We start from the raw sequence: 144,179 nt of genomic DNA, 5'->3' as shown, positions 1-144,179 counted from the left end.
ACCATAAAGTTGGCAGTTTACGATTACAGGGATCTACATATAACCTCCTCCCTGGGGGATGGACCAAAGAAAAGTGGGTGAAGGGAGATGTCGGACAGGGCAAGATATGACAAACTAATAATTTATAATTTATCAAGGGTTCATGAGGGAGAGGGGAGCAGGGAGAGGAGGAAAATGAGGAGCTGATGCCAGGGGCTTAAGTGAAGAGCAAATGTTTTGAGAATGATGAGGACAACAAATGTACAAATGTGCTTTACACAGTTGATGTATGTATGGATTGTGATAAGAGTTGTATGAGCCCCCAATAAAATGATTTTTAAAAAAAGTTCGCAGTTCAAACCCATTAACTGATCTTGGGGAAAACATGAGGCTTTTTGTTTTCACAAAGATTTTACAGTTTTAGAAACCAGATTAAGGGCCTCTGTGAGTCAGAACCAACTTGATGGCATAAGGTTAGGAATTGGACGCCTTTTGGGGGGAAATAAATCACCCATAACAAAGACAAAGAGGAAGAGAGTTCTCAAACAGAACTTTCTGTACTAGTAAATATAAGCTAAGCAGGCAAATTTTCCATCCTACACAAATAGTTAATGTAGTAGGTACCCTCTTGAGAATAAAGTGATTAAAATATATTTTATTTTATAGATTTCTCTGGAATATATTTTACATTAAAGCACTTTTAGAATTACCTAATGCATTCTTGATTATGTAACAATGATTGTAATTTGATTCTTTTGCTCCCTTTAGCCTAGTAATCTAGAAGACAATAAATGGGAAATGCTGAAGTGACATTTTTCTCAGGAAGGTTGCTACATGAGGAGGCATTAAAGCTGTTCATTGAAGTTCTCGTCTTTTAATTACGTTTTTTTTTGTGAACTTTTTGAGGCCCCCTCCTACTAGTTTTGTGGGCATTCTAGAAGGAAAGTTTATGTTGTCTGACAGTATCTCCCCACTTTGGCTAGAAATACCTTTCATGTGTGCCATCACTTGGAGGACTAAGGTGCACCTGACACAGGTCATGGTATTTTCAATCACCTCATGCATGTGAAAGCTGGACATTGAATAAGAAAGACCGGAGAAAAATTAGTGCCTTTGCATTGTGGTGCTGGCATTATTGAAAGTACCTTGGACTGTGAAAAGAGCAAACAAGTCTGTCTTGGAAGATTTATGGCCAGAGTGCTCTTCAGAAGCAAGGATGGCCAGACCTTGTCTTACATACATTGGACATGTTGTCAGGAGAGACCAGTCACTGGAGAAAGGCATTTTCGTGCTTGGCAAAGTGAAAAAGGAAAGCCTTCAAGGAACTGGATTGGCTCAGTGGTTGCAACAATGGGCTCAAGCATAGGAATAATCCTAAGGATGGATGGTTTGGGATCTGGCTGTGTTTCTGTTGTCCATAGGGTCGCTATGAGTCAGAACTGACTCAGTGGCACCTAACAACATCACTTTGAATGTTCTCAGCACTGAGAAGTATGCAATTTCCACCCTGTGCTAAATATGAAACAACAAGGAGATCACCCATGAGAGAGTGAACCAAGACCTACATACACTGGTGCTCTTTATTGTGGCTACCAGTCACCACAACGGAATCATTTTCTTTTCCATTCAGTCTCTAAATTTAGACCTTTTCGTCTGCAAGGTTGGGCTAGTAGGGTCTGCCTTAGAAGATGGTGATGCAGAGAAAGCAGGATAGTATGTAAAAAGCCCTTGAAAATTGTAACGCCTTGTATTATAGGAAATACACTGGTGGAAACAAAGCCCTTGTGAAGGATCAAAAAATTTAAAAAGGGAGCTAACATTCACAGAAAGCCACTGTGCACAATTAATGGCAGGACTGCCTTGATAAGTGCCTGTTGATGAGATAGTTATCTGACCTTCCCCACTACTAAAGGTAGTGTTTCCCAAAGGGAGATGGATCCATGTTGTATCTTTTAAGTTGATTGAGCATTGTAATGGAAGGAATTTTTGGAGATTTGCTCTGCTGGATCTGAGTGGATCACAAACTGGGCATAAAGCAGCTTTGATCTTAATTTTGGGGCTTCAGATTTGGGCTGCTAATCTCAAAGTTTTGAATCCAAACCCACTAGCCCCTCCTCAGGGGCTGGGTTGCTCATGTAAACATTTTAGTTTTGGAAACCTCATAAAGAGTCCTGAGTCAGTATCATCTCAGTTGGAGGAATGGGTTTGTTTTTTGGTTACTGTTCATGTCTTTCCATCTCATGCTAGTAACATCATTTTAGCCTAATCACTCCTTCCTGCCTATCTTTGATGTTTATTTGAGTACCCTCGCTCTGCTTGGGATTTAAAATCCTTAAGACCCAGCTGCTGACTTAAATTATAGTAAGGAAAACAGTTACATAAATAGGTGGGTGTTACACTATCAAAATCTGTCAAAATTCTTAGTGGTTTCTTATTGGCTGCTAGGTAAGTTTCAGCTTCTACACTTTAATAAATTGGGTTTTCCACTATCCCACTATTTCTTTACACTTAGATGAGTGCACCCAATCAGGTTGTGTATTTTCCTGCCATTTCCAGTTTCCTGTCTTGGAATACTTGCCTTTTCCTCGCTAAGTGCAGGTCTTCTGTACTCATGAACTTAAAGTATTTATAGCACTGCTGTGTGCTATAAGAGCTGTTTCTGTTCTCAAATGACTTTTCAAGTAGGAATTTCAGAATCTGGACTTGCTGGCAGTGCCGAGTTTGCCACATTAGCAGGTGCTGCAGAGAACGCCGAGCCTTGCGCAGTGGAGGCATTCAGTACATCCTTAGTGAGAGAGATGCTGCATTCCAGAACGGACATGGGAGTGCCAGGGATTGCGTTTCAGCCTTTGCTATTCTTGCTAGTTCAGATTTTCTCATCTCATTTGAAGAGCATGTAATCTAACTTTAGGTGTTTCTAGAGAGGTGGTGCTTTTTTATAGACCCATCCAACACTTAGAAAAGCTACACATTTTAGAGAAAGAAGTCAGTTGATAATGGAAAAGAAAAAATGATTAAAGACATATTAACAAAGAGGCTCAAATAAATTATTCTATGGGAGCCAATATGTGTATGTGTTAATGTAAGAAGAGAGCAAAGATTAATTCTTTTCAAGTATTAATTCATGTTCACTTAAAAATTGCTAAGAGTACAGAATAATATAATGTAGAGGGGATGCCTCTGTGCTTTTCAGAGAGAACCGTTAAAAGTATGATTAACTTAGTAGTCATTTAGATCTTTGAAATGTAGCCAAATCAATTAAAAGGGACACTAATTGTAATATATAACACCAGCTTACTATGTTTTTATGTACATAGGTAGGTTTTTTTACATGGTCAGAAAAATTTCAAAGGACATCCTAAATTTAACACTGAAAAGCTTTTACTCCTACAGTGTATTATGGTTCTTAGATTTTTCTATCTTTACAGCTCACTGCAAAGGATTCCTAGTAGTATAGTGGGTTATGAGTTGATCTGCTAACCACAAGCTCAGCAGTTCAAACCCAGAACCTGCTTCATGGAGAACGAGGAGGCTTTCTGTTCCTGAAAAGAATTACAGTCTTGGTGTGGAGTAGGGAACCAGTGGAGAGGTCTGAGGGGCCGGCCCCAATCCCAACTACTACGTGGACATCTGCCCCTCCCCCCAGAAGAATTTATTTTAAAAGACGGCATTGCACTGCAGCTCTGGGAGAGGGACATAGCTGATTGGAACACAAGGGAGCAGATGAAGGGAGGAGGAGAGAGTGGTGGAGCACATCCTGGCCCACCAGGTCTTGAGGACAATATTCCCGCTCAGAGCACCCAGTCCACAGAGAAGACCACATGGCCGGCCTCACTAGGCCACATGACGCCCCTCACTGACCCATAGCCCTACAGGGGACAACATTAGAGACACAGTGTAGGAATTCCGTCTGATCTGATCCCACGACACGAAGGCAAACACTAAGGGGGTGCAACAGAACATCCAGGGAACAGACCAACGAAGTCCCCAGGGAATACCAAAAATAGACGGGCCAGGGCTTGGTGCCCCAACAGACTGGACTGGAAAACACTTCTAAAGGCCAACAAACAGTCCTTGAACTCACTACAAGTTTTTATTTCTTGTGTTTTATTTTCTGTCATTGGTTGTTTTGTTGTATATTGTTGCTTGGTTTTACTCTGTCTAGTTTTTGTGCATGTTATTATTTCTGCAGGTCTGTCTAAATAAGATAGGTTGGAAGAACAACCTGGAGGAGAAAACAGCGGACTGACAGTTCTGGGGGGACATGGGTGAGGGGGAGGTGGGGGGAAATGTAGTGTTAGCAAACCCAGGGACAAGGGAGCAAGTGATACAAATTGGTGGTGAGGCGGGTGTAGGAGGCCTGGTAGGGTGTGATCAAGGGTAAGGTAACCAAGAGGAATTACTGAAACCCAAATGAAGACAGCATGATAGTGGGACAAGATGAAAGTCAAAGGAAATAGAGGAAAGTTAGGATGCAAAGGGTATTTATAGAGATCTAAATAAAGGCTTGTACATAGATAAATATATATAAGGATGGGGAAATACATCTGTGTGCATATATTTATAGGTTAAATAATAAGGAAGCAGAAGGACATTGGGTCTCCACTCAAGTACTCCCTCAATGCAAGAATACTTCTATTAAATTAGCACTCTATGATGCTCACCTTCCCGACAACAGCTGAAGACTAGCGAGTGAATAAGCAAATATGAAGAAACCTGAAGATGCCCATCTATCAAAAGATTTAGAGTCTGGGGTCTTAAAGGCTTGAAGATAAGTGGCCATCTAGCTCAGAAGCAACAAAGCCCGCATGGAAGAAGCACACCACCCTGTGCGATCATGAGGTGTCTAAGGGATCAGGTATCAGGCATCAACAAAAAATCATTGTGAATGTGGGGAGTGCGGAGTGGAGACAACCCATTTGTAGGGCACTGGACATCCCCATACAGAAGGGTCTCGGAGGAGATGAACCAGTCAGGTGCGATGTAGCAACGATGAAACATACAACTTTCCTCTAGTTCCTAAAGGCTCCCCCCCCCCCCCCACACTCTCATGATCCCAATTCTCCCTTACAAATCTGGCTAGACCAGAGGATGTACACTGGTACAGATAGGAACTGGAAACACAGGGAATCCAGGGCAGATGATCCCTTCAGGACCAGTGGTGTGAGTGGCAATATTGGGAGGGTGGCTTGGAAAGGGAGAACTGATTACAAGGATCTACATATAACCTCCCTGGGGGACGGACAGAAAAGTGGGTGAAGGGAGATGCACAGTGCAAGATATGACAAAATAATTTATAAATTATCAAAGGTTCATGAGGGAGGGGAAAATGAGCTGATGCCAGGAGCTTAGGTGGAAAGCAAGTGTTTTGAGTGATGAGGGCAATGAATGTACAAGGGTGCTTTACACAATTGATGTATGTATGGATTGTGATGAGTTGTATGAGCCCCTAATAAAACAATTAAGAAATAAAGAATTATAGCCTTTGAAGCTCATAGGGACAGTTCCATTCTATCCCATACTGTCTCAGTGAGTCAGAATCAACTCGTCAGTGAGTTTGGTTTTTAGGTTTGGATAGCTTAACTCCATATCATATCTTCACTAAAAAAGTTATTTTGTTTAAAAAAGTAAAATTTCTATATCTGTAAGACATGGATTTCTTATTTAACTTAATTTTTAAAACTGGCTTTGATGGAGGAGGGCCAGGATCACAAAAATGATAGAAGCCAACCTATCCATCCTTAGTCTATTGTACTGGGTTCAGTACTTCATTCAAAGGTTTGGGAAGTCTGTTTCTGTCAATAGAATCCCTCCTGTAGCATCTCTGCAGCTTTCCAGGGACTCTGTTTTAGAAAACTGAGTTTCTTACCAAAGACAGAATTTAACAAAGAATTCGTTCTCTTCAAAATAGTACATTAAATGTTCATTTTGTTTTTTTAAAAGTATCTATCATTCCTTATTTATATTTGAACTGTACCTACTAGGCATGTATATCCATTGTTTAATAGAATGGCATGTAAGACGAGTCATAAATTTGAAAGATAGTAAAATTGAATATAGAAGTAGGTCTTCATGAGGAACAGATACCAAAATGCACACATTTTAATTCTTAATCTTGTTCTAAGGTGCTTCTGGGTGGTTTGGAACTTCTAATTTCCAATCTTCTGGTTAGCAGCTGAGCTCATTAACAGTTTATACCAATCAGGGAATTGTATTATCAGTTACTTTATTACAAATGTTACAGGACTGACAAGTGAATTAGAATCTAGCATTTGTACGAAAGTGCTTATAAAATACCAAGCTATATTAGAAACAGCAGTTAATCATTTTGGAACCGATATTGCCTTTATGTTGTTTGATTTTAAGTCACCTATACCATGTGACTCTTACAATGCTTAAAAAACATTTTAATAGCTGCTCTCTTATTTTTACGAAACATCTTTTACCTAGTTCTTCAGAGAAGACCTGAGCAAATATAGCAGCAGTTTTTTATTGATTCTGTGACCTTTATTGAAACCACCACTTGATCATAAAGCAGATCCATATTTGGATTTTTAAACATTTATGAGATAGTATCTTTTATTAGCTCTTTAGAAATGTTGTGGTTTTTAATGGAGTTCTTTCACAAAACTACCATTAAACTGTATACGGTAATAGTAATTTCCGCTTGAGCCTTAGCCGCTGTAGCATTTAGTGGAATTTAGTCACTGGCCCCTGAAATACAAATACTCTTGTTTAGTTCTGTACTCTTTTGTTATATGTACTATATAACCATAGTCACCCCTTAGGTGGCTGGCAGACTAAAAAGATTCACACATTAATTTATTGAATCCTGAGTTGATTATAGCATTTTTTCCCTATGGTAGTATTTAAAATTATCGATGGATTGAAATTGAAGTTAAAACATTAATTATTACAATTTCTTCTGAAATTTAAACTTGCAAGTATTTCAATAGGCAAGATTGAGCAGTAAAAACTATGAGGCATCAACTAAATCCACATTGAAGAAGCACGCCAAGCTGTGTGTTCCAAAGACAACAATATAGGCAATCCAAATATGATGAATGGAAATGTATCAGCGCTTAAATTGTGAACATCCAATTTGTAGAAGGCTGGAGAGTACAGTGGGAGTCCAGAATCTTATCTGCAGGGTATCCAATCAGCCTCGGGCAGGTCTCCTCTGGTCCTGAGGCTAGGCACTGGGAACAGCTTTATCAGACAGATTATTGTAAACTTGATTATGGTGGATCAAACCACAGTATAGTAATAGGATTCTTGGCCAGGTGACCTCCCTCTTGACTCAACCTCCCTCTTGCACTAGGCTCAAATATTTTTCTCTTGTTCATGACAGAAATGTCTTTGGCTTTGTAGGTATTGTTGGTAGTCTTTTCTTTCTTACCCTTTATTTTCATTTTTACCTTCTTACTCCTCTTTTGTTTTTCTTACTGTGCCTTCTCAGTTTGTGAAGCATATGAGTGGATGCATAGAGACAATGTTTGATGCAATGGTTTTTCGGGATGGGGAGGGGAATTGGGAAGCAAACAATGAATGCAGGAGGTGGGATGGAGCACTAGAACTGATTGTATTAATGTATATATAACTTTGAAGTGCCTTAACCATGGAAGTATGTAATATGTGAATATTCCCCCTGGACAGAAGGCCAGCCCTATCAGAGGGGTGAGGGATACTGATGGGAAAAGAAGCGCACACGTCCCGGGGAACAGATTGATGACTGTTGGGAGGAAAAGATGGAGGATGTCTTCCAGTTGAGGGGAGGAATGACTGGAAATGCTTTTGGGGACCCTAGTGGGAGAGTGTCGCTGGTGGTGTGCGCCAAACGGGCCACACACACCAGGGCTTCTGGGGGCATCCTGGGAATACTCAAGGCACTTGGCATACTACAAAGGCTGCACCAGTGAGATCGATGTAGAAACCCTATGGGTGAACTGGACTCTGCCTCATACCCACGTGTAACCCGAGGACTTAGGCAGAAAATGCATGGTGACGGAGGAAGTGGAAGACAGCTAGCTGTACCGAGACTGTTGAACTGCTGGTAGGGGGATAAACATGGCCTTGCTACATCAATGTATTAACGTGTTATTCTGGCAAACTGACAGATGTTCTGTTCATATTAGGGCGTATCTCAGAGGTGTTATGTTATTGGGGGTCACCCTCATGAAACTATGTTATGTGTTTTTCTGTAACTGAAACCCAGAATTGAAGAACCTAGGGGGACAGCAAGTAGAAGGAGGGTTTGGGGGTGGGGTAAAAGGGAGACAATGTCAAGGACTCCAGGGAGAAAAAGTGTTTCCAAACTGATTGTAGAAGTAATTGTACAACTCTGCTTGACATGATTGAACTGTGGAATGATATTTGTATTACCTCTCAAGTAATAATACATAGTAAGATTTAATAAATTTGTGTTGAAACAATGGGTGAGATCTTCAAATTTAGTCACCAGTTACATTTTTGCATCAGAATGCCACAGGCTACTAGCATTCCAAGCACAATTGATACTGATATTCCAGATATTATTTAGCTCCAGCTCTGTTAGCTAGTTTTACAAGTTTACTTGGTACATAATGGGGCTGTACATAGGAGGCGGCTTCAAAAAATTAGTGGTGGAAAAATTCCATTATCTTTCAATGTAATTTCCTTACAAACTTTTGAAGCCCTCACACAAAAAGAAGCAGGTAGGCTGACCAGGAATTCTGAAGTAATTTTCAACTTTCAAAGTTTTCCCCCAAAGTTCAGAGTTAATTGTTTGAAACTCGGTGCTTTTTCCTTCCATGAATTCCTCAAGCAAGAGCCCTGGTTTATAACTGTTTGGAAGTGGGCAGCGCTCCACAGTGGTTCTCCATAAGGGTGTAAATGCAGTGACAGTCTCGTGATCCATCCTCTGGGAAAGTATGTCCACTTAACAAGACCAAACCCATTGCCCCGGAGTAGGTTCCCACTCACAGTGCCCCTGTAGGATGGAGTGCTCTGCCTCACAGGGTTTCCAGGACTGGGATCTCTGGAAGTGCTCTGCCCACAGGGCTTCCAGGACTGGGATCTCTGGAAGTGCTCTGCCCACAGGGCTTCCAGGACTGGAATCTCTATGGAAGTGCTCTGCCCACAGGGCTTCCAGGACTGGGATCTCTATGGAAGTGCTCTGCCCCACAGGGTTTCCAGGACTGGGATCTCTATGGAAGTGCTCTGCCCCACGGGGCTTCCAGGACTGGGATCTCTATGGAAGTGCTCTGCCCACAGGGCTTCCCGGACTGGAACCTATGGGAGCAGCGTGCCTCTGTCTGTTGCAGAGCAGTGGGTGGGTTCCAATGGCTAACTTTTTGGTTTAACTGTTGTGGCACCAGGGCTCCTTCTCTGAGCTTTCATCACTAAAATTTGAGCTAGGGTGCTTCTTGTCCAATTAAATGTGTGTCTTCGTTGGAGATTGCAATATATGCTAAGTGGTTTCCATGTGATTTCTTTAATTAGTATCTTTACATATAGCAAATGGGCAAACTTAAGGCTCCAGAAAAGGTAAGCTGCTTGCATGCTCTTAATAAGAGGGAGAGCAGGTTCGGGGCTGGCCTTTCGTGAAGTCTCTTTACTCTTGTTTCTTCCACAGCAGTTTCTACCTGTGCTCTCTGTACGTGCAGGTTTTTCATGAATTGCTCATGATGCTGATACAGCTGAACATAGGACTTGGGATTTATTTTGAGCACGAATAGCATAAAGCACTGTGTGCAGTGTCATAATTTTGAGTACTTCATCTCTTCAGTTATTGGTGGGCCTGATTACCCAAGAATTTCTTGATCTTGAATACTCCATCCCTTCAGTTACTGAGTCCCCTATAGCCCAGGAAGTTGTATGGCACTTGGAGTAGTTGGAGGCAAGGCACAGGAACGGGAAGACTGATGAATTAGGAAAAGCTGGTGTAGGATGAGGCGTCAGAGCAGTTTTGATTTTTTAATTGTAAAATAATTTAAATAGCCAAGAGTAACCATTAAAGCAATGATGTTCAGGTTCCCACCACCAACCTAATCAGGTTTTGATACTACATTTGCTTCCGGTTTTATTTTAAAGAAATAAAATATATAGGTACGATTGAGGCACTGCATCATTTTGCATTAGTTTTCATTTTGTCCATCTTGATAACTACAGCCCTAGTACATTCATTTTATGTTTAACATACATAAAAATTCACTTTTTAAGACTTATTTAGTATGTTGTAGGATCCATAAAATATTTCTATTATATGAATTTTTAGTAGCTATACTGTTTTATTGTATAACTATACCGAGTTTGCCTGTATGAGTGAGAATTTAGTAAAGTTTCTTTGCTCTTATGCACCAGGCGACAGTAAACAGTGTTTTACTTGCCTGTTTGTGCACTGGTTTTCGTTTCTCCCCGTGACGTGTGCTTATGAGAGGAATTACGCATGTGCGGCTTGTCAGCATCCTCAAGTTGAGGGACACTTTTTAGTCCCACCACAATGGAAGAGAGCGTAGAAAGAATAAGGATGGGTACAATGTGGGGGGAGTGATGCAAAAGAAAGTCTGAAGACAACCAGAAGTGCGTCAACAGGATAAAGAGAATCATTTGTTGAAAAAAAAGGCTGTCAACTGCAGCCCATCTTCCTTCTTTCAGACCAAGAACAGGTTTTTATTGAGCTTTAGCAAGACTTCTCTGCCAGATATGCTGAACAATTTGCCCTGTCACACTGCTTGCCTCTGAATCTGCTCAACAATCCATTACCTACTCAGATGCCACATGGAACAAGCAAATGAATGAACTCTTTGTTTTTACAGGCGCAGATGAAATTTGAATAACGCATTGTGAAGAGAAGTAAACACTTCAGCCCTATCATTTATAAAAAAAGAAGGCACGATAATATGTTTCCAAATGAGAATGTAATTCAAGTTGAACTGAAACTTAGGTTTCAAAAGCATAGAAAAGTTGTAATTAACTGCCGCAACGCCACAGCTCCCACACTCACTGTAACCTTTAAAATAGAGCCACAGGTGAGGCCTGAAAGGTTTGGGCGCAGAGCTTTTAGGCACCGGCGATGTGCCTCCTATGCTTGGATAGTCTGCAATCCAGGAAGCCCTACTGCTTCTCTGTTGTGAGCCTCTTACAGCCATGCATATGCACGATTGAGACCTCCATGCAGAGCTGTCATACATCCAATCAACATGTATGCATGCTCAGTGTATCGAGGCCCCTCCCTTTCTGAGGTTTCTTGCCAGATGTGGTGCCTGTGTAGCCTCTGCTCAAGTGTCTCCATTTTAGAACACAGAACCACCTTGATTGATGGTAAGTAGATTCCAAGGATTTTCAGGAACCAGATACACATAAAAGGCCAAATTGAGTTCTCTGTCCCACACCTACACTGAACATTCCGTAAAATTTGAATGAGCAAGTGAGCGGATTGAATTAAGTAGGCAGCTACTCTGTACCACATAGCACTCCCTACTTTTCAGTTGGGCTCAGCAATGGGTTAAAATTCAGATGAGAAATATACATGATGTAGTTGTTCAGCCAGGGCAATTTTTAATCTGCCATGCCCTCAGACAGGCCTCTCACTGGCCCTCACCCTCTTGGCTTGCCGCTGCTGTGGTAATGTTACAAAGTTCTATTAGGGCTGCTAGTAAAAGCCCAAAGGGATGCCACAGTGCTGTATTACGCCTCAACATGAAGGCGCTGAGCTCCAGCTCCATGGGTCAGCAAACCCAGTTCCTTCAAGTGCCAGAGGCACCCCAACAAGCCAAAGTTCTCAGTGTTACTTGCTCTGTGGCCTGGGAAGTGCATTGCTCTGTGTCCTGCCCTGATTGAGACATGCCTTGACTCATGCCTCTGGTGTCAAAGCTGTCTTTTGGATCAAGGAGGTTCGGTACACAAGGATCTCGGGGTCCAATTTCTCTCTTGCTGGTAGTGAGGTCCTTCTGCTTCTGAGATGCCTCATTTTATACCCCCGTAGGATGGCAATAAAAATTAACTGTTGACAGTCACTCACAGCTGAGTCATATAATCCAGTCATGATATTCCCTCACCCTGTGACCCAGACCCATCAATAAAATGAAGGTCGTTTGGTGGGAGTAACAAAGGTGGTGTCTAGAAAAAGCCATATATTAATTCACTGCATTATAGCAGACTTACTGAATTCAACTAAATTATCGTTTGCTTTAAGTAAGATGTTCTCCGAATCATAGCCTTAGGGTCTACATTCATTTTCTGGTCTTCTAGACTTTGCCTTGCCCCTTGCACACTGCATTGTAATTCCTGGTTTTACCTGCCAGCCTCCTCCATTAGATTCTTAAACTAATTGAAGATAAGGTCAGTAGTTCGAAACTACCAATCTCTCCGTGGGAGAAAGGGGGCTTTCTACTCTTGTAAGGAGTCGCAGTCTTGGAGACTCCAAGAGCAGTTCTCCCCTGCCTCGAGGGCCGATGAGAGTCATCACTGACTCCGTGGCAGTGAGTTTGGGTCTGGTGTTTGCCCATTCAGGGTGTGGCACCCATCTTGGCATATCTGAGGGGGGCACTCATAATAAAAATCCAGAAAACTCCTTTGGGTGGAGCTTTTATAGTACATATTTTTCCTGTGAGGCAAGCAGCCAGCAACTCGCCTTGCTCTGAGCTAGTCCACCCAGTGGCATCTCGTGGTAAGGTTCTCTCTGGTCACCCTGAATTTTCTCATAAAAGCAGTTTCACTTGAACCTCCAGTTTTGTGATGGCCAATTTAAGAGAACAGCACACGATGGACATTTTGTTTCCTGCTTGGGAAAAATGCCACAGAAACTGTTGTGATGTTGAACATGGCTTACAAGGACAACACTGTGGGAAAAACTCAAGTATACAAGTGGTTTTCTCGTTCCAAAAAAGGCGACATGTCAATTGATGACAAACCTCATTCTGGATGTCAACAGAATTCATGCACTTGTGCTGGAAGACTGACTGACGGACTGTTGAAGAGATGGGGATGTTATCTGGACTACCTTGGAGCTCGGCTCATCACATTTTAACAAGGTTTGGGAATGAGAAGGGTCTCTGCGAAACTTATGCCCCAGGTTCTGACTGATCAGGAAAAAGCGCATGAGTGGAAACATGCCATGCTTTGAAAGAACAGCTTCAAAGTGAACCAGACTTTTTCCCAAGGACATTACTGATGCCAAGACATGGTGCTATTCCCATGACCCTGAACCCAGACATCAATCATGCCAGTGGAAGACACCGTTGTCACCATGCCCCCAAATAGCTATGTGACGTGAAATCAAAGATCAAGACGATGCTCATTTGTTTTTCTGATGTGAGGGGGATAGTGCATTTGGAGTTTATTCCACCAAGTCAGACTGTCCATCAAGCTTTCTGTTTGGAGGTTCTGAAAAGATTGTGTAACTGTGACAAAAAAGGCCTGACTTGTGGCAGATGGGGGCCTGGTTTTGCCACCATGACCGTGTACTTGCTCACCTAGCCATCTCAGTATGCCAGTTTTTGACACAATGACAACCCCATATGCCCCTGTTGCCCCACACACCTCTCCTGACCTCACTCTGAATGAAGAGGGACATGTAAGGGCAACGATTTGACGACATAGAAGAGGCGAAGAAAAAGCAAGGGAGATGATGTCAGCCATCCAAACAGATGAGTTTGAAAATGTTTCCAAGAATGGAATCACAGATTTGACAAAGGTATTAAGTATAATGGAGAGTACTTTGAAGATGATAAGGTTTTTTGTTTTTTTTTAATTACTGTTTTTTGGCGGGAGGGTATCCTCCCGTAGGGCTGTTAGTTGCTGTACAAGGCAACCTTGTACATATAACATAATGAAATGTCTGCTCCTCTGCTTTCTCATGATCCTTGACATGCTTGAGTCTAGTTTTGGCCATTGGCTCATTTTCTGAAATCACTGGGCAATATTCTGTTGTGCTCTACAGGATTTTTATTAACTAATTTTTGGAAGTAGATGAGGATCTTTTTTCCTAATTCATCCTAGTCTGGAAACTGCTGACACCTGCTCATCATGGGTGATCCTGCTGGTGTGTGAAATTCTGGTGGCATAGCCCTGGTGTTTCAGTGGATTAAACACTTGAGCTCCTAGCTGCAAGGGCAGAGACTCAAACCCACCGGCTGCCCTGTGTGAGAAAAATGAGGCTGTCAGATCCTGTAAAGATTTACAGTCTCAAAAATGGTGCAAAAGTTTTACTTTGTCTTACGAGATTGTTGTGAGTTGGAGTTCCCTTTATAGCAGTGGACTTGGTTTGCATTGAGTTTTATGGCATAGCTTCCAACATAATAGCAACGTGTGAACCATCATAGTATGACAAGCTGACAAGACGGGTGGTAGTGACGTACTAAAGTAACCCAAGCCCACTGCCATGAAGTCGATTCTAATCCATAGCCACCTCTGATAGGTTTGCTGAGACTGTAATGGGAGCAGATAGCCTCATCTTTTTCTCTAGGGGCAACTGGTGGGTTTGAACTGCCGATTTTGTTACCAGCCTAACACCTGACTCCAAGATTGCCAAATGTACCATGTTATTTGATTTGAAAAGATAAGTGTGCTATACTTGCAAATAAATGTAAAATAATTGTCCTAAGATAATGTTTCCCATGCATAATTATTTATAGATAACTGAATTGTTTTGCTCATCTCACATATAGTTTACCCTTCGTTAGTTTGATTTACTAGGAAAGAACCAGGATAATCAGTTGGTATTTCTTTAAACATTGGTCATGCCTGGACACCTTTCAGCATATAGTTGCGTTAGGCACATGCCAGGTACTGTTGTGTGCACTGGGCATATAGCTGGGAGCAAAACATTTGATGCCTGTCCTCAAGGACCTGTGGTCTAGTACTCTGGTTCACGAGTTTAAAAACTTGCTAGATAGTAAATCTTTTAGCCTCTTCAGGCCATATAGTCTGTTCCGTCTACTCAGCCCTGACATTATCTCTCCAAAGTAGTCATAGGCTATGCAGAAGGATGGGAATAATTGCGTTCAGCACAGCGGCATTTACGAAACAGGCAGCAGACAGAATGGGCCTGCGAGTTATAATTTACTGGCTCCCTGTCTAGTTCACTTGTTTTTTGGTCTCTGTCTCTGTCTTACACGTTTATCTACAACAGCAATTTTCATCCAGAGTTGATTTGTTTGTTAGGATTAGCTAAAGTGAGATTGTGGATGAGCTTGATCTGGTCAAATGAATAACGTTACTATTTTTTATCCAGGACAATTTATTTTCTTACATCAAAGAAAATGTTAAAGAGTATCTGCAGACACATTGGGAAGAAGAGGAATGCCAGCAGGATGTCAATCTCTTGAGGAAACAGGTTGGGACATTTCCTAGTGTTGAGAATGCTTAGGGACTTAAGTTTTGGCTGTGTGGCCCAGATTCTGAAATAAGGGGTCTGGTTTCACAGATGCTGCCCAGACTTGACTGCTTAGGAGTTCACAGTACAGAATTCAACAGCCAGACCACATACGTTCCTTTCTCCAGACTTGTGTCCTTCCAGAGGTTATTTAAAATTGGACAAAATATCTCGGGCATAAAAACTAAACCTTTTGGGGTGAAATGCAAGGAATTTGTGCAACCTTAGTTTACTTTTCATGAGCATCTCATAACCTCTTCATTCTCTAATCTCTCCCATCTCATGGCATGAGTCCCTGCTGACCCCTCTGGCTCCCAGTGCTCCTGGTCCCCACATCCATACTCCCTCTCCAGATGTCTCAGTCGATGTCACCCCAGCATTCATACCCCCATGGTCTCATGGACACATTAGGTCTTTGGCTGTTAGGGTTTTCACAAGATCAAGGAGATTGAAAGAAGCTGAATGTGAACCAAATAGTGTTTTGCCAGCTGTTGCTTTTCATTGAATCCAGGCCTAAATGGAATTTATTGAGATACTCTGCTTTTCTTTCTTATCTCTCATGCAGAGGAAATGGTCAGATTTAATTGATGTTCCTTTCCTCTCACACGTACCAGGCTTCCAGGTTTACATTTTAGCGTTAGCCATCTAGCAACAGTAATGTAAATTTGATTAATTAGAATCTAGCTTATTTTGGGAAATCACTTCTATTAGCCCCCTAATAAGTGCTATTTTCATTTGCTAGAGGGCTTGGGGCTAATAGGTTGTTAAGGAAGTTGGTCAGCTTGGCTTTCAGGTCTCATTTGACATGATCTTTTTTCAAATAAGCAAAAAACAAACTTGGTATTGCTTCTGACTTACAGGCTGAAGAGGATTCCCACCTGGACGGGGTTGTTCCGATCCCTGCAGCATCCGGGAATGGGTCAGATGGCCTGCAGCAGATGATCCAGGCTGTGGTGGATAACGTGTTCTGGCAGATGTCTCTGGACCGAAAGACCACGGCATTGAAACAACTGCAGGGCCACATGTGGAGAGTGGCATTCACAGCGGGGCACATAAAAGCAGAGTAAGTAGCCAGTCCAGCCACATTTCACCCTGTCCTCTCACTCGTATGTAAATTGCACAATTAGTAAAACTGATCAAATCAAAATCCTTGTTCTTCCAACAAGTGAGGGTTTTGTTTTATTTTCAAAGCTGGGCTACAGCATTTCTCTCAGCCCAATTCCCCAGACCACTTGGTTTGGTTTCTATGAGGTGGTTGAAGATTCTCAAAACCAGTTTAAAATAGCTTCCTCAAAAACATTATATTCTTTGAGCTCAGTCATATTGGATACCTACTGAGTGCTGCTTCCCAGGACTTTCTGATCGCGTGTTCCCTGTTCTGCTGATGAAAGAAGAAGCTCTGAAATCATGCCCTCTGCCCCATCGGGGTTCCGCAGAGACTCCCATCAGTGCCCCTGGCTCTGCTTGCTCTGAGTCATGCTGTGGCCTTCCTGATCCCTCGACTCATGGGGTCTGTATTGCTGAGAAATACTCCTAATACACATTGCCAATGCACGTTTTAGGCGGGTGCCTGGTTTAACGCTCAGATAAAGACTCTGTTTCTTGCTTATTACTATCAATTGAACTTTATTCACTTTACATGGAGTTTCTTCCCTATCTGAAAGGATACTTTGGGATTTTAGGATAGGCCAATGATCTGAAAATAGCAACTAGTTTACTTAGTAAAAGACTCGAAACAGTGGAGCTAGGCGACAGTGACCTCAGTAGTTCGCCTTGTTAATTATAAATTTAGAGTCTTGGAATAAATTATCTGACTTCTAAGCCCTGCTTTGAGCAATATTGTGGGAAAAACCTGTCTCCATGAGTACAAAGCAGTTACTTTTAACTATTGTACTGGTTTTGAACTCCTATTTCTTGCTGTTAGTTGAGAGAGGGCTTATATGTTTTATTTGAATGCCTGTTATTGACTGGGGTAGAGTTGATTAAATAAGTTGAGAACCAGGGCAACTTGGCCTCACACCCCAAGGTGAATGACCCCAAGTCATACAAGTAATAAAATTCAAAGATCTGAAGCTTGGGATTACGTGTTGTAATGATTCTCCAATAAAGGTGATTCTGTAGAGGAGTCTGCTAAAAATGTCTAAAGTAATTTTCTTGGCCTCATATATTTTCACTTTGGCAAAATTATAAAGATCAGTGTGTTGCTCTTTAATGGTATTTGTACATATAAATACATTTTCAGAATAATCCATAGAATATTGAAGAATTGAGAGTTGCTTTCTCTAAAGGAGTCTTTACCAAAAGTTCCCAAAAAAACTAAAACATAAAAAATTTAAAAACAACCCCCAAAACCCCTACTTAACATTTATGTAGTGTTTGCTGTATATGTTTGCCATTGTTCTAAGCCCTTCATATATATATATATATATATATATATATATATATATATATATATATATATATATATATATATATTTAACTTCTCTAACCCTCTTAATAACCCTATAAGGTAGGTCTATAAATATCCTCCCCGTTTTTACTGGGGAAGCTAGGTCATTTGTACATTTAAGTAATGGACCCAATGTCACTTGGCTATGGCTCACTTAGAGGAAAGCTGGTTGTATTGTATTTACCAGAATCAAAGGTGTGGAAATAGCCCATGTTTAGGCAGGTATATCCCAATTAATATGCATCAAAATGTATCTCATGTATGACTAAAGAGAGTGAGAAGGGAAGTGTTACTGGGGTTAGGGGCTGACATGCTCCAATTCGGAACTCCTGGAACATTTACCTAAGAGTAGAAAAAAATAAATATTATGGTATTTAAATATTAGACATACAAGGGGTACCTCCCCTAAACCAGAATTTTTTAAAAGCTATGTATTTAAATTTTTTGCAAAACAACCGATCACATCTCCGTTACACTTAATACATTTGTCAAATCTGCTGTTCCATTCTTGGAAACATATATCAAACTCATGTCTTTGGATGTGTGACAGCCCCTCCCTCAATTTTTTCTTCACCTCATCTATGTCAAATCGCTGTCCTTTCATGTTCCTCTTTATTCTTGGAAAGGAAAGTGCTTGGGGCAAGAGAGGCATGATGGTTTTTGCCAAAAACTGACTGCGATAACTGCGTGAGCAGGTGCATTGTGGTGGTGGCAAAACCAGTCCCATCTGCCATAGGTCTTTTTTGTCACACAGTCATGTTTGCAATCTTTTCAGACCTATAAATAGAAAGCTTGATTAACAGTCTGACCTGGTGGAATGAACTCCAAATGCACTATTCCCTTCATATCAAAAAATCAAATGAGCATCGTCTTGATTTTTATTTCACTTGATGAACTTTTATATTTTTTTCACGAGCTGATGATGGCTTCTTCCACTGACTTGATTGATGATTGCTTTCAGGGTCATAAGAATAGCTCCATGGCTCATTACCTGTAATGATTTTGGAAAAAAAGTCTGGGTGGCTTCAGAGCTGTTCTTTTGAAGTATGACATATTTCCAGTTGACACTGGTCAGTCAGAACCCGAGACACAAATTTCGCAGCAGCCCATCTCATTCCCAAATCTTTTAAAATTCGCTGATAACCCAGATCTTTCATCAAAATTTGCAAGATAGTCCAGATAACTTCTCTATCTCCTCAGTGGTCCATTGTCGGTTTCGATCACAAGGGCAAGAATTTTTGTTGGTTTGGGAAGTTGATGGACTTCCAGAATGAGATTTGTCATCAATCGACATTTCACCTTATTTGAGATGAGTAAACCACTTGTACACTTGACTTTTTCCCATAGCTGTGTTCAACATCATAACAATTTCTGTTGCATTTTTACTGAGCAGGAAACAAAATTTCACGGTCATATGCTGTTCGTTTAAATCAGCCATCACGAAATATGAGGTTAGAGCGAAGCTGCTGTTACAAAAATATTCAGTGACCAGAGAGCACCTTCCCAGGTGATGCTACTGAGTGGACTCACTCAGAGCGAGTCGCTCACTGCTTGCCTAGCAGGAAAAATGTGTACTATGAAAGCTCCACCCAGCAGAGTTTTTATCCATTTTTTGGGGTCTATATCATCTCTATAATATACCAAATGTATGTGAATCACAATGGTAAAACTGAATGTTTGCTGATTGACAATTGCTCAAGCTCTAATATTGTGTCTCATCTTTATGTAAATGCCCTTGTGTTCTTAACCTAGACTCCTGTTTCCGAACCTTCTTATATTTGATGGTTTTAGTAAAGGAAAGGGAATTGCATTTTCATTGTATTTTAAGGCTATCTGTGAGACGTGTATTGGGGGGTTTATTAACACCCCAATTGAACAGATGTGTTCCACGGCTGTAGGCGAGTTGAGCAGCATTGGCATTTTGTCAGTTTTAATAATTCCGCTCTGGATCAGTTGGATTAACTTTGGGAAAGGAGATAGCATTGCTAGTCAGAAATGAGTGAGAGTTTTCTGTATGATCCTTTTAATTATATTCCCAGGAACATTTGCTTATTGAATCTGCTTTTCTGCTTTACCAAAGTGATCCATATTTGGCTGCTTGTTTTCAAGCAACTGAAGCCCCAGTTTCATTTAGACCACAAATTCAACTATTCCTTTAACTGTAAAATAGTTTTGACTTGCATTCTTTCATTATTTCTTCAGTACTTCTTTGCTTTTCAGAATCCATTAAGTCCTGCTGCATCAGTGCCCCTTTGTAAAGTATGAGCTCTACCACATCGGTGACATCGTGTTCTAAATTCGCATTCTTGCTGTTTGGGTGACTTGTCTGTCTACTAACAAATGGTTGGAACATGTTCGTATGACTCAGTGATTTTTTTGCCTCCCAAGCTCTGCAAGCCATCTCCCATCACTTTCTTCCAGGAAGATGTAACATTCCTGAGAACACTGAACAATGTTACCAGGAACTTGGTATGAGTGTCCTAACCACAAATTCAGAGTTGTGACAGCTCGTGTGCAGTTCAGCTGTTAGGTTTTCAGAGTTGAACGTTGCCTAAGTATGTCCAGTAATGGACAGAAAATCCTAAGACTTCCCAAACCAATGTAGATGTTGCTTTGGACCAAGCCACAGCTTGCTATTTTGAACACTAAATTTTCTTCTTATTATTTTTTAAGATTACTTTATTGGGGGCCATACATCAATTGTATCGAGCATATTTGTGTATATGTTGCCATCATTATTTTCTAGTCATTTACTTTCTATTTGAGCCCTTGGCACCAGCTCCTCTTTTTACCCTCCTTCCCTCCCACCCTTACGATCCCTTGATAAATTATAAATTATTATTATTTTCATATCTTACAGCAACCTGCTGTCTCCCTTATCCTCTAACTTCTGTTGTTTCTCCCTCTAGGGAGTGTACGGTTATGTGCCAATCATTGTGATCAATTTCCCATTCCTCCCCACTCTCCCACCTTCCTAATATCGATATTCCCATTTCTGTTCCTGAGGGATTTATCTGACTTGGATTTTGTGTGTTATGAGCTCTTATCTGTACCAGTGCACATACTCTAGTCCAGCCTGAAGTGAAAGGCAGGACTAGGGTCATGATAGTAGGAGGTGAGGAAGCCTCAAGGAACCAGAGGAATATTGTGTGTTTCATTGGTGCTTAACTACGCCCTGGTTGACTCATCCCTTCCTTGTGACGCTTTTGTGCGGGGATGTCCCATTATCTACTGATAGGTTTTGGGTCTCTGCTCCGTCCATCCTTGTTCTCAATAATTTGGTTTTTTGTTTGCTTGCTTGTTTTGGGTCTTCTAATACCTGTTACCCGATCCTGTTGACAGCTCATGATCGCACAGGCTGGTGTGCTCCTTCCATGTGGGCTGGTTGCTTCTCTGTTAGATGACTGGTTGTTTATTTATTTTATTTTTTATTTTTACCCCCCACCTCACCCCACTCCCCTGGTTGTTTAATTAAAGCCTCTAAGACCCCAAATTCGGTATCTGTTGATATCCTGGCACCATCACTTTCTTAATCACATTTACTTATACACCCATTTTGCCTTCAGCAAGCATGCCAAGAGGGTGAGCATCACAGAGTGCCAGGTTGTTATAACACAGTGTTCTTGCGTTGAGGGATGACTTGAGCAGAGACCCAAAGTCCGTCTACTTCCTCTATGTATTACCATATGAATTAATATATTTATATATGTGCAATATATTTATATATGCATACACCTGTATCCATAGCTTTGGTTCTTGGATCTTTCTTGTTTCCTTTTACCTTCCTCCTAAGCCACCATCACACTTGCCCATCTCCCACCTCCTAATAATTCCTCTCAGCCAGATTGCGCACACTAAATCTTAATAGTGAACATTTGAGAACTGTAACATCAAGTTATGCATTGCAGTAATATATTATTAATAGTTGGATGCCTATCCCCCCTAAAGAAACCCACAAACACTCCAAAACCAAAATGCTGTAGTTTGTTTCAACTCAAAATACATACTCAGGAGCTATTTTCACCGAATACACAAGGAATGTATCAAGAACTGGTAAAAACAAATGACTTCTAGTCATTTCAAACAGATGGTTATAAATCTTTTCACTAATTTGTAACTCCCCTCCCCTTCGGTCTCTCCTCCCTCCCTCCCCCCAGTTCTTAGTAATACAGTTCCATTTTCTGGGTAATAGAAGGTTTAAAGTGTTAACCCCCTAAATACTCTTCTCTTTTACTTATTTTGGATATAGTTCTTAAAGTATTTTTATGCCCCCCCCTTTTTAAAATACTTTCTTAAAGTAGTCATCCTTGAACTGTTCCTCAAAGATTATAGAATGGTACAATATTATTTATTCTTTTAAATTCCTTGAGAAATTTTCCACCACATTCTCATTTCATCCTTTTATCCAGGAACACATTTTACTATAATTTACTATTAGTATTAATGGATTCTTCTCTCCACAGGAACGGTTGCTTCTGATCTGCTGTGATCCTGGAATTCGGGCAATAGGTTTATTAGAACTTTAGGAGTTGGAAGTCTCTTAGGACTTATTTCTCATTGTGGGCGTTATAAAGAAACTTGTGGATCTGTGTTGACAGATTTCCATCTGCTAGATGATGTGTTTATGCACTTGAACTCAGTGATCTTCCTTCTAGGTTCTTTGAAGATGTCGTTCCAGCGGTCCGAAAATGGAGAGAGGCTGGACTGAAGGTGTACATCTATTCTTCAGGGAGTGTGGAGGCACAGCAGCTGTTGTTTGGGCATTCCACAGAGGGCAATATTCTTGAGGTAAGCCACTTGCTTACTTTGTTAGGTGGTTCTCAAAGCCTGAAAGAATGTTAAAAGGAAAGTACTGTCTCTATGGGCTAAATTAGCCTTCATATAATCGCATTTGTGTATGCTGAAGCGATAATAGAAAGAAGTGGGGAAAATATATATCAAGCGTTTTCTTCTTAAGCTGTATTATATAGAAGGATCATCTGGAGGAGCTTGTTTTTAAAAATGCAGATCTCTGGGCCCTGCTGCCTGATTTAGCAAGGCTCTGGTGGTGGTAATGGTGGAAGGGTGTTTGGAATCTACCTTACCTGATAGTGACTCTAATGAGAGTAGTAATGCTATATAACACATACCTACTCCCCCAAAAAACACCCCACAAACAATAAAACTAAAACAAAGTAAAACCCCTGCTTTGCTCTTTATTGGAGCATAAAAAGCCCCCCATTTCTCTTGTGGAGAACAGGGGCTGCTTAGATAGATACCTGTCAACATGTTGGAGCCCTGATGCACTGGTTAAAAGTGCTTGTTTGCTAACTGAAGCTTGGCACTTAGAACCCACCAGCCAATCCTAGGAGGAAGATGCGGCAGTCAGCCTGTACAAAGATTTTTAACTTTCCTTGAAAAACCTTTGGAGTAATTCTACATAGTCTTATAGGATTGTTACACGTTGGAATCAACTAGAAGTGGCAGGTTCTTTTTGTATCTATATTTCTCTCCCCCTCAGTATCGATCAAAAACAGTGGTTCTCAACCTTCCTAATGCCATGTCCCTTTAATCTAATTAGTTCCTCATGTTGTGGTGACGCCCCTACCATAACATTAATTTTGTTGTTACTTCATAACTAATTTTGCTACTGTTATGAATTGGGCAACCCCCGTGAAAGGGTCATTTGACACCCCCCCCCAAAAAAAAGGGGATCGCGACCCTCAGGTTGAGAACCACTGATCTAAAAGTACTAGTAAACTACTTGTAAATTAGCAATCTTGGCAATATTTGAGAAAAATCATCAGCCCAAAGGAAACTAGTGGAATGTTTCCTTTGGTTGATTAATAAAAATTGTATTCCTTTTATGATATTTTCAGGTTATAAATTTGGGCAAACTTAAGAGAAAAGAAAAATATTTAAGACTAGTCTTTTTATTTTATTTTTATTTATTTTTAGGACTAGTCTTTTTAAAGTTGAAAAAATTGTATACTCTAATGTTACCTTTTTGTATTTGTGACAAGTTCTAAAAACTTCCAAAAAGTCACATTACAGTATCTGATCCTAAATGTGGGAGGATTTTTAAAAATTATGGTTAAAAATAGACACAACAAAGCTTTTGTTTTATTCATGAAAGTTATATTTTGGTAATACATATTTATGTAGTCTAAAACTCTTGAAAAGTAACCCTGAAATATAAACAATGCAGCAGATTTGTCATACTGACATGAATGCAAGCAACCCTTGTAGTGCTTCACACTCAATATCTCAGATGTCATATGTTAAATAAAAATTTTATATAAACATGCAATATCACGTGGTTTCATTATGTGTTAATAGTGTACAATTATGTTGTTTTTAAATAAAAGCTTTTAAGAAAATGCAGTCTCATTTACATAGAGATCCATATATAAGAAATGCCCTTAAGCCTAGTATTGACATCATTAACAATTACTAATTAAACAAACACATTTTTGAAAGTCCAATTTCCTCCACGTATAATTCAATGGCATTGATTACATTCAAGTCGTGCAGCCACTCACTCTCCTTTCCAAATTATTGTACCTTAATGAGCCTCAATTCACTGCTCTCTGGTGTGAGCTTGTTTTAATTACTGTTTAAATTAGCAAGTTACTCATTTGGCTCCAGTAATTTTTAAGGGGCAAGGGCAATATGCTGGCTCTTGGATAGAATTTCAAAATCTAATAATTGGAAAATCTTTTTCTTGAAAGTACAGTAACTGTTACATGAGACAGGTTAGCAGGGTGTCTGTTGTTTTGGGGTCAAGAGGACATTACTTAAAACATTTCATCAGCACTGACATGGAGCTCAGTAAATAGAGTGCAAACCTTGTCTGTTAAAGGTAGAAATAGGAATGCATAGTTTCAAGGATTTTTAGGTCTGAAATTAATATATGAAAACTAAATAGATTTTAAGATGACCTTGATAGACATTTGATGCTGGTAGTTTCCTTCTCCCATTCCATTGCTGTACAAAAGCCTTACTTTACTTTTCCTCTTTGTGGCCTCCACAGAGTCCTGTACTAAGTAGAATTTAAATAGATAGTTACTGAATGAATGGAATTGCTAAGAGTGTCATATTCCAGGGGAAAGGGCTGGGAGACCAAGAGGTGAGGATTAGCAGGTACATTTGCATTGTTAATGTTTCCTTAATCCCTCTCTTCTTTCAGCTTTTTGATGGTCACTTTGACACCAAGATTGGACACAAAGTGGAGAGTGAGAGTTATCGGAAGATTGCAAACAGCATTGGGTGCTCAACCAACAACATCCTCTTTCTTACAGACGTGACTGTAGGTAAGCCTTACATTTCCTCCTCCAGGATGGGCGCTGAGCTTTGTGCTGTGGACTCATTGCCTGTTTCAAGAAAGTTTATATATATATGGGGATCCTTGGAAAATGAGGCTGTTTTACAACCAAACTAACTCACTCAACCATCTCCCTCTTCATTTGTCAATTCATAGGGGTTGGTGAGAAGTGGTATTAGAAATATTTGATATTTTCCGTTCTTGCCATCTTAACTTTTTGTGACATCCTACCCTTTTATTCTGTGCGTACAAAATAACCAGACTTAAGGGTACCATCGGGAAGGGGCATACAGGCAAAAATAAGAGATTAGGTACATGGTTGGTTAGTGTGGACCTGCATCAAAGGCTTTTAATAGCCATAAGATGAGTAACACAAACTCCGAAAAGATTAATGAGAGATTGAGTGTAAGTAGTGTAGGCAATTTTGCCTATTATCCCAGTAGCCGAGCATCTTCCCACGGTCAGTAGGAGCCTTGGCTCTGCCATTCCCACAGGTGGTCTCTGTTCCCTAGGTGACGCTCAGGCCTTACTGGGAATGATTCGTCTGTTTAAAAGTCGAATGCACAAAATCACATGTACGGATTGGCAGTGTAAGTGATTTCAGTTCAGAGTCTTTGTATGTAGTGGTTATGTGTTGGTCTGCTACCTGCGAGGTCAACAGTTTAAAACCACCCACTGGTTTCTCAGGAGAAAGACAAGGTTTTCTACTCCCGTAAAGTTAGTCTTGAAATCCCACAGGGGCAGCTTGTGCTATAGGGCCGCTTTGAGCCGGCATTGGGTTTTGATTTTTTGGAAGTAGTTTCAAGAATGATTGTTACCACCTGCCAAATATCCACCCCAGCAGGTGACTCCTTTGCAGAACCACAGAAGGAAAAGGTAGTGAAGGAGGTGGTGAAGGTGAAGGAGGAGTCCACAACAGCAGGCCCCAAAGTAGATATAGTGCATGTATTCTCTTTTCATTGGAGCTATTTTCTCAGTGCAATCGAATCCTCACGTTGGCATCAAAGTGAAATTGGCCCTCTCCCAGACCTCCAGAAGGGGATTTTATCCCTGCCCTTCCTTTTCTGCCAACCCCACACCCAGTTAGGCAGTGAGACCAGAACTGGGGTTGGGTCACCCGTAGCTGTGATGGGGGCAGGCTCCTGGTTCCCTGCCTGGGTTTTTTCTGTGCTCTCTGATCATCCTGTGTTTCGGTGCTCGGCTCTTCAGGGCCAAGGCAGAGCAGACGACTTAATAATCCCCAGATACCTCCACACATGAGAGGGGATGTTGGAAGAATCTTTCTCTTTGGGTGTAAGGAAAGGCGTCCAGGGTTTTAAAGTCAATGTGTATTGGTTGTCTTAGTATTATTATATTGATAGAGCAGGTAGATGCTTAGGGACAAAATGTGCCCTGAGGCGATCGAGGTGAGAAGCCTTAAGACAGATGCAGAACAGCCATTGGGTTAGTATGAGCCCCACAAGGATCGAGCATCCTGGTGGCTCAATGTGGTGGAGATCATTGTGTGGTGATCCAGGTGAAAGCTTTGCTTGAGGCAGCCAGGCTCGGGATGGGTGGAAGGCAGCTGGTGCTCTCTGGCCTGTTGCTGCTGGAGTGAGTGGCCCCTGAGGAGTGGGCCGGGAGCATGGAACCCTGGGAAGATGACAGGCCCATCTGGAAGAGCAGGAGGCAGGAGAGGCAGCTCTGCCCCACCTCTGCTCTCCAGGAGCCCCTCTCAGCACCACTACCTGTAATCAATCCATGTGTTTAATTATTCCTTGTGGCGGTTGTTTTCAAAAGAGTACCTTTGTTTTCCTATCACCAAACCAAAAAAACTCACAAACTTACTGCCAAGTTGATTCCAACTCCTAGCGACCTATAGGATAGAGTAGAACTGTCCCTGTGAGTTTCTGAGACCAAATCGTTTTGGTGGTAAAACTGCTGACTTTGCAGCTTCCAGTCCAACACAGAGCACACTAAACCACCAGGGCTCCCCAACTAAATTCCCTAGAAAGCATTTTTGAATTTTTCACTAGGTTTGCTCAGTCCAAAGGTGCCCCATCTTCCTCTCTCTTTTTTTCTTACCACACGCCTGCTAACTTGTTCTGTTTCAGGATAGACTCATGTTTACTTCTGCTTACAGTTCTCCCCTCTGTCTGTTCTGTGTCTTTGAAACTTCTCACAGCCCACCCTCTCTGCTTTAGAACAATGCAGAGAAATATCTGTTACCACGTGGCTCCTGATAGTTCTGGGATGGCGGCCTGGGGTTCTGCATTTCTGCGGAGTGCCCAGGTGGTTTCCTGACTGCTGGTCTAGAGAATATACTCAACAGATGCTGGCAAACTCTCTGTGAAGGGGCAGTGTGTTAGGCAAGATTCTCTAGGGAAAACAACCCAGAACACTTATGATCTCTCTCTCTCTCTCTCTACCTATCTATCTATCTATCTATCTATCTATCTATCTATCTATCTATCTATCTATCTATCTATCTATCTATCTATCTATCTATCTATCTATGGATAGGTTTATGTAGCGAGAAGGACTACAACAGCTAATTAGTCCACTCAGCAGTACAGAGGGCTCAGTCCAACTCACTCCATGGGATGGTTATACTGAAGGTCCTTCCAAGTCACCTTAGCCACTGGTCCCAGGCCAAAGAAGCAGACAGTGAAGTGGCTGGCCATGTGCGGAGTCTGCTTGCAGACGGCAAGGTGGGGCAGCAAGATGAGATGTGGAGGCGTAGCAGAGGCCCGTAGCCCAACAGCATAGCGAAGCAGGCTCTGATGGAGCCTCAAAGTGTAGCAATGCACTGCATAGCACTATGATGCACCACGATCGACGGGTTGGTTCATCCCCCAGGTGGTGCAGCACCTGGTTGAGGCAGAGCAGCTAACTCAGGCAGCAGAGTGCTGGACCGATGACAAGGGAGAAAGAGGAAGAGGCTGGCCTCAGCAGTTTATCTGGTGCCCTCCCATCAAGCTGTGACTGATTGACAGGCTACATGTTCCTACAGAAGCCATGTTGGCACAAAAAAACCTGACTCTCACAGACAGATAGTAAATAGTTCAGCCTTTGTGGCCAAATGGTTTCTCAGCTATTCAGCTCTGTCCTTGTAACGCAGAAGCCACCGTAGATAGTATGCAAGTGAGTAGGCATGGCTGTGTTCCAGTTGTTCTTCTAAAACTTTTCTTTAAAAAACTGGCTGTAGTTTGCTGATACTTGTTCTAGAGCACAAACTGACTGGTGTGTAATTTTAACACTTCACTTGCTGGCTCTTTTCATGCCTAGAGGGGGGATAATCATTAAAAACCTTCAAGTTATTGAGAAGAATTGGAAGCATGAAGGCAGGACCTTGGTTTTGTTTAATATTGTGTCTTTGGTCCTAGAATAGTATCTGTCCCATAAAAAGTCAAAACCAAGTCCATTGCCATGAGATTGCTGACTCATAAGGACCCTACATAATGTTTCCTGAACTGTAAATCTTTATAGAAGAACCCAGTCTCATTTTATCCCCATGTAGTGGCTAGTGGATTTGAACTTCCTAACCCCACAGCACCACCAGGACTTTTTATCTGGTTTATTAAAAACCACACAGCCAAATCCACTTACAGCAACACTCTATAGCAGTGGTTCTCAACTTGTGGATCGAGACCCTTTCACAGGGGTTGCCCAATCCATAACAGCAAAATTACAGTTTTGAAGTAGCAACGAAAATAATTTTATGATTGGGGGGCCACCACAACATGAGGTAGTGTGTTAAAAGTTTGTGGCATTAGGAAGGCTGGGAACCACTGCTCCTTAGGGTATTTGAGGCCAACTCAGCAGCACTCCCCGGGCTCCTTGCCTGTCTGTTTCATCTAAAATCAACCTCCCCACCCCCACTCCCAATTGAGTTGAATCGGACATAGCCATCCTGTGTAGGGTTTCCGAGGCTGTAAAGATCTTTACAGAGCAAATAGCGTCAACTTTATTCGGAGTTGTGGTTGACTTTGTTCTTTAGTGGTCCAGCACTTACATTACTGGGCCACCAGGTCTCCTTTATCTGGCTGACAGTAGGTGCTAAGTTAATGTAAGATGTTAACGGCCACCAGTGGTTCTGAGTCATAGCCATCCTGTGTACAACAGAATGAGATACTGCCCAGGACTGTGCCATCCCCAAAACAGTTTGAGCCCATTGTTGCAGCCACTGTGTCTTATCATGTTGCGGGGCTTACACTTTTTCACCACCCCTCTGCTTTACCAAAGATCTATTTTTTCAGGGACTGGTCCTCCTGATAACATGTCCAGGAACGCACGAGAAGAGCCTCGCCATCTTTGCTTTTAAGGAACGTTAGCTGTTAATTACTTACATTGAAACAAGGTGTAGTAGAGAGATTCCCGCAAAACCTAGCTTACCAAGCAAGTTTCATTAACGAGGACAATTTTTCATACTGCCCCGCCACAAAATCACTGCTCTTATGGCACTCACCATCCGTAATGAGATAACCGATACTGGTAATGCCAGATGATACTGTGCTAGAAATAACGATGGGATTTGGTAATGGTTTAGACGACGTGCTTTATGAGCTGAAATTTGAAGAGTAAGATTTTGCAAGAGAAGCTTTCTAAGCCGAGTGTTGAACCTGTGTGGTCTGGAAGTGAGAGAGCAGGCCCTATTTTGTTTTTTTTGGCCTCATGAAATCATGAGTTCCATTTGTATGGTACCCACTTATGGAAACAGCTCAGTTCTCAGTAGGACTGATAGACGGAAGGGATGGAGGAAAAATGCAGAACAGGACATGGCCCTGTCCTTTCATATTCATAAAGACTTAATAAAGCTCACATGTCTAGTATATACTATTCAGTTGTGTATTTTTATTATGGAAAAACTATGTGCCCGTCATCTTCAACAATGATCAAATCAGGGCCAAATTTGCTGCATCCAGATTCCCTGCCCCCAAACCCTTGACTGCTTTGAAGAAATCTCATATTTAAGGGTCATTTGTCACATTTTCTGACCCCTCTGATTTCCACAGAGGCTAGTGCTGCCGAGGAAGCAGACGTGCACGTAGCTGTGGTGGTGCGGCCCGGCAACGCGGGGCTGACAGATGACGAAAAGACTTCCTACAGCCTCATCACATCCTTCAGCGAGCTCTACCTGCCTGCTTCCACTTAGAGAAGGGCGAACCGAAGACGAAACTCTTCCTGAGTCAAGCCTGTAGTCTAGTTCTATTCTAATGGTAACTTAACTAAACAAGAAACACACACACACACGTATATGTGTTTATCTTCAAATTACCTTTCACAAGCATAAGTTGGGGGAAATACTCAGTGCAGTGGAATGGAAGCTAATTTAAAACTGTATTATATGTAGACATTGTTCTAAGTCATAGTATAACTTTTACTGAGAGCAAAGTGTAGTTGCTAGAAGAAATTACTAAAATACGGATTAAATGTGTTATGTTTATTAGGCCATGTACCAAAATGGAAGCTGATTTGGGGAAGTTATTCAGAAGCCTGCTATATTTAAAACTGGAAGTATTTCAAAGGCTTACTCCTTTGAATAAGGCATTGCTAAATTTTAATTGTGAGCTAAAAGATTAAAGCAATTGTTTTTCACAATATTTGCCTCCCTGTATCCAAAAAATAAAGATGTTTACTTCTGCCCCAAAAGAGCAGTATTGAAATAGAAAATCTTAATTAGTTGGGCTGTTACTTTAAGAAGAGACTTGGTAGTCGACAGCAAGCACTTGATTGCCTTACCAACGAAAAAGGTGCATTGACTTAGTAAGTAAAACATAGTTTTGGTTCTTAGTATTTAACAAAACGTTCTTAATTGTGCCAGTTGTTAATAATAAAAGACTTAATGGTTGCCTTTCTAACTATTACTTAGCACAATTTTAGAATATTGCTATTGCTATTTAAAGTGGGAAAAAGGGTATTACTGAAGTAGGTACGATTAAAAAAGAGCTCTAATATGAAATATTTTCCTGTGTAATGGCTGTGAGAAATGTAAATTTTATAGCAGCATTATTTTTCCTGGTTCAGTTCTAATAGACTATTGTGTCAATTTCTCTGTGATTAATAAAATCTTTCATTTCTCAATTCAGTTTTATGTGGTCCCACAAACTGCTGCCATAAGGAAAACAGACCAAAGAGAAAAAGAAAAAATATGATAATTTAATTTTCGTTTTTGAATAAATATGGTGTGTGTGTGTGTGTGTGTGTGTGTGTGAGAGAGAGAGAGAGAGAGAGAGAGAGAGAAATGCCCGTGGAAAAATTAGAGTTGAGTTATATAGCTAACTTCACAGATTATTATTTCATTTGGAAAGTTAGCATTCAGGATATGAGTTGGGGTTCTTAGATTTCTTGAGACTCTTACATTTAAGGTATGTAAATTAATGCTTAAAAGAGGTATTTTTTCTTCTAATTATTCAGGAAAACTAATGGAACCTGGGGGTATCATTTGGGGGGTGTTTTTGAATAAGGAGAAGGAAATAGTCTTGCAAATATGAGCACATAGGAAATAAAATATTTTATGGCTAGTTTTTTCTTTTTTTAATAGCTGGTTAAGAAATCTGAAGACTGTGACAGTATATAGAGATAGAAAAAAGGAAATGAGTTTAATGGGATTAATTTATAAATGATGTTAAAACCAGTACTGTTAGGTGTCCCTGAGCCAATTCAGAATCGTCGTGACGATGCCACGTTGCCTGGCCCTGTACTGTGCCGTCCTCGCAATTACTCCCGTCTGAACCCATTGCTTCTACCACTGTGTCCACCTCACTCAGTGGAAGTGCCTCTTCCTTCACTGATGTCTGCTTTACCAAGCCTAATAGACTTCTTTAGGGACTGGCCCATCTGGTAATATACAATTAAATGAGATGAAGTTTCCCCATCTTTTAAGAAATCTGGCTTACTTCTTCCAAGGCAGATTTATTTATTCTTCTGATTGTCTATGTCAGTGGTTCTCAACCTGGGGGTCACGACCCGTGTGGGGGGGGTGTCACACGACCCTTTCACAGGGGTCACCTGGTTCATAACAGTAGCAAAATGACAGTGATGAAAATAATTTTATGGCTGGGGGGGGTCACCACAATATGAACTGAATTAAAGGGTCACGGCATTAGGAAGATCGCGAACCATTGGTCCATGGGATTAGTCAGCATTCTTCAACAGCTCCATAACTCAAAGGCATCAATTCTTCAGTTCTTTTTTCATAGTCCAGCCTGTGCATGCACATGAGGTCATTAAAAATACCATGCACACCTAATCCTCAAAGTGGAATCTTAGCTTTCTAATTTTTTGGGTGACATTTGCTTCAGTGGAATATGTTTGATTTCTTAACTGCTTTTTCCATGGGGCTGATTGTAGAGCAAAGTAAAATGAAATTATGGAAAAAAATTGACATAGGATTGTTCGTGTACTCTGGCTTCCCTAGGGGGAAGGAAAATTAAACTCGGAAGTCAACATTGTCCTAGGCCAGTTTCTAGGAGGCTGAGGTCATATACCCACCTCCTCCTGTCTATCTTGACACCTGTCCCTCCCTCACAACACTCTACTTTTCATCTGGATTCGAGCATTGCAATGACCACACAACGCAGACACTACTCAACAAGTACACGGTGTCTTAGGGAAGTTAACAGATGAGAAGTGCTCAGGATACAGTTGCTCATAGGCAGGCCTGTCTCTGGCCTTCAGCCTGGTTACCTGGCCTCAACCTTGCTCAGGCAATGCTATGAGGTATTTTTTTATTAAATCATTTTACTGGGGGCTGGTATAACTAACCACAATCCGTACATCCATCCATTGTGTCAAGCACATGTGTACATTTGTTGTCATCATCATTCTCAAAACATTTGCTTTCTACTTCAGCCCTTGGTATCAGCTTCTCATTTTGCCCCTCCCTCCCTGCTCCCCCTCCCTTATGAACCCTTGATAATTTATGGTTATTTTGTTATATCTTATACTGTCTGATGTCTCCCTTCACCCATTTTTCTGTTGCCTGTCCTCCAGTGAGGAGGTTTAGGTACGTACTTGAAATCGGTTGCCCTTTAACACCCCACTTTCCCTCCACCCTCCTGGTATCACTCCCCCTCACCACTGGTCCTGAAGGGATCATCTGTCCTAGATTCCTTGTGTTTCCAGTTCCTATCTGTACCAGTGTACATCCTCTGGTCTTGCCCGATTTGCAAGGTAGAATTGGGATCATGATAAGGGGGGGGCGGCATAGAGGGAAGCATTTAAAAAGTAGAGGAAAGTTGTATGTTTCATCGTTGCTACACTGCACCGTGACTGGCTCATCTCCCCGCGACCCTTCTGTAAGGGGATGTCCAGTTGCCTACAGATGAGCTCTGGATCTCTAATCTGCACTCCCCTTCATTCACAGTGATATGATTTTTTGTTCTTTGATGCCGGATACCTTATCAAAACCTCATGGTCACAGTCTGGTATGCTTCTTCCATGTGGGCTTTGTTGCTTCTGAGCTAGAAGGCCACTTGTTTGCCTTCAAGCCTTTAAGACCCAGGGCATGATAGCTTTTAATGGCTGAGCACCATGAGCTTTCTTCACATTTGCTTATGCACATATTTGTCTTCAGTTGTGTCAGGAAGGTGAGCATCATGGGATGCCAGTTTAATAGAACAAAGTGTTCTTGCAATGAGGGAGTACTTGAGTGGAGGCCCAATGTCCATCTGCTACCTTAATACTAAACCTATAAATGTATGTAGACATATCTATTTCTCCATTATATGTAAATATATTTACATACATACGTGCCTGTATTTAGACCTCTAGATGCCCTTTTCCTTTACTCTTGGTTATATTCCCTTGATCAATCCCTACCAGGCCTGTTACACTCTCCTCGCCACTGATTTTGGATCTGTTGTTCCCTTATCCCTGGGTTGGTTAACCCCATTGCCTTTCCCCCGCCTCCCCCTCTCCCATATTTTCCCAGGAACCATCGGTCCTGTTTTCTCCTCCAGATTGTTTATTCAGCCTAGCTTATCTAGATAGATCTGCAGAGATAATAATATGCACAAAAATACAACAAGACAAAACAACAAAAAAACCAATGACCCAAAAAAAAAGCCTGTAAATAGTTCAAGGTGTGTTTGTTGAACTTTAAGTGTTTTCCAGCCGAGTCTGATGGGGTGCCACGCCCTGGCCCCAAAGTCTATTTTTGGTATCCCTCAGGATTTCCTTGCTCTGCTCCCCTTGCTATTCTGTTGCACGCCCTGGGTTTCGCCTCAGTGTGATGGGTCAGATTGGGCGCAGTTCCCACAATGTCTTTTATTGTCAGTGAGGGCTGTCGTGTCACAAAGCGGGGCTGGCCATGTGGTTGGTTCTCTGCATTGACTGCTCTGAGTGGGGATGTTGTCCTGAAGGCTTAGTGGACCAGGATGTGCTCCATTCTCTTACTCCCCCATCATTTGCTCCTGTGCTCTGATCAGACATGTCCCTCTCCCTGAGCTGTAGCTTCAGTGCTGTCCTCTGAAGTAAATTCTCCCTAGGAGGGGACGGGGGTGGCTGTCCATGTAGTTGGAATTGGGGCCAGCCTCTCAGACCAGCTACTAGGAATTATTTAGAGAGGCCAATAAATGCCGAAAGAGCACACTATTCCACCATATGCTTCAGTCTGAAAGTGGGTCAGCAAACCTAGTTCCCCCCAATTAAGTCCTTGGAGGCACCCCACCCTACAAGCCAGCCTCTTGTCCAGAGGCACAGCTGTACCAGCTCCTTGGGCTGAGAAGTCCACCATGTCCCATGCTCGGACCCCTGGTCCTGGTGGCGCTGCACGGGGATTGTCATGTATTGGGCAGGGCATGTTCTGGCTTGGCTCTTGATGGCAGTACGAGATCCTGCCTCTGACATGGCCCATTTTATCATTCACAGCTGAATCCTGTCTTCCCCCACTTCTTACCCAGGCCTATGGACCCAAAGGTCATGAGTGGGAATAACCAAGGCTAAGGCTGAAAAAAATCGTTTTAATTTCCCCCACTTCAAAAATCCTTGACATCTATCTTTTCTCCGTTTATCATGATTAGTCTAGTTTTAAGGACTTTTGTGTATCTAATCCACATAAAGGTTGTAGTTTTTGATCTTCATTAGCACTTCAAATTCTGTTCCCATCAGGCAAGCAGCGTTGTGTCATCTGCATATTACATGTTGTAATTGAGCCTTCAGTCCTGATGCCATGTTCACCTTCTTAGATGAACAGTTTATGGTGCTCATTAGATACCTTGTTCCAGCAACACAAATAACGACTATGTGCATGGACCTCATCAACTGAAATATACAGGAATAGCAAATGAAACCATTCTAGGAGAGCCTTGAGAGTATCCCACTTGAATTGAAAGATAATAATTTGACGCGTTGACCTTTGGTGAGTGAAGATCAGGTGAGTTGTGGACTGGCATCAAGAACATCATCCATGATGAATGAAAAAGTCCATCAAAAAGGAAATAATGAAATGGCCAAAATGGAGTCAGAAGAGACAAACTTGCTTTTGGATGTAGAGGCATCAATGCAAATGGTGAAGTAAAGATTTCAAAAGGTGACTTGAGAAGACCAAAAATTATGATGATAGCTATGCAAAGACAGGGTTTGAAAGCAAAAAGGGAGGGTACACGTGACAATTCTCAAGCTGAACTAAAAAAATACAGCCTGGAGTTAACCTTACTGAAGGTTTCTATGAGAATTTGAACAACACAGATAAAACTAAATATTAATAGTATAAGCTTCATGTAGTTTCTAAAAAAGCTCATGAAACATGGGGGGGGGAGCAAGGAGTAACAAATAGTACAGGTTAAAGTTTCACATAATTCCTTAGGGAATTAAGGTAAAGAGGTATATGCTCTGCAATGGTTTACATTGAGTCGCAAGGACAGAAGTAGATTCAGGAACTAGGAGAATTGATAGACCAACTTTTGATTTGTCAAGGTAGAATGCAAGGGACAGGGGAGTGGAATACTTAGTGCTACGAGATCTTTTCAAAACTGATGGGAACACCTCCAAAAAGCTGTGTGACAATGTAGAGGTGAGTAGATGAATCCATGATCGTATTTATATCAATCACAACAGCAAGCTCAGGGAAGAGGACACACCAATGGAATTCTAAGCGGCAACAAAACACTATCAGCATTTTGTTAGTAAAATAGGGATGAAGGTCTTAAAGTTGGAGCTCTTGATATTGTAGACTTCCAGCTTCAATTGGGCTGCTTCCTTCAATAGCACTGATTTTCAATGTTGGGTCAAAATTTAAACGTGTGTGTGTGTGTAGGGGGGAGGGGTTCTTTAGAAGTGGTGCCTCAAACGGGTTTTTAGCATTTTCCCGGCAGTTGTGGAGTTGGAGGGCTTTCTGTAGGGTCCTCGGAAAGCCGGCCTGGTTGCTAAGCTTCCTGATAGCCGCCCAGTTACCGGCCTCTTCCTGAGATAGACGCACCGGAGCCTCTGCCCAGCAGATGGTACTGTTTCTCCAGATACTCTTCTCAAGCGTGTGGCCATCAGCTGTAGCTGGGAGGTGTCCTCAAGAGAGAAACAGGAATGTAGTTCATTTATCTTTAAACACCAATAGCGGGTTTTGCAGATGAGAGTAGTTTGGGGGAATTGACAATGACTGCAATGGAATCTGTCAGTGTACCTCTTCTCCTTATTCCTGAAGTCACACTGAGAAAGATGACCAGTGATACTTGGATGGCTAATGTTTCTAGCTGTGGCATTAAAATGGGCTTGTTCTGGATATTTTAGCCTACCAGAGAACAAAGTTTGAAATAATACTTTATTTACAAGTTAGAATCAACAGACAAGGAAAAAGACAGTCCAAGGGGACCAAACGGGGAGATGATGGTCGAAAACCCCAGGGGTCCCAAATGTAGGAGGAAGGGGAAACAAAACAAAAGTCAACATTAAAAAAATAAGGCCACACACATTTTCATCCCTTTGCCTGTACCCAGGTGGCCAAATGATATCTACAAACCAACAGTGTTCAGTTTTTCAGAAAAAATGTACACTTTGTGAACACACAAGTGACTCAACAAAATTTCTCCTCCTTGCAGACCTAATAGTTTTATTCATTCAACTATTTATTAAGCAGTTACGTATGCTCTCACGGTCTGCTGTAAGGGGATACAGCTGCGAATAAGGCTGACAAAGTTCCCCTTCTCTCCTGGCACCTCCATTCTTGGCATCTAAGCCCAACCTACCCACTGCCATTGAGTTGATTGGCGGCCCCTTACAGCGCTTTGGAGGCGAAATCTTTATGGGAGCAGACATGATTAGTGCTATGCAGATTTCCAGGTTGGTGCAAATGGTTGATGTATTTGGCTACTAAGTGAAAGGATGGAGGTTTAAGTTCTCCCAGAAGTACCTCAGAAGAAAGGCCTGGCAATCAATCTAATTCCAAGAACTCAGCCACTGCAAACCTGACAGCACAGTTCTACTCTTGCCACACATGGACTCACCCTGAGTTGGAACAGACTTGATGGCAACTGGCATTTGTTTTTTGAGCCCAGAGAAAATAGGATGGAGATACTTAAAGGGTCAGTATGAGAAGGTGACATCTAATCTGAATGCCAGGGATGACTAGATGTGTAGGAAAGTAGGAGGAACAGCATTCCGTGCAGGTACTCCAGTGTGGCAACGATCCATCGGAAAGATTGTCATATTCCGGGAACTGAGGGAAGGCCAGCGGGTGAAGCCAGGTCCCTTCCTCGAGCTTGGGACCAGAATACCACGTTTCAACTATTTTAGGGACAGCGAGAGGCCACTGCAGGATTCTGAGTAGCAGATGACTTGCTGTGATTCACGTTTTAAAAGAATGACTTGGGAAGAGAAGGGATTGTAGTGGGCAGGAGGCAGACACGAGACCAGTGAAGTGCTTCAGGGTTGAAGGGCAAATGTCTAAGAGACCTAAGGAATGAAATGCTTACAAAATCAAAGGACTAGAGGAAGGGGCGTTAAGGGGGCTACCACTGGACTATGGAGTTGTAGAGAACGCCTCTCGTTGGAAGCCAGGGTTCAGGAGACTTGTAGCCACGGCTGCTCACAGCCATGACGCTGGCCAGACAAATAGCACGTTCATCCATTACCTCTCCAAAGCCTTGCATCTGTGGCCCTGCTTGCCATCTGCAATAGATGAGGAAGATTGTCTCTGTCTTGCTTCTCTTTCCAACCTTTGTACAAGAGGATTGAATCTTCAGTATCTAACTGACTAAGAGCCCTGCATTTGAGAGTGTCTATATGGGAAAATTCTCTCAGTGGATAAAATGATTCTTGTGTGAGACAAACCTTTGGCTCTTAGAAGGCTTGCAGTAATTAAGGGATGCTGGTGACTTAACGTGGTGATAGAGGAAACAGGTGGAAGTGAGCACCTTCAGAATGTGGAACATTGTTTTTGTGAACTACATTATGCCAACTGACCGTGGTGCCTCAGGAGACTAGGGTCCCTGAGCCCTCAGGCCCAGATTATATCTAGGAAGTTTTCTTAACTTTGCCCCTTGTGTGCTCCACCATATTTATGGATATATTTGCAGCAAAACCATAAACTCGTTGCTATTGAGTCAATGCTGATGCATACTGACTACAGGACCGGGTAGACCTGCTCCTGTCGGGTTCTGAGACTCTACGGGAGTAGAAAGCCTGGTCTCTCTCGGGGAGCAGCTGGCGATTTCACATTGCTCACCTGGATAGCAGCCTGACGAGGAACCATTGTACCACCGGAGGTCTCTAGCTGCACCAAATCACTGCCATAGAGTCAGTGCTGACCCGTGGTGACCCTGTAGGGCAGGAAGGAACTGCTCCTGTGGGATTCCTTTGCAGTAAAGGGAAATGCGTACATACAAATATCTTCTGTCATATATATATATATAGTGTGTGGGTATGTTCCCACTCTCTGAAACCTGTCGAAGCATCTGCACACATCAGTTATAGGACTGTGTATCTAACAGTATTGACCTCTGTTGCCTTCCACATAATCCTACTTTGATGCATGTCACAAAGTGCATATGCTATCACCAGTATCTCACGGGGCAGGCTCTGAGATTAATTGGGTTGGGGGGGGATGGTCAGAAGGGCACAAGCTCTCCTTTTACAGGTGGACATTCTCAAGGGCAGGGGCAGGAACTATTCCCAGTCATCCTCCCTTGGCTCTCAGTGAAGGCCCAGACACCTGGGACCTTGCACACCCTTTACAGAGTGACCACCCAAGAAGCTCCCAGCTCCCAGCTGATCCTTTCCCCACGTGCACACTGCAAAGAACCCACAGAACCCAGCGCTGCCCACAGAACCCAGCCAAAGTGTGGGACTCGTGCCAGAGGCTTAATGTTCTCTAGGTGAACACTTGTGCCACCCTAGACTAGAATGAGGGCCGCCAGGTACAGGGGCTGCTTCACCAGCTATGGCTCCTCTGAGCGCTGGCTCCAGGACAGTCACCCTTGTGGGTTCGAGACAGAGGCTGCGCGCTCCTCCACTGAGTCCATCTTCGTTCCCACACCTTCCCAGCATTTCTACACCCAGTTCTTCCCTTGCCCTCCCAGTGAGGTGCCAACAGCCACCTCCTGCCTGTAAATCTTTGTTATTATAAGCCTTGGTGTGTATTTTGAACCTGTAATGGGCCTTTGGGGGCTGGTCATAAATTAGGCGTTTGTAACACTGGGACTGCCTGTATTTTCTTTTCTTAATTATTTTTCAGGATTCCTTGGGGACTTGGTGACATTGCTCCCCTTGTTGCCCAGCTGCACTCCCTTCTCATTTCACCCCACTGTGTATGGGCAGACCAGGTACACTTTCCACACAATGCCTCCAGTGCTGTCCCCATAGCACTATGGGTCAGTGAGGGAACGTTGTGTCTCGCAGTGGGGCTGGCTCAATGGTCCTCTCTATGCACTGGCTGCTCCAAGTCTTTCCTGGGGCTTGGTGGGCCTTGATGAGGTCCACACTCTCTCCTGTTAGTTCGACCTGTATTTTCTTAGTGTGTTACCCATGAGATTAAAATTTAGATGCTTATTTATAACAATGTAGTTTGATTTAATGCCAACTTAATTTCAGTAGTTTATGTGTTAGGCTGGGTTTTCTAGATAAGCAAAATCATATGTATATCAGCTGTACACATACACACAGAGACAGAGATTGATTTATATCAAGAAAATGCCTCACACATTTGTAGAAGTGGGTAAGTCCTGTTCAGTTCAAGTCTGTGGGTCAAATGTTAAGCTGGAGGCTTCTCCTGACTCATATAGCTGAAGCAGGGTAGGGAATGAGGGATATGTGGTTGGGGAGGGCTGATGAACCAGGAAGCAGAAAGATGAACCAGGAAGAAGAGTGAACACAGGCAGATTAATCCAAAATTAGCAGGTCAGTCTTGTGGCTGCAAACTCCCATGGATCCAAGGTCAGCAGTTCAGATGACAGGCTACCAATAAATCCCAGAGTTGAAAGGCAATATCCAAAGAACCAGAGGTTATTGAGCCAGAAGCAAGATGCAAACTCAACAAGAAGCAACCAAACTCTCAATTTAAATAAGAAGTCGGAGACACCTCCGAAGAAACTTCACTAGGGCTGTGATCTGAGTAAGGCAATTGCATTCTGGTTGCTCACAGCAGATCCCATTATGGAGTTGATTATACTGTATTAGGTCACATCCTGGGAGATTACTAGTCCTTAATGGCCAAACCGCTGAGAATTCAGGCCAAGCGAAAGTGACACAAACTTAACCATCACCGTATACAAAAATGTTGCTCTTAATATAGCTCCATACCCTCTTATGTTGTTGATTTCACAAATGACATCATAACTTGTAAACTCATCAATATAATCTTTGGCGTTGTCTTTTAAATAAGATAATAAAAAGAAGAAATTGCAATGAAAATACATTAATGCTTTGTGTAAGAGCCCTGGTAGCATAGATTATGCACTGGCCTGCTAACTGCAAGTTCAGCAGTTTGGAACCATCAGCTGCTCCTCAGGAGAAAGAAGAGGCTTTCTACTGCTGTGAAACGTTACACTCTTGGAAACCCACCGAGGTGGCTCTACCCTGTCCTATTAGTCAGAATTTTATCGCTGGCAGGGAGTTTGGTTTTGACACACTGGCGTATTTAACTCTAATTACGGAGATTCTTTATTCATGTGGATTGAGTGACTGTTTAGTCACCTCTTCTTGAGCCTGAAGAATTACGTTAGCATTTCTTAGAAAGTAGGTCAGACAGCAACGTGTTGTTAGTATTTCTAGCTTTACTTGTTTATTTACTTAGTTAATTTTCTAAACTAATTTTGTAAAATTTCTTTTCTTTGTTGTCCATGACTACCATGCACCAAGTTTCTGCTCCATTATTTTAGTGATGAACAGAGATTTCCTTAAATGCCGGAAACAAAGCAGAGACTAAAAGAACTCTTATTCTTTGCAAATGGATGTGTGTGTGTGTGTGTGTGTGTGTGTGTGTGGCGCGCAGGCGTGTGCATTCGCATAGGTGCACATTCATGTGTGTTGGAGCATACCTTCAGCACTGAGCCAAACAGTTTACTACTGCCGTAGTCTTGACTTCCTGCTTGCACAAAGCCTGACCGTCATCCTAAGGTAACAGCTTAGACCATAGGTTAGTTTTAGGGTTCTGGAAAGTGGATTCTGACAGTTTTTTCCAAGTGTATCCCTTGTTGTAATGAAGAGACAGATTGTGGAGTTCCTTACTCCACTATTTTTGCTGATGTCACCCCACCTGCTATTTTTTACAAGGTTATGTGCCCCCTCCCCCACTGGATCCACAGGACTTTTCCACCCACTGGCCTGTGATCTTCCTGCATCATAATTGCATGTGCTGCATGAATCTAAAGAGGAATTTATGGACTAGTATTGGATAGATGGGATAATATTGGACTTATGGACTTGATCTGGACTGGGATGTTTTCTCAATATTTAACTGCTCTTTGATCTAGAGCTCTCTCTTACACATATGAGTGTCTCTGGATTTGTTTCTCTAGTCCACCTGGCCTAACACAACTCCCACTGAATCCGGGGAGGAATGCTGTAACCAAAAGAGGACAGCAGAAGTGATGCATTATGATTTACAGGCTAGGTTACAAAAGGGATACAGCTTTTACCTGGCTCACTTGTTTTAGGGGGACACCTGCTCCAGCGAAGCCAGCTGTCATGCTTCGAGGGAGCCTAAACTAGCCCAAATGAAGGGGGAAATGTGGGAAACTAACTCTGAGGGAAATATGACCAGGATTATCTTCCCTAACTTATAACAGAGGGAATCTGGAAAGCTAAATTAGAGATAAAGTCTAAGCACATTACCCTGCTTTAAATGTCATTCCCACAGATTTTCTCCCAACAGCTATGCTGCCTTAAAGTGAGCATGTGGTTGATTATCTCCTTCCACAGAGGCACCCATCCCCCCTCATTGTCTTTCCCCAATGCAGGTATTAGGTTTCCTCACCAGTGAGCTCAGGGACTTTACTGTGATCACCCACCTTGTGACGTATGTAACTCCTGAATATGCATGACTAATGGTTACCCATAAAAGCCCCGTAACAATAAAGACCCACCTCCTCTCCTCTCCTCTCATCTTCTCACCTCCCACCTCCACGTGCACCACCAAGAGAGGCTGAAGTGAGCATGCTACCATAAAATGTGTCTGACTCCTTTATTTTACTCTCTCTCCTACCCTCTATGACTTTACTATGATCTTTATATATTATCACCATCCAATTTCTCCTTTAGACCCATGACTGTTGTCAGGAGTTAAGTTACCCTGACAAGGAAAGACGCACCTGAGAGGAACTGAAGCCCCCAGGTAACAGCCCGCCTCAATCTTCTTATAATCCAACTCTTGCAGCTGAGGTTCTCAATATCATGGAGCAGAGACCAACAATTCCTACTGTGACCTGTCCATAGTTCTAACCTACAGCATCTGTGAGCATTCTGAGTAGTTATGTGCTACCTGGGTGGTGTAAATGGCTTGCAATCAATTATGAAACTAAGCTAAACGCCCCCCCCCCCAAGCCCCACCCCTCCTCAGGTGTTTCCTTCTTCCCAGTCATCAGGCTTGAAGCCTCAAGATGCAATGGACTCTTCCTTCCCCTCGACCTCTTCAACAAACCTCACACGTTTTTAAACAATGCTTTTGAAATTCACGTTTCACAATACTGACAGCCTGTCTCCATCTGTCTCTTCAGGTGCAATGTCTCCCAGAGAGTCAGCCTGTGTCCTGCCTCCAGCGAGCTATTTATCTCTTTAGTGCCTCCAGATGAGGTCATTAAGCCACGACCTAATTGACAGGCTAAACTCCACCCCTTCACTTTTAATCCTCTTAAATTGACAACAGATTCTGTAACTGCTGCTAACCACACTGCTGCTAACCGTAGCGTTGGCAGTTTGAGACCACTCTGAAGCACCATGGAAGGAAGGCCTGAAAAAAAAATCCCAGCTATTAAAACCTCAATGGAGCACAATATTACTTAGATACACACAGAGTCACCATGAGTTGGGCGTTACTGGGGCAATCAGCAACCTAGATGGGGATGACTGGAGGAGGAATAGGTTTAAAGGGGGGAGATAAGGGGTTTGTTTTTGAGTACAGTAGAACCCGCGACCTCAACACTAATCCATTCTAGAAGGAGCATTGAAGTTCAATGCAGTCAAGTTCTGAATCAATTTTTCTCATAAGAAATAACGGACAACGGATTAGTCTGTTCTCGACCACCAAGTTTTTACTCTAACCTTCCCTTTTTATACAAAACATTGCTCAGAAATATCAAAGTAAATAACTTCAGAGTTAAATACTATAATTTAAATAAGAAACACAGCATTGTAAAAGTTTGAACAACTACAGAATGGCCCATACCTTGAGACTGCAGAGGCTCTGGATCTGTGGCCATGGATGTGGAGAGGAGGGATGGAGAGAGAGTCATCGTTGGGAAGGGGAATCCCCTTCCATCAAATCTACTGGAAGCTGCTTTCAGGAGCTTTTGCCCCTTCTTTACCTCTTTTCACTAGGACCTGGTTGACTTTCTCTAAAATAAAAAATCTGTCTAATGTGGCTTGTTGTTGGCATTTCCTTAACTGTTTTCTAAAAGGGTTTACTAAATTAACAATATCGATAACACAGTTGACCAGTTCTTTATCATGGTGAGTCTTAAAAAAAAACTCTTTAGATCCTGTGTTTTTATCCAAAAAACAGTACAAAAAGCCACAAAACTAACAAAATTATAGCAAAACACTTGGAACACAGCCACCAAAGGTTTAAACAACGCGTACTAACAATGCCAGCTAACACCAAGTGACCAAACTACGAACTGCTTTTGTTAATAAAAATCACATGCGTCTGGTTGGATTCCGATGTTTTGTTCGAGCTCAATGCAAAATTTTCTCGACATTTCGAGTTGAAATCCAATTATGTCGAGTACTGATGCGGGGTTCTACTGTATGGTAAAATGGAGATGCCTATTAGACATCTGTGGTGGGGTAATTTATTTGATAATCCTCTTTTTTGAGCCTCCTCTTTCTTGATGGGTTTGGGAAAGAACATGGAGGAAGGTCCTAATTGGATTCAGTTGTGAGCAATTGTTAATTGTGATGGCAAAGCTTGGAATGTGGGGACTGGCAAGTTTTGCCACCCTTCTGGGAATAAAAGGAGCCATCTCAGAAGTAAGGGGGTGGCGCGGATTTCACTATCAAGTTACAGAAAGTTGTAATACCAGAGGAATGGCAGCAGAACCAAGAACCAAAGCTTGAGACAGAGCGGTGGGCTTCCCAGCCCACAAAGCAAGGAAAACTGAGTGTGTTTGGCTGGAGTCTCATTTATGGAGTGGGATAATTGGGGAGCTAGGTTTGCTGACCCACAGAGCTAGAGGCTGAGTACCTTTGAACGGAGGCTTATGGGGAAGTGGCACCATGACCTTTGGGCATTTATAGGGCACTGAAAGAACTGTGTTGCCTGAGCAGGGCAGAGGTCAAGGACCAGAAAGAGGCATGCCTGTGGGCAAAGCCGAGGGGGCTGTCCTAACTGTAAGAACTGTGTCTTGAAAGTTTTGGATCCAAAATGGTAACCTGTGAACTTTCCTAATAAACTCCGTAATTTTGAATATGGACTGCGAATTATGAGGACCCATTGCAATGAATTATTGAATCCATCTGACCAGAGAGTGCCGTGGGAGGGACAACTGGGGTCAGAATGGTAACGAAAGTTGGAGGATGGAGGCATGTCTGACTCTTGCCTAATAGAAATTGGCCTTGGGCTGATTTTTTTTTTTTAATTTTAACAATTTATCAGGGGCTCATACAATTCTTATCACAGTTCATACATATACATACATCAATTGTATAAAGCACACCTGTACAGTCCCTGCCCTAATCATTTTTTTCTCCTCTTTTCTTTTTTTACATTTTATTAGGGACCCATACAACTCTTATCACCATCCATACATATACATACATCAATTGTATAAAGCACATCCATACATTCCCTGCCCCAATCATTCTCAAAGCATTTGCTCTCCATTTAAGCCCCTTGCATCAGGTCCTCTTCCCCCCCCCCCTCCATCCCTCCCCTTTCCCCCCTCCCTCATGTGCCCTTGGTAATTTATACCTCGTTATTTTGTCATATCTTGCCCTATCCGGAGTCTCCCTTCCCCCCTTCTCTGCTGTCCCTCTCCCAGGGAAGAGGTCACATGTGGATCCTTGTAATCAGTTCCCCCCTTCCGACCCACTCACCCTCCACTCTCCCAGCATCGCCCCTCACACCCTTGGTCCTGAAGGTATCATCCACCCTGGATTCCCTGTACCTCCAGCCCTCATATGTACCAGTGTACAGCCTCTGCCCTATCCAGTCCTGCAAGGTAGAATTCGGATCATGGTAGTTGGGGGGAGGAAGCATCCAGGATCTGGGGGAAAGCTGTGTTCTTCATCGGTACTACCTCGCACCCTAATTAACCCATCTCCTCTCCTAAACCCCTCTATGAGGGGATCTCCATTGGCCGACACTTGGGCCTTGGGTCTCCACTCTGCACTTCCCCCTTCATTTAATATGGTATATATATACATATACATATACACATATATACACACACTTATATTGTTGTGTTTTTTTTGCATGATGCCTTATACCTGGTTCCTTGGCACCTCGTGATCGCACTGGCCGGTGTGCTTCTTCCATGTGGGCTTTTTTGCTTCTGAGCTAGATGGCCGCTTGTTCACCTTCAAGCCTTTAAGACCCCAGACACTATCTCTTTTGATAGCCGGGCACCATCAGCTTTCTTCACCACATTTGCTTATGCACCCATTTGTCTTCAGCGATCCTATCATGGAGGTGTGCAGTCAATGATATGATTTTTTGTTCTTTGATGCCTGGTAACTGATCCCTTTGGGACCACTCGATCACACAGGCTGGTGTGTTCTTCCATGTGGACTTTGTTGCTTCTGAGCTAGATGGCCGCCCCAGTCACTATCTCTTTTGATAGCCGGGCACCATCAGCTTTCTTCACCACATTTACTTGTTCACCCACTTTGGCTCCAGCCGTTGTGTCGGGAGAGTGAGCATCATAGAGTTCCAATTTAATAAAAGAAGGTATTCATGCATTGAGGGAGTGTTTGAGTAGAGGCTTGGGCTGATTTTGAGTTGATTCTACATTCACTTTGCAAAGCCGAAGGAAGTCAGACTTGCCTCCACCCTGTGTGTAGGAGATCCAAAGGAGCCTGGTGGTGGTGTGGTTAAGCGGTTGGCTGCTAACCCAAAGGTTGGTAGTTCAAACTCCCTAGCTGCTCTGAGAGCAGAAAAAAAAAAAAAAAGCATGGTCATTTATTTTAGTAAAGATTAGCGGCTCGGAAACCCTTAGGGAAATTCTACTCTCCTTAAGGGTTGCTGAGTTGGAATCTACTTCAGTGAGAAAGGGCTTTGTTTCTATTAGACCCAGAAGTGAAGATGCCAAGAAAGTAGGTGAATGTACAGGCCAAGAACTTGAGGTTGGGAAATTCTAACTCACAGCAACCCTATAGGGCAGTGTAGAAATGCTCCGTTCAGTTTCTGAGACTAAATCTTGATGGGAGCAAATAGCCTCGTCTTTTGCATGCAGAGTGGCTGGTGGATTTGAACTGCCACCCTTGTGGTTAGCAGCCCAACACGTAATTGATAGCACCACCAAGGCTCGTTGTCAGTAACCAAAGTTGTCTTTGAAACCTTCTACAAATCCTGTGGTTGTCACTAGGCTATTCATAATGATTCTCTCATTCTAAGTACGTAGTAGGATTTCCCTTTTTGGCTTTCTTAGGTATGGTCCTGTGTTTTGCTTTGGCACAGTCGATGCCGACTCACGGCGAGCCTCCAGGACAGGATGGAACTTCCCCTGCGAATTTCTGAGACTAACTCTTCATAGCAGAAAGCGGCTTTCTCCCAGAGTGTAGCTGGTGATTTTAAACTCTGCCGTGGCTACCAGCCCAATGTGTATTGACTATGACTGACACCAGGGCTCCTTGAACTCTATAAAGGGGCTTCAAAAAGGTTGTGAGCAAATGGAATTAAGAGACAATGGAGTTCTTTCATGACCTGTTTGAAGCCCCCTTGTCAGCTCACTGATGCTTGTCATTGGTTGGCAGGAGCTTGGAGAGCACTTTCTTGGCCCCCAGCAGCTATGGAAGCAAGTGTTGAGACAAGCCTAGCCCCCAGGCCCGAGTCCCTTCCAAGAGCACAGACCCCTTGCTGGCCCTGGAGAGGCATAGTGCGTGCAGAGCCAACATGCTGCATCTGTGACCACAGCGAATTCAGTCTAACTCCACTGACAAGAAGCCCAAAGACTCAAATAAAATCATCAGTGGTACTGAAATTTCCATTTATGACTAGTAGCACGTTTCAAGATGAAAGTTTTTCTTTCTCACACTCTGGGACGGAAAAAGAAATCCAATACCTTACAGCCAGTTTTGTGTGTGTGTGTGTGTGTGTGTGAAAACCAAACAAAATCAACAATCACACCTTTAAAATCTTAACATTACCCCAAAAAATATTAGCATTACTTTTTCAGATACGTTCCTTCGAAGTGGGACTGTGGCCTCTCTCCTTAAAGAGAGCTAGCTGAACTGTCAACAAGGGAGTTTGATGTATTCCACGCTTTCTTCTTTTCATTAGACCCCGCAGTGATGCTTGTCACCCAGGCAGATTCCCTGGCCGTGGCCTCTTCTATGAATGTTGTAGTCTTTCCAGCGGGAGGTTCTGTAACCTTGGTCATTCTATGCTAGCTGAGCTGAGGCACAGGGCCCGCAATAACGGGCTCAGACCTAACGAGTGGGAGGCCGGGGCAAGACCAGACACTGTTTTGTTGTGTTGTACAGGGGTCGCCATGAGTTGGAATCTGCTTGATGGAATCTATCAGCAGCAACAAGCAACGTGCGACACTCAGATTCATTGTCAATATGACGTTTCCCCAAGTTTAACACATTCTTTCATGGTGGAGAGGAAATGTTAGTATAAGAAACAAGGAGAAAAAAAAAGGAAACAAGGAAACCACAATTCTGCATAAAAGAATTTTATTTAGTGGTAAGATCCCAATGAATAATGTCAGTTTTCCTGATTCTGCTAAAATGTGCTGTTTAGATAGGCTCCTAAGAAAGTACAGTGCATCACACAAAGCAGGTGCATTTGGATTGTGTACAGTAAAGGGGGACTTCATAAACCTTTTTCTTGCACAAAATCTTTATAAAAATGAAAAGAAATAGAAGCAGTATTCAAACATAAAAAAATGTCACCTTGGACTATTTACAGTTAGATGCCTTTGTAAGAGGAGAATACTGTGTGCTCATTCTCCCCACCTTTCCCCACTTGCCTTACACACAGTCTCACCCCCATCTGACCCTGGTCTTTGGGATCTTCCGTTCCTGTGTCTGGTGCAGTCCTTAGTTTTCTTAACTTTCTCGCTCATCTTGGAGTGTTTCTGGTACTCTTAGTTCCTCTTAAATTCCCGAACCAAACCACAGCCATGGAGTCAATTCTGACTCACAGCGACCCTGCAGAGAGTTTTCCAGGCTGTACATCTTTCACGGAGCAGAGAGCCTCATCTTTCTCCCTTGGAGTGGTTGGTGGCTTTGAACCACCAACCTTGCCTACTTGAAAGCACCGCCAGGGCTCAGCTCCTCCCTGTAAGTCACATATAACTCAAGCCAACGGGCATGTTTTTGAGCACCTAAGATGAAGCAGGCACTGTGCGGGCAGGTGGGGAGAAACACAGAGATGAAAAGTCACAGGCCTCTTGAGTTTAACTGAAAAGCAACCTACACCCCACCACACTACCAAGTGCATCTGAGGATGACCTTCAAGCAAAATGCACCGAGGGACGGGCTGTCAGGTTGGCACGCGCTGACATCACTTTGAATCTGGAATTCTCTTTAGGCAGCACAGCCTCAAACGCCTTGGCTACCATTTGAATGCTGGGTGCTGAACTACAGATCTGGGTGCTGGGCAGCAAGGGCCCTGCTTCCTGGATTTAAACTTTTATGGGGAGGGGTGTGTGTATGTGTGTGCAATCTTTTATTAGCCTTTTAGAAATTCCAAGTTTAAAAAGCCCTTCTACCAAAACGGAAACATAAAAAAACCACCACAATATAGCTGAACAATAGATACATTTGTAAGAGACACCCCCCCCCCCCGCCGATCTGGTACCTGTGGCAAGATGCTCTGCAAGCCCCATCTTTTATAACTGTCTAGCAGGAGCTCATTTTATTTCTTCCAAATAGACTTCCTTGTGCTCCTTTCTGTATATTTTCTAAGCTTCAAACATGAAATCAGTAAATAAAGCCTGAAGGTGTTTTTTTCTTTGATCTCAAGATTGAGCCCAAAGCTAGCTTGGCTCTTGCATTTGGTCTATACATTCTTTGCTCATGAAGCCTAGAGAGATCCACCGTAGTGCCTTAAACAACAAAAAGGAAAACCATGAAATAATAAAAACGACCAACAACGATCTGTACATTGCATTATGATAGAAGCAACTACTAACCCTTGTTTGCTGCCCCATCTTGGCCGACCATAGCCCTGCCCACATTCACAGTGGGGCATCTTTTTCAGTCACAATGGATTGAATCCAAATCACGGTAGTGGGCTTCATTCGCTCTGACAGTTGGTAGCGGGTGCCTTTTGTAGACTCACACGGCACCCCTGAGCCCCCACTGAACAAGGTCAAGGTGAAAGTGAGATGTTCTGGGAAAGTTCTTCTTCGATCCCATTCCACAGTTTCCACAAGGTCACCTCTCTCTCTGGTTTCCAGCCAAGTCGGTGCTACTTGATTTTCCATTCAAGAGTATCAGTGCCAGCTTCTGAACTTCCCAAGGAGCTGGTCCCAAGCTCTTGGGGCCTGAAGGCAACTTTGGGAGTTGCTATTATCCCATGTGACATTTGGCCTACCCTGCTCTACGGCAGGGAGAACACGGCGTCTGAAATGTGGAGACGAGCAAGGGAGAGAGACATGATCATGCACAAGCTTCTTGCTCAATCGTGCATATATTTTCAGTGTAACAGCATGTATTTCAACACACAAGGGCTTGTGCTTGTTCGTTTGAGAAATAACTCGCCCTGAAAAGCTCATTTGGCAAATGTGGCCATAAACTGATGCATGGTGTGTGTGTGTGAAGAATGAGTCATGAGGTCATGTATCAAGTCCCGTGAGTGTGCCTGGCTGGCCCTGCCCCCATGGTCACACCCACTTCACCAGCAAGGACAAGCTGATGGGTTACACCTGGTCGGTTTGATATTCTGAAGCTTCGGACAGGCTTTCTGAGAAGCTTAGGAAATTCTCCTGGTACTCGGAGCAAACAATCTCATAGCGATAATGCCGGAACTCCACGGCAAAGGTGCCAAAGTACGACAGGAAGCACATGACCAGGCCCCACTGGATCCTGGCCGCGTACATGTGGATGCCTTGGGCCATGAGGATGAAGTCTGAGGACAAGTCAAGGAAAGCACCTGCGTCAGCCGCGTTGAAACAGGGTTCTTTTCTGTTCTGCAAAGAAGCGTGTGACAGGGACAGTCTGGCTCGCCCCATCGCACTAGCAAACCTGGTAGAGTGATGTGCACATTCACGTGACTAACAACCGTTAGCATGACTGAGCGTTCACTGTGTGGCAGACGTGGCCCCACGTGCTTTTATGGATGGCCTCACGTAAGCTTCATTACAACCCTGTTGCTGTCATTGGCTCACCCCACTTCCTGGTAGGGAAACAGGGGCCAAGGGGCTAAGCACACTTGGCCTGGGATCACACAGGTTGTAACCGGTGAAAGTGGGTTTGTAACACCCTGACCCACCAGCATCTGGGCCCATATCCCCTATATACTACACATGCCTAACAGATAAGCAGAGGATTCCAACTCCAAAGTAATCAGTAAAACTTTGGTGAAATCACTGAAGATGGCTATGGGTCATAGTCCATCATCATCATCATCATCATCATCTCACTGCCACCGAGCCGCTGCCCACTCATAACAACCTTACAGGACAGTAGAAATGCCTCAGAATCATTCTCCCTTGGAGTGGCTGGCGGTTTCGAACTGAGGCCCTTGAGGTTAGCAGCCCAACAGGTAACCACGATGCCACCAGGGCCCCAGTCATCATCATCCCCTCTAGGAATAATTTTGAGCCAAGTCAACCACCAATGATCTCAATGTAAGGTGTGTTTGCCTCTGCACGGCTACTGACGGTGTCCAAACGGCTCTGCTTCCCCTTCTAATTTCCACTACTGTCTCTCGGGCAACACTCAGCAGAAATGAAGCACCTGCAATGATAGCGCAATTAAACTCCAAGCATTCATGTATAGGTAGCATTTCTGGCATCAAATTTAAACTCGTGGCCAAATGAAAACATGCCATGAAAAAACCCAGGAAGCATGAGCTGCTCATGTCAGAATATGTAAAGCCTCACCAGGATGTAGGGAGGGAGGAATGGGGCAGGAGAAAGGTTCATAGAAAGGTTAAGAACTGAATATAGTTATTTAGAAAGTCAGCATTCATTTTGTCTCCAGAACCAGACTTAAAATCTTGGGGAATTTTCTGATGGTCTGGATATGTGTAACTTCTTTGGCTAAACTTTGCTCTCCAGACGAGGCCTGAGTCATTCCCTTGAGAACCAAGACATGTTTTAGGGCCATCAGAAACAACACCCATCAGAGCCAAATGGTGCAAGCTCAAAATGCGAGATCACGGACAGCCTGTCCACATGACTCTGACTGTGCCCCACATACTGCTAAAGAATATTACCTAGGACAACGGGAGAGTGGGGGGGAAGGGAGACATCAGACAGGGCAAGAGATGACAAAATAACAATTCATAATTATCAAGGGTTCATGAGGGAGTGGGGAGCAGGGAGGGAGGGGAAAAATGAGGAACTGATGCCAGGGGCTTAAGTGGAGAGCAAACGTTTTGAGAATGATGAGGCAATGAATGTACTGATGTGCTTTACACAATTGATGTATGTATGGATTGTGATAAGAGTTATATGAGCCGCTAATAAAATGATTAAAAAATAATATTCATTGAAAAACCTGAAAAAAAAGAAATATTACCTTATTAACTCAATGGGAAGAGGATAACTCTTCAAACCCCATATGGGTCGCTAGTAAGCAAGTTCTCAAATGTTCTCCAGCTACTGACTGGTCGAAAGGACTTCAGACAGCCTGTGGAATGACTGAATGGAAGTTTGTGAGGGAAGAAGAGGGAAAGTCAAATATGCCGCTTACTGGAGAACGTGTCTGAATGCTACACGTTGACTTCGTATTTCAAGGCCAACTTTCTGGAAACCTGGAAAGGCAGGGCAATGTAGTGGGTAAGAGTGCAAGAACTGAGCCTGAATCTGAAACGTGATCCACCATGTACCACCTCTGTAATCTTGTCATGGTGGGTAAAGTTAAGTGTCAACTGGGCGAGGCCATGATTCTCAGTGGCTTGGCAGATAGTGAGTGACCCCTCCATTTCAATGAGCCTGGAGACGTAGTGGTTACACATTGGGCTACTAACCGAAGGTAAGCAGTTCAAAATCACCAGCTGCTCTGTGGGAGAAAGATGAGGCTTTCTACTCCCATAAAGAGTTATAGCCTCGGAAACCCACAGGGGCAGTTCTGTGGTAGAAATGATTCCTTGCCATCTCCTCCTCATCTGATGTGAGCAGCTTATCAGTTTTGCTCCTCTAGAAAACTCAACCTGAAACACTTGCTGGCAATTCAAGGAAGCGATGGTCTATTTAAAGTACACAGCACAGTGCCTGTTGGTGCTGGGTGCCGGAGGAGAGCTGCTCGCCGGGGTTCATGACTGTCGTCTTTGCACACAGAGACCACCAGGCCTTTCCTATGGAGCCCTGGGTGGGTTCAAACCGCTGACCTTTTGCTTCCTGGCTGACTATTTCATTGTTGGGTCACCAGGGTTCCTAGAAGCGCTCATAAAGGTTGGCTAATATTATGACATGATTGAATGGGAGAAATACCAGGCTTTCTATCCTGTACAGGGGTACAGTCTCGGAACCCCCAGGTGCAGTTCAAGCCTGTCAGATAGGGTCGCTGAGCCAGAATTCACTGGATGGGGGTGAGCTGAGAGATTATGATTGAAGTACTGTTAAGTACTAATAGTACTCAATACTTGTTGGCTATTATGATGATAGAAGCTGTATAATTATAATAACTATACAGTCTATCATTTGGGGAACATTATTCCCCTCACCCCTCTGGTTTCCTGAGAGCCGTTGATGTGACCCCTTCTGATTACTCAGTGCTGCAGAATGAGTGAATGATCTAATTGGTTAGAGACGAAAGGGCAGGCTTCCATTGGACCATGCTACCACTAGGTGGCGCCCCTGTACTCCCTCCTAGATTGTCTCCCTTGCTCTTTAGAAAGGCAATGGTCCACAGAACTGCCATCTACTTGATTCTGACTCATGACAACTCCAGGTAGGGTTTCTGAAGCTGGAAGCCTTCAAGGGAGCAGGGAGCCTCATCTTCTCTTCCACAGCGCTGCGGCCAGTTTTGAACCGCTGGCCTCGCAGTTAGCAGTCCAGTGGTTACACAGCAGTGCTACCAGGGCTGCAAAATGCAGTAGTAGCTTATTTTTAACTAATTTATCTTCTAGAAACATTTAGTTATTCTCCTAGAAGACATAAATATATTTGTCTCTTGAAAGTCAATAAATATCAGATTATTTTTTAAGGTCACAACTGAATTTTTTTTTAAGATGGGCTAAAGGTCACATGTCACTTTCAGTTATCTGTTCTGATTTTCAAAAAGGGGACTTTCACATCTTTTGTGATAAACAGAACCCATGACACAGATAAAAACTAAAAAGACATTGAAAATGTAGATATCTTTTTCGTTTTTGTTTTTTTTTTCAGTTCTCCCTTTCCTCCTTGGCATCAAAAGTAGGTCTGAGAGTTGTTTTCAGACCCATTTACTTTTCTGTTTTGTCTTAGATTCTGTGGTGATTTCACCATATATCCCACTGGGGCAAGTGCTTTTCTCGTCTTCCAACACAGGTAAGCTATCTGTTCTCAACTCACTGGCAAAGAATACAGAGGATTCACATTCAAAGGATACAGAGGACTACACAGAGAGTGATGGATGCTGACAGGATCACTCTGGGAATGCCCGCTTTCCGTCCTTCATTCTTGATGTTGACTTTGAGTGTCAATGCCGCCTGGATCCAACAGGTCAGCGTGCCAAATCCAAAGGTCAAGGAAGTCCCAACATTGTGGATTTCTTCATCATTCGTGAGCTACAGGATGAACAAAAATGGTACGTGGAGTCCCATTTTGAAAAGAAAATATACAAACCAAGGGGATAAATGAAGGAGGACACAGCCAATGGGGTATTCAACAATGGTATCAGAGACTTTTGAAAGCTTAGATCCCATCATGCCCACAGGTTCCTTGTCTCTATTTTTTTACCTGGTTCAAATTCAGGAAAGGAAGGGAAATAACAACCCAGGATCCCCAAACATTCACCCAGACAAACTATTCAAGGCGTGGCGATCAATTTCTTAGCTTGTTTCCTATCAAGGCTTTGTGGGGAATTAAAAGAAAAACGCAGGAGTGTTATGCGACAAAGAAAACTGTCCAAGATTTTAAGAGATACATGCCACACTTTGTTTCCAAGCCTAAGAAAATGAGTCCTGGAATTTGGCTGTGTCATCCCTGATTGAAGATGGCCAATTCTAGGCAGGACAAGATCTTACTGGCAAAGACAACTAATACCCGACTGGTCTGTACCCCTACCAAACTGGCCTGTCTATGTAATGGGACCAGATCTCTATTAAAGGGAGTTCCTTTATTTGGTTTGGCTTTCCTGGAGTAGGAAGGAGTTAGGAGCTTCTGCAAGGAGCCTGGGGGCACAGTGCTTATGTGTTGGGCTGCGAACAGTTTGAAACCACCAGCTTGCTCCACGGGCGAAAGATGGAGACTTCCTACTGCAGTAAAGTTCCCGTCTCAGAAGCCCACAGGAGCAGTTCTGCCCTGTCCGATAGGGTGTCTAGGAGTTAGAATGGACTCAATAGCAGTGAGTTGTGGTTTTTTTTTTTGTGGAGGAGATTTTGCAGTGCAGCTATGTGTCATCTAGCATCTGCAATTTACAGTCTATGAAATGGGGCTTCATGTGGCCTAGATGTTGTGTGAACAACAATTATATACACGAGAGAGGTAACTAGGAGAGCCACGGGGCAGGCTGGGACCATGCAACTGCAGGAAGGATCTGTGTAAAGACTGGCTCCACTCTGCCAGTCCTGCGTGGTCCAAGAATGAGAAGCGTCCCTGGCTGTCTCTGGGCCTGCTGCCACCGTCTCCTTCCCTAAATGCCTTCCCCACTCCCTTCGATGACTTCAATGAGCTTTAAATGCTTCCAATTTGCCTTCTCCTCCTCTGTAAGCCACTGGTTGCTTCCACGAGGGGAGGATCTACTGCCTCTCCCCAGGCATCACGTTCACATCACATAGAGTGTGCACAGCCCAGTACCAAGTACACAGCATCCTTTGCTGGTCATCCACCTCCCTGGCCACTGCAGGGTCTCTTGTCTGCATGATCGCTTTAGATCCCATTCCAGAGTGCGTGGTGGCACCAGGATACCCTCCCCCAACCACAAGAGGACCAGGGCAGATGCAAGCCAGTGGGAGACAGATGGATCTCTCTCTGTACTTCACAAAGTGTTTTGGCCACATTCTGTTTTCCCATCAGAATTGCTGAACTCTAATAATGTTGTGGAACCACAGATATATATGCCGAGAACACTGCCCTAACAGACATCAAGTGACGCATACCTGTATTTGGAGACCCATTAAAAGACACCAGTGTTTGAAATTCACGGTCAAGACTTTTATAGTGCTAATGAATGAACGGGAACCCAGTTGGGTTGTGTACAGAATGATGATCCTATTTATCAGAGGTAAAATTTTATTTGAGAAATAATTATTTAAAACAAGTTTAAAAATGTATCTTTTGACCTATATAGGTAAAAAAAAAGGTGGCTTCTCTCAAAGAAGAGGAAACTTCCACCCATAGCTGAAAGCAACTGTTAAAAATTGTATGGGGGGAAAACACAACCCGATTCAATGCAGCCATTGTGTAAACAACGTCAAGTAACAAATGCGTGAAGGCACTGGCGATTTAAAAAACAATAATATTTTCACCATGTTTTCATAGCCAATCTTGCCAATAGATTTTATTTTCCTATCTATGCTGTCAATAATAAAAGCAATCAGAGAAGATATTTTATGTGAGGTAAATATATATTTAAAATCCAGAGGAGAATGACTTGAGGCATCTTTAACCTGAAGTAACCCTAAGCGGCTTATCAAATGAACCCAATACCTAGGATTCTTCTAGGACTTTAGCAGAGGACAAAATTTGTTTTGTGAGGAACTTTGATCGGATCCACTGTGGTAAGAAATGACAGCTGTGGAGTACTTCACAGCATGTCCGCACCTGCAGCATGGCCAACCAAGTGGGAAAAGCTCCTACCAAACATTGCAATAGAAGATGCTCCAGGCCCGAACATGTTGGAGCTTATGGGGGTAAACTCCCAGATATTTTCCTGAGATGTCAGTGAACCAAGATGACTTGTCTAAGACGTCCGCTGGCACACAGCAGCCACTCAGTCTTGTTTGCTAATCCTCTATTGTGGGTCCCACCTCTTATCAAACTGGACAACCAGATAGCAGCGTTCTTGCAACAGATTAATGAGGGCCTCTGCAGAACTGCACCCACGGAATTGTGCCTTGCATCACTTCTTAAACGGAAGAATACTCAGGATAAGAAACAGCCATCAAAAACCTACCATCTTTGTAGTACAAACAACATGAACCACTCACTTACATACCAAGGGTGCTGGATGCTTACATCATCGGGATTTCATTCAGGAGATAGGGGAAGAGGGTGACAGAGAAGGAAATGTCTGGCAGCACTACATAACACAGATGAAGAGAATGGAGACAAGGAAATGAGACAATCACTGTAAGAGAGTGGGGTTCTACTTGTCTATTTTTCAATGAAGTTGTTCAGGTCAAGAGCTGGGTGTCAGTATTGGCAAGGGAAATTATTGTAAAAGGTTGGGAGGCTGGGCTGGTACATTTCTGGTAAGAAGAACTAGGGTTCATAAATTTTCATATAAAAGATGGGTAATTGAAAGCAAATCTAGCCTCTTGATTGCCACATGATTTTGCTAAGCTGAAAAGCAAGCTGTCATCTCGTAAGGATACTCATTGTTTAATCATAAGAAGGTAATGATCCTATTAGCTTTCTAGAATGAAACTATTTGTTATGAAACAATGTATGAGGAGACTTCAAAAAGTTCATGGAAAATGTGTATTATGAAAATACTGTTGTGATAAGAGTTGTATGAACCCCTAATAAAATGATTTTTAAAAAAATAAAAATACTGTGCATGGATAAAAATATTTTATGCCCAAATAAACTTCCACTAGTTTGTTATAACAATCCTGAAAAGAATCTAAGAAGGACAAGACATTGACTTGAAAAGAGCTATCAGAGTAACTTGAGTTCTGCTAAAACTGAAGCAGGAGCAAATATCAACCATATGGAGACGCTTTGGTGAGAGAAAAGTGACTTAACTGATGATTTACAAAAAAGTTTGTGGACTTTCCCTGAAGAAACCCGCAGTTTACAAATTGATAACTTGTTTTAAAAAGGACTAGACTATGGTGAAAACGAAGCCTTCATTGGAAGACTATTCACATCCTGAGTCCTAATTGAAAAGGATTGATGATTAACAGCAGAAACAATAACTAACACCATAGACATCTCAGTTGGTTCAGCCAACATAATTCTGACTGAAAAGTTAAAGTTGAACGAACTTCCGATCCCTGGATATAAAAACGGTTGCACCCAGATCACTGTAGTCAAGAGCAGAGCTTTCAATGGAGATTTTTTAAGTGGGATCAAGCTCCTGAAGCATGGTAACAGGAGACGAAACAAGGTTTTACTAGTACAACCGGGAATAAACAATAGCTACCAAAAAGGGAAGTGGTCCAGTTAAAGCAAAAGCAGATCAGTAGAGAGCAAAGGTCATGGCAACAGCTTTTGGGGATGCTCAAGGCATTTTGCTTGTTGACTTTCTGGGGGAGTCAAAGAATAATAACATCTGTTTATTATGAGAGTGCTTTAAGAAAGTTAGCCAAAGTTGTAGCAGAAAAAAATGCTTGAGAGTTCTTCACCAGAGAATTGTTTTCCAACACGACAATATTCTTGCTCATTCCTCTCATCAAACAAAGGCAATAAGACATCACTGACATGGTCAATTCCCAGGACCTTTAGGGATGGATTAAATGGCTGGTAACATTTTTTTATAGAAATGTCTTCCCTTTATGAAATTTAATTTCATTTTTCCATGAACTTTCTGATGTTCCTTCATATGTAAACCCCTTTGAAGTCCTTTGTAGAAAACACACAGCTATTTTGGTAGGTGCTTTCCCCAATAGCCGTGCTGTACAAGGGGGCTTCAAACAATAGTGGAAAACCCCATTATCTTATAGTTCCACTTTCCCATGAACTTTCTGAAGTTCCTAGCAAGTATCCTCACATGTCTGATGCAGACTTAGGTACACTGTGCTGAAAGGCCAGAAAGAATTACTACAGGAGACTAGGAGTGTTTCAGGGACTATTGTTAGCATTGTATAGAAAGAGTTCGTGCACACTTATATGGGTTATATAGTAATTAATCAATTGTTATTTTTCAGAACCACTTATTTTTTATGTAATTATTATTTTGGTAAAAATATACACCCCCAGACAGAGGCCAATTCACCCCTTTTTATAACCAGTTACTTTTACTGCAAGCTTGCGATACCTTAATGTTCATGGTCATCATATAGGTGAAGGCCTTACCAGTACAAGAGAAAGGAGAGTGAAGTACCTGAAAATTACCAAGTAAGGTCATTCCAAAGGAAGCCAGACAAAGCGCCACCAATCCGCTAATATTCAGCCACGGGTTTAAAACCTTTGGTTTCAACTGTATGAAGCGTAGAACTGCTACCACAAGGGCTAGAAATAGAACAAAATGTTAAAGAAAATTAAATGTCATCATATACTCAGACAAGGAAGCAGCGGTCTAAGGCCACCATTAAACTTCACCCCAGTCCATTGTGATCTCTCAGCAGACATTTCTTTCTCTCTTAGAAGTGATTATGTCAGTGCTTTATTATGCCTAGCCCGGGAGCAGAGAGGGAGTGCAGCAGCAGCGATGGATGTGAGATGGCTGATTCAAGGCTGATGGCACTGTGCACAGTGCTGTTCGCAGAATTCTCAAAATCAAGGTCAGCACAGCACAGGCTGGCTTAGCAGAGCTTTGCAAGGCTTGGCCCACGTGACAAGTGAGATGGAATAAAGACAGACCAGGCGGGGGATTTGCTGATCCAATTAGCCTGTAGTCAGAACTGTGTTAGACCAGAAAGAGCAGGGAAACGGGAGAAGAAGATGAAGTTACCACATCTAGACAAACCTGCTGGTCCCTGTGCCAGAAATCACTCCTGCAGACGGAAGGGAGATAAAGGAAGGTGTACACATCCCTTTATTGCCGATTTTACTCCCACTGCCCTCTGGTGCAGTGGTTCTCAACCTGTGGGTCGTGACTCCTGTGTGGGTTGAACGACCCTTTCACAGGGGTCGACTAAGTCCATGGGAAAACACATATTTCCGATGATTTTAGGAACTGAGACACTGCTCCTCTATCCGTCTCCAGGCGGGTCCTCCCACATGCAGATACACCCACATACGAGTACCCGGCGTGAAGACTGTTACCCATGCTACACCATGCTTTAAGACAAAATTTCATTTATTTGTCATTAGAAATAAATATTTCACAATATATCATGACATATTGTTTTTGTGATGAATCACTATGCTTTCATTATGTCCAATTTGTAACAATGAAAATACATCCTGCATATCAGATATTTACATGACGATCCATAACAGTAGCAAAATGACAGTTATGAAGTAGCAACGAAAATAATCTTATGGTTGGGGGTCCCCACCACATGAGGAACTAGGAAGGTTGAGAACCGCTGCTCTAGTGGTTTGTTGTCAGAGGGTACAGATAATCAGTCCAAAATTAGAGCAGTCGCAGTAAAATAACTTGTATAAAATCTGAATTTATCACAGCAGAAGTGGGGGTCTGGTATGTATCACAAATCAAAGCTATATTAAGAACACTTAATTTTTCCAAGTTAAGATCCCTGAGCACAAATGTATAATCCACTACTAATTTGAAGGATGGTGATTTGAAGCCACTCACAAGTACCATGGAAGAAAGATGTGGTGATTTGCTTCCTGAGAGGTTACCGCCCAGAACACTCGACGGAGCAACTCCACTCTATACTACAGGCGGTCACCGTGAACTGGAATGGACTTACAGAAACACATCTGCGCGTGTATGTGTCTATGTGTGTGCCTGCTTTAATGCTTCTAAATATTACTATTTATTTTTAACGTCTTAATTTTGAAGTAAGGGAGCAGTTCTGCAGGCCTATGGGGTATGCATCAGGCTGCCAACCACAAGGGCGGCAGTTTGAAACCACCAGCTGCTCCATGAGTGAGAGATGAGGCGTTCTACTCCTGCAGAGTTAGTCTTGCTCGCATGCAGAATGCATTGGAAAGTGGATGGTTGCAGATGCAGTTAGGTAAAAATTTAGCATCTCGTCACTGAATCTCCATTTTGATCCATTTAAATTTGTTTTAGTTTTTAATACTTTGTTTTCTTTTCTATTAAGATTTTTTAATGTTTTAATTTGTAATAGTTAGTTTTTGTTTTTAAATGCTTTTCTGTATATGAAATCTAGGATAGGTAAGTCTATAGAGACAATAATTGGATTAATGGTTCCTTGGGGGAATGAATGTCAGGGGAGGTTGGGGTAGATAGGGAGCTAATAACGATGAGAAATAATAATAATAAATAATAATAAAGAATGAAGAAAATGCTCCCAAACTGATTATGGTGATCATTGTACAATTCTTCTTGCTGTGATTGAATCATTAAATTGTATGTTATGTGAATTATGTGCCAATAAAACTATTGGGGAAAAAAAAGGAATTACAGTTTTGGAAATTCACCAAGGCACTTCTACCCTGTCCCTTAGGGTTGATATAAGTCGGAATTGACTCAATGGCAGTGAGTTGGGTTTTTTAAAAAATCTTTGAAGCAAATGTTTATCAATAATTTGGACAGAAAATGAGGGATGTTACTTAGATCTTGCACAGAGGGCATGGGGGACAATAGCGACTTCCTCTGATTTCACAAAGGGAAAGGAGAATCAAACCCAACACCAGCTTAAGACCGACTACTATGAGGCAGAAGTCAGACGTGCCTTCACCCTCTTCCCTCCTTTCTGACACCGGCTGGATAGCCCTCCCCCTGCACTCTACTTTTTAGCTAGGTCTCACAGTGACTGCAGTAGCCACACTTAAGTTATCGGCCACACCCACGAGTAGGGACTTTTTAGGGAAATTAACAGGTTATAACTCAGGATGAGAAATACTTAAGGCACAGTTCTTTGATTAGGATAACCTCTCCTCAAACATTCCAAAAGGTGGGTCTCTCTCTGGACATTGGCCTCTCAGCCATGTAGCCCCTTGACCTCTGCCCTACTCAGGCAATTTTACAAAACTGCCAATAAATGCCCAAAGGGCCCACTACCCCACCATAAGCCTGAGCCTGAAGACACTGAGTCAGCAAACCTAGTCCTCCACCCTGGAAGAGACCCCCCCCTGGAAGAGACCCTTTCCCCCGCAGGTACTCAGCTTTTCCAGGAGGCCCACCATGTGTCCTGCACCCTGGAAGAGAGAGACCCTTTCACCCGCAGGTACTCAGCTTTTCCAGGAGGCCCACCATGTGTCCTGCACCCTGGAAGAGAGAGACCCTTTCACCCGCAGGTACTCAGCTTTTCCAGGAGGCCCACCATGTGTCCTGCACCCTGGAAGAGAGAGACCCTTTCCCCCGCAGGTACTCAGCTTTTCCAGGAGGCCCACCATGTGTCCTGCACCCTGGAAGAGAGAGACCCTTTCCCCCGCAGGTACTCAGCTTTTCCAGGAGGCCCACCATGTGTCCTGCACCCTGGAAGAGAGAGACCCTTTCCCCCGCAGGTACTCAGCTTTTCCAGGAGGCCCACCATGTGTCCTGCACCCTGGAAGAGAGAGACCCTTTCCCCCGCAGGTACTCAGCTTTTCCAGGAGGCCCACCATGTGTCCTGCACCCTGGAAGAGAGAGACCCTTTCCCCCGCAGGTACTCAGCTTTTCCAGGAGGCCCACCATGTGTCCTGCACCCTGGAAGAGAGAGACCCTTTCCCCCGCAGGTACTCAGCTTTTCCAGGAGGCCCACCATGTGTCCTGCACCCTGGAAGAGAGAGACCCTTTCCCCCGCAGGTACTCAGCTTTTCCAGGAGGCCCACCATGTGTCCTGCACCCTGGAAGAGAGAGACCCTTTCCCCCGCAGGTACTCAGCTTTTCCAGGAGGCCCACCATGTGTCCTGCACCCTGGAAGAGAGAGACCCTTTCCCCCGCAGGTACTCAGCTTTTCCAGGAGGCCCACCATGTGTCCTGCACCCTGGAAGAGAGAGACCCTTTCCCCCGCAGGTACTCAGCTTTTCCAGGAGGCCCACCATGTGTCCTGCACCCTGGAAGAGAGAGACCCTTTCCCCCGCAGGTACTCAGCTTTTCCAGGAGGCCCACCATGTGTCCTGCACCCTGGAAGAGAGAGACCCTTTCCCCCGCAGGTACTCAGCTTTTCCAGGAGGCCCACCATGTGTCCTGCACCCTGGCTCCTAGTCTTCCTGCCGCTCTTCCTAATGCTGCTTCTCTGGTGTCAGAGCTCTCTGTCCGGAATTCAAGAAGGTACGGGGTGCGTGGGACCCAAATGATGCGCTCCACTACTGGACTGTCGTTCTTGATGGTAGTGAGATCCCCCCTTCCTCCTTCTAAGACGGCTCATATTATATTCAGCAGGAAGGCAAAACTGACCAATCCCCATGCCAGATTAAAATCTTTTACAACCACAATCAACCCTGCTAACAATCATTCACAACTGAATGGCATAACCTACATGATCACAACATCTCCCACTTTCTCTTACCCATACATACCGGGAAATGATTAAATATACCTAATCTGCATAGTCGCAGTTGTTTGGTGGGAGTTCCGATGCCTACGGCTAGAAGAGCCATATAGAGTCAAACACTGCACCACAGATTGCAAACTGACTTCTCATACTAACCCTGGGGCAGTCCATGTTCAAGATACCAATCTCAGAATCGTCTTTTAGTAATTGTTAAAGTCCACTGTCCCTGGGTGAATTCCTACTGGTAGTAGCCCTGCAGGGCAGAGCAGACCTATCTTGTAGGGTTTCCAAGGCTGTGAATCCTGATGGAAGCCATCCGCCTCATCTATCTCCCTGGAGCCCCTGGCAGGTTGGAGCGGCTGCCCTTCAGTCAGCAGGCAAGGGCTCAGCTGCTTGCACCACCAAGACTCCTGTAGGATTTGTTCGGGGCAGAGACACTTCCATATTGACTAGGAAGTGCTGGGAAACGTTACCCTCTTTATTAGCAGTTCTCAACCTGTGGGTCATGACCCCTTTGGGGTTGAATGACCCTTTCACAGGGGTCGCCTGATGCATAACAGTAGCGAAATGACAGTGATGAAGTAGCAACGAAAATAATTGTATGGTTGGGGGGGTCACCACAACACGAGGAAGTGTATTAAAGGGTCGAGGCATGAGGAAGGTTGAGAACCACCGCTCTAAATGATGAAAAAGTACTTGAAATTAATAAAAGCTACGTTTCCTTGTAAGCTACCAGGAAATGCTCTTACAGCTTCCTAAGACAATTTATTTTGACCTTAATATTCAACAGAGAAGGCAATTAGAAATTCAAACATATGCTATTTATACGGCAAATAAGTAGGTAATTATTTACTAGAGGGTTTACCTTGATTATAAGCCATTAGTAGTCATTAATAAAGGAAATTTTATTCATAAATATATATTTCGTATGTATGCTCAGTTTCATGAGCTAATGTTTCAAGCTTGAGTTCAGTTTCAGTACCTCTGCTCAAAAACAGGGGTATGTGACTTAATTAATATGTGGAGTTTTGAAACAAGATTGGAATAAACTATAATTTATGGAATCTTAATTTTTTTCACACCTGGTTTAGCTCTCGGTGTTTTTATGTTTCATTTAATGCCCACTACTTATCAGAAAATTGAATGGTTTGAGGAGTCTAGTTAAAACCTACTGCTATTGAACTGATTCTGACTCATAGTGACCCTATATAGGGTTTTTGGAGGCTATGAATCTTTATCCTCCTGGCAACAGACAGCCTCATCGTTCTCCCACAGAGTGGATGGTGGGTTTGAACCACTGACCTTGAGGTTAACAGTCTGATGCCAAATTTACAATGCCACCAAAGCGCCTTAGATGTTACAACATAAGACGTCGGACAGTGTAAGGTATGACAAAGCAATAATAATTTTAAAATTATCATGGGTTCATGAGGAAAGGGGGTTGGGGAGGAAGGGGAAAAATGAGTGGTTGATACCAAGGGCTCAAGCAGAAAGCAAATGTTTTGAGAATGATGATGGCAACAAATGTGCTTGACACAATTGCTGTATGTATGGATTGTGATAAGAGTTGTATGACCCTCCAATAAAATGATAAAAAATAAGTTACAACATAACAAAAATCTCTAAAAAATAAAATAAATCGGAGTACACACATTGGTACAGATAAGAGCTTTTGATATATGGAATTCAGGATAGATAAAACCTTCAGAATAGGAGTGGGCATAGCGATATCGCGAGGGTAGAGGGATGGTGGGGGGGGGGAAGGGGAGAAAGGGGGAACCCATTAAAAGGTTGGATATATAGCCCACTCCCCAGGAAGATGAATAACAGAAATGTGGGCGATGGGAGACTACAGACATGTAAGACATGAAATAACAACAACAATATACAACTGATCAAGGATTCATGTGGGTAGGAGGCTGGGACAGGGGGTGGGGTGGGGTGGGGGAGAAAAAAGAAGAGCTGATTCCAAGGGATCAAGTACAAAGAAAATGTTTTGGAAATGTCTATGGCAATGTATGTACAAATGTGCTTAGTACAATCAAATGCTGGATTGTTATGAGATTTGTAAGGGCCCCCCCAATAAAATGACTAATAAAAAATGAAATAACTATCCTATAGGAAATATAAACTGCTTATTATTACTTTTTTAGGATATAAATAGGGAATGCAGTGGGGAAGAGGACATCCCCTAAAAAACAGAATCTTTTTTTCAAAGCTATGTATTTAAATTTTTTTTACAAAACAACCTTATCACCTTCAAAGTACTCTCCATTACACTTAATACATTAGTCAAATCTGCGATTCCATTATTGGAAACATTTTTCAAACTCATCTGTTCAGATGACTGACCGTACCTCCCTCATTTTTTTCTTCACCTTTTCTACATCCTTAAATTGCTGTCCTTTCGTGTCCCTCTACATTTGTGGAAACAAGAAGAAGTCTCACAGAGAGAGGTCACACAGAAGTCTCACAGAGTGAGTAAGGTGCATGGGGTAAGAGAGGCATGCTGTTGTGTTTTTTTTTTGCCAAAAACTGGCGCACTGAGATTGCTGTGTGAGCAGGTACCTTATCGTGGTGCCAACATTAGTCCTCTGCCACAAATCAGGCCTTGTTTTGTCACACACTGTTACACTATTTTTACAGAACCTCTGAATAGAAAGTTTGATGAACAGTCTGACCTAATGGAACGAACTCCAAATGCTCTCTACTAGATGACATTTTGGTCGGGGTAGTTGATGGATGTCTAGAACAAGGTCTGTCATCAATCAACATTTCCCCTGTTGGAAATGAGGAAACCACTCATCCACGTGAGTTTTTCCATAGTGCTGTCCTTGTAAGCTGTGTTCAATATCACAACAGCTTCTGGGGCATTTTTCACGAGCAGGAAACAAAATTTCACAGCTGCACACTGTGAAATCAGCCATCACAAATAAAGAGGTTCGAGTGAAACTGCTTTTACGAAAAAAAAAAAAAAATCACACTGATCAGAGAGAACCTTCCCAGGCTATGCCACTGGGTGCGCTAACTCAGAGCAAGTTGTTGGATGCTCGTCTAGCAGGAAAAATTCGGATACTATTTTTTTTGGGGGGGGTACCTCCTCGTAATTCAACATACAACACTGACACAAAGTGATCTTCAGATAAAGGAGCCATCAGATTGAGATCAGAAACCTCAACAAAGGGCAACATTGGGAACACTTGCCAATTAAACATTAATCAAATTGATTAATGAATGCTTCACTGTTCTATGTGCAAAGAAGCCTGGTAGGACAACGCAGAAAGATGTTGGGCTGTTCACTTCAGTGGGTGGTTCAAACCCACCAGCCACTCCACAGGAGAAAGATGAGGCTGCCTATTCCTGTAAAATTGTCCAATCTCAGAAACTCCACAGAGAAGTTCTATTCTCCCCTAGCGGGTGCCTGTGAATTACAGTTGAGTCCTTCCTAATAAAGTAGGTTCTAGATGAATTTTTAAGAGAAGGGAAAAAAAAAATTCTGGTCTTTTAACGACTGAGCAGATTGCTCAGTCGTGCTTTATCGATACCTTTGTGAGAACTTCTAGAGGGCTGGGTGCATAATATCAAAGGAATCTTTATAACTAACTTTTGCACATTCAAGTTTTGATCTTTAGGTATATACTTAAGTGCCATTTAAAGACCTTGGATTTTCCTGAAAGTTTAAAAACAATGACAATGTTCATCACACCAGTCTGTTACTGGAATTCAGAACAGTCGTTTGCTATACAGGTATTTTTGGTTTAATTTATTTGTCTATTTTAAGGGAATACAACTATTAGAATAGTTGTTGATTTGTAAAACATACACTGCAGAATAGAAACTGATTGCCTAAAAAATAATTAATTTTATGTTTTTAATGTTTTAAAAGATTAACTTAATTTTATATTTTTAATGAGTCCAACTAGCTTTTTGAAAGTTCACAGCTGAAAGCAAAAATACCTTCAGTGTAGTTCTAAACTGGTGCTTGGCCAAATTCTTCTCTGTTTTGTTTAGCTTTACTGTTGCTGCATCAGTAATTCCTATTTATGATGACAATACAACAGGAAAGTCGATATGTTTTGGCTGAGGGAGAGAATGGCAGCTATTAGGTGACTGAAATTATTCCGCTCTTAGCTTTGTCCTCACAACACCCCACCCCCTCAACACCCCAGGGCAGGAAACAGTATTTCTTTCAGGAAATTTGTCTTAGGCCTTTTCATCCCGCAGAGGGAAGAGAAGTGTGGACGCAGGACCAGGAGCATAATGAATTTTGTAAAGAAAACAATTAAGCATTCAATCTTTAATTAGCCCTTCAAAAAGATAAAAGCTCTTCGCTAACTAATTTTAATAAATGTTACCCTGACTCATTTGTAGACTGTAAATTATATTCTACACAGCTGCCAGAAAGCAGGGACTTATAAGGAACTTGAGCTATTTCTTAAAGTCAGTTATGTAGTGTCAAGCATTAACAGGACTGAGGAATGCATCCAAAGTTTAGTGCAAGAAAATCTTTAGTAAGTGGGTTATTTTTCACTCTCATTCCCAGTGGTGGATTTGCTCGGCTTGACATTAATCTTCATCTGTTTGTGTCGACCGGACAGGACTACAGATGAAGGCAGACAATAAAGAGTACACACTGGACACTGCCACCCCTTTGAGCATGAGCTAGCATTGTGAACTGAGCTGTTGTTGGTAGGGGCCATCGAGTCCGTTCTGCCCATCGTGACCCCCGACCCTGTGCCACCCTCACCGTGGGCCCAGTATGCTGAGGCCCATTGTTGCAGCCACAGGGTGCGTCCACCCTGCTGACAGCCTTCCTCCCCCCCACCCTCCTCTACCCAGCATGATGTCCTTCTCCATGGACTGGTCTTTCCTGACCACGTGTCCAAAGTATGTAAGACATGTCTCTAAGGAGCACTCCGACTGTACTTTATGCAAGACAGCCCATGGCACTTTCAATAGTCTGTGCCAGCAGCACAATTCAAATGCATCGGTTCTTTGTTCTTCCTTACTCAGTGTCCAACTTTCACATGCAGGTGAGGAAAGTGAACCGACTAAGGGCTGGGAGCACCTTAGTCCTCAGAGCAACCCCCTGCTTTTCAGCACATTAGAGGGGCTTGTGCAGCAGATTAGCCCAATGCAACTGTAACCCCCTGAGGCATAGATGGTGAATCCTAACCAGGGTTTTGGGGGATGGATTGCCTTTGTTATGTTCATGAGGCAGGATTTGTGTAGGGCGTATCTCGAATCAATCTCCCTTGAGAAACATGAGATTAAACAAACTAGCAGAGCAACAATGGGGGCAGAGAGGTGCCAAGTCCCATGAAGACTGCCTGGGATCAGGAGCTCAGAAAGAGACAGAGGCCTAGAGCCAACAGAGAAAGAGAAAACCTTCCCGTAGTGCTGGCACCCTGAATTTGGGCTCTCAGTATCTTCAAACAAAAACCCAGCCCACTGTCATCAACTTGACTCCAGCGCATAGCGACCCTACACTGGGTTTCCAAGGTCAGCCTTGATGGGCGCAGACAGCCTCATCTGGTGGTAGCTGAGACAACGACCTTGAGGTTAGCAGTGTAACCTTCACCTAACAGCGCCACCAGGGCTCTTTCAGAGCCTCCTGAACTTAGGACAACACAGTTTTGTTTGTTACAGACACGGACTTGTGGTATTCCTATTTTAGAAGCCCTAGCTAATTAAGACAGCTAATGCCAGTTTAATTGCTTCCGGGAGCAAGGAGCAGGAAAGGCCTGGAGAATACGAGGATGGCGAATGCCAGCTGGGAAAGGGGACCTGTTTCCATCCCTTTCCTTTTGGAAGTGCTTTTAGAATGAATTAATCACAACTTTATAATTGGAGGAGCTTGCCAGCAATGCACACTGCTATTTTTTGCGATTCTCTGCTAAAGAGGACTGGGAAAGATCAATTTGTCTAACCGATCTAAAACCACACATGTGGTTTCCTAAGAGCTCAAAGTGCTGGTGGGGGGGTGGGGGAGGGCACACATGAAGTGGCTGATAGCTTTTTTAATAAGGCAGGTTCCAACATACTGAGACTCCATGAGGTAGTACTTGCAAGGAATATGTATTGTGCCTGGAACATAAACAACTGCTCATACCTATTGTCCTCCCACCCCATGGGGATGATCACGGAAGTGCAGAAAGCCCGGGGCGGGCTCTGACCCAGCAGCGCAAGATTCACTCTCAGCACCGTGCGCTGTTAAGTGCCAACATTTCCTTAGTGCCTTGGTCTGATTGACTTCATTCGATCTTTCCTCGGAGTCGAGTATGAGCAGGAAACTGAGCACACAGGGAGCCTCTCGTGGCTCTGAGACAGGACAGTGATGACAAAGGGACTGGGACGGGGCTGGTTACCACACGTGCAAGCTCCGTCTTTCTCCGTGGGAGTATCTGGGACTTGCAAATCCTGAATGCCAAGGTCATGGAGGGAAGAATTCTGTAAAGATTCACAAGCCCCAGCATCTGAATATGCAAAACTTTCTCTATGGTGGAAGGCAGCAGTTCATGCCTTCAAAACGCTTCCTTCTAAGGGCTGTGGACAGGCTCTGGGGAAGCTTGGGTAGGAAATGCCTCTGCCTGAAATAAGGTTTCAGTAAGGAGTCTCATTTACTCCGGAGAAGACTCTTGTACGCTCCCGATACACCCACCCCGCAGTGCTTTCCCTCGAACCTCAGGGCCAGCGCAGTTCTCTTCAGTCCAATAGACACAGTCTGTCTCCAGCACTTTCACGTGTGGAGACTTCTGAACCAACCACGATTTTGCCTGTGTGGGATGCTGGGCCAACTGTTATCCCCGATTTTCCAGTGAGTTCTATCAGTTTCTCCTACCACCCTTTTTTTTTAATGCCGTTGTTGTTAGATGTCATCAAGTCAATTCACAACACCTGGTGACCGCAGGTGACAAAGCAGAATGACAGCATAGGGTTTTCTTGGCTGTAATCTGTTTGGGAGCAGCTGTCCAGGTTTCTGACCCACCAACCTTTTGTTTAGCAACCTGGTCTCTAAGCTTTATACCACCAGGACTTCTTCCCTCCCTAGAGGTGGTATTAAAAGAGAAAATGTTAAGTGTGAGTAAGAATTTGGGAAAGTTTCACCATAGATGAAATACCAGGCCAACTCTTGGGGCACAGGTGACACAAGGCCCAACAGCATTATCTGTATCTCTTACTGGTAGCTTTCCCTTGGAGTGTTAGGTTCAGCACCCCCAGAGGTTAATAACAAAAACAACACCCACCTTTCGATTCACTGCAGAACTATCCACAAGAGGCCAAAGGTGGAAACAACCACAATGTCCATCAACAGATGAAAAGATAACCAAAAGGGGGTCTATCCATACAAGGGGCTACTCACCCGCCATAAGGAGAAATGACACCCGGTGCCATCGCAACATGGATGAGCCTCGAAAACATGCTGCGTGAAGTCAATTACAAAAGGGCAAACACACATGCTCTCAACGCGTACGAAGTGCTTAGATTAGACAGAGGGGTGGAGACTAAGGTTTCTCAGTGTTGCTTGGGGTGGGAGAGGAGAGCAGTACCCTGTCCAGGTGGCAGCAAGCTGTGTTTAGAATGGGAGAAAGTCTGTCAACAGTTCTGGGAGATTGTGGCACAACATGACTGAGATCATGGACAACACTGGGTGGAACACGTAGAAAACGCTGAATTGGCAAAGGTGTTTGCAATAATTAAAGTATCCCACCAAAGGAGGCAAAATAAACCAACAAAAATAATGACCACTCCTGGCAAACCACCGTCGAAAGATTTCAAACAGCTGTCATGGATCCTTTGCCTACAACACACCAACCATGACAGCCATCTGGTCCAGTAAAAGACACTGCAAGGCTTCATTGCCTCCGTAAGATCCTTTGCCACGAGACCAGAAGAAATAGATGGTGCCCAGCGACCTTCACTGATGTTTTGATAAAGGCCCTTGGCCCTTGAGCAAAAGCAGAAAAAAAATTGTGGAACGGTACTTCACATTCGCATTGAAAATCAAACCGACTGGGATTGGCAGGACCTCTGTAACGGTACTTGAAGGAAAACTGAAGCCTTCGAGCAACACTGTCCCATGAAGCCATCTGTGAAGTACACCATTAAGCTCATTTAACGAAGAGTGCTTGCCCTGAGCGGGGCACTGCTTTAAAGAATTATCTACATGAAATTAAATGGCCAGCAATAACCATAAGACAGACGAGTCCCTTCGGGGAAAGAGAGTCTAAGTCAGCAGCGATGAAACGCTGGGGGCAGACGGGGGAACAAGTGGTGTGAAGAATTCCTAGGTAGCCACTATCAAGGAACCACACATTTAAGAAGTGCCGAACAGTATATGTTTTGTCGAATATATTGTCACATGCTACTCTTTTTAAGTGCAGACTGGGATATACTAAAGAAAAAAAAAAAAAGACAAGTGAAAGGCTGGTTTGAGATGATATACCAGAGAGAGAGCAGCTGGTCTCCACCATCCCCTGAAGACTAACGGGGATCATGGAAGCACTCAGCACAAGGCTGGACAGGATAGTCAGTGAAGGTCTAGGCTCCTGAGAAAAAAAGTCAGGAATTGAGCTAGATTTTTTTTGGGGGGGGCCTAGATTTTAAGTATCAAAATGGGCACTAAAGGAACCCGATGGCACAGCGCCCAGTGGTGAATCAAAGGCGACGGTTCAGACCCCTCAACAGCCCCATAGACCTGGGCATCTGCCCTGTAAAGATGCTCACAATCACTCAGTGGCCGAGCACGCCCTTTGGGGCAGCTCTCTGTGAGTGGGAGGGTCCTGCAGCGAGGGACAGCACACGAGTACTTCAGTCGCCAGCTGGATGGGTGGGTGGGCCCAGGGAGAGTGCCATCTTAAGGTTGATGCCGACCTTTAGATTTAAAAACAATGCCTGCACACTCCAAAATCTAACAAGACCCTATGTATTTCTTTTTCTTCTTTGCCACGAAGACATTCTTTTCAAAGCAAGTCTACTGGCTGCTACTGACATTCGAACACAGAATGTATGGCACGTGAAATAAAGTCAAGGGCAAGCTGAACTGGGAAGACGGTAAAGGAAATACAAAATGTTGCTCCTTGTTACGAGAAATGGGGAACGTCCACGAAGTCACGAGGAAAACTAAAACAACCTCAAAACAAGACGGGGCCTTAGGCACACAGACATGCTAGCAAAGGGTCATCGGAGTCCACGCTCATTCTGATACGGGCTGGGGCAAATTTAAAAACACGACAGAAATACACCCACGCGCACAGGCACGCTTTCGGCTCCTCTTACCTAGAAACGCTGCCATGTTCATCACTTGACTAAACACGCAGCTGGCAGGAGGGTCATCACCTGCAATACTTGAAAAACAGGGAGGATTTTATTGTTCTTGTACTAAAATGGATAGCTCCCCCCCCCCCCCAGCTTTTATTATGCTCTAACAAATCAGGAGTGAATTATGCAGCTACCTTATATACGGGGCATGCTTCGCACCGGGTTTCCTGTGGAACGAAAGGCATAGCAGCGAAGGTTAACACAGGCTGAGCGGTATGTGCCTCTGCCTTGCCCGGGGGCAGGTTTTGCTAAGCTTATTGATGGTCAATGAATTACTTAGTGATAATAAACTTTACCTTTCCTCCGAATTTAGTGGGAAAATTTTGTCATCTTCCACAGCTATAAAGTATCTATCAAGCAAAAAAAAAGAAGTTATAAAATAAAGTAAATGTTTTAAAAAAGACTAACCACGTTCAATCAAATTCACTTTCTCTTGTTTAAAAAAATTTTTTTGTTCTTATCATTTGACCTCTCTTTTGATCCACTTGTTTCAGTTTTTAACATTTTCTGCTTTCTTTTTGAGTGAGGTTTTTCTGTTTTGTTTTGCTTTGTCATTGTTATTGGGTTTTTTGTTTGCATCTTGTCTGATTTTCTGTATTTGAAATTCAGGACAGGAAAATCTCTCGAGACAGTAACTGGATTAGTGGTTATCTGTTGGGCTGAGATCCTCAGCGTACGCAGTTCACAATCACAGCTGCTCCTTGGGAGGCAGAGGGGGCTTTTTACTCCCATTAACAGTTACAGTCCCGAAAACTCCCCAGGGCCGGTCTACTCTGTCCTATAGGCAGTGAGTGTCCTGCTTTGGCAGGGGCATGGCAGGGGAGGGTGGGGGCTGGGAAATAGGGGGCTAACAAAGAGAACTGGAAGAAAATGTTCTGCGATTGATTGTGGTGATGATAACACAACTCTTCTTAATATACTGAACAACTAACTTGTACGATATGTGAACTATATGCCAATAAAGCCATTTTAAAAAATAATGAAATATCACAAAGAAACCCCAACCAAACCAAAAACCCAACCCTCTGGGTCAGTTCTAGTCCGTCATCAGGGCCACGAGGAGTCAGAGGAGACTCACTGGCGTCTAACAACAACAACAACAACAATAACAACACGAGTACACGAATGCAGATTTGGTACAAACCCTTAAAGGAGCCCTGGTGGCACCATGGTTAAGAACTTGGTTGCTAACTGAAAGGTCAGTGGTTTGAACTCACCGGCCTCTCCACGAGAGAAAGGTGTGCCAGTCTGCTTCAGTAAGGAGTATGACCTTCGAAACCTCACGGGGCAGGTCTAATCTGTCCTAGCGGATCACCGTGAGTGGAGATAGGCCCAACAGCACGGAAACTTTACCTTTTTCTCGACATTGCCCCTGCCTCCTCCATAATTAAATAAGTGCATACATACACGATCCACAGTCCGGCTGACGTAAACAAGGTAAATACAAGAGGCAAAAACATCCAGACGCTGCATTTCTTTCCATCCATGCCTGCGACGCTGGAATAAAATGAACGAGAATGAAGAACTTACATAGACATTTGCCTCCCTCTTTTTAAGACAGAAACAAAGCTCAGTTTAACTGAGAAAAACCTGATCTATGAAACCATGTTTTATAAAGCCTTGATTCAAATTGGTTTCATTTCTGCCACTTACACACCTGAGAAGTCCTGTGAGCAGTTAATGGGTGATTACCATGCAGCCTTAGATTAAGTACTCCAGAGTCTTCATTGAGAACTTGTGGGAAATCTCTCGTAAATGCATATATCTTTATACAATCAGCAGCATATGCAAGAACAAAAGTTTTTTAAGTTGGACTAGATAGGTACCAGCGATCTCCTCCAAATGCACGTGAAAGACGGACAACGAGCAAGGCAGACTGAAGAAGAAGTGCTGCGTCTGAGAGCGGTGCTGCTGGAGAACACGGAAAGTCCCGTGCACTGGCAGCAGCAGAGCGGACCTGTCTGGGAAGAGGTGTAGTCAGAATGCTCCTTGGAAGCAAGTCCTTCACCTCGCGTCCGTTGGGCACGTGATCAGGAGGAGGAGGGCAGTAGGCCTGGTAGAGTAAAGAGGCCGTGCAGAAGACAAAGGCTCTCAATGAAACGACACAGTGGCTGTAACAGCGGCCACGGATGACCACATGGTGAGAATGGCGAGGGACTGGGCAGTGTTTCCGCTGGGCAGTCATTACAGATCGGAACTGACTTCATGGCCCCTAGCAACAAAAATGACTGCAACTTTTAGTGCTAACAGTAGCCTTCATGGATTTATGGAGCTGGCCTGTATGTGTCTATAGCCTGGTAGACAAGAGAGTTAGAAACAAATGATTATTCACTACTTGTTGGCAAAACAGGAGAAAATGACAAATGCTTTGCACAGTCACATTTTTCTGGTGACATGTTATTGAGCTACGGTCTCAGAAGACTCTGGAAATGAAGGTGCTTGGAAACAATGCATTGTGTAGGACTTATGAATCAACTCCAGCAAAACATACTGGGGGTGGGGGTGGGGTAAAGCAGATGTCAGGTATTTTGGATGTTATATTTTAAAGCAAAAATAAATGTATGAAAATTTCCCATAAAAATGAAACTAGAGGCTTCAGAGTATCTGAAAAAATATTGGAACTGAACAGAAAGAAACAAGCAGGCATCACTTTACATTTGATCTTTACCCCAAACCATCAGATATAATCTAACATAGTGGACATATCCAGAATAATCCTCTAGACAAACAGCGAAGAAAATAGTCTAGTGATCTTTACTGATGACCTGATAAACAGAAGGCTAATATGATCAAGTGACAACTGTAGAAGATGTTACGGCTTATTATTTTGCATTTTAGTATTACTGAAACAAGCTCATTTATTGGGTTTAAATCAGTACCACCTCCCTATTTCTGAGTACCTCTATGCCTGAGTTAACACACTGAGACTTTCTAGACCTTGCAAGAGTTGAGACCAGAGAGAGCAATATGGTATTTGCTTCAGGCTAGTGAGTTCATTCTTTCTTCAAAGTTTCAGGAAGGTCTTAGTTGAGTAGATGTTTCAGACCAAAAGACACTTGGGCCTAATAATAAATCTTTGAACAGTTATTTCTCAGCCTAAATATCCATCTGGGCAGAGATGTTAAATAAATGTCAAAAATCTACAAACTGAAAGACATTAGAGTCAGTTTCAACCAGGTTAATCCAATCCAATATTTTTCAATTCACAATTATGGACAACCTACTGTGCCAGGGAAGTACAGGGTCAGTTAAAAGGAAGTGGTATTGATACAATAGTCAAAAGAACGGACTCAAATATACCCACAGTTAGGAAGATGGTGTAGGACACCAGGTCACCATGAGCAGACATGACAGCAACTAACAACAAAACCAGACTAATAAAAGCAACAACTTCATCAGCAGTCAAGATGTAGGGGAATACAGGAGATAGGGGTGGTAATTTAGTAGTAAAACAAATGACTCTGAATCTGTCTCTGAGATAGGGTGTTTCACCAGGATAGGGTACGCCAGAAAGAGAGGCAACCTGCCTCGGCCAATGACTGAATCCATGGACTAGTTAAACCTGTAACACCAGTGTGCCCATTTTGTTCCTAATGATTGTTGAACTCAAGGAGAAGAAAGATGTCAAAGGCTGAGGCCTCACAGGGTGGTAGTACTGTGGGCGGTGGCCACCAAAGTACAGTGTCTTGGTTGAGCTTTGTGGTAGTAGGATATGATATCAACTACACACACCTGGCTAGAGGAGGCGTTCAACATGTCAATCAGGTGGTAGCGTGATGACACCTCCTTGGGGGTGTGGTCTTTGGTATAAGAGCAACATTGAACAGAGATGACTCCTCTCTGCTACTTGGTTTTCCTTCTTAGTGGGCCTTCACTGGGACTCTGTGTCTGCTTCCAGGGTCAGCTTGTTGTAGGCTGCCTGACCCTAAACTGTCATTGCCCTATCATGCTTCCACCAAGCTTGGACCCACTTGATTCTGTAATCACTGCTCCGTGTGAGCTCCATGCTTCCCCTTTCTTTTTTGGTGTCCTGAGTCTGCAGCTACATGAGTTTGAAGAGGGCCTCACTAGCGCTGGACCTATGGACATGATTTGGACTGGGATGGGGCACCTTCTGGATGTAGAGTTGCTTCTTGATATAAAGGTCTTTCTTGTACAGAGATGAGTGTCACTGGTTTGTTACTCTAGACAACCCAGCCTAACACAGCTTTGCAGTATCAGAACGCTCCAAAGTACCTCAAATTAACAAGTGCAGAGTAACTCTTATTTCTTAGCCATTTTCACAGTAGATCGGTGAATAAGTCAGCATAGCAACTTGGTTATGTACAGTGAGAAAATGGATAGTGAGCAAATGAACCACCAAATGTGGAAAGGTAGTGGTGTTAACAAACCCAGGGACAAGGGAATAACAAGTGATCCAAATCGGTAGTGAGGAGGGTGTAGAAGGCCTGCTAGGGCATGATCAAGGGTAATGTAACCAAGAGGAATTACTGAAATCCATCTGAAGACTGAGCATGATAGTGGAACAAGAGGAAAGTCAAAAGAAATAGAGGAAAGAGCTAGGAGGCAAAGGGCATTTATAGAGGTCTAAATAAAGGCATGTACATATGCAAATATATTTATTCACGAGGATGGGGAAATACATCTATGTGTATATATTTATAGGTTTAGTATTAGGGTAGCAGAAGGGCATTGGGCCTCCATTCAAGTACTCCCTCAATGCACGAATACTTTCTTCTGTTAAATTGGCATCCTATGATGCTCACCTTCCTGACACAACCACTGAAGACAAAGTGGGTGCATAAGCAAAAGTGGTGAAGAAAGCTGATGGTGCCTGGCTACCAAAAGATATAATGTCTGGGGTCTTAAGCCTTGAAGGTAAACAAGCGGCCATCTAGCTCAGAAGCAACAAAGCCCACATGGAGGAAGCACACCAGCCTGTGTGATCACGAGGCGTTGAAGGGATCAGGTATCAGGCATCATCAGAACAAAAATAATCTTATCATAGTGAATGAGGGGGGGAGTGTGGAATGGAGACCCAAAGCCAGTTTGTAGGCCACTGGAAATCCCCTTACAGAAGGGTCTCTGGGAGGAGATGATCCAGTCAGGGTGTGATATAGCAATGATGAAACATACAACTTTCATCTACTTCCTAAATGCTTCCTCCTCCCCCACTATCATGATCCCAATTCTACCTTACAAATCTGGCTAGACCAGAGGGTGTACACTGGTACAGATAGGAACTGGAAACACAGGGAATCCAGGGCGGATGATCCTTTCAGGACCAGTGGTGTGAGTGGCGATACTGGGAGTGTTGAGGGAGGGTGGGTTGAAAAGGGGGAACCGATTACAAGGATCTACATGTGACCTCCTCCCTGGAGGACAGACAACAGAAAAGTGGGTGAAGGGAGACATTGGACAGGGCAAGATATGACAAAATAATAATTTATAAATTATCAAGGGCTCATGAGGGAGTGGGGAAGGAGGGGAAAAATGAGGAGCTGATGCCAGGGGCTTAGGTAGAGCAAATGTTTTGAGAATGATGAGGGCAATGAATGTACAGACGTGCTTTACACAATTGTATGTATGGATTGTGATAAGAGTTGTATGAGCCCATAATAAAATGATTACAAAAGAAACCATACCCACTGCTTAGAGGGAGAAAATGAGGCTATCTCCTCCTGTACACATGGACATCCTTGGAAACCCCAGGGAGCAGTTCTACTCTGCCCTACGGTGTGTCTACAATTCAGAACTGACTCCATGGCATTTGGTTTCTATGGAAAATCAAAATTTGGATGCAGGAAAATAATGTGGTTAATGATACATCGGTAAGACCATGATATCATGTTTCAATAGTTTTATGTATCAATTTCCTTGAAAGAGGTAGTGTGGTGGGATGAATACATGAGGGGATACCCCCAAAATTCTGGAAAAAGCTCTGCTGGGTGGAGCTTTTGTAGTATGCATTTTTACTGCTAGGCAAGCGTCCAGCAACTTACTCTGAGTTAGTACACCAAGTGGCATTACCTGGGAAAGTTATCTCTGGCCACAGTGAATTTTTCATAAAGCAGTTTCACTCGTCTCATTTTTTTTTAATGTGATGGCCGATTTAAGAGAACAATGTGTGGCTGTGAGATTTTGTTCCCTGCTCAGGAAAAATGCCGCAGAAACTGTTGTGATGTTGAACACAGCTCGCAAGGGCTGTACTGTGGGAAAGACTCCAGCGTACGAGTGGTTTTCTAGTTTCAGAAAAGTAGAAATGTCGATTGATGGCAAACCTCTCTCTGGACATCATCAATTTCTTGAACCAATGAAAATGTCGAGTCATAGTACATTTGGAGTTTGTTCCAGCAGGCCAGACTGTTAATCAAGTTTTCTATTGAGAGGTTCTGAAAAGATTGTGTAACAGTGTGTGACCAAAAAGGCCTGGTTTATGGCAGACGGGGGACTGGTTTTGCCACCATGACAATGCACCTGCTGACGCAGACATCCCAGTGCACTAGTTGTTGGCAAAAACTGCCAATAAAACTGGCAAAAATGCCTCTCTTGCCCCACACACCTAACTCACCTGACCCTGCTCTGTGCGACTTCTTTCTGCGAATGAAGAGGGACATGAATGGGCAGTTATCTGATGACTTAGAGGAGGTGAAGAAAAAAGAGAGGGAGGTGTTGTCAATCATCCAAGAATAGGATCGCAGATTTGACAAATGTATTATATGTAATGGAGAGTACTTTGAAGGTGATAAGATTGCTTTGTAAAAAAATTTAAATACATAGCTTTGAGAAAAAACAAAAATTCCAGGTTTTTTGGGTACCCCCTCGTAGTATGGTAACGCATAGAGCTGAAACTTAGCTCTGCCACTCACTCATTACATGATCTTTGGCAAGTTTGTTTTCTCTAAGACTTTTAAGCCTTAGTTTAACTATGAAGACAGCGTCCATTTGGTAGACTGTGCGGGGCATCAATAATGATGCAAGAAAGCATCTCACACGTAATCTCCTGGAAGGAGCAGCTCTGCCAACTATAACAGCCAAGTCGATACAATGCCAAGTGTCTACATATCTTAGGACAAGGCAGGACAGGCCTCACAATAGCCTGACACTTTGGGATCCCCCTTTTCTAGAGTCTATGAAGGCACAGCTTCTGAGAGTACTCGTTTCTTTGTTCAGGTGGTTACCCTCTCCATCCCCCTCCAAAGTAATGGATATCTTAATCTCGCACACATATTAAAGAACTATCTTCTTCAAGCTGATTCCACAGATAGGTCTTGATGAAAGGAGGAAGGAATGTGGGCAGAATTTAAAATTATATGGAATCCAAACTTCTTGGACCCACTGAGACCGGAGAAAACTCACTCCACTCTCCAAATCTACTGCCGTAAGGTAATCACTTAACACTGAGCTGAAACTACCCACTGATTCATCTTTCAACCAAACACCAGTTTAACTCAATCAGTAAAGAATATATGCCTTAAGCACAGCCTCTTTAAAGAATTATCTGTCTGAAATGAAATGGCCATTGGTAATTCTATCTCATAGATGAGAAGGCTGGCAGCAGTGAGTCTCAGTTATGCTCATGAAGCAGGTTGGGAAGAGCTAGCGAGAATGGCAACACAGCTGGAAGAATGCAATCAATTGTACATGTAGAAACTGTCGGATGAGTATGCTTTTAACCCAAAGTGTATATTTTCACCAAATAGTAATTTTTAAAAGCTTCTCTTCTCGACACTCTACTTTGGGGTATCTTTCCGTATGCACTGCTTTTGCAGCTCGTGTGGGAAGCACTTACCACCTTAGGCCTAACACCTGACAGTTACATGTTCATTTTCACCAGTTTATTTCCCAAAGGGCAGCAACCTTGTGTACCACGTGTAGGAAAATCGCGATGTCCATCCATCTGGACAACACGTGAGGCGCGCTCACGTGAGTGTGTGGGTGCTTGCATTGTTAGCTCGCAGGGAACTCCCGTAGGCATTTCTTCAAATTTTTAAAATCGATAATGCCCTCTTCTTTTAATATAGATTCTTATGTGTGATGGTTAGCTTTGTGTCGACTTGGGTGGACGAGGATTCTTCCGTGATATGATCTAATATAGTACGGCAAATTATTTATTTATTAAACATTTTATGAGGGACTCATACTGCTCTTATCACAATCCATACATACATCAATTGTGTAAAGCACATCTGTACATTCTTTGCCCTCATCATTTTTCAAAGCATTTGCTCTCCACTTAAGCCCTTGGCATCAGGTCCTCTTTTTTTCCCCCTCCTTCCCCTCTACCCCCTCCCTCATGAGCCCTTGATAATTTATAAATTATTATTTTGTCATATCTTGCCCCGTCCGACGTCTCCCTTCACCCCCTTTTCTGCTGTCCATCTCCCAGGGAGGAGGTCACATGTGGATCCTTGTAATCAGTTCCCTCTTTCCAACCCATTCACCCTCTACCCTCTCAGTATCACCCCTCACACCCCTGGTCCTGAAGGTATCATCCACCTTGGATTTCCTGTGCCTCCAGCTCCCATCTGCACCAGTGTACATCCTCCGCTCTATCCAGACTTGCAAGGTAGAATTGGGATCATGATAGTTGGGGGGTGGGAGGAAGCATTTAGGAACTGGAGGAAAGCTGTATTCTTCATCGGTGCTACATCGCACCCTGACAGTACAGTCAATTATTATGGGATCTTCTATGAGCAACAAGCAGTAGTAGGGAGAGGAAACCTCCTTAATCTGGTCACAGACTTGATTCAATTGAAGTTTCATTGGGGACGTGACCTACTCTTAGAATAAACTGACAGTGTGTGGAAGCTGCCTCTGGTTAGCTGACTTCCTGCTTTGTCATCTGCCTGTCTCAGGAGCCATCAGCAGACTGTCAATCTTGCATTCACTTAGTTGATCGCCGATTCATTCAGCATGGCATCCACCAGCCTGTGGTCTTCCTGCTTCCTGTTCATCAGTCCCTGCAGCTAGAGGAGTCAGGAGAAGCTTACATCTGACCCACAGACTTGAACCAGACTGGACTACAACTAAGTAAATCATTTCGTGATTTAAATCTCCTTCTATATGCAAACACATACAAGTGTGACTGGTTTTGCTTCTCCAGAAAACCCAGCCTAACACATTATGCAACTGTAGGAATTAATATGGAGATCCCAGCTGTCTGTTACCTCCCATCCCCCAAACCATACCAATTCCAGCAAGTAAGAAATTGACCTGGACACAGTTCTTCAGACTTAACTCACAATTTTCCAGTATTATATACACTCCTTTCTGTGTCTGTGTATTTTATCCTGAGTGTAAATTCCTGTGACCGCTGCCAGCCAGAGCCAAGAGAGAGAATAATCTCATCACCTCACGATCTCTCTGTGACTCTTTCATAACCATACCACCTCCTCGCCTCATTTTATCTCTGATTCCTGGCGATCATTAATCTGTGCTTGAGTTCAATAATTCTGTCATTTCACAAGAATGTTATGCAAAAAAGGATTAGACAGGATGTAACCTTTAGGAATGCACTCCTTTCACTAAGCATAATTCCCCAGAATTTTATCCAGGGTTCAGGTTCAAGTTCATCAACAGATGGTTCTTTTTCTTGTTGGGTAGTGTTCCATAGTACAGATGTTGTCACAGTTTATCTAGATACTTGTAACAGATCATGGGCGGTTCCTCGGTTTCCCTTCTCCACCACCCTCAAAGAAAGCTGTTACGAACATTTGTGTACAGTCATTTGTGTAGAGACCAATTTCTGTTTCTCTGGGATAACCACCCAAGTTTGTAATTGTTGGGCCTTATAACAATCGCATAGTTTTGTTTTTGTTCTTGTTTTAAACTACCAAACCATTTTCCAGAGTAGCTATACCATTTACCAGGTTCTGGACACACCATTGCCAGTATATGGTATGGTACTGTTTATCCTCTTTCAAAAAGTTTTAGTCATTTGATTAATGTGTTATCTGATGGTGGTTTCCATTTGCATTTCCCCTTAGGTTGCTGTTAGTCAGAACTGATTGGATGGCAGTGAGTCTTGGGTTTGACGGCTAGAGATACTGAACATCTTATGTACTCATTTTTTAAAAAGACTTTTACTGGGGGCTCTTTTTTTTATCATTTTTTTCTCTTTTCTTCTTTTACATTTTATTAGGGACTCAAACAACTCTTACCACAATCCATACATATACATACATCAATTGTATAAAGCACATCCATACATTCCCTGCCCCAATCATTCTCAAGGCATTTGCTCTCCACTTAAGCCCCTTGCATCAGGTCCTCTTTTTCGCCCCCCCTCCCTCCCCATTCCCCCCTCCCTCATATGCCCTTGGTCATATCTTGCCCTATCCGGAGTCTCCCTTCCCCCCTTCTCTGCTGTCCCTCTCCCAGGGAAGAGGTCACATGTGGATCCTTGTAATCAGTTCCCCCTTTCCAACCCACTCACCCTCCACTCTCCCAGCATCGTCCCTCACACCCTTGGTCCTGAAGGTATCATCCACCCTGGATTCCCTGTACCTCCAACCCTCATATGTACCAGTGTACAGCCTCTGTCCTATCCAGGCCTGCAAGGTAGAATTCGGATCATGGTAGTTGGGGGGAGGAAGCATCCAGGATCTGGGGGAAAGCTGTGTTCTTCATCGATACTACCTCACACCCTAATTAACCCATCTCCTCTCCTAAACCCCTCTATGAGGGGATCTCCATTGGCCGACACTTGGGCCTTGGGTCTCCACTCTGCACTTCCCCCTTCATTTAATATGATATATATACATATATATACATACATATATACATATACACATATATACACATACATACACACACTTATATCTTTTTTTTTTTTTTGCATGATGCCTTATACCTGGTCCCTTGGGCACCTCGTGATCGCACTGGCCAGTGTGCTTCTTCCATGTGGGCTTATTTGCTTCTGAGCTAGATGGCTGCTTGTTCACCTTCAAGCCTTTAAGACCCCAGACACTATCTCTTTTGATAGCCGGGCACCATCAGCTTTCTTCACCACATTTGCTTATGCACCCATTTGTCTTCAGCGATCCTATCATGGAGGTGTGCAGTCAATGATATGATTTTTTGTTCTTTGATGCCTGGTAACTGATCCCTTTGGGACCACTCGATCACACAGGCTGGTGTGTTCTTCCATGTGGACTTTGTTGCTTCTGAGCTAGATGGCCGCTTATTTATCTTCAAGCCTTTAAGACCCCAGTCACTATCTCTTTTGATAGCCGGGCACCATCAGCTTTCTTCACCACATTTACTTGTTCACCCACTTTGGCTCCAGCCGTTGTGTCGGGAGAGTGAGCATCATAGAGTTCCAATTTAATAAAAGAAGGTATTCATGCATTGAGGGAGTGTTTGAGTAGAGGCCCAAGGTCCTTCCGCCACCTTAATACTTGACCTATAAATATAGACACATAGATCTATTTCCCCATCCTCCTATATATATTTGCATGTACATGTCTTTGTCTAGACCTCCATGAATGCCCTTTGACTCCTAGCTCTTTCCTCCATCTCTTACTGGGGGCTCTTACATCTCTTATCACAATCCATACATCCCTCCAATGTGTCAAGTATATTTGCACATATGCCACCATCATTTTCAAAGCATTCTTTTCCCACTTGAGCCCCTGATATGAGCTCCCCATTTCTTGCCCTTCCCTCCCCCATGAATTCTTGATAAGTTATAGATTATTTTTTCCATATCTTACATCGTCCTCTGTTGCCCCTCACCCACTTTTCTGTTATTCATCCGCCTGGGAGGAGGTTCCCGATTGATCCTTTTGATCGATTCTCCCTTTCTCCCCCAACCCTCTCCTAATCCTTCTGGTATCTTACTCTCCTTGTTGGCCCCGAGGGGTTTATCTATCTCGATCCTCCCTGTTGTGGGCTCTTATTTGTAGCAGTGTGCATGCTCTGGTCTAATTCGACTTGTAAGGTAGAATTGAGGCCATGATAGTGGGGTGAAGGAAGCACCAAAAAGCTCGAGGAAAGTTGTGTGCTTCATCGGTGCTATACTGCACCCTGACTGGGTCACCTCTTCCCTGTGACCCCTCTGTGAGTGGATGTCCAAATGTCTACAGCTGGGCATTGGGTCTCCACTCCATGTCCCACGCCCCATTCACTTTGGGTATGGTTTTATTCTGGGTCGTAGATGCCTGATACCTGATTCCATTAACAACTCATGATCACACAGGCTGGTGTGCTTCTTCTATGTGGGCTTTGTTGCTTCTTGGCTAGATGGGTGCTTGTTTATCTTCAAACCATTAAGATCCCAGACACTATATCTTTTGATATCCGGGCACCATCAGCTTCCTTCACCACATTTGCTTATGCACCCACTTTGTCTTCAGCGATAGTGTCGGGAAGGTGAGCATCACAGAATGCCAGATGGTTAGAACAAAATGTTCTTGTGTTAAGGGAGTACTTGAGTTGAGGACTAATTTGCACCTGCAACCTTAATTCTTAACATATAGATATGAGTACATAGTTCTATTCATCTCTCTCTCTCTGCACTGTTCCCGCACTGTGTCTCCAGGGCTGTCTCCCGCAGTGCCATGGTTCAGTGAGGGATGCTGTGTCCAATGGTGGGGCCGGCCCTATGGTCCTCCCTGTGTGTTGTCTGCTCTGAGCAGAAACATCATCCTCAGGGCTTGGTGGGTCAGGAGGGCCAGGATGTCCTCTCCTCCCTCTCCATCTGTTTGCATTTCTCTCATATGCTCTAATCTGATGTGCCCTTCTCCCCAAGCTGTAGTCCCAATGCTGTCCTCTGAAGTGCATTCTTCTGAGGGGGGTGTGGATTGGAGCTGGCCCTGCAGACCTCTCTATTGGTTCCCTGTACCTCATGTACTCATTTATCTGTAGAAGCCCTGGTAGCATAGTGGTTACATACTGGACTGCTCATTGCAAGGTCCAAAGTTCAAAATCACCAGCCACGCCTCAGGAGAAAAATGGGGCTTTCTACTCCCATAAAGAGTTAGCGTCAGAAACCCACTGGCACAGTCCTACCCTGCTCCATAAGGTCATTATGAGTTGGCATCGACTCAATGGCAATTTACTATCTGTATATCCTCTTCAAGGAAATGTCTGCTCATGTCTTTGGACCATTTTGTATTATTAATAATTTTATTGGAAGCTCTTACAGACATTATAACATCCATAATTCAGTTAGATCAAGCAATTTACAATTGCTACCACCATCAGTTTCAAAACATTTTTTTTCTTCTTGAACATTTTGATATTGGCTCCCTCTTATCCCCTCCTTTCCCCACCCTCCACCCAGGAACCCTTATTATATTATTTATCATTGATATTATTTATCATTATTAGTTTTTTTGCTGTATCTTATACCATCCCATGTATCCATTTACCTGCAATTCTGTCATTCATGCCCATTGAGTGGGGTTACACAGTCATCATTGCTATCAGCCCCCCCTTCTCCCATTCCTCCCCTCTCCCTGTACCCTCAGGGAACCATTACTCCTATTACTGTTTCTGAAGGGTTAGCTATCTTGGCTTTCATGCATCAAATGCTTTTAATTATACAAATGAACATACACAGATATAACAAGATTAATGAGGTAAAACAAAGACTACAATAGTAAGGGGAGAAAATATTAAAGAACTAGAGGATAGTTATGTGGTTCATTAGTACTACATCACTCCCTAAATTTATCATCCCTTCCATGTGGCTGTTCTGTGAGGGACTGTCCAATTTATCTTACAGGTGGGTTTTGGGTCTCCACTTTGTCCACGCTCCTTCATGTCCATTTGATTGCTTGTTTTTGAACTTCTGATACCTATTTCTGTCAATACCTCATGATCACACAGGCTGGTGTGTTTCTTCCATGTGGACTTTGTTGCTTCCCTGCTAGAAGGCTACTTGTTTAACTTAAAACCTTGAAGTCCCCAGATGCTATATCTTTTGATAGCCGGGCACCATCAGCTTTCTTCACCACATTTGCTTATGCTCCCATTTTGTCTTCAGCGATCGTGTTGGAAAGGTGAGTGTCACACAGTGATTTAGCCCAGCTTCTAACTGAATTTTAAATATTAAAAAAATACTGTAAGACTTGATGAGAGATTAAAAAAAACAGTTAGGGAATCCATATAATCTAGACACAAACCCTTCAATAGATATGTGATTTGCAAATATTTTCTCCCAGTCTATCGCTTACCTTTTAATTCTCTTCATAGGGTGTTTTGAACAGTAAGAGCTTTTCATTTTGATGTTATAAAATTTATCACATTTTTTTATGATTCTTACTTTTGAAGTCAAACCCAAGAACTCCTTGCCTAGTACTGGATCTTGAAGAATGTTCTCCCAGGTTTCTGAAGGATTATAGATCTGTCTTGGAAGAAGTACAGCCAGAATGGTCCTTAGAATCAAAGGTGGCAAGACTTCAGTTTATGTACTTTGGGCATGTTATCAGGAGGGGCCAGTCTGCGGAGAAGGACATCCTTCTTGGTAAAGTACAGGGTCCGTGAAAAAGAGAAAACCCCTCAATGAGCTAGATTGACACAGTGGCTCCCACAAGTCCCTCAACCACAGCAACTGTGAGGATGGTGCAGGACCCAGCAGTGCTTTGTTCTGTTGCACACACAGTCTCTATGAGTCACACTGATGCAGCAGCATCTAAAACACAATGACAAGCCAGTTGGTACACTATTTCTGGAACAATGTCATCTAAAGTGTTTCTGACACAAGGAGGAAAAGAGCCAGACTTTCATAAACCTTATTGAAAGGGTTCTGGGTTAGCAACATCTCCTCCAAATGGGACGACAGCTGTTATCCAGATGGCCCAGTTTTCCTAGAGAGTCAATACTGCCAACCCTCCGTACACTTCTATCATGTGTGCTTTTTTTCCAATGGCATCACGCCCCAAGGTGGAGTCAGCTCCGAAATCTGACCCAGTCTGGACTTGTAAGTATCCGTCGACAGTTTCAGTCAAACGGTGGAACTCTGGCCCTCCGATTTGCTCCCGTGGTGGTCTGCCATCTCTGGTGCTCTCATATGTCCTCAGAAAGAAAAGGAACTGTTTCCAGAAGCTGTGGTGGCTTGCCCTGCTGCCATGACTGCCCCACTTTGAAGCCTTTATCTGCAGATGCCCAAAGGAATATCTGGCCACTTAAAAATTTAGTACATCATGGAGCCAACAAAGTATAATGTTCGTATTAGTTTGGTCCTTCAGATGCCAACTACTTCAATTGGCTCTAAAAGGGGTTCTTAGACCGGAAGCTGATGAAGCTACTGAAGTCCAAGGACAGAGCCTCCTGTTAGAATGATGGTCTTTGGAAACAAACTTTCTATTCTACCAGGCAATGTCAGAACTCCACTCTGCAGTTCCAGTCTACAACAGAAAAGATCATCATCTGCATGTATTTATATATTTTATACCTTCTGAGTGAGAAACCACGAATAAAAATGGCTGTAAAGTAACACAAAAGTTAGACAACATTCTCTGGGGGCAGGATGGAATTGACTTGTTATAAACTGGGAGGATTTTGGATTTCCTGGGAAGTGAACTCTGGAGTCAGGCTAGCAGCCTTCAGAATCAGTCTGCCACTCCTCATGTGACCTTGAATGAATCCCCAGTTTCTTCATCAGTAAAGCAGAGAAAAGGACGGTGCCTACCTCATAGGGCTTTTAAGAGGATTGAAAATGCAGTTGAAGAACTCAGAACAGTTCCTGCACACAGCGAGCCTTCAATAAACATGAACTATATTCCACTTCAAGTGCAGTTTTGGGTCCAGCTATCTTCTATTCGGTTTACAATTCATCAGGAAAGGAGCTCCCTGCCACAGCCATTTTTCATGTTGCGCTCAGGGCCAGCTGGCACGGAGCAGGAAAGATTAACGAGTCACTCACTAATGACCAGGACTGTCACGGTGTCTGGGAACCAAGCACATCCTTGATGCTTTTTAATCTTCTGGGAAACTTAAGTTATTTTTCCAAGCATGTCATGGGCAAATGTGAAGGGCTTGTACGATGTTGTAATGAATTTGAAATTATAAGTGGTAATGACAAGGGCTATTTGTTTTGTTTTTTCCTAAAATGTTTACAGCCTCTCAGATATAAGCCAGGCTGGAGAGATATACAATAAAGCCAACAAATAAGTCACACTCACTGTGCTGACAGTTAAATTTTTATTTTCACTACATCTCAAGTTTGGGAAAGCAAGACACTCTGAGTGACCTGGTGTCACTTTCAGAAGACATGACTTTCCCAATCAGACAAAGCAAGGGGTCCTGGTGCCACTGTCAGGGAAGTGTTGGACTGCTGACATCAAGGCCGACAGTTCAAACCCACCAGCTGCTCTGTGGGAAGAGGATGAGGCTCTCTCCTCGCATAAGATTATATAGCCTATAGGGGGTTGCTATGAGTCAGAACCAACTCAATGAAATGGGTTTGTTTTTATGGTAATCAGAATATGATATAAATAATACTATTCAATCTATGGGTTCGATATCCATCCCCACCCCAAAATACTCTTTATGAACAATGGTAAGAAATAATATATTATTCAGAGGCAACGTTCAGAGGGTTATGGAAGAGGGTGGGGTAGAAATAGGAAACAAAAGGAAAAAGTGGGATAAGTAATGGTACATTGAGGGGACTGCAATGGATGAGCTGAAACAAAATGTGTATACATTATTGAATGTAAAACTGATGGTTTGCTCCATAAGCCTTTATCTAATTCACAATAAAAGGTTAAAACACGACTATCGGGACCCTTTTATGTTAGTAGTTCAAAAGATTCTCTTTCTCAGAAATAGATGGGATATAGCATTCCCACACCACCTTAGAATAATTGCAGAAAGAATCTGGAGACCTTGTGGCAGGGTGGGCTAGGCACTGGACTGCTAATCTCTTGGTGAGCTGTTCAAACCCACCCACCACTCTGCGAGGATAAGATGAGGCTAGCCCCTTTCATAAAGATTACAGTCTTAGAAACACTATATAGGGCTGCTATGAATCAGCAGTGACTTGACTGTACTGGGTTTGGTTTTGGGTTTAGTTCTTCAATTTAATATTTTCTTAGAGGTGCTATGCCAAGATCCTCCTTAGAGGCCACTTAGATCTTAAATAATAATAAATAAAAAGACTGCCTACATTGGCACATATAGTTAGTTGTCAACCTATCAGACATGCTTCCCCCGTTGCTTAGTTAATAGGAGCCCTGGAGGCAAAACGGTTAAGCACTCACCTGCTAACCCAAATGTCGGAGGTTCAAACCCCCCAGCCACTCCATGGGAGAAAGATGTGGCAACCTGTTTCCCTAAAGATTACAGCCCTGGAAACCTTATCAGCCATTCTTCCCTGTCCTATAGAGTTGCCATGAGTCAGAATCAACTAGAAGGAAATGGCTAATAGAATTCTAATTGTATTCAGAGCAGCGATCTGTTCCACTAAGAATATACATAATGATTGACCTAAGCCAGTCAAGGCTAGCTTGCTTTCCTCAGAAGAGTGTCTTTCCAGACTCTCTGGTACCTGGCCAATGGCTCCCCTTAATCAGAAGGAGTAACCAATGGGAAGGGCTTGCTTCTCTGGCAATGGAAAGCCCACCCCTTTCCACTCACTCTTCTCTCCCACTTGGGATATTGTAGTGAGAAGATGACGGCCAGTGGATGGCAGCCATTAGGTAACTACGCACCAACCAACACAAGGATGCAAAGCAGAGAAGAAAACGGGAAGAACGGAACCCTCGATAACATCATTGAGCCACTGCACTGAATGTCCCAAAGGACTAATCCCAAACTTCTGGTAAGGTAGAGACGTCTTCACTACTGTAGGTGTGTATGGCACAAAAACCCGGTTGCCTTCTTCCATTATAACTGGGCAAGTGGCTTTTCAGCTCTGCTTTATTTACAGTTTCTCCTGCAAATAAGTGTGATTCTCTTCTCTCCAGTGCAATGTAAGTGGAAGGGTCATATGATAATAGGACTGTGCTACATAAGAGAAGGTCTCTATATTCTAGGGGTGCATGCTGAAGTATTACAGGATCGACTGGCATAATGTCTGCAATTTGCTTTGAGATACTTTATTAAAAATGTGAAGCAAATATGGCAAGATGTTAATTATTGAGTTTGGCAATGGGTATATGGATGTCCATTTTTGTTTCTGCTTTTCTGTACCTTAATAATAAAAACTTAAAAAGCAAGCACAAGAGACAGGTCACTGGCTTAACAATGGGGTTGCTATGAAGTGGCATCAACTCAATGGCACCTCCAGTCCCCACCACCACCACGTTTAACAACCGGTCAGCAGACAGTCAGAAGCAGATGCAGCAGCTGACGACCTCTGCTGGACGTTTGCTAAAGCGAGTGCACGTGACTAGAAGGAATCACAGAAAAGAACTGAGAGATGCCCCTCAGGTTGTTTGTTTGTTTTTTTCTTAAGAAAGAGTCCAGCCCAGGGCTGAATGGACCAACTTGTAAATGCAAACTCAAAGGAAGAGGGAGCATTCAGACCTGTGGGGTTTCGTGGGGGTGGGGGTGGGGGGGATGTCAGTGGTCCCTGTATCTCTAACAGCAAGCAACGAGAGATGACAAGATGCTGCCTGCCTTCTCAAGTCTGGTTTCAGAGGCCTTGATGCAGCTGCCACGAAAAAGACAAGGAAGCCAAGAAATGGAACAGGCTTAAGAGCCACTTCTTTAAAACCGAAGTGTGAACCGGTGGGAAGTTAACAGAAGAAAGGCCCGCTAAGTTGCTGAGGGAATTGTACACGTTACAAAAGGGACCACAGGCAAGCTGCTAACAGCTCGTAACAGCTATACCATCAAACCCCCAAGTTTGCACTAACGGGCTCACTCACTGCCACTGAGTCAGTTCCGACTCATAGTGGCCCTTTACTGCCCCTGTGGGTTTCTGAGACTGTAACTCTTTACGGGAGTAGAAAGCCTCTTTTTTCTGGTAGGGAGGGGCTGGTAGCTCTGAACTGCTGACTTGGCACTGCTGACTTACGTGTGTACTTTTCCAAGCCCCTCCCTCTCCCCCTCTGTGCTTTCGCAGGGTGCTGCCAAAGCTCTACATCCACCAAGAGGAGCATACCTCTGACCGCTCCTTCAGATTTGCTCTGGGAGGGCATTCAATCGGAAGAGACTCCTCTGAGGGCAGGGCCCAGGTGTTCTTCCTGTAGAGCATGGCCAGGGGCTCCCAGGAATTGTCTTCTCTGCCTGGTGGGGCGTTCCCATTGCGAGCCTCAGGGTTCCAGCATTGCTCTGGACCCATGCCTGCTGTGTGGGGCCAGGAGGTTTCAAAAAAATTCTATCACCTTTTCAGTCCATCTCTCAGAAACTTCTTCAAGTTCCCTCATATTTTTCTCTTCTCTCTTTTTTTGAATAGGGGTTTTAATTTTTTTTCTTTCTACTCTGTTCCACCATCGGAAGCCTCCAGGTAGTGAAAGCCATTCACATGGGGCTCCTAACCCAAAGGTTGGCAGTTCAAACGACCCAGGAGCAATGAGGAGGAAAAGTCTGGAAATCTGCTCCCATAAAGACCGCTCTCCCAAATGGGCATCTATAGAGGTCTAAATACAGGCATGTATTTATATATAATGATAGGTAAATATACCTATGTACACATATTTATATGTTAAGTATCAAGGTAGCAGACGGACATTGGACCTGTGCTTGAAGTACTCCCTCAACACAGAACACTTTGTTCTAATAACCCGGCATTCTGTGGTGCTCAGTTTCCTGACATGATCACTGAAGACAAAGTGGGTGCATAAGCAAATGTGGTGAAGATAGCTGATGGTGCCCAGCAATCAAAAGATATAGCATCTGGGGTCTTAAAGGCTTGAACATAAACAAGTGGCCATCTAGCTGAGAAGCAACAAAGCCCACATGGAAGAAGCACATCAGCCTGTGTGATCATGAGGTGTCAGTGGGAGCAGGTATCAGGTATCAAAGACCCAGAACAAAAAATCATATCATTGTGAATGAGGGGGAGTACGGAGTGGAAACCCAAAGCCCATCTGTAGAAAACTGGACATCGCCTTACAGAAGGGTCACAAGGAAGAGAGGAGCCAGTCAGGGTGCAGTATAGCACCAATGAAACATACTACATTCCTCTAGTTCTTTAATGCTTTATCCTCCCCACCCCCACACATATACTAGCTTGATCCCAATTCTACTTTACAAATCTGGCTAGACCAGAGCATGTACACAGGTATAGATAGGAGCTGGAGACACAGGGAATCCAGGATAGATAAACACCTCAGGACCAATAATGAGAGTGGTGATACCAGGAGGGGAAGGGGAAGGTAGGAGGAGAGAGGGGGAACCGATCATAATGATGTACATATAACCCCCTCCCAGGGGGCTGGACAACAGAAAAGTGGGTGAAGGGAGACATTGATCGATGTAAGACGTGAAAAAAATTATAAATTACCAAGGGTTCATGAGGGAGGGAGGGTGGGGGAGGGAAAATATGAGGAGCTGATATCAAGGGCTCAAGTAGAAAGAAAATATTTTGAAATGATGACAACAAATGTAAAAATGTGCTTGACACAATGGATTGTGATAAGAGTTGCATGAGCCCCCAGTAAAATAATTAAAACCAAAAAAAGACCACAGCCAAGCAAGCCCTACCTGGAGTGCAATTCTGCTGTGTATCCAATGAGCCCTCTGAGAAGCAGAAGGTGGGATTTCAGTACCTGCAAGAGGCAGGAATAGAGGCATCCTCTGGACCCAGATCCCCATGCAGTGGACCTCCTGGATCCAGGAGAGAGTACACCATCAGAGGAGCAAAGGCAGAACCAGAAGCCCGGCATGGCACAGGAGGATGGGCTTCCATGGAGCAAGTCAAGCTGAGTGCTTTTGTTCAGGGGCCTAGCTTGTGGAGTGGTGTGCCTCTAGGTACTTAATTGGGGAAGCTGGACTTGCTGACCCATGGCGTTGCACTGAATACCTTCTGGTCGTGGGTCTCTGGCTTGGGGATCCATTAGCAGACCTCAAAGAACTTTGTAATATGTCCTTATAAACAACTCTACCCTGATCATTCCTCACTGGCATTACAGCTTCTGAACTTCCGTCATAGAACCTTTAACATGAATTTCATCTGTGAGTTCCGTGCAGCCATTGTAATGAGAATTAGAACCCAGAGAAATAAAATAGAGAACATTAAGAGAACACAGACTGAAAAAAACTTCAGTGAATGAAATTAATTAAATTCAAGTCATGGATAATGCCTAACACCTGAGAAGAAAAAATGCCAAAGGACTGGCCTTTTTCCCAACTCTCCTTGGAGAACCCGGGAGGCATTCTCGGAAAGCAGTGATTGGCATGGAGCTGGCACACAACTACTCCACTTCTTCAGGTTGGGCCTGAGGTGGCTTCTCCAGGTGCTAGAGTGGCCTTTGGTCAGACCCAGGGCGTATTTGTCTTTACCCTTGGCTGCGTCTCCAATGGAGGGCTCTCTGAGCTGCCCTTTTCACCGCATTTATGCCAGCTTCCTGCTTGGCCTAGATCTAGTTCCTTGTGCAGGTGGACTACACACTGATGTTCTCTTCTCCCAGGAGAGGAATTCTGGAGGTTGGAAGGGAGGGTCATGTAGAGGTGGCATGCAGTCCTCTCTCCTATGACTTACGTGTGTACTTTCCCAAGGCCCTCCCTCTTCCCCACTGTGCTTTGACTACCCGACTTCTAGACAATGGGAACCATTCTACCTTTCAAGACGGGCACTCGCCTGTCCTCCTTCTCTTTCAGTTGCTGGTTTCTGCACAGTGCACTTTTCCAGAGCAGGGACCTCTTATAACAACCTGCTGACATACATTTCTTTTAGAAGGTATCCATCATTAAACACATAACCGAGTCTCTTTCTGTAGGTAACTGATTTATTGCACATTGTTTCATTAGCTGCCTCATAGGGTTTCTAAGACTAGATTTTTTATACTAAGCTTTTTAACTCCCCTAAATGGCTGGTTGAGTCTGAACTGCCAACCTATCTGTTACTAGTTCCTTAAATCAGTATTGCCGCTGTTGTTCGGTTCTACTGAGTGGGTTCTGACTCAGAGTGACCCTACGAACAACAGAATGAAACACTGCGGGGCCCTGCACCATGCTCATAATCGTTCTTACGTTTGAACCCACTGTTGCAGCCCCCATGTCAATTTATCTTGTTGAAGGTCTCCCTCTACATCAGTTGAATTCCCCTATCTCTCACACTGTTCCTTTCCAGGGGTCAGTGAAGAGCTGATTCCTTGGCTGTGTCTTGAGAATGCTGTGCAGGGAAAAGGTTGCTTCCGCTCAGAGAATGAGTGTTTTCTGAAAAGAAACACCCTGTGGTAAAGAATAGCAACTAGTCAAACTAGTCCTGTTTGACGGAAATGTCCTCACTTCTACTGTTCTAAATCGACATTCACAAGACGCCAAGTCCATATTGTTCTAAATGTATATTCACCAAGAGCTCTTGGCCTACAGCATGGTGTTCTGCACAGAATTACAAGGTAGAGCTGTCCGAAGCAAATGACCAAAGCTACCTTATCTCCATTGTGAATGAATAGTGTAGAACTGATCTCAGAAGCTTTTGAACAGCCATCTAAGATACAACTGCGAGTCTTGGCAAGAGTCAATGAGTAAGAAGGTAACTAAAGTCACAGATCAAAACCAAGTCAACGGTGGTGAGCACGGTGATCTTAGCAGCCTGCTGGGAGGTGTCATCGAGTTGGTTCCAACCCATAGCGACCCTGTGCACAACAGAACGAAACACTGCCTGGCATGCCTTCCTCACAATCGTTCCTCTGCCTGAGCCCTTGGGTGCAGACATGGTGCCAATCCATCTTGCTGAGGCCTTGTTTTATTCCCCTCCACTTTACCAAGAAAGGTGTCTTTCTCCAAGGACGTGTCTTTCCTGACAACACGTCAAAGTATGTAGGACGAAGTCTCACCTTCCTTGCACTCTGGTTGTACGTCTTCCAAGTTCTTCTCAGCTAGTTGAATTGCGGTCTCCATCAACACCACAATGCAACCACCAGAGACCAAAGAACCAGATGATGCCTGCCTCGCAGCACTGATCCATCTGTCTCAGGAGTGCAATAGATGATCGTGGTTAGAATGAGAGAACAGTTTGATCACCCGCGACCAGAGGACTCCCTGAAACTTTTGATCTGAGATGCTCTTTCAATTTTGAATCAAGACTATCCCGAGATCACCAACGAAAGCAGCATGGCACACACAAAATAGAGTCATAGCCCTTACTTCGATCCTGTACTTAAAAAAACCAAAAACAACCTATCTGTATGAATCCAAAAAGGCCACATTTACCCCAAAACACAGAGCGCCTAAGAGGGACAGGAAAACTAGAGCAAAGGAAACAGCACAACCAGAACACAGAATCAGCAAGAATGGCGACACAATGTGAAAAATGTAACTAATGTCACCGATCAATGTGTGTGGGAATTCTCAAAGGGGGATCTAACTTGCTGTGTAAACTTTCACCACAAACATAATACTTTGCATTTGTTGTTTAAAAAATACATTTAAACTTAGGAAATTGGTCCCATACACTTGTGAGTCATGTCCAGACTTGGAGCGCCTTCCAGTGAACGATAAAATCAATCTGTGAAGCTGAGGCCTGGACCTTGGACTTGAGTAGATTCACAGAGTATGAACACCTGCCCAAACCAGTTCTTCCTCTCTGCCTTCTTCTAAAGCAGGTTCTCAACCTTCCTGATGCCGTGACCCTTTCATACAGTTCTTCGTGGGGTGGTGACCCTCCCCCCACCAACCATAAAAGCATTTTCGTTGCTACTTCATAACTCATTTTGCTACTGTAATGAATCGGGAGACCCTTGTGAAAGGGTCGTTCGACTCCCAAAGGGGTTGGGACCCACAGGTTGAGAACCGCTGCTCTAAAGGCAGGCAGGGGCAAGGTCGTATGCATTTTTGTTGATGTTCCGGTCCTATCAGCTGAACTTCTGTGTGTGTTTGAGGGAGCTTGAAAACATTCATGGGAAAATAGAATTCAAAGATCATAGATTTTTTTTCCCCAAGAACTTTTTGAAGGCCCCCTGGTACATTCCTAAATTGAAAATGGAAAGTGAAAGTTCCCAGTAATGTCACACCTTAAACAAATAGGCAAGAGTTAAGCGTACAGTAAAAGCCATGGGAGCTAAAGCCTTGTGAGGAAACTGCTCAGAGAAGGAAAACTCAGATCTTTCCTACTAAAACACAGGGTTGCCAAGTGCTAGGACGGCGCCCCTCGAAGGGAGAAAACTTGGGAGTTGGGGCTCACACATGTTGCACTATGTATCTGCCTAGCGTCAAAGTCCAAGCCCCTCCCTCAGAGGGTACTTACCCCTCTGGCGCTGTCCACCACTCTTGCTTGGCTCTACCATCCCTTCTTTCTGTGTCCTTGAACACACACCCCTGGCACCTCCCTGCTGTGCGCTCTGCCAGGCACCTGACCCCCAGAGACCACATGGCGGCTTCAGTCCTCTGACTCTTCACCCAATGGCACTTTCCTGAGCAGGTCTTCTCCAAACTTCCTGTTTAAAAGCACCCTCACCTCCAGAACCCCGCCCCCCCCCTCCACTGACTGCAATGCCCCGCCCCCCCAAGCACTCAGTAGATCATATCTACGTATGTAAAGATGGATTTCTTCCACTCACTGCAAGCTCCATCAGGCCAAGGGGTTTTTCTTTCTCACTCTGCTTTATCCCCAATGTCTCGAACAAGGCCTGGCCCATAAATATTTGATGAGGATTGAATGAAAGGGATGACCCTAGGAAATGGGAAATAGAGGATGAAATATTAAACAAAAGCAGGAGCCGTGGCTCAAGGCAGCACACATAGACACAAATGCGCGAAGTTGGATATTATCATTGCTACATAGAAGTTGAAAATGCAGATCGGTGTCCATACCACGGTAGAAGAGACTAAAGCTGACGGGGGTGGGGCGGGGGTATTACCTCAGGCCTCAGATGATGAGCAGAACGGCTAGATACTGAGGGGAAGAAGGCTATCGAGAGTAGAAACCACGTGGGACAGTATGGAGAACAGCAAGGGGGGCAGTGTGACCGGTGGATAGGGTGTCTGGCTGAGGAGGCACGAGGTTGCAGGTGTGGCTGGAGGGTGTGCTAAGTGAGCTGACTTAATCAGCGTTCCAGAATGTGTTGCCAGGTTCTACTATCCATTGCAATGGCTGCACAGAACTCACAGACAAAATTCAGGATTAAAGGGCTTCTTAAGGAAGTTAACAAGTTGAAATGCGAATGAGGAATTCTCAGGATGGAGTTGTCGCTCAGGGCACGTACCTAATAAATACCCAAAAGGCAGATCACTCTGCTCTCAGCTTCAGTCCGGAAACATTCAGCCCAAGCTCTGTGGGTCAGCGAACAACGCAGCTTCCTGAACAAATTGCCCAGTAGGCCTCCTCCCAAAGGCACCCAGCTCCACTTCCGTGGGTCAGCAAGGCCAACTCCCCTAACAAGTGCCCAGAAACCGCCCACCCCACCAGCCAGCCTCCTGCACGGAGCACTCATCTGGACTTGCTCCATGGGTTGGAAAGGCCACCACTCGGCTTCATGCGCTGGCTCCTGGTTCTGCTGCCGCTCTTCTGGTGGTTTAGGTGTCTTCTGTTATCAGGAGGGTCACTGCTCAGGGATCTCAGGTCCAGTGGGCGGGACCCACTGCTGGCTTTTGCAGGTAATGAGATCCCTCCTCCTGCTTCTTAGAGAGCTCATTTTGTACACGCAGGATGGCACTCCGGGGGAATCGATCCTGTTTGCAATCACTCGCAGGTGAATCCTATCAGTGCCATCTCCACCTTCTTACAGATCCATGTAGGCAAAGGTTGCTTGGTGGGAGTTAGGGATTTGGGCTAGAAAAGTCACATCCAACAACTCATTGCCCCTCCAGTTAGGTAAAAGTGTCATTTTCGAAGGATTCAACTGGATCTTTATTTGAAACATTATCAAGAAACAAAGAGATGGGAGGCAGAGGGACCAGTCAGAACTGTCACCCCCCCCCCTAATTCTATCAATAGTTATCGCCTTGGTGGGTCTCTGGTTAGGGTTGGTGGGCTAGCCCTGCTGCATCCCATCCTGACTATTCAACCCCAATCCAAGACTACCCACAGTGAGTGTTGAGACCAAGGCACTGACTATTCTTGAAATCAAAGTGTGCTCCAGTAAATGAACAGCGCGGAAATGATTCTAGAATAATTATTCCAGAAATTATTTAGGGGCATATAGGACCATCCACAATTCTCTTTTCTGTTGAGTTGAAATGATAATTTTATAATAATAAAGAGAGCCTTCTGGGTTTATTTTTGGTACAAAGAGAGTTTGGCATTTAGATGCATGGGATCAAAATATGACCTTTTCTAGAGACAGAAGGCAACAAGTATATGTTCCCATGAGTTGGAATCGACTCAATGGCAGTGAGTGATTCTGAGGGGAGAAGAAAGAGGGTATCTACAGTCTCAGAACCCACAAGGACAGCTCTACCACTGGGAGCTGAAATTGACTCGCTGGCAGTGTGTTTGGGTTAGTCTTTAAAGGAGAGCATGCTTGGTCAAGTAGAGTGTCAGCTAAGAAGAACTTGAAGATAGATGGACATGATGGCCACAGCAATGGGTTCAAATCTAACAATTCAGAGTATGGCACAGGTCTGGCTGGTGTTTCATTGTGTTGGACTTGAGGTCATTATGAGTGGGAACGGACTCCATCAATTTCTATAAGGAGTCCTGGTGGCTCAGTGGTTAGAAGCTTGGTGACTAACCACTGAGTTGGCAGTTCAAATCCACCATCCTTATTATATAGCTCCTTTTTACCTATTTTCATTCATTCAATAATCATTTACCAGTAATTCAAGAGGGAAAAGTAATGTTGTAAAATTTATTTTTAAAGCTTAAACAGAAATGGTATAATTTTATAGAATTCTAGATCAAAAGCGGATGGAACATGCATATTCATTATACTTTAGATCTTCTTTTTTGTCATTTTTGAAATAAAAACATCAGCTAAAACTACCCAAGAAATTGCAAACAGTTAAGTAGTTGGCAACTAACTGAAAGGCTGGCTGTTCAAGTCCACCCAGAGACACCGGGACTCTACTTCTGAAAGATTAGAGGTTTGAATCCACCTAGAGGCTCCGAAGAAGAAAGGCCTGAACCTCAATGATCATCATCATCGAAAACCCCACACACGAGGGTCTCCATGTCAGCATTAACTCATGACAGCTGGGTCAGCATGGCACTGGGCTGTGGGAAAGGGACAAATATGAAGGAGGCAAAGTTTCTTACCGCAAGGTCTCAAGTTTAGGAGACATACAATTAAATAATTACAAATGCACATGTGATGCCTTCCCAATATTAACAAGCTGTGCAGAGCCTAAGGTAAGGCATGCATAATTCTACCTGAGGGAGCTGGGACAGATTAATACTGGAAATGACATTTAATATGCACCTTGCTGAATTCACCAAGCAGATAAAATTAAAAAGGCATTCAGGGTAGAGGGGCAGCATGAACAGAGCCAGGGAAACACAGTTTGATTATGAGCCTGGTAACCAAGGGGGACTTCAGTAGGGTGTGGTATCGGGGGAGCGGGAATCTATTGCAATGTTCCTGGAAGGAGAAATGGGTCCCCTGAACTAAAGTCCTCATTGGTGGGTCCTCCTGAAAGGGTGGAATTCAAAATGTATTTTGGAGGTCGAAGGCGAAAGCAGAAAGAATGTTTGAGGCATTTCATTCTCAAAAACATAGCCAAGCAGCAGAACACATCTTTCCATGAATACCAATTATCATCCAATACATTCCAACTCATGGCAACCCCAGGTGTGTCAGAGCCGACCTGCATTCCAGGGAGTTCTCAATGTGACCTTTCAGAAAAAGATCATCGTCTCTTTCTTTGAGGTGCCTTTAGGTAGACTGCTCTCGCCAGCCTTTTGGCTAGCAGCCCGTTGTACCGCTTAGACACTCCTTTCAAGGAATAACACCCTTTAATCTTGGGGAAATTCATGTGTGAGTAAAGTCCGTTTGGGTTGAATGAAATAGAAGGGGTTTATTGCATTGATAGGATATCTTCTGTGTGAAAAAAGAAGAATGCAAATGAAAGTACATTCAAGGGATCTAATCAATATTGAAATGGAGTCATAAAACCAGAAGGGGTTGTATTGTTTCCAAATTCCTGCTCAATGATTTTCCTACAGTTAAAATGGCCACACGCCAGAAAACCCAGTTAGAGAGGGTGGAAGGAAGGAGGGCATAGAGGACGACTTACCGGACGATATGAAAACTCGATGCCGAAAGGACAAAAACCGTGGTTAGGTCTTTAATTAAAGGATCACATTCCACTCTTTGATTTTCAATACTGGACAAAGATAAAGAGATACCCATTCCTTTCCCTCAGGCAGAAAAATGCTAAGTTTCTGGGTCTGGTTATAAAACAATGTTGAGGTCGTGCCCAGACATCACTGTATTATTTATTCCATGTCCCACAAAAACAAGTCTTTAAAAAAAAAACCCAAATCCCGAAGGACTCCTGGTGACTCAATGGTTAAGTGCTTGACCATTAAACCAAAAGAGTACATTTACCTCAGCTTTGCAGGAGGGAGGTCTCACAATCTGCTCCGCAGGAAGAGTTTATTCTACGAAACCTGAGGGGGCAGATGCACTCTGTCAGGGTCACTATGAGTCAGAAGCGACTTAACACAAGAGCAAGACGAACGGAAGGCCATGCACTTCAACTTCAGCCCGCGCCTCACCGCTGGGACTTGAAAGGGGTTCAGGAAACCATGGGCCCCAGTTATATGGCCTCTGGGAAGGGCTACCTGTCTCTAAGACCACATGCAAGGTCTCTCGGGGAGGAGGGAGTGGAGAAGAGGAGCAAAGTCCATTTCTTGGGCAAAAGGAAAAGGACCTTTACAGGAAGGTGTGCCAGAATAGATTTTTGGCACTGGGACTGATGACAAGTATATTTGAAGCTAAGAGAAGCATAGAAATAAGTAGAGTAATTCCTGCCCCTCCCCCAAAAAGAATTTGTTCCAAAGGACGACATTGACTCTGCAGCTCCGGGAGATGAACATATCTGATCAGAGCACACGGGAGCAGATGAAGGGGCAGGAGGAGAGAGTGGAACACAGCCTGGCCCACCAGGCCGTGAGGATGATGTTCCTGAGTAGAGCAGCCAGTCCACAGAGAGAACAACATGGCTGGCCCCACTATGAGAAATGATGCCCCTCAGTGACTAAGAGCGATACAGGGGACAGCACCGGAGACACAGTGTGGGAATTGCACCTGACCTGATCCCACCACACCGAGGCAAAGCACTGGGGGAGTGCAGCGGAACAGCAAGGGAATGGAGTGGCAAGGTCCCCAGGGAATGCTGAAAGTGGACTTTGGGGCCAGGGCGTGGTGCCCCAACAGACTGGACTGGAAAACAGGCCAACAAACGATCCTTGAACTAACTACAAGCTTTTCTTTTGTGAAGTGTTTTGTTTTGTTCTTTGTCAGTAATTTGTTTTTGTTGCTTTGTTGTATGGTTGTATACTGTTGCTTTGTTTTCCTCTGTCTTGTTTTCGTGCATGTTAGTGTCTCCACAGGTCTGTCTGAATAGGACAGGCTGGATGAACTGGAGGAAAAACAATGGGACTGACAGTTGGGGGGGGATTTGGGGTGGGGGTGGGGTAAGGAAGTGGTGTCAACAAACACAGGGACAAGGGAACAACATGGGACCCAAAATGGTAGAGAGGGGGGAGTGGCAGGCCTGGTGGGGAATGACCAAGGGTAAGGTTGCATAGAGAAGAGGTATAGCTGTAGCCCAGGTGGCGATGAAGCATGGTAGTAGGGCAGGAGGAAAGGCAAGGGAGATGGAGGAAAGAGCTAGGAGTCAAAAGGCATTTATGGAGGTCTAGACAAAGACATGTACATGCAAATATATATAGGAGGATGGGGAAATAGATCTATGTGTCTATATTTATAGGTTAAGTATTAAGGTGGCAGAAGGACCTTGGGCCTCTACTCAAACACTCCCTCAATGCATGAATACTTTCTTTTATTAAATTGGAACTCTATGATGCTCACTCTCCCGACACAACTGCTGAAGCCAAAGCGGGTGAACAAGTAAATGTGGTGAAGAAAGCTGATGGTGCCCGGCTATCAAAAGAGATAGTGACTGGGGTCTTAAAAGCTTGAAGATAAACAAGCGGCCATCTAGCTCAGAAGCAACAAAGCCCACATGGAAGAACATACCAGCCTGTGTGATCGAGTGGTCCCGAAGGGATCAGTTATCAGGCATCAAAGAACAAAAAATCATATCATTGGCTGCACACTTCCATGATAGGATCGCTGAAGACAATGCGGGTGCATAAGCAAATGTGGCGAAGAAAGCTGATGGTGCCCGGCTATCAAAAGAGATAGTGACTGGGATCTTAAAGGCTTGAAGGTGAATAAGTGGCCATCTAGCTCAGAAGCAAAAAAGCCCACATGGAAGAAGCACACCAGCCAGTGCGATCACAAGGTGCCAAAGGGACCATGTATAAGGCATCATGCAAAAAAAAGATATATGTATAGGTATATATATATCTATATATCTATATCTATATCTATCTATCTATCTATCTATCTATCTATCTATCTATCTATCTATCTATCTATCTATATATATATACCATAGTGAATGAAGGGGGAAGTGTAGAGTGGAGACCCAGGGCCCAAGTGTCGGCCACTGGAGATCCCCTCATAGAGGGGTTTAGGAGAGGAGATGGGTCCGTGAGGGTGCGAGGTAGTACCGATGAAGAACACAGCTTTCCCCCAGATCCTGGATGCTTCCTCCCCACAACTACCATGATCCGAATTCTACCTTGCAGGACTGGATAGGGCAGAGGTTGTACACTGGTGCATATGGGGGCTGGAGGCACAGGGAATCCAGGGTGGATGATACCTTCAGGACCAAGGGTGTGAGGGGCGATGCTGGGAGAGTAAAGGGTGAGTGGGTTGGAAAGGGGGAACTGATTACAGGGATCCACATGTGACCTCCTCCCTGGGAGATAGACGGCAGAGAAGGGGGGGAAAGGGAGACTCCGGATAGGGCAAGATATGACAAAATAACAATGTATAAATTACCAAGGGCACATGAGGGAGTGGGGAGCGGGGAGGGAGGGGAAAAAAAAGAGGACTTGATGCAAAGGGCTTAAGTGTAGAGCAAATGCTTTGAAAATGATGAGGGCAAATAATGTACAGATGTTCTTTACACAACTGATGTATGTATATGTATGGATTGTGATAAGAGTTGTATGAGCCCCTAATAAAATGTTTTTTAAAAAAAGAAATAAGTAGAGCAGATGTCTTCTGCTCATCAATGCCACATCTCGTCTCCTACATCGACGTGCTCGAAAGCATAGACAGGAGTGTTTGTTAACCCTTGGAAGCACCCTGCATAGAAGGTATTTCTTAGGGAAATAATAGTAATAACCACAATAATGATAGAAATAACGATGCATCGGCAGCAGCTAACACACACACACTGGTCACGAGTCGACTGACTGCGTATCTCCTTGTGTGGGTCAGGAGCCCAGGTTGCACAGTGGTTACACGTTGGGCTGCTAACCACAAGGCCAGCAGCTTGAAACCACTAGCCACTCAGAGCAGGAGAGACAAGCTTTCTACTCCAGTAAAGAACGAATCGTCTTGGAAACCCAGAGGGGGCAGTTCTACCCTTATGGGGTCACTGAGTCCCCATCAATGGAAATAAGTCTGTCGTTTTGCTTGTCTTTGAACCCTGACACAATTAGCTACGAAGCGCTTGGACATTTGAATCCAGTGAAAACATGGCTTTGGGAAGATAAAATCTAGTTCATTCTGATAATCTCTTCAGAAGCAGAAGCCAGAGACAGGAAAAGGGAGGAAGAAAATCACAGGGTCAGGAGAATGTGAAAAGATGTCATGGAAGAAGGAAGCAAAAACATTATGATGGTTAGTTTATGTCTGCTTCATGCCAGACACTGTGCTGGTACTGGAAATACAAAGATCAACAATAACCCCAGACCTCACAATCTTTGGGGGACGAGGGATTCTTAAAGAGCTAACTGTAATAGAATCAGCAAAACATGATTGGCACGGATAAAGTACTATGGGCACACAGAGGAGGAAGCCATTAGTTTGGTCTGGGTGGATCAGGGAAAGCTCTACAGATGAGGCAACACTGATAGCGACCATGAGGGATGAGAGTGTGGTTCCAGAGCGAGTAGCTTCTCATTCTGTAAAGGCTCTAGGATCCCCAGGAAGGCCGCTTACAAGAATGCTGGGCCCTAGCCCTGATTCTCTAACTCAGCAGGTCTGGAGCAGAGCCTGAGACTTGGTCATTCTATCAAATTCTGAAGGGATGCTGATGCTATGACCTAAGCACCATGCATTAAGAACCCCCTGTGCTAAGGATGCCACCGGCGCTGGTGACACTTCTGGTAAGAGGCAGACTGCTAACCACAAGGTTGCTGGGTCTACACCAGCTGCTCCAGGAGAGAGCGACGAAGCTTTCTGCTCCTAGAAAGAGCTTCACCCTCAGAAACCTGCTCCAGGCTCCCGATGAGCCGGGATTCTTGACGGAGGGGGTGTTGGTTTGGTTGTCAATGAAGAAATGTAGGGGTGGAGATGGCAAATATTTCAGACAGGGAGAATGGTAGAAAAATTCATTACAGGTTGTTTTTAATTTCTCTTTCCCTGAACCTCTCTTTTGTTCTAATTCTCTATGATGACTCCTACCTCCTCTCCTTTGCCTTGTTTGCCCAGCACTTTGGATGAGCCAAGTTGATGGTGTCTTTGAGGCATGAAGTGGGCATGTTTTGGAGGCAGGACATTTTCCAGATCTGGGTGACAGGAGGTGGTCAGGCTGGACTACTCCTGTGTAAGTGTACATCTAGTCCATGAAAGTGGAAGAGACCTGAAGCAGAGTCAGACAGAAGGCTGAGGACCACCAGCATGGATGTGGTGAACACAGAGAATCCTTCCTGCAAAGAAAAGTGAGTCGGAAAACCCAGAGAGCCAGGAGAACAGCAGCGTTATGTTATGGAAGTCTAGGGAAGGGCACCAGACAGGCGGCTGTGGCTAGGTGACACAGTCCGTGGCAGCCCGTAGTGACCCTATGCACAACAGAACGAAACACTGCTCCGTCCTGTGCCAGACTCACAGTTATGCCTCTGCTTGAGCCTATCACTGTAGCTACTGTGTCAATTGATCTTGCTGAGGCCCTTCCTCTTTCCCCCACTGCCCCTCCGCTTTCCCAAGCATGACATCTTTCTCCAGAGCACGGTCCCTCCCGATAGCATGTCCAAAGCACATGAGACAGAGTCTTCCAATCCTTGCCTCTAAGGAGCACTCTTGCCGTACTTCTTCCAAGACAGGTTTTTGCCCCTCCGGCTCTCATTGGCTACTTTCCAGAAGTAGATCACTAGGCCTTTCTCCTGAGTTTGTCTTCATCTGGAACCTGTCCACCACGGGTGACCTTGACAGTATTTGAAATGCTGGAGCCCAAGCTTCCAGTGTGACAGTAACATGCAAGCCACCAAGTATGACAAGTTGCCAAACGAGTGGTGGAATTGCCAGCAACAGTTCTTACTAAGAAGGAGTAACACAGGGAAAAACAAGGTGCCTGGGGAGATGACTAAGTTTGGTAGTTTGGACAGGTGCATTTGAGGTGCAAGCAGTCACCGACTGTGGACAGGTTTCCTCAGAGCTTCCAGGCTAAGACAGACTAAGAAGGAGGAACTGAAGAGCTACTTCTAAACAACTGGCCAGTGAAAACGTTATGACTATCAGTGCACATTGTCTGATACAGTGCTGATATCATTTCAACTCATCCTAGCCCCTTAGGCAGGAAGGCGCTCAAATTACAACGAGCAGATTCTGCCTTAACGACATGGATGGAATCAAGCTTTCAGGATCTCCATTTACTGACGTGGCATGGTTCACAATGGGAAGAAACAAATGTGAATATCCATTAATCATCAGAATGTGGAATAGATAAAGCATGAATCTAGGAGAAATGGGAGTTGTTAAACAAGAAGCGGAATGCCTAAAGACTAATATCCGAGGCCCAAATGGACTGGCACTGGCCAATTTGTGCGGGACAGTAATGTGATCCTCTGCTGACTCTATGGCACTTGACGGTAGCGACAATGGTTCATGATTGGTGGATCTCTTCATGTGTTAGGGTCTGAACAGCTTCTTTGCTAAAGACTCTTTCACGCTCTGTGATTGCACTGTGGGTCTGTTTTGGTGTTGAGATGTTGAAGTTTCCTATAAATTTTAGAGTCTAGACTTTTATCAGATAATGTCGTTTCCAGAATTTTTCCCTCTTCTGTAGGTACTCTTTTCACTCTTTTGGCGAAGGCTTCAGATGAGCACCAGTATTTAATTTTTAGAAGGTCCCAGTTATCTGTTTTATCTTCAGCTGGTTGTGTATTTAGTAGTCATGTTTAATATTCTATTTATGCCATAGACCAGCATCCCTACCTTTGTCCCTTTGTTTTCTTCCATGAACTTTATAATTTTAGGATTAACATTTAGGTCTTTGCTCCATTCTGAATTAGTTTTTGAGCAAGGTGCAGAGTCTGGATCTTGTTCCATTTTCCTGCAGAATGATCTCTTCCCTATTTAAAAGGCTTCATTCAGCTCTTTGCCAAAGATTACCTGCTCATGGGTGGTGAGATTTATTTCTTGATTCTTAGTGACTGACATTGATCAAATTCTGTACACACCCCCCGCCCGCCCCAACACACACACCTCTGCTCCAATACGTGTTAACGTGGCTAGACCAGTGTGATGTCATTATCTTCCAGTTTGTTATGTGTAGTAAATCCTAAGGAGGCAGGACTGGGTTATGCTGAAGAGGATTCGTTTCTGTTTGTTCTGTTAGGTGGCAGCAGGTTTAGGGTAGGGTGTATCTCCCTTCCTTTAGTTCACCATCTTTACTCAGGTCACAGTACTGGTTTGATGTGAGAAGAGTCCCCCAGGGATGTGACCTGCATAAACCTTAGAGAAGTAGAGAGAGACTTAACTGCCATCAAGACAGCCCCTCACAGAAGGGTCACAAGGAAAGGATGAGTCAGCCAGGTATAACACCGTATATAGCACTGACGAACATACAACATTCTTCAATGTTTCCTCCTCCCTACAACCATGACCTCAGTTCTACCTTACAAACCCAGCTAGACCAGAGCATGCACAATGGAAAAGATAAGCACTCTTGACACATGGAATCCAAGACAGAAAAATAACAATAATTTATAATTTATCAAGGGTTTACAAGGGTGGAAGGATGGGGGAAGGAGGGAAAAAAAGAGGAGTTGATACCAAGGGCTCACATAGAAAGTACATGTTTAGAAAATGATGATAGCATGCTATGTATACATATGCTTGATACAATTGATGTATGGATTATTGTAAGAGCTGTGAGAGCCCCAATAAAATGATTTTTTTTAATGAGAGAAAAATAAATAAATAAGAGACCGGAAGAAGAGAGGGAGAGAAAGCTGTAAGAGTCTCCAATAAAATTATTTATTTTTTAAAAAAGAGGAGCCAGGAGCTAAATGTGTCCTTTGGACCCAGGGTTCCCGTGCTAAGCTTGCTAGATGCAGTGAAAGTTTGCTGCCAAGATGCATGAAGATCTATCTCTAAAGCCCATAGATGCTGAAAGGTGACAAGGGTCTTCCCTCTAGAATGGACAGAGAGAAGAGAATCTTCCCCTGAAGCTTGTGCCTTCAACTCAGATTTCTGGTCTCTTATTTTCAGTTGCCTCATATGCATGTGAAAGTCGGACACGGAATAAGGGAGACTGAAGAAGAATTGATGCATTTGAATTATGGTGCCGGTGAAGAATATTGAAAAGTACCATGGACTGCCAACAGAACCAAAACAAAACAAAATCTGTCTTGGAAGAAGTACAGCCAGAGCGTTCCTTGGCACCCAGGATGGCGAGACTTCCTGTTACGTACTTTGGACACTTTAGGAGACAGCAGTCCCTGGAGAAGGATGTCAAGCTTGGTGGTGTAGAAGGGCATTGACAAGAAGAAGACCCTGGACAGGATGGGTTGACACAGTGGCCACAGCAGTGGGCTCAAATGTGACAACTGTGAGCATGGTGCAGGGCCGGACGGTGCTTCACTCTGTTGTACATATGGTCGTTATGGGTCGGAACGGACTCGAGGGCACTGAACAACGACAGTCTCAGGCTGTGTAGGAGGAACGGTGTTTGCTGAAACCACCCATTGGGGTATTTCTGTTACAGCAGCACTAGACAACCAAGAAACACAATGTTTGGCAGAATAGAACAGCTTTATACAGATCACCAAGCCTTTCTTCTGAGCTCCCTCCACATGGCTCAGACTGCCAGCCTTCCAGGGAGGAGCCAAGTGTTTACCCATTTGCACCATCCAGGGCCACCCACTTCCAGCCTCTTTAAGAACAGTTTTCTCTCAATTTACACATTCGTTAAATTATTGGTGATCTTTAAGTATGTCTGTTTCTTGAATTTTTTTTTAAACTGGTAAAACATCTACCTGGTTCCTTCACTGTTTAATGAGTACAATATAGTGTTTTAAACATATTTATTTTCCTACCTGTATAAATGATGACTTACCATTTATTCCTGGAAATTACCTTTTAACTGTTTTAAACTTTTCAAGAAAAGCTCATTTTCGTGTTATATAAGTTATACTAGAATATTGAAACCTGCCCCTAAAAATGTGGTGATAGAATAGTTTTCATACCCCAAACTGAGCGTGTTTCAAACATATATCTTTAAAACTTCGAGAGAACAACATGGCTGGCCCCACTATGAGAAATGATACCCCTCAGTGATTAAGGGCGATACAGGGGACAGCACCGGAGACACAGTGTGGGAATTGCACCTGACTTGATCCCACCACACCGAGGCAAAGCACTGGGGGAGTGCAGCGGAACAGCAAGGGAATGGAGTGGCAAGGTCCCCAGGGAATGCTGAAAGTGGACTTTGGGGCCAGGGCGTGGCGCCCCAACAGACTGGACTGGAAAACGTTCCTAAGGGCCAGCAAATGATCCTTGAACACACTACAAGCTTTTCTTTTGTGAAAAACAAAACTTCATAAATATATTTTTGTGTCTAGATAAAAATAAGATATAAATTGTATTCTGAAATAATGTATTCAGTAATCTTTACCAAAATTACAAATATTTTACTTTTTTACATATGCATAGTTTAGGTCCTTAAACAAAGACTAAGTGTACAATTACTGCTTGTGGATATTCTTAGATATTCTAAGTAGATTTACTGGGTGGCTCAAAGAGAAGCTTTTAGATTTTTTTCTCAATATATGTATTAATTATCAGTCAGCCTCCTCCAAATAGGACAGAAAATACTTTCATAATTTGTTTTAAATGCCCACAATATTAGGAGTAGTTAGCCAAACTTGGGCGGGGGGTGGGGGTGGGGGAGCGAACTAGGAAGAATTCACATGCCAAGTACATTTGCATTTCAAGCTCCTTTGGTCTCGAATTTAAACCCTCAGTAATATTCTCGATCAATTAAAGAACAAAGTTATTTTAGCAGCACAGATTTCACGCCAAGAAATCTGGTTTATTTTGGAAGTGGTTACCATGTAGAATTTTCACATTACTGAATTTAATTACATCTCAAAACATAGTCAGTGTCTTATAAACCTCTTTGAAATTTTGATTTTGACCACAGTGGGTGAGATTATAAGGATATGATTCAAAGTATAGGAAAAGAATAAACCGCCACAATTAAGCACGCATTGTTTCAGAAGGATGAACATGTTTTAAAATTAGAAATTTTCTCATCTATATAGAAACTTTAATGGGAAACAGTATTACCATTTAATTAGAAACGGAAAAGGCATTTAATAAGATCCTACACCCATTCCTTTAAAAATTACTTTTAAAAGATTGGGAGTGGAGGTTTATTTTCTTAACATAATTTTTAAAAGGATTTATTGAAAATCAAGAGCCAGCACCACTCTTAATGTGAAACCATAATATAGGCCGTCTCTGGGTTACCAAGAGCCAAATGTACTTCAGCCGGCAAGTCTGGAACCAATTCCCCGCCTCTGCCCTTAACAAAGACTAAAATTCAAGGTGCATACCATGGTTTGTAATAGCAAATGGGTGCTAGTTTGTGACAAGCATCAAAATATTATCATTACTATATTACTATGTGAAAGGTGTTTATAGTCTTTATCTGGAAGAGTTTCTTTAATACCTTTTCTGTATAGAAAAACCCAAACCAAACCTACTGTCATCAAGGCATACGGACTCATACAGGACATGCTGACCCCATAGGACTGGGCAGAACTGACCCTGTGGATTTCCGAGGAGAGAACTGCTTACAAGAGTAGAAAGCGGGGCTTTCTCCTGCTATGCATAGAAAGGCACATTATAGACAGTAGCACACACTAAGGCAAACACCTGACTAACGGGTATTAGATACGAGCCCTTTCTAACTGTTCTGACTTAGGTACAAATTCTACTGAGGAACAGAACTCTCCCGAGTGCTGCCTGTAGACACATTCCCTTTACAATCGGAAACACACAGAGAGCCTACCAGTGTTTATTCAAAACTGCTCTAGACGCGTTGGCCAGTGCATGACACACACACACACACACACACACACACACACACACGAAATCGTGGCTCTAGCATTGCAAAGGAGGACACAAAGTGACCGTTCCCACCACACCTTCACCTCACCCTCACAAAGGTTGAACAGAAAAACGATCTGATGTAACAAGGGAGCTTAGCCGAAGTGGCCGGAGACAAAACACACATCCCAAAATCAATAGCTTTCTTGTGCACTAGCAATCTTAACAATTACAAGATATAAAGGGGGCAAGGTGCAATGTGTTACACCTGGAGGGAAAACTCTTCTAAATAATTTTAAAAACCCCAAATAAACAGGTAGTAAAAATTTGCCAATTTGGGGCAAATTGCTTCAGAGCAGACAGCAGTCAGTGTGAGATATGAAAATAATAACAATGTACACTCTATCAAGGGGCTTTGTGGGGGAGGGAAAAAAGAGGAGCTGATACCAAGGGCTCAATAGAAAGTAAATGTCTAGAAAAGAATGAAGGCCACATTTGTACAAAATCACTTGATGCAAGCGATGTATGGATTGTGACAAGAGTTGTAAGAGTCCCCAATAAATTGATCTTGTAATAAATAACAACAAAATAAACATGTCTCAAAAACACCTCCGGTATTTATTAAAATGCAGAGTTCTGGGCTCCATCCCAAACTTAAGATTTTCCACAAGGGAGAGGGTGAGGGCAAGCTTTCAGGAAACTTGCGATCTTAACGAACTCCTCAAGCGACACTGCTTTATACAGAGGATATAAAATTCCAACAAGACTCCAAATTCATCTGGAATGAGAGCCAAGAAGAACCAAGAACACTGTGAAAGGAGGGGGGTTGCCTTAAACATGCTAAAGTGTATCATAAACACACCCAGAAAGCATATACATAAACTATACCGTAAACGCCAATAATAAAAAATAATGTGGGGTTGTGCAACAACCAACAAACAAATCAACTGAAGGGAATAAACAGCCCCAAGGCAAACTCTGACACGACTTTGCTGAAATAAAACTCTCTGTGGGCCAATTACTGCATGGCCAGAAAATGGCTGAGGTTTGTTTGTTTGTGTGCTTGTTTTTTTTTTGTTTTGGGGGGTGCAACGTGAAAGTCTTTGAAAAATTGCTGCGAAGAAAGGCACTCTATTATATTTTTGAAGCATCATCATTTTTCATTGAACTTGGAGGGTATGTTTGTAAGGCTATAATGAACCAGTTCTCAACCTGTGGGTCGCAGCCCCTTTCACAGGGGTCACCCCATTCATAACAGTAGAAAAATTAGTTATGAAGGAGCAAGGAAAATAATTTTATGGTTGGGGGATCACCACAATATGAGAAACTGTATGAAAGGGTTGAGGAAGGTTGAGAACCACTGATCTAATGGCATAAGGTATAGATGATGTTATGTTGGGGTCACAGGATTCCTCAGAGGAGCTGTGACAACTGATACAAGTGGAGGCCCATGCCGTTCTCAGTCAAGTAATGTGCCCTCTCCGCAAACAGATGTCCTAAGACAGAGAAAACAGAGTTTTCAAAAAAGTCTTATTCCCACTAAAAATAAAAGGACGACTCAAGGAAATGCAAAACATGGGCTTGAGTGGTTTCTCAAGTGGTTTCTCAACTCTATGCAGTAGGTTCTGCAATGAGATTAGCAGTTACCCATTCCATTTTCCCCACAAACAAAATTTTGGAAGCTCCTTCAAATATTCAACAATAGGTAGAAGCTGTTGTTGCAAGCCCTGGTGTTGCAATGCTTCAATACTTGGGTGCTAATCAAAAAGGTTGGCGGTTCAAATCCACTCAGCAGCTCTACAGGACAAAGACTGGGATCTGCTTCTGTTACGACTACAGCAACGAAAATCCCACGAGGCAGCTCCAGTTTGTGATACGGGGTCGTTCTGAGGGGGAATCAACATGATGGCACCATGACATTGACAGTGGTAAAGATGGGCTAGTCTAAGACAAACATGAAAGGAGGGTTCTTAATATGGAACCAGCATTGCTGTTTGGGGATGGAGAATTCTTTGTTATAGGTGGCTGCCCTGTGTATGGTAGCAACATCTTGGCCGCTAGACTCTCTCTAATTGTGTGGGACTGAGATGTAGTCAATTAATTTGGTCCTTCCAACCACAATTCCTTATGTGATATATTATAAATTAAAGCCTCTATCTCTGTGGCTATAATCCTATTTTAGAGGGAATTCTCTGCTATGCTAATGGACAGGATTAAGATGGGATATATTCGGAGTCATCATCTTACTAAAGAGGGTGAACCAAGTGACAGTCCTTTGTTTCCTTGGGGTTATGATCTACTGAAGGACAAAACACCACACCCCCATATAAGCCGGTCCTCTGTGTAGAAGAGCAAACCCAGGAGCAGGAAGAGAATTCCCAGAACCATTGCAAGAACAGCCACCAGAAGAGCATGTTGGAGATCTCTGCCTGAAGAGATGGAGATTGAGACCGGGCACACCAGAGGCTGCAACACAAAGATCATGGGACAGAGCAAAGGAGCCAGGTTTTGTTCTGTCCTTTCACCAGAGGGAAAGGCCAGAAGACCATGAGCTAGAGCGCAGGCGCTGTGTGCCGAGATGAGGAGACTGTAGGACACAGTAGTGGGCAGGCTTTCTGGGCGATGGAGGTAGAAGCCAAGGGATCACGCGGCTGAGACGTGAGGAGCAGAGGTTTGGCTGCTGGCTGAGGAGAGGTCTTGCTGTAAAGCAATGACTGCATGTTTACTCTTGGAAGATCCTGACTTGTAAGCCTGTTAACTTCCCAAATTATGAGTATTGCCTGGGAGGTTTGGGTGGCCATCGCACAAGTTATCAAACCCAGTCGGAAAGTAGGGTATCAGGGGAGGAACTGTTGGTGTCACAGAATAAAGAAAGATGGAGGGTGGAGGCATGCTGAACTCTGTGGCAATCGGCTTTGTGTAGCCAGAGGTCAGAGATGGCCCCACGCCATTTATACAGGGATTCTCTAATCGGATGACCAAGAATATTGCTAGATATTACCAAATATTTTTTGTGGGGAGTACAAAATGGTGCCTTTTTGATAGCCATTAATTTAAAAAAATCAATGAGAAACAGAGAAATTACTGAATAAATGTGCTGGGGAAGTTAACTTTAAACCAAGTCAAACAAATCTACTTAATTCTTGATCTCATACCATATACACAAGCTCTAGGCACAATAGAGGATAACATATAAAACCTGAGCCTCTAATATACTTATGAAGTTTAATATTTAATGAATGTCTGGATAAGGAAGTATTTTTTCAAATTGCAAGTTAAGCACAAAAATCACAAAAGTGATTTGATGTGATTTGATCACATCAGGCAGAAAATGACAAACTAAAAATTTTTTTTCAAGCAATATGGCAAATGGCTAATCTCCTAAAATTGGGATCAATAACAAAAATACCAATGTTTGAGAAAAAGAGCAAAAATTGTGAACAAAGATTTTGCAGCAGAAGAAATATGCCTATAAAACCCAACAGCCATTGATTCGACTCCGACTCAAAGCGACCTCCAGTAAAAAAGTACAGAAGCCTTGTGTTCAACTTCACCAGCAATTAAAAAGTGAGAACTTCACTGCAATTGAGGATGGAAATAAATACGAACTTGTATAACACTGATGATAAATTAGTCAAGTCTCCTTACAAATTTTGGAAAACAAGTTAGTAATACAGATGAAGAGAAGTAAGAATGGTCCTGAAATTTAATTTTGAATATTATTATCTGCAGAGGAGGCTCAACTCTGCATCACCAACGAGAGCAAAACATCAGGAAAATCTTAAAGCAATAACAATAGAAGAAGGGTTAACTTTAAACACAACTATATGAGGGGGCTTTAAAGTTTATGGGAAAATTCCACTATCTTTTAAAGTTTCCATTTTTCTACTAACTTTTTAAGTCCCCTCACATTACAACTCAAAACTAAACTCACGACCATTGAGTTGATGGCAACCCATAGGGACCATTTAGAACAGAGTAGAACTGCCCTGTGAGTTTCCAAGACTGTCACTCTTTTTATATTATATATATATATGTTTTACTGATATATCTTACACAATCCAATATATCAATTCATATACAATTCAGTTGTTCAATCCCATCAAGTGAGGTTATAGAACTATCAATGCTATCAGCTCCCATTGCCCCTTCCTTCACCCCTCTCCCTTTCCATGCCCCCAGGGACCCACTACTCCTGTAACTATTTCTAAAGGGTTATCTCTCTTGACTTTCATGTACCACACAATCTTAAATATATAAATGAACATACTCAAATCTAACATGATTAATGAGATAAACAAAGAAAAACCATAATAGTAAGAGGAGAAAATATTTAAGAACTAGAGCAGTGGTTGTCAACCTTCCTAATGCTTCAACTCTTTAATACAGTTCGTGTTGTGGTGACCCCCAACAATAAAATTATTTTCGTTGCTACTTCATAACTGTCATTTTGCTACTATTATGAATTGGGCAACCCCTGTGAAAGGGTTGCTTGACCCTCAAAGGGGTCGCGTCCCACAGGTTGAGAACCACTGAACTGGAGGAGAGTTATGTGGTTCATTAGTGTTATAATGCACCCTAGATTTATCATCCCTTCTGTGTGGCCCTACTGAGAGGGACTTTCCAATTATCCAACTGGTGGGTTTGGGGTCTCCACTACCTCTATGCCCCTTCGCATCAATTTGGTTGTGTGTTTTTCAACTTCTGATACCTCTTCCCAATGACACCTCATGATCACACAGGCTGGTGAGCTTCTTCCATGTGTGCTTTGTTGCTTCTGAGCTAGATGGCTGATTGTTTAATTCCAAGCTTTAGGACCTCAGATGTTATGTCTTTTGATAGCGAGGCACTATCAACTTTCTTCACCACATTTGCTTAGGCACTCATTTTATCTTCAGCATTCCTGTCAGAAAGGCGAGAATCATATAATGCCATATTATTCGAACAAACCATTCTTGTAGTGAGGCAAGATTTAAGTAGAAGCACAAAAGACTGTAACGCTTGACAGGAGTAGAAAGTCCCTTATTTCTCCCACAGAGCAGCCGGTCGTTTTGAACTGCTGACCTTGTGTGTAACCACTACACTACCAGGGCTCCAAACAGCTTGAAGATTTTCTCATGCCACGTGAAGATGATTAGGGTTGTTGTCATGTAGTTAGGTGCCATTGAGTTGGTTCTGAACCATAGTGAACTGCACGCTCCTCACATCATTGCAGCCACTGTGTGAATCCATCTTGTTGAGGGGCTCTCTCTTTTTCACGGCCCTCTACATTCCCAAGCACCATAACCTTCTCCAGGAGCCGGTCTCTCCTGACAACATACCCCAAGCATCTGAGGAGGATCCTGGCTTCAATTCTTCCAAAACAGACTCGTTTGTTCTTTTGGAAGTCCCTGATGCTTTCATTAGTCTTCCCCAGCACCATAATTCAAACGCACGATTCTTCGATCTTTCTTATCCCATGTCCAACTTTCACATGCACAGGAGGCGATTGAAAATATCATGGTTGGATCAGTCACACCTTAGCCCTCAAAGTAACGTTCCTGCTTTTAAAACAGACCTTGTGCAGCAGATTTACCTAATACAGTGAGTAGTTTGATCTCTTGAATGCTGCTTCAATGAGCATTGATTGCTGATTCAAAGCAAGAAGAAATTCTGACAACTTCAATTTTCTCACCCTTTATCATGATGTGACCTATCGGTCCAGTTGTAAGGACTTGGGTTTTCTTTACAATGAGTTGCGATCCATGTTGAAGGCTGCAATCCTTGATCTTCATCAGCAAATGATTCAGTCCTTCTCATTTTCAGCAAGTGAGGAGGCCATGATCTGCATATTGAAGGTTGCTAATAAGCCTTTCTCTAATCTGACAGTCACATTATTCTCCATATTAAAGATTGCTAGTAAGTCTTCCTCCAATCTGGTGTCACATTATTTTTCATATAAACCAGTTTCTCTGATTGTTTACTCAGCATATGGATTAAATAAGTATGGAGAGAGGGTATGACCCTGAAACACACCTTTCCTGATTTTAAACCATTTAGTATTCCTGCTTCTGTTTGCACAACTGCTCTTGATTCATGGGCAGGTTCCATATTGAGCACAATGAAGTGTTTTGTAATTCCCATTCTTAAGGTTATCCATAGTTTGTTATTATCCACATAACTGAATGCCTTTATATAGTTAATAAAACACAAGTAAACATCTTTCTGGTATTCTTTACTTCCAGCCAAGATTCATCTGACATCAGCAATGTTGCCACTTGCTCCACCTCCTCTTCTGAATCCAGCTTAAATTTCGAGTAGCTGTCTTGGAAAAAGCATGAACAGAACTTCCTTAAAGGCAAGAATGACGAGACTTCACGTCTTATATACTTTGGATGTTGCCAGGAGGAACCAATACATGTTTGGTAGAGTGGAAGGGCAGTGAAGGAGAGGGAGACCCTCACGGAGATGGACTGACACCAGAGCTACAGCAATGGGCTCATGCATAGGAACAAGTGTGAGGATGGCACAGGACCAGGCAGTATTTGGCTCTGTTGTGCATAAGGTCGTTATGAGTCTGAACCAGTTTGATGGCACTTAATAACAACAGCCCTGTCAATGCATTGCTGCACCTGTAGTTGAATGGTGTTCAGCAAACTTTCACTTTTCTATAACTTGAACTTGACCTTTCTTTTGAATGGGTATACATATGGATCTCTTCCAGTCGGTCTTTCAAATTCCTTGGCCTAGATGAGTAGGTGCTTCCAGTGCTTCATCAGCTTGTTGAAACATTTCCCTTGGTCTTCCATCAATTCCTGCTGATGCCTACAGTGCAGCTTGGGCTTCTTCAGTATCATTGATTCTTGATCGTATGCTACCTCTTGAAATGATTGAATGTTGACTAGTTCTTTTTATTTTAATCGTTTTATTAGGGGCTCATACAACTCTTATCATAATCCATACATACCTTAATTATATAAAGCACATCTGTGCATTCATTGCCCTCATCATTCTCAAAACTTTTGCTCTCCACCTAAGCCCCTGGCATCAGCTAACTTTTCCCCCTCCCTCCTCGCTTCCCCCTCCCTCATGAACCCTTGATAACTTATTATTTTGTCATATCTTGCACTGTCTGACGTCTCCCTTAACTCACTTTTCTGGTGTCTGTCCCCTAGGGTGGAGGTTACATGTAGATTCTTGTAATCCGTTCCCCCTTTTCAACCCACCCTCCCTCCACTCTCCCAGTATCCCCACTCACACCACTAGTCCTGAAGGGATCATCTGCCCTGGATTCCCTGTGTTTCCAGTTCCTGTCTGTTCTAGTGTATATCCTCTGGTCTAGCCATATTTGTACGGTAGAATTGGGATCATGATAGTGGGGGTTCGGTGGGAGTGAGGGGAGGAAGCCTTTAGGAATTAGAGGAAAGTTGTATGTTTCATCGTTGCTGCATCACACCCTGACTGGCTTGTCTCCTCCCAGTACCCTTCTGTAAGGGATGTCCAGTGGCCTACAAATAGGGACTAGTTTTTTTGGTACAATGACTCTGTATATTTTTTCCATCTCCTTTCAATGCTTCCTGTATTGTTCAATATTTTGTCTCTAGAATCTTCAATATTGAAACTCGAGGTTTGAATATTTTCTTTGGTTCTTTCAGTTTAAGATAGTCTGGGTGTGTTATTCTTTTGGGGTTTCTAACTCTAGGTGTGTGTTTCATTATGATCGCTCATTTTGTCGTCTTGAGCTGCTATTCGAAGTTCTCTGTTCAGCTCGGTGACTTCATCATTTCTTCCATTTGTCTTGGTTCCTCTACTATCAAGAGCAAGATATCTCTCCTGACATCACTTTGATTTTTCTCTTTCTTTCTTGTCTTTTTAATTAACTTTGCTTTCTTCATGAATGATGTCCATGCATAGGAGCAATTGATGGTCTGATCCACAATCTGTCTCTGGCTTGGTTTTAGCTGCTGATATTGAGCTTCTTTCCTGTCTCTTCCAATACATCTGTGGATTTGTTTCTCTAACGCACCCAGACTAACACAGTATACTTAAGGAAAAATAAACCATGACTAAGAAGTGTTCATCCCAGGAAATGTATACTAATTATTATTATTTATATAATGTAATGTATTAATTCAAAAAAGAGAAACCTTAAGACCATCTCAGAGGCTACTGGAAAGACATTTGATAAAATTCAGTGTTTATCCCTTAGAAACTATCCAGGTAAGCTAACAATTAAATGACTTTAGTGAGTATCTCCTAACCATCAGTCCATATCAATTTTTTATGTGAAAAGAGAGCTTTCTTACCAAAACAAGTTTACATAAAAGAATACTATCATTATTAATATTATGACAGTTTTTACTGATTTACTAAGATCAGCAGTATAGTCATAATACAGAAATAAAACTATCATTATCTGTAATAATAAAACTAATAAATTGATTCAAATATCTTTAGAACTAAAAAGAATACTCATGTAAAGAACTGGATAAACAATGGAAATTCAAATGGGTTTTAATTATATAGAATAAATAAACACATGGTGGATTTACAATATTAGTAAAGACCATAAAATAGCTAGGATTATCCTTAATAAGAAATGTACATGGGGAAAAAAATCTTCCACAAAATTCTACTGACAGACACAATCACTTTAACAAATGTTCCTGGAGAGTAAATCCAAATCTGTGAAGAAATCCTCTTGATGAATTAATTAATTCAATATTAAATCTACTGTTGATGAATTAATTCAATATTAAAAAATAGAAAACACTCGACACTCTCATTGCTATCGAGTTGATTCCAATTCATAGCTACCTTAAAAGATAAGGTAGTACTACTCCTACATGTTTCCAAGACTGTAACTCTTTATAGGAGTAGAAAGCCTCATCTTTATTTCACTGGCTGGCTGTGGTTTCAAACTGCTGATCTTAAGGTTAGCAGTCAAACCCATAACCAATTACACCACCAGGGCTCCTAAAAAAAACAAAACAAAAAACCCTCAAAAGGACTTAATTGAAATTTGACAGCGTTTCTGAAACTTATCTAATGTAACTTTTTAAAAACTCCTACATATAAAAATGTATGTCTGTGGGGAAGTGAAATTACTTGGTATGACTCTTCTATTCATGTCTTTGTAACTCCTACCAAATGATTAGATGAGAGCATGCAAATTGTGCATGTGAAACTCTAATACATGGGATTGGTCAGTTTCGCCATTCCTCTGAGTCTAAATGAGCCATCTCAGAAGTGGAGAGAGTGAATTCCACGATCATCAAGAGCGAGCCACTGGTCCATGTGTGTGAGATCCCTGTATGGAGTGGGGAGCCAGCAGAGGCACCAGCATCAGAGGCCAAGACAAGACAGAGCAGAGGAGTCATCCTGAGACCGTGACAGAGCGCGGAGGAGCAGCATCAAGACCATGAGGCAGACTTTCCAGCATGTAGAACAAAGCAGAGGCCAAGGGATCATGTGACTGAGAGGCCAAGGACCAGAGCATGACGTGCTTTTGCCAGCACAGCTCAGCTGAGAAGAGGTGTTCAATGTATCCTGAACTATTAGCATCCCTAATACATGCCATAATTATGAGTAATATCTGTGAGTGTGTGGCCACTGCAATGAATTACCAAACACAGTAGAGAAGTAAGAGTGTCATGGAAAGGATAATTGGTGCCAGACTACAGAAGAATGGAGGGTGGAGGCATGTCTCACCTTTGCCTAATGGCAATTGACCTTGGGCTGGTGTGAACTTGGATGCTTAGTGGTTATGTTGGGCTACAATCTGCAAGGAGAGCAATTTGAAACCACCAGCCAGTTCCACAGGAGAAAGACAAGGCTTTTTACTCTCCCAAAGAGTTGCTGTCTCAGAAACTCAGAGGGGACAGTTCTATCCTGTCCTATAGGGTTGCTATGAGTCAGAATTGACTCAGTGGCAGTTAGTTTGCTTGTCTTCTTCTCTACATAAGCCAGAGGAGGTCATGCGTGCCATCCATGCCCTTTCTTCAGTATCCAAGTCTCTCTTCACAATTTGCCTAATCATCTTACAAAATCTATTGACATCAATCAATCATGACTCATCCGAACCCTCCAGGAGAAAGCAGAACTGCCCATAGGCTATGCTTTCAAGGCTGTAATCTTTTCGATTGCAGATGGCATCGTCTTTCTCTGGAATTATAACACCCAGTTATAAAAGAATCAATTTTATGTAGAGATTAATAAAATAAGTCATTCAATGTCTCCATCTGCTCTTTTATTTATAAAATCAATGAAGAAGCAATTAACATTTTCCTACTTGGATGGCTTCAAAACAAAAGGGTGTATTCTTTTTTTTCCTATGAGCATTTTCCCCCACTTTATTTATTTTTATCCTAATTACTTCTAGAGACTGTAAATCCCTACATAACTTTGAAGTCATTTAAAAGAAGTATCCACTTAAACTTTTAAATTTACAAATAAGGGAGTTTCAAAAAGTTTGTGGATGTTATTATCTCCACAGGTCTGTCTAAATAAAATAGCATGGATGAACAATCTGGAAGAGAAAACAACAGGACTGACAGTTCCAGGGTGACATGAGAGACAGGGAGGTGAGGGGAAAGGTAGTGGTGTTAACAAACCGAGGGACAAGGGAACAAGTGACCCAAATTGGTGGTGAGGAGGGTGTCGGAGCCCTGGTAGGGCATGATCAAGGGTAATGTAATCAAGAGGAATTACTGAAACACAAATGAAGGCTGAACATGATAGTGGGACAAGAGGAAAGTCAAAGGAAATAGAGTAAAGAACTAGGAGGCAAAGGGCATTTATAGAGGTCTAAATAAAGGCATGTACATATGCAAATATATTTATATATGAGGGTGGGGAAATAGATCTATGTGCATAGTATATTTGTGGGATCACGAGGTGTCAAAGTGATCAGATATCAGGCACCATCAGATCAAAAAATCATATCATTGTGAATGAGGGAGAATGCAGAGTGGAGACACAAAGCCCATCTGTAGGCAATTGGACATCCCCTACGGAAGGGTTGTGGGGAGCAGACAAGCCAGTTGGGGTGCAGGGTAGCAATGATGAAACATACAACTTTCCTCTAGTTCCTAAATGCTTCCTCCCCCCACCCTCACCCCCACCCCACCCCCACTATCATGCTCCCAATTCTATCGTACAAATCCGGCTAGACCAGAGGATGTACACTGGTACAGATAGGAACTGGAAACACAGGGAATCCAGGGCGGATGATCCCTTCAGGACCAGTGGTGAGAGTGGCAATACTGGGAAGGTGGAGGGAGGGTGGGTTGGAAAGGGGGAACCGACTACAAGGATCTACATATAAGCTCCTCCCTGGGGGACAGACAACAGAAAAATAGGGAGGCGCCACACAGTGCAAGATATGACAAAATAATAAGTTATCAAGGGTTCATGAGGGAGGGGGAAGCGAGGAGGGAGGGGAAAAATGAGGAGCTGATGCCAGGGGCCTAAGTGGAGAGCAAATGTTTTGAGAATGATGAAGGCAATGAATGTACAAATGTGCTTTACACAATTGACGTATGTATGGATTGTGATAAGAGTTGTATTAGCCCCTAATAAAATAATTTTTTTAAAGTTTATGGAAAAATTGAATGAAAAGAGTATGGAAATTTGCTACAAACTTAATACCAGGCAGCTTCTAAAATTTTGTGGATAAAAACATGATCTTTTCATTGTATTTTTCTACAAACTTTTTGACACCTTCTTGTACTGACATAAAACAGGCTAGTAAAGTAAGAATGAGATTATTATATTTGAATTCCAACTCTGCCACTTTATTAGCTGTATTACTTTAGGCAATTTACTTAATCATAATGACTGATCATTTGCTTTTTAGATGAATGCTCCTACCTTAAGTAATCATTGTGAGGATTCAATCACAGATTTATTATGTAGCACAGACTAAAAAGCTAGTATGTACTTTTTATTATAAATTATAAAGTTTCTAAGCTTATATTTTTCTCTGTATTTCCCCCAAACAATTTGCTTATATAACATCTATTCTTTTTTCCCCCTTTCAAACCATTTTATTAGGACTGAATCCAGCCATCCTACCATTCCATAATTCAATCGTATCAAGCAGTATTGTACAACCGCTACCACAATCAGTTTCAAAATGTTTTCTTCCTTCTTTCACTCTTTGATATCAGCTCCTCCTTAACACACCTCCTCCCTGCCTCCCCTGTGTACACTCCCCCCCCATCCCGCTCCCCAAATCCTTATTTCTAGATATTGTCTCTACAGCAGGGGAGCTCAATACATTGATCACGATCTGCTAGTCGTTCGCAAATGTAGTGTGGGTAGATCACATGGCATTAATAAAAAAATAGAAGTAAGCCTATCATCAATCCTGTCACTTAATTGATATACAGCGCAGCCAATCAGACGCAATCAGGTGTCAAACGCATGCGCAAACAACTGTGCCAATGCAGCAAAACTTACAAGCTAAGTTATAGCCCATTTTTAGGCCTTGTTTTTTTCTCTTAAATATAAGAAAGAGTATTAAAATGAGTAGGGGAGCTGGACCAAGTAAGAAGACGAAAACGTATCACTTTCATACGGAATGGGAGATTTTGATACCACAAGCCGACATTCAGCTGAAGTCCAGAGCGCATGAACGGTTCTAGCACTTACTCGCAGAGGGAAAGTACCCAAACAAGAGAACGTGTGCTACCTCCTTGACTGCATTATTCGGCTCTACGTATTTATGTGAGTCAGCCTTTTCCCACATAGTGATCATTACGTCCAAGTACCAATTCACCATGACTGATGCTCATTTGAAAGTTTGATTGAGACCGGCTGTCAGCAGTTTCTGTCCGGACTACGCATCCCTGGCTCATTCCATTCAGTGCAAGTCATCAGAGTAAACTTGGTAATGACAAAAAATGTACATAGTTAATTGTGTTGTGTTGTGCAATATGGACTCAGGCGGTTATGCAAGGTACATAAACATACAGTGTACGTATAAAGAATTCTCAATATATTTATGAATAAATGTAATAAATAAAAATAAATATATGTTTTGCATTTTTGTAGTTGGTAGATCATTTTGACTTGATCATTTTATAGGCAGCTTGCATGCTGAAAAAGTGTGAGCACCCCTGTTCTACAGATTATATAGTTATATAAACCATTATATATACCATCCCGGCTCTCATACTGAAAAACAGAAAACCACGTAACAGAGTCAAGCAGGCTACCTACAATGACAGCACACAACAGAGGCAGATAAACCCTGATATGAAACAAACTATAAAGAAACAGATCAAGCACAAAGTGCAGCACAAGGGAGATCAAATGACAAGGCTTTAACCATTTTAGACAGATGAATGATTTGAATCTACTCTACTCGTCTCTGTTTGGGCCAGGTGCAGACCATGCAGTTGCTTCCCCCAGCTCTCCCAAAAGATAGCCTGCTGGACTGTGCGGCCCCTTCCCCCTGCCTCTCAAGGCCAGAGCTGGAGGGCACAGTCCCGCCTATCTTATCCCTGCCTAGCTTATCTCTCCTGGACGGGTCTGTACAGTCCCTTCCCTCAGCGCTCCAGTAAGTGGGTCTGCGGAAAACAAGATGGTTTACTCACAGACCACATCTTGACTCAGACCCTGCAACTACAGCTCAGAAAGCCTCCCTCCCCTTATCAACACATATGTCCTTTTTCAAACCCTATATATGTCCCACTGCCTCACTGCCAGGCACGACTTCCCTGGCCTAACTCGTTGGGTTGCGGAACTCGCCTAGGAGTTGTTCCTGCCTTAATAAGGCATTTCTTTACTTTACATCCCTGACTGAGCCCTGTCTCCTTTCTGTGCCTGTCTCCGCCTTTCAATCTCTACAATTCTTTGCCTGATAACCAAATTATTCCTATCCCTCAATTATGGAAGGAAATCACTGGAGGCTTATTCCCCATGTAAATTCTGCAAATGTATTTGGTCATCCACAGCCTTCTGCACACCAGAATCTCATAATTTAAGTCCTGATACTGTCTTCTCCTTCGAATTTGCATGATACAATTTACAATCCATGGACCACGGATGTAACATCTATTCTTATTCAATTCACTTTTGTATTGTGGTTAGATCACAGTTATTTATATGTGAGTTTCCTATGTTAGGCTGTGGTTTCTTAGAGAATAGTCTGTGTTTCACTCACCAACACATCCACATAGCTAAAGCTTTTCTCATTTTGCACATTCACAGATGTGAGAGGAAAGAAAGAAGAGAGGGCGGAAGAACGGAAAGGAAGATGATGTTGCTTATGATGATGCGTGAATGATGTGTGAAATAGGTCTGTACTCGAACAATATCATTCTACTCTAATAGATCTAAGCCTAAGAGACTAAATTGGATGTCAGGAGAGACTATGAAACATACTCAATGTGCAGGAGCTAAAAGCAAATGCAATAAACGATCAAGGAAAAGCTGAACAGAAGGACAGCTCACGGACACAAAGGAAAGTATTATAACAAAATGTGCAAAGACCTGGGGTTAGAAAACCAAATGTGCCCAGCACTTCTCTCGCCGAAAGAACCGATAGCAAAATGTAAGCCTTCAGTTGCAGTACTGAAGGATCCTATGGGGAAACTATGGAAAGATACAAGAAGTATTCAAAGAAGATGGCAGGAACACACAGTCACTGTTTCAAAAAGAATTGGTGGATTTTCACCCATTTCAGGAGGTAGCATATCACCAAGCAGTGATGGTATTCAAGGAAGAAGTTCAAGCTGGACTGAAGATTCTGGTGAAAAACAAGACTCCAGGAATTGATGGAGTACCGATGGAAATGATTCAACAAACTGGTGCTCTCTTACACATGCCCTGGACTCTATGACTTTATTGGTGTGCATGGGGTGGAATTATAGCTGGCAAGAGAACACTTTGAATTTTTTTTACTTATATAAAACAAGTACAATTTTCCTGAAGGCCTAACTGGTAAATGTATATTAATTTTAATGTTATCAGATTAATAGACTCGTGCCTTTAATGAGAAGATACTAATAAAATGGCATTGAATAAAACTCTAAATTAAGTATAACCAAATGCCAAAAGATAGAGAGGTATCAATCAATGTTGGGACAGAGGTCATTAAAACCAAACTCATTGCCATAGAGTTAATGCCAACTCATAGGGACCTTGAAGGACAGCATAGAACTGTACCCATGAGCTTCTGAGACTGTAACTCTTTTTTTTTTTAAATGGAAGTAGAAAGGCCTCTCTTTTTCCCAAGAAGCGGCTGGTGGTTTAGAACTGTGGATCTTGCGGTTAGCAACCCAGTGCATCACCACTATACCACTAGGGTTCCCAGGCAGAGGTAGGGTTCATGAAAGCAGTGGACCTTGACAGCGTGGGCAAATGTAAATAAACGGAATGTGAATCAGGGAGAGCATTTCAATGAAGGAACCAGGATGAAAGAAAGAGTCAGGACTGGGTCTAAGTGAGTGGGCAACAGAAGGTCTACTACTGGAGAGAAGTTAGAAAAAACTGTGGCTAAAAAAAATGGGGTCAGATCGTGCACAATCTTGAACTCCAAGACCGGAAATTTGGCTTTAGCTCTGACGTGTTCCTGAAGAGGGCAGAGACGGTATGAAAGTTAAATGGTTGGAAAAGTAGATGGGGGCACTTATGGGACCAAGTAGGAGAAAGCAGGGAAACCCCATATTAAACTACTACTACTTAACATCATCTTTAAAATTGTGTAAAGCATGGGAATTGACCACAGCCATTTCTGAACAGCAAATGGAAGAAGAGGAAAGAATTTTCAGGCCAGGTCAACTCAAGGTTGTCTTCAATGAACCTTATTCCTTGCATTGAGATGACTAGACCCAATGTCAACAAGGCCTTTCTGACCACCCTTGTAGGGCACAGGGAAAGTGCTCTATAGAATTTCAAAGTTGCGTACATCTTTACACAAACAGATTGCCACATATTGATCCCTGTGGAGAAGCTAGTGGGTTTGAACCAATCTTTCAGTTAGTAACCAAGTATTTTAACCACTACACCACCAGGGCCCCTCAAAATGACAATGAAAACAAACGAACAAAAGCCTCACGGTCATCAAGTCAATTCTGATTCATAATGACCTTACAGGACGAAGTTGAACTGCCCCTGTAGGTTTCTGACACTGTAACTGTTTACGGAATGTGAAGCCTCATCTTTCTCCTACCACACAGCTAGTGGTTTCTCACTCCTGCTCTTGTGACTATTCGCCCGGCACAAAACTCACTACACCCTCAGGGCTCCTATGCCACCGAGATCCAGGTCAAAGATACCTTAGCTAGGTAGTACAAACGGGACACAAATATATTACCTGTTGTTAAGATAGGGAATTTTCGTAATGCAAGTACTTTGCAATATGTCTTATACTTTACACGACCTCGCTGGATAAATGTCACCTTTAGCTGGAGGGCTCATTGCAAAGCCCAGGCTGCATTGAGGATGGTATTCGCTTACCACGTGCTAGCTTGTAGGCACCACGACAAGAACTCTATGTATATTGGCGGATTGACTGCTCACAAGAACCCCGGGAGGCAGGTGCTTTATCAAATGCACCGTGCTGCGGGGGTGGGGTAGGGGGGGTGGGGGGGAGGAGGCCGTGCTCTTAACTTACTGCTCTACTGCTCCTCATCTTACTCACTCTCCCAAGAAGCTGATGAAGTGGGCAAGATGGATGGATTTGTTCAGTAGTTATTTACAGAGAGTTATTACCTGCCCAGATCTATCCCATGCATGGAGTTTCCAATGATGCAGGAGTCCCAAACCCAACTCTAAAGAATCTTGTGTCTCATGAACAAGACAGATAAGGAAATCCACATTTTGCTGATGAAAATCTGAAATTCTAATCATATATAAATTAGGTCATTTATCCAAGCACACAGACTGTATAGCGTGGTTAGGTCAAGGCGTAAATGCCAATATGACAGCTCCAAGTCAAATGCTTATTTATGATGGCTATTCCAAATAATGCTGTTACTCCCTTTCCTGGATCACTGGACCAAAGGAAGCAGTAAAACAAAGCAGCAACACTAAGAATTAGACTGCCAGGCTAAGCCAAGAAGCATCGCCGCGGGTCCCAGTTCATACGTGGGTGGGCTTATGCCAAGCAGTGTGTGTTTAAACATGTCTCTGCGATTGGTGGAGAGTTGCAGAGTCGTCTCAGTGGCGTCATACTCTCATCGGTGCTGTGGTTGTTACATACGTCAAGTCCATTCTGACTCACAGAATGAACAACTGCCCAGTCCTGTGCCATCCTCACAATTACTCTTATGTTTGAGCCTAGCCTCATTTTCTTTCTCACTACTGTTGAGTTGATGCTGACTCTTACTGACCCTATAGAGCAGGGAAGAACTGCCTTTGTGTGTTTCCGAGACTGTAACTTTACGGGAATAGAAAGCCTCATCTTTCCCCTTTAGAGTGGCTGGTGGTTTTGAACTGCTGACCTTTTGTTTAACAGCAGAACACTTAGCCACTGTTTTATTGGGCCCCTTTTCTATCCTTTAAGGTCAGCTGTTTGAACTCACCCTCCAATCCATGTTAGAAAGATGTGGTAGTCTGCTTCCATAAAAGTTGTTGTTGTGTGGTAGTATTCGGGAAATACTTGAAAAGTCTACAGATTATTCATTCTTACCTATGTTAACCTTGCAATCTGCGGCCCAACACATGTTCTTCCCAGAATTAAGCTCAGTCAGATGCAACTGCCAATAGATTACTATAAGGTGTTTAAGATAAACTTTAGTCAGTTTTTCTGAGGATAACTAATTGCCTGTTGGATTTTATCTGTTACTTTTGTTTAATAAAGTTTCTGGTTCATGAGGGAGCGGGGAGCGGGGAGGGAGGGGAAAATGAGGACCTGATGCCAGGGGCTTAAGTGGAGAGCAAATGTTTGGAGAATGGTGAGGGCAATGAATGTACACATGTGCTTTACACAATTGATGAATTGATGTATGTATGGATTGTGATGAGTTGTATGAGCCCCTAGTAAAATGATTAAAAAATTAAAAAAAAAAGTTGTTGTTGTGCTCAGTCTAGTCACTTGAAACCTATAATAATCCTATGGGATAGGTTGGTACTGGCCCATGTGGTTTCCTGGGATGTAAACATTTATGGGAACTGATTGCCACAGAGCACCTAGTGATGTTGAACAGCTGAACTATTGGTTAGCAGCCAAGTCTTTAACCGTCTGTCCCATAATGTGCCCCAAAGGCGCTCTGGTGGTGTAGTGGTTATGCCTTGTGGAGCAATCAGCAGTTGGAAGCCACCAGCAGTCCAGGGGAGAAGGGGCTTTCTACTCCCATAAAGAGTTGCAGCCTTGGAAACCCACAGCGGTAGTTCGATTCTCTCCTAGAAGGTCACTATGAGTCAGTATGGATTCAATGGCAGGGAAGTATTTTTTGTTTGCTTGGTTTTGGGGGATGTTGTTGTTGTTGTTTTTAATGTCCTATAAAGCAGGCTGGGAAATCCTTACTTTATATATTAGGTAATAGAACCAAACTACCACATTGTACCAGCCGGAGAGATCCATTATATCACTTTGGACAGCCCATCACAGCTTTTCAGTGTGAATTGCTGTTACTTCACAGTATGATTTTATTGTCCCTCAGACTCCAGGCATTGCACTTAACAAATCTTTTTCCCCCTCCCTCCCCCACCCCACTACAGGGTCCCGATCAAGGTTGAACAGAAGAAAGAAAATATCTGTCTAACCTCAGAAAAGTGATGTGGTGATGTTAATCTTTTAGAGCGAACTAGTTTTCTGAGTACATTCTTTAACAGTCCCATTTTAATTTTTTTCTCAATTTTATTGGGAGCTCTTATAGCTATTATAACAATCCATAGTTCAATTACATGAAGCATATTCATACAATTGCTGCCACCATCATTTTATTTTCATTTTTAAAAAATCCTTTTATTGGGGGCTCATACAACTCTTATCACAATCGATGTATACATCAATTGTATAAAGCACATTTGTACATTCGTTACCCTCATCATTCTCAAAACATTGACTCTCCACGTAAGCCCCCGGCATCAGCTCCTCATTTCTTCCCCTCCCTCCTTGGTCCCCCCTCCCTCATGAACCCTTTATAATTTACAAATTATTATTTTGTCATATCTTGCACTGTCCAATGTTTCCCTTCACCCACTTTTCTGTTGTCTGTCCCCCAGGGAGGGGGTTCTATGTAGATCCTTATAATTGGTTCCCCCTTTCTACCCCACCCTCCCACCACCCTCCCAATATCACCACTCTCACCACTGGTCCTGAAGGGATCATCTGCCCTGGATTCCCTGTGTTTCCAATTCCTATCTGTACCAGTGTACATCCTTTTGTCTAGTCAGACTTGCAAGGTACAATTCGGATCATGATAGTTGGTGAGGGGAGGAAGCATTTAGGAAGTAGAGGAAAGTTGTATCTTTCATTGTTGCTACCCTGCACCGACTGGCTCATCTCTTCCCCACGACCCTTCCATAAGGGGATGTCCAATTGCTTACAGATGGGCTTTGAGTCTCTACTCCACACCCCCCTTCATTCACAATGATATGATTTTTTGATCTGATGATGCCTGATACCCGATCCCTTTGACACCTTGTGATCGCACAGGCTGGTGTGCTTCTTCCACGTGGGCTTTGTTGCTTCTGAGCTAGATGGCCACTTGTTTACCTTTAAGCCTTTAAGACCCCAGATGCTGTATCTTTTGATAGCTGGGCACCATCAGCTTTCTTCGCCACATTTGCTTATGTACCCATTTGTCTTCAGTGATCACATCAGGGAAGTGAACACACAATGATATGATTTTTTGTTCTTTGATACCTGATAACTGATCCCTTCAGCACCCCGTGATCACACAGGCTACCACCATCATTTTCAAAACATTTTATTTCTTCTTGAACTCTTTGGTTTCTGCTCCTCATTATTCCCTCCCTCACCCACCCTATCCCTCAGTAACCCTTGTTATTACAATTATTGTTATTATTATTTATAATATATTGCCATATCTTACACCATCTACTGTGTCCATTCACCTACCATTCTGTAATAATTCCCCCAAGTGTTCTAATAATGTGGCGATGTATGATATCTTCCCAACATGATCGCAGAAGACAAAATGGGTACACAGGACAACGTGATGAAGAAAGCTGATGGTGCTGGCTATGAAAAGATACAGTGGCTGGGATAGTAAAGGCTTGCAGTTAAACAAGAGGCTATCTCGCAAGGAAGCAACAAAGCCCACGTGGAAGAAGCACAGCAGCCTGTGTGATCACGAGGTGCTGATGGGAATAGCCCCATTTTTAAGAAACCATGAATTCTTTTCCTAGGTAGACTTCCATGCTTGGCAATACTGTGCATGGTCCCACTTCATCAAAGGGGGAAACAGGCATGATTTCAAGGCTCCACTGAGAGATGAGACCTGACAGCTAGCACGTGAGGACTCCTTGCCCCTGCCATTGTAAAGCGTCACTCATTCACTGCAGCAAACCGTCGCTGTGAGTGTAACACTTCTGTGAGTCCTTCTAGCACACTGTGCACCCCACACTGGTAGTTGCTCTCAGCAGCGTAGGTGGTCTCGGAGACTAAACACGGCAAACAGGCCTCAATGAAACGGAAGTGAATCTTACGGTGTACCACCTGAGTCATGGGAAGCCTAGGCAAACCACAGGTGGAGAACCGTCTGGAAGTAGAATGGAGTCGCCTCTTTCTGTGATGGCTGCGGTCACACTAAAACTCGGAGAAATACCCATGAGGGGCCTTCAAAGGACTCCTGCACAGTTTGAATTCCACTTCGTCATGATTTCTTTTTTTAACCACCCTCTTGCCCCAAAGGTTTTCTCTAGCAACTCGGGGTGGGGAGAAGAGCTAGCATCCCAAATCACACTCTTCAATTCCCGTGTGATAAAGCCTGGGCTATGCACCAGGAGGAACTGCGAGGAAAGAGAAGCTACTCTGCGCCAAGGACCACCCGGGGCCACAGACACCTACCTGTCCGGGAGTTCACTTTGCACGATCGTGTTTACATCTCTGTAACCTGACAGCCACTTGGCTCCGTGGCCTGGTCCTGAAAGATCACAATGTAATGCTATTTGACCACAGCAGGGTACTCTCCCCACATGAGTCCCTGGGACTCTTATCTTTATTGCTTACATACACACACACATACTTTGGTATACAAGCAGCAACCCACACCTTAAACATACAAATACAGATTTCTGCCAGATGTAAGCTGAAATTAAAGCAGAGAAGAAAAAGAAAACGCAGTTCAAAATGTCATAGGAAAGATCATCAGCTTTCTCAGAACAACTCCACGCACTCCCAGCCTTCGAATCGAGGCCAACTCACAGAGACCCAACAGGACAGGGTGGAAAGGCGCTTGTTTAAGACTGACTCTGCATGGGAGTAGAAAGCCTAGTCTTTCTATCAGATAAACAACTTTCGTAGGTGCTGAACAGACAGAAAAATAGGACTGTCATCGACAAAACAGGTACATTTTTGAAGTCTAAGTTATTTGGCCCTATCATACCACAAAGGAAATGAAACTGCCACCTAACAGTTAATACTCTTGCTCCCTAGGTCTACTTTAGCTACTCATTTTTCTGGGTAAGCGTTAATGAAACAGGAGTAGAAATTCCAGGATATATGTTTCCACTAGGAACCTCAGGGCAATTTACATCGAATTCTTCTAAATATGTTATAAACAGTCCAAGTTAGTAAAAATAGACATTTCTATTTGGGTTTCTTTATAATGGTATCAAAACTTCTTAATTAATACTCCTTCAATCATGAATCAATAGAACCTTTTGAAAGACAGCTTTATTAACTAGCCCAGTTTAAAATATGGCCCCCAGTATAGCCACGTCGACTCCATTTTAACTTGTGCCTTAAGGTTTCTGATTAGTACGACTTAAAATATTTCTTTGGTGGCCAAACCACATAAGTGCTTAAAACGGGACAGCTATTCTGTTTAATAAGTGAGATGCTGGATAAATAGGATGACTATTCTATTTTAGAGATATTTATGTTTACATGCAGTTGAAACCCCTAATAATTCATAATAATTGCTCCAGAGTAACATCACTCAAACTACAAGTTAACTTCCTCTACTGCCATGCCAAATAAATACATAAACAAGCAAACCTCTCTTCCACTGAGTCGATTCTGACTCATAGCAACTCTCCATACTGATTCCACGGTGGAATTATTTTACTGGAGCAGGTAGCCTCTTTGTAGTCCCGCAGAGCAGCTGCTGGGTTTGAACCACCAACCTTGCAGTTACCAGAACCTAACAGCTCCACCAGGACTTCCTTCCATACCCCACATTAACTGTCAGTGAGTGGATTCTGATTTATAGCCCCCCCATAGGCCAAAGTAGAACGGGCCCAGCCTCCCCTTTCTCCAGTGGAGCAGCTGGTGGTTTTGAACTGCTAACCTTGTGGTTAGCAGCCCAATGCTTACCTTGCTATGTCACCAGGGCTCCCCCGTTAGAAACAATTACTTCTTACGTTTTGTCTACTCTTGCCTAAAAGCATTCCGTGACTTTCATGCCTCTTTCCTTTTCTTTTTTAGGGTTCTTCATCCTTCCCCTGTGGATTGCAGAGACCATCTTCACGTCCCTCCTCAGAGATGGATGTGTCTGCAGACTGGGCCTGAGCACAGTTCAGCATGTTAGACACAGCTGCTGGATTTGTTTTACAAACGTAACCACGATGACCAGCTAGAGCTGCCTCTCTTCTGTCTGCAAATGCCACGGACAGTGACTGCTTGCATTTGTTCAGGAAAACTGAACATTTCTTTCTAAATTAAAATGACTTTTACTTTCTAGATTGTACAGAGTGGGGGAGGAGAAGTCCCAGCCTCAGTTTTGAGACATTTCCTTTTATCTGATTCTAAAACATATATCTTTTACTTTCTCCATATAAAGAAAGAAAATGGTATAGGACCCAGGGAACATGCAGAGGATTTGCGGGGTGGTTGTACTTAGGCTGCCGCTCGCCATTTGCCACAAGCCAGTTTGCAGAAACTCAGAAGGCAGTTAGGAGGGGTGACGAGCGAGCTCAGGACACACAATGTGTTCGTATTCTTGGGACATTCATCTTCCCTTGGGACTGGGTTTCCAAGGGTCTTATCATAAGAGACCACAGGCTGCCAGTCCAAACGTGCAACGGTGCCCCCTTCACTCCCCAGGCCTTGTCTCTCACAGAAAAGGGCTGTTGTCGGCTTGTTTCTGCCTTTGCGCAATGCTGCCCAGTTTGCGTCTCATGTGTCTTCAGATGCCCATTTCAGTGTCACTTTCATCCATGCATTATGGGAGGCAGTGAGGAGCATGATGGGTGCAGCTCTGGGCTCCTCTGCGTTACTGTGATACAAGTTTTGTCATTCCCCCAAAGTGAGATAAAGGCGGTGCTTACATCAAAGAATTTGTGAGAGACTAACAAAAACACGTGTAAAGAATTCAGTAGGGAGCCTGCCTGGTACTGACCCCTCAATAGCATCACTCAGTATTAGCTATTACTCATATGTCTTTGATCAGTGGGTCCCAAACCTAGTTTCATAACAACTTTTTTTTAACCTCATGAATTAGTATAAACAAATGATGTGCATGTTCACCTAGTTCTTACTATGAACTGGGCATGGGTAGTAATGGCTCACCTGGGACATGGGTTCAATTCTCAGCAAATGAACTTCACAGGTGGAGACTTGAGTATTGCTCTCAGTGGAGACTGGAGCGTTGATGTATGACGGCTGCTGACCAGGTCCCAGGTCTCGGCAGAGCTTTCAGACAAAGACAAGGCATGGTCTTCTTCCAATAATCAGCCATACGGAAAGCCCCACGGAACATGATGGTCCAATCCACAGTGATCAAGGGGGTGGTGCAGGGACGGGCAGTCTGTTTTCCTTGTACATGGAGTTCCCAGGAGTTAGGGGCTGGCACAGTAGCAGTCAATCACAACATGAGCTGGGCTGCTGAGATTCAGGATTTGAACCAAAGATTCCTGTCTCTACAGTGATCATAACGAGCATTCTATATTGTCTCCTTCCTTTATACTTATACTTGTCAGCTAAAAGTTTCATCCAGTACGAACCGTCACAAAGAAGACTACCACGTGGTCATTTCCATTCTAACGACTCCATTTCCTTATAGCAATGGGGATCTCAGCCAGCTACACCAATTTCATAAACCGGCAGCATCCAGGGGCTCAGGCATGGGGAATGTGAGGGTGGCCCAGGACAGGGCGGGCGCTGTTCTGTTGTGCACAGGGTCGCTGTGGGTCAGAACCGACTCGATGGCACCTCTCAACAACCACAGGACACCCAGTTTGAAAAAGACTATGTGATAAATTTGTGCGAAAAATGACTAATTAAAAAAGTTAAATAAGTGTATTTATCTCAATGGAGGCGCTTTGCCATGCTATGGCATGCTCTATGTCTCCAAATAAAAAAGCAAGATGATCAAGAACATTCCTTCAAGATTACGTGTGGAATGGGCACTAATTTGGGAAATGTCTTGGGAGGTTCACATCTTAAGGGTGGAAACAACTTTAGAGTTAATTTAATCGACACAAACACACATTCAGGAAATTTCTAAGTAACCGACTGAAAGGAAGTCTCTCTCTGAGCAGGGTACCTGAGTTAGTGAGTGAGTGAGTGAGTGAGTGAGTGAGTGAGTGAGTGAGTGAGTGTGTCTGTGTGTGTGTGTGTGTGTGTGTGTGTGTGTGAGAGAGAGAGAGAGAGAGAGATAGGTGGGTAGGTGGGATATGGGAAAGGGGTCCTCACAGAAGAACTATGAAAGGCAGTGACCTATCAGTCAATCCAATTTTAAAACGGGGCCTTCTCGCGACTGGTAGTCGGGTGTCGCACTGTACTGGCTGTTTAGTGCCACCGCCATGATCGTCCCCGTGCGCTGCTTCACCTGTGGCAAGATCGTTGGGAACAAGTGGGAGGCCTACCTGGGGTTGCTGCAAGCCGAGTACGCCGAGGGGGATGCCTTGGGTGCACTGGGCCTGAAGCGGTACAGCTGCCGTCGCATGCTGCTGGCCCACGTGGACCTCATTGAGAAGCTACTTAACTACGCGCCTCTGGAGAAGTGACCTGGAGAAGTGATCATGCTGTCCGCAACGCCACATCTTGCCTATACAGCACAAGCAGGGGGGCAAAGCCCAAAATAGAGGCCTTGGAGTGGACCCTGACCTCGGCCTCAGGGGCACCCCCCAATAAAACTCATTGCTGAACCAGAAAAAAAAAACCCAAAAAACAGGGCCTTCTCAATGTTTGAAAGAATGATTAATCAAAACAAAATGTATTTACAAATTGAAACACAAAGCTACACCAAATCCCATTTGAACAATTTCAGGAAAATGAAAAAAAAAATTGCTTTTACAATCGATTCTAACTCGTGGTGACCCATGTGTATCAGAGCAGAACTCTGCACCACAGGGTTTTCAACGGCTGTTTTGATTTTTTTAAATGTAGATCACCAGGCCTTTATTGCGAAGCACCTCAGAGCAGACTCACAGTGGATTTGTTAATCGGTAAGGCAGAGAGGGAGGGCCTGGGCTTGAAGTCTTAAAGAAAGAAACTAAACAGAAAGGACTCTGAGGAGGAAGACGCTTCAGCCATTCCTGAGCCAGGGACAGCCATCTGCCAGACGTTTCACTGGGTGTCTGTGACGGCAGAGAAGATGGGCATGCTTCCTCCTGCTCCCTGCCTTCCTCTCACTCTCCCTCCCCAGGAAAATGCAGAACCGGACTCTTAGGACAAAGGAGTCTATTGTGTGCAAACAGGCAAACAATGCATCCAGACAACTGGGAGTAATGCTCACTTCTGTGACTGGCAGACATGGAAATTTAAAAGCCTCTCTATATTCTTAGAGGAAACCCTGCTGGCATGCGGTTACTCGTTAGGCTGCGAAGCGAAAGGTCAGCAATTCAAAGCCACCACAGGAGAAAGACGAGGCTGTCTACTCCCGTAACGGGCCATGGTTTCGGAAACCCACAGGGACAATTCTGTCCGATTGAGTCAGAATCCACGGGTCGGCAGGGAACTTTTGTGTTGGGTTATTTTTAGAGCACAGGTGAACTTCAGTATGAGACACCTTCTTCAGAGCGCACACTCGTCCTTCCCCCTGACCATAGTACTGCCGGGGTCACATCTTCATTTCTCGCTCCAGCAAAGCTACTTTCCCTTTCTTCTAATTAAGAGACATTTGCAACTTCTGCTAGAGAAGAAGGTGGGGCTGTGCTATGCAGGCCGTGTTGTAGCATCCCGGGGGCACAAAATGCGAACGTGTGCCGCTAATCACCTACTCACTCAAGCTGGCAGGGAGAGTCCACCCACAGGAACCTTGCGAGAAAGGCCGGTTGGCCTATTTCTGAGAAACCAGCCACGGAGAACTCACAATTCTACTCTGACACACAAGGGTTGCCATGTGTCAGAAGCAGCTCAGGGACAACTAGGCTCAGGGTGTAGCCATTAGCCACGTGTAGCTGCTTGCACTTAGGTTACTTTGTTGCTAGGTGCCGTCCAGCTGGCTCATGAAAGTCCATTTCTCAGCGGCACCTTCCACATTTCAAGTGCGCAGTGGCTAGCTGTATGTGGCCAGGGCTATCATCATCATCTGGAGTCTAGACCAGCTCCATCACTGCAGACAGTGCTCCTGGACCATGCTGACCTAGGGAACCCAGGGCTGCTTACAGATGCTGAAAGAAAACCCTTCCTTTCTCGCTCGGTGAGGAGTCCCACAAGCTTTTCATGGGCCCAGGTTTTAGCAGTAGATAACCAGGTTCTTTTTATTAACCTTAGTCTGAAAGCTCGACCGAAACCTGTGGACCTTTGGTCACCCAGCTAGTGTTCGAAATGCTGGGGGCATAGCTTTCAGCGTCACACAAGCCGCCACAGCACAACCAACTTGAGAACTTCAGTACTGAAGAAAACGTCTAAACTCGGGTGAAGGCATTAGCCAAAAACAAGTCTCCAGGAATTGATGGAATACCAATTGAAATGTTTCAGCAAACTGACGTAACTTTGGAAACCAAAAAAATGTGGAAGACAGGAAGTAAAACTTGACCAGATCCATGGAATGGGTCAAAGAAACGTGATCCCAGAAAAAATGTGGAAATTTATAAATTATGTATAATTTATACCATAAGCAAGTAAATTTTTTTGATGCATCTCATTCCAAACCAGTGGTAGCAATACATGGGTAGAGAGCTGCCAGAAATCCAAGCTAGTTTCAGAAGAGGATGTGGAACAAGGGATGGATATTATTGCTGACGTCAGATGGATCTTGGTTGAAAGCAATGAATACCAGAAATAGGTTTACTTGTCTTTCATTACACAAAAGCATTCAACTGCATGGACCATAAAAAAACTATGAATAACATTGTAGAGAATGGGAATTCTGGAAGATTTAACTGCATTCATATGGAACCTATATGCAGACCAAGAGATATTCATTTAAACACAAGAGGTTGCTGATGCATTGAAAATCTGAAAAGGTGTGCATCAGAGTTCTATCTTCTCACCATATTTATTTAATCTGTTTGCTGAGCCAATAATTCAATGTGAAGAATGCTATCAGAATTGGTAGAAGGCTTACTACTTGTGATATGCAGATGACACAACCTTGCTTGCTGAATGCAAGGAGGACTTGAAATACTTGCTGATGAAAATCAGACTGCAGCTTCCAGTATGGATTACAGTTTAATGCTAAGAAAAGCAAGCTCCTCACAATTGGATCAACATCATAATACATGGAGAAAAGATTGAAATTGTCAAGGATTTCATCCTGCTTGGATGTACAATCGATGCTCACGGAAGCAGCTGTCAAGAACTTAAGCAACACTGGGCAAATCTGCTGCAAAAGACTTCACTAAAGTGTTAACAACAAAAAATAATGTTACCATGGAGACTAAGGGAAGCCTTACCTATGGCAAACTTTGTCTAATGATTTCATACGCATGCCAGACAATGAATAAGGAAGAACAAAAATAGATTTGTGTGTCTGAATGATGGTGTTGGCAAAGGGTATGTGAATAGACCACAGATGCCCCAAACTTACTGCTATGGAGTCGAGCTAACTCACAACAATTCTATAAGACAGTGTAAAACTGGCCCTGTGAGTTTCTGAGACTGTAACTCTTTACAGAAGTAGGAAGCCCCATCGTACTCCCATGGACTTCCAAAAAAACAGAAGAAACGAAATCTGTCTTGGAAGAAGTACAGTCAGAATGCTTCTTAGACGTAAGGATGGCCAGACCTTGTCTCATATACTTTAGACGTATTATCAGGAGGGAGCAGTCCCTGGGGAAGGAGTCGTGGTTGGTGATGTAGAGTCTCAGCAGAAAGGAGCAAGGGAGACCCTCAACATGGTGACTACAAGGCTGACTCAAACACCGCCATGCTCGTGCGGATGGTACAGGACAGAACGATGCTTCATTCTGCTGTACAGACGTTGCTATACGTGGGACCAGCTCAATGGCACCGAACAACCACGACAAAGCCTCAGCCCCTACCCACCAGAGATGGTTTCACTCAGGGTACTTTGGGATTTAATTTGAAGGCAGCTTCCAAAGATTCCATGGTTAATTCAATATATCATTCCAACTGGCCCAAAATCTCGGTATATTAAGCCTACACTGCTGACACTCTCTTTTGAAATTCAAACATGCAAGAAAATGAGAATTGGTGATCACAGCAACTCCTTACCAGAGCAATTTATGAAACACTTAAAGAAACATGGCACCATAAGCAAATGTGGCAAAGAAAGCTGATGGTGCCCGGCTATTACAAGATATAGATCGCGTCTGGGGTCTTAAAGGCTTGAAGGTAAACTTGTGGCCATCTAGCTGGGAAGCAACAAAGCCCACATGGAAGAAGCACACCAGCCTGTGTGATCACGAGGTGTCTACAGGATCAGATGTCAGGCATCAGAAGACCCAAATCAAACAATCATACAGATGCCAAGGAGGGGGGTCAGCGTGGAGGCTGATAGCCCATCTGCAGACATTAGGACATCCTTTCTCACAGGCAGGTCACAAGGAAGGGAGGGAGGAGTCAGCCAGGGTGCAGTGTAGCACCAATGAAACTTACAACATTGCTCTGGTTCTTTAATGCTTCACCCCCCCCCCCCACCCCACTATCATGACCCCAGTTCTGCCTTACAAATCTGGTTAGACCAGAGCATGTACACTAGTACAGAGAAGAGTTCTCGACACACGGAGTCCTGGGAAGAAATTAATAATAATTTATAATTTATCAAGGGTTCACAAGGGTGGGAGGGTGGGGGAAGGAGGGACAAAAGAGGAGCTGATATCAAGGGCTCAAATAGAAAGTAAAAGTTTAGAAAATGATGGCAAAAGTTTAGAAAATGATGATGGCAAGCTATGTACAAATATGCTCGATACATTTGATGTATGGATTGTTGTAAGAGTTGTAAGAGCCCCAACAAAATGATCTTTAACAACAGCACCGACAGAAAGATACATGGCACCAGGAACAACAGTTTATAACTAAAACAAGTAGGAACCCATTTCTGTTGTTACCATTTAGCATAAGAAAAAAAATGTATTATACAACTGGTCCCAGATTTTACATGAACTTAGACCCAGTTCCTGTTTTAGGAACTCTGGCAAGTCTCATCGGAGCCTCATGAGAATCTACTCACCACTGTAGTGCCGATTCTGAGCCTTCGAGAGTCTTCTCAGAAGTGGATGACAGAGAGGTAACACATTATCTTGTCAGTGTGTGTCGTGCTTACTTGGTTCCTGAACTGGTCCCAAAAGGCCAGTCTACAGGGAAACGAAACAGCTTAGACTGCAGGGGCCAACAAGCGTTCCCTCTTTCTGAACTCCAGACTACCCTGCTAATGTGGTCACTGTAGTAGCAAGGTGTCCTGGGGAAGCACAGCAGGTTCACAGACAGATGACAGCGTGTGGCCTGAAAATTCAAAGTGGCCTTCCCTCTGGGCAATGGTAAAACAAGGAGGCTCAGTACTTCTTTAAAAATAAAATGAAGGCAAGGTGTTTACAAGCATGGTTGTGGTGGTGGTGGTTAGGGGCTGTGGAGTCGGTTCTAACTCATCGTGACCCTATTGTGTAACAGAACAAACCGCCACCTGTCCTGGCCATCCGCACCATTGTTCTCATGTTGGAGGCCATGCTGCAGCCCCGGCATCAATCCAGCCTGCTGAGGTCTTCCTCTTTTTCACTGTCCCTCCACTTGACCAAGCACAATGTCCTTTCCAGGGACTGGTCTCTACTGACAACATGCCCATGGTTATAGTAGTTTGAGACTAAAGCCTAAATATAATGTCTTCTTTTGCTCATGCAAAAAATGAATTTTTCCACAGAGTAAAATATATCCCCCAAAAGCCTCATAAGAAAAAGTGTGAATTAATCAATTGCTAGAAGCTCATTTGGATGGCAATATAAGTAATCCAAATGAACAGTCTTCAGTTAATGGCAAGATTGTGATAATAAACATGCATTTTATTTATTTATTTTAAAAATAATTTTATTGGGGACTCATACAACTCTTATCACAATCCATACATCCATCCATTAAACATGCATTTAAAAATCCCTTTTTAATTCTTTTTTACAATTTTTAATTTGTGAACTACATTTCAGAGCATCAATTTTGTATTCAATGATTGAAAATACTTACCAACTCACCTCTAATATTTAACCTAGCCCCCTGCCTTTGATTTTTCTTCAAAAACAATCAAAAGTAATCTTGTGGATGACTATTAAATACTTTTAACACGCTTACTTAATGTCATAATCTCTCCCAGCTGATGGTTATTGTTTAAAAAAACTTCTTTGCCTCCTTATTTCCCTTGTCCAGGTTTTGTGCCCCAAACTTGGGATGCTTATCAAACATCTATTAAATCATTTTTGGAGAAAAGCCGTGCAATTAAAGTTCCTATGCATTATCTTTGAAGATCAAGCTCAAATGTCTAGCTCATGGAGAGTGGACAATTTGAGTTTAACTTGGCAATATTGTGTCTGTAGGATGCACACAAGAAAAAAAGTTTAGGACTTAATTTATGAAAGCCGAAGCTGCATTGGTTTTTGATCTGCAAACATCACTGTATATGAACCTAACAAATTTTCCTTGAAATAGAAAACCTGAAATAGAGTAGGTCAACTTTATTAACTGCTCGGATGGAATTTACACAGCTGCAGTCGCCCATCCTTTTGAAGAACGACTGACCAGAATGGATATGCAGCCCTGCTCTATTAAAACGTGCCTTTGATTCAAGCAGAGATTAATATTACCCCTTAGGCTTTGTTATTATAAAAGATCCAAGAACTGTTTTTAAAAGATGTAATTTATTAGCATAGTTGGTTCCCTAACAGGACCGTGCAGGTAGGACGTCAGAATGGGTCCCCTCTGCTCTGAAAAGACTTCCATTCCATCGGCTCTAGGTGCTCGCATTGTAATCACAAGCCTGGCTCGGTCCTGAAAGGCGGTCTGGCCAGAATAAACCTCTCTCTCACAACACACAGACACACACACACACAGACACACACACCACACACACACCACACACACACACACACACGTCGAAATCAGGGCGACAGGGGTGGAGGGACGAGAGGAATGATTGGAGGGAAGAGGAAAATGCATTTAAAACGGGGAAACCCCTTTATTGGATCCATTGAAGGAGGGGAAATCAACCAAGGCTTTCCTCCATAACCCAAGGGCAATCACTTTGGGGTTGCACCGGGTGATCGATCCGCCCGGTCCCCCACTCTGCTCCGGCTCCGCGAAGAAAACGGAAAACCCCCTTTCTTCCCGCGTGGGCACCCGGGCTGGCCAGGGAGCGGGCGCCTTCGAGTGCAGGGCGGTGCAGCGAGCGGACCGAGCAAGTTAGCGCCGCTGGCCGGGATCCTGCCTCCCGAGCCCGCCGCGCCGGCTAACGGGAAAGTGCACGGCGATGGCCGAGACCCGGGGGCCGAACTTGGGGGTCGCTCCCGAGCCGAGCGCGCCCCGGCCCCGCTCTAACAAAAGGCCCGGGCATCCGGATGGGGCGGCGGTGCGGATACCTGTCACCGGACGGGGCCGGGGCCGCAGCCGGTGGCGGGCGGCACTGCGGCGGCGGCGGCGGCTGGGGGGACCGGGGCGCGGGGAGAGCTGGCACGGGCTCCGGGGCGCCGCCGGGCACCGCGCCTCGCCTGGGGGCGCGTCTGCGGGGGGCTCGGGCACGCTCCGGAGCCGAGCGGGGGGTGGGGGATGCGCGGGGCGCTGCCGGGCGGACCCCGGAGCCCGGTCTCCGCCTGCGGGCTGGACGCCCCGGCTGCCCGGCGGCCCGCGGGGAGGAGGAGGCGCCGGGCGCCGCGCCTACCTGCTCGGGTGCGGGGCCGTGACCTGCGGCGGCGGCGGCGGCGGCGGCGGAGGCAGCTGCTGTCGCGGCGGGGAGGGCGCTTCCTTCAGGAAGGGGTGGGATCTGCCGGCCGGCCGGCCCCCTCCTGCCGTGCGGCGGCCCGCCCCCGACTTATTCTGGGGTCTCTGCGGCGGGGGCCGCCCGGGCTTCGGCCCCGCCCCTCGGGCCCCTGGAGGTTGTCCCCGTGGAGCCCAGTGGGCACTGTCGCACCGCTGCCTCCCACGCCGTTGGGAACGCGCTGGCCGGGGCGCTGCTCACCCAACAAAGGGAAGCGCAGAGAACGGGACCCTCCGCCCGGCGGCTATTTAT

The 144,179-nt window shown here is 43.5% G+C and overlaps 2 protein-coding genes and 1 pseudogene across 3 annotated transcripts in view; 2 read left to right on the top strand and 1 right to left on the bottom strand.

Annotated features, from left to right (window-relative positions):
- ENOPH1 (enolase-phosphatase 1) overlaps window positions 1-31,139 on the top strand; it is a 34,480-nt gene extending 3,341 nt beyond the window's left edge. For both annotated transcript variants that reach the window (XM_075544136.1, XM_075544137.1), the window contains exons 2-6: window positions 15,194-15,295; window positions 16,195-16,397; window positions 22,439-22,571; window positions 24,952-25,075; window positions 30,081-31,139. In XM_075544136.1, coding sequence (XP_075400251.1) covers window positions 15,194-15,295; window positions 16,195-16,397; window positions 22,439-22,571; window positions 24,952-25,075; window positions 30,081-30,220 — 702 coding nt within the window. In that variant the 3' untranslated portion in view covers window positions 30,221-31,139. The remainder of the gene's footprint in view (window positions 1-15,193; window positions 15,296-16,194; window positions 16,398-22,438; window positions 22,572-24,951; window positions 25,076-30,080) is intronic.
- A 17,413-nt stretch (window positions 31,140-48,552) lies between these two features.
- TMEM150C (transmembrane protein 150C) lies at window positions 48,553-143,932 on the bottom strand. Its single transcript, XM_075544134.1, has 8 exons — window positions 143,832-143,932; window positions 74,324-74,413; window positions 73,213-73,266; window positions 73,051-73,083; window positions 72,875-72,942; window positions 59,401-59,528; window positions 54,580-54,757; window positions 48,553-50,950 (listed from the first exon to the last, which is right to left on the bottom strand). Exons 2-8 carry the CDS (start codon window positions 74,401-74,403, stop codon window positions 50,742-50,744), a joined length of 750 nt encoding a protein of 249 aa, XP_075400249.1. The 5' UTR covers window positions 74,404-74,413; window positions 143,832-143,932; the 3' UTR covers window positions 48,553-50,741.
- On the top strand, window positions 136,369-136,609 carry LOC142443588 (DNA-directed RNA polymerases I, II, and III subunit RPABC5 pseudogene; annotated as a pseudogene).
- Window positions 143,933-144,179: the final 247 nt, after the last annotated feature.

The sequence above is a fragment of the Tenrec ecaudatus genome, chromosome 3, assembly GCF_050624435.1.
Source record: "Tenrec ecaudatus isolate mTenEca1 chromosome 3, mTenEca1.hap1, whole genome shotgun sequence".
NCBI lineage: Eukaryota > Metazoa > Chordata > Mammalia > Afrosoricida > Tenrecidae > Tenrec > Tenrec ecaudatus.
The sequence above is the reverse complement of the archived record's forward strand: the minus strand, read 5'-3'. Positions and strand labels throughout refer to the sequence as shown.

Bases quoted from the DNA above. Each gene is read 5' to 3' on its own strand.
- TMEM150C (XM_075544134.1), bottom strand. From the start codon at position 74,403: ATGGATGGAAAGAAATGCAGCGTCTGGATGTTTTTGCCTCTTGTATTT. The intron at 54,758-59,400 runs GTACTTCACTCT...TTCATCCTGTAG, and splicing joins CCTTACTTGGTAATTTTCAG to CTCACGAATGATGAAGAAAT. The intron at 50,951-54,579 runs GTATCCTTTGAA...ACTTGTCCTCAG, and splicing joins CACTCTCTGTGTAGTCCTCT to ACTTCATCCTCATGGCCCAA.